The following is a 144,179-nucleotide window of genomic DNA, read 5'->3' as shown; positions in this document are numbered from 1 at the left end:
TAAAAAAGCTTTTCCTCATGGTAAATATTGGCCAGGACACCAGGGAGAACTCCCCTGCACTTCTTCGAAATAGTGCCCTGGGATCTTTTACAGCCATCTGAGCGGGCAGACCAGGCCTTGGTGTAATGTCTCTTCTGAAATACGTCTCCTCTGACAGTGCAGTACTCCCACAGTATTGCACCGTTGCGTGACTGTCTGCAGTTTTACTGCACCATCACCGTCTCCAAAGGTAATAGCACCAGACTAAAGAAAGAATGAAACAAAGAAAGACTTGCCTTTATATAGCACTTTTCATAACCTCAGGACGTCGCAAAGTTCCTTATAGCCAATTAGTACTTTTTTTGAAGTGTTCTCACTGTTGTAATAGGAACGTAGGAACATAGGAACAGGAGTAGGCCATTCAGCCCCTCATGCCTGCTCTGCCATTTGATAAGATCATGGCTGATCTGTGATCTAACTCCATATACCTGCCCATGGCCCATATCCCTTAATACCTTTGGTTGCCAAAAAGCTATCTATCTCACATTTAAATTTATCAATTGAGCTAGTATCAATTGCCATTTGCGGAAGAGAGTTCCAAACTTCTACCACCCTTTGTGTGTAGAAATGTTTTCTAATCTCGCTCCTGAAAGGTCTGGCTCTAATTTTTAGACTGTGCCCCCTATTCCTAGAATCCCCAACCAGCGGAAATAGTTTCTCTCTATCCACCCTATCTGTTCCCCTTAATATCTTATAAACTTCGATCAGATCACCCCTTAACCTTCAAAACTCCAGAGAATACAACCCCAATTTGTGTAATCTCTCCTCGTAACTTAACCCTTGAAGTCCGGGTATCATTCTAGTAAACCTACGCTGCACTCCCTCCAAGGCCAATATGTCCTTCCGAAGGTGCGGTGCCCAGAACTGCTCACAGTACTTCAAGTAGGAAACGCAGAAGCCAATTTGCACACAGCAAGATCCCACTAACAGCAATGTGATAATGACCAGATAATCTACTTTTAAGTGTTGGTTGAGGGATAAATATTGGCTAGGACACCAGGGAGAACTGCTCTGCTCTTCTTCGAAATGGTGCCCTGGGATCTTTTAAGGCCATCTGAGAGGGCAGACGGGGCCTCGATTAATGTCTCATCTGAAATACGGCTCCCCTTACAGTGCAGTACTCCCTCAGTATTGCACCGTCGCATGAATATTGAGCACTATCACAGTAACTGCCACCCCAGGAGTGCAGAGATTACAGGCAATCTATTACAAATGATTTGTTATCACTCAATCCACCCCGGCACTGTTTATTTTCGCTGCCTTTTCATGCAAAGTTGCAATACTTGATCAGCAATCTGTGCTGCATACGGTTAACGATAGAAATTCTGAGGATTTGTTGTACGTGTTCACCATGCGAAAAAAACACCTGCTCTGGTTATAATATTAAAAACCACTCTCACTGCGCACTCATAGAGTCATAGAAATTACAGCACAAGAAGGAGATCATTGGGTTTGTGATAGTGCGGCTCTTCAGCTAGAATTATCTACTCTGATCCCACTTTGCCGTCCTTTCCCAGTCTACACTTCTGTAGCTTTCGAGGCTACAGTTGAAATATTACAGCCTGTGATGGTGGTGAAACTCAGAGACCCCACACTCAGGACAGTGGTCTGACTGCCAATCCTCCCCCTCCCCCCAGTCTAGCAATCTTTATTATGGCCACAGCCCACCCACCTACCGGTCCTCTTCCACAATGCCCACCCTTCCCAAGATCCCATAAAGTTAGACTTCCTCAGGATCAGGCACACACCTAGACATGACGTCACGTAAGCAAGAAGCATTCACGTGGACCCCACTGAAACAGACCCCACACACACTGTAGCAGCAGGGTGCCTGGAATCCAAATTAAATAGAACATGAGGCACAAGGAGCTTTGTAGCCCACCTGGGCTTGAGAGTGGGCCAGCCCCCAGCAGGGAAGCAACTCCAGGGAATTCAAGCCTAACTGTTTGTGCTGACTGCCTGATCTGGTGTGACACAGTTGGGAAGGTCGCAGGTCACAGAGGAGCCTCTTTGCAATCGAAAATGCAGCAAATCAAAGTCACAATAGGACTGCTCTGTTTGCCTTTGGTGCTACATCCAGTTTGGCTGTCCAGGTATGATCTAGTTGTAGGTTTGTTGAAATTATGTCGCTGTCTCGTACAGTGGTGCAGGGCGTGCAGTTGTGTGAATGGAATGCCAATGAAACGGTCAGGCATTTCAACTACTAATTCCATCAGTGGAATTAACTTAACCTTATGGAAGCGGGAGTCAATATCTACTTTTGTTATATTCTTTCTTTTATATACTCAGTTTGAAGCAATAAAATGTATTCCTTGTTTTGTGTGAACCCCTGCTTTTGTAGTTGGTGAATATCAGCCCAGAAATTACTGGCGGTGATAGTAGTGGACAAACACTAATTCTGTGATCCCACACTCCCAGTGACAGTCACACACACAGAGTGCTTGCATCAGAGAACCAGGCCTACAGTGTTCTAGCACTACCTCTGGCCCACGCCCCCTTCGAGCACTGCTTCCCAGCTGGGAATGCAGGATTGTAATATTAGCCCTTAAATGCCTTCATATGATAGTTTCCTGCCCGCTGTTTTAGCAGAGGAGTTAACCCATTTAAAATAAGCAGCTTAATGCCTGTGTTAAAATAATAGACAAACAAATACCATATGAATGCATTAAGTTTGCATCCACTAACATCGGCAACAATAATTTCTAAGTGAATATTCTCAGTTCAGTTGCCTTCTGATCACACTTGCTGAAGACTTGTGACTGCTGATGTTACTCACTATGAGGTAATAAAAACTATTTCCTACTGTGACAGCTCTTAAGCCAATTACATGGCCCACCCAAATAGTACAAAGAATATTTTAGGCACATTGAAGTAAGTGAAATCATACCTGTAGACAATCCCACAACCCAGTTGACATAAGCACTTCGGAGACAGGGAGCCCTTGTACTTTGCACTGCAATACTCACAGCCTGAGGTAAAACGAACACCATTTTAAAAACGCATGCTAATATAGTCAGTCTCTGCATCAAACAGGTCATTTTCAACTTGGCGTCGCTGGCAAGGCCAGTATTTATCACCCATCCTTAGCTGTCCTGAAAAGATGGTGGTGGGCCTACTTCTTGAACCGCTGCAGTCCGTGTTCGTAGCGGTTTGATACAACTGAGTGACTTGCTATGTCACTTCAGAGAGAAGTTAAAAGTCAGCCATTTTGGTGTGGGACTGGAGTCACATACAAGCCAAACCGGGTAAGGAAGGCAGTTTTCCTTCCCTAAGGGGCATTAGTGATCCAGTTGGACAATCCCCCAGCTTCATCTCGTCACTTTTACTGATTTCAGCTGCAAATAAATAACAGCTTGCAACAAACTGGCAACCACCAAGGTGCTGTTTCTTCCTACATGTTTGTGTGTTTCTTTTGGCAGTCAGCACTGTCTTAGAGTTCACCGATTGTTGCGCTCTGACCTTAAAGTTGAAAGGTCAACAGTAATAAATAAACTGGGGTCCATGGGAGAAACTATAAGCTTCCTTGTTGTGATTTATATAAGTGCATGCATGCACGTCCATCGTGTTTTTGTAATTATACTAATTCATGAACTCTTTAACTTCATTAAAAAAAAGACAGCAGAGCTAGATCATCACTGTCAGACCCAACCTTCAACAACCAAGGTGCTGCAATCGTGGCCCACCAGCAAAACTATAAGTTCGGAGAGCAGGAGAGATTTCCTGATCCGCTGTGCCGGTTGCACAGATGCAGAACGGGAGCAGGAGGATAGGAAAATTGGGCAAGTAGGCTTTAGGCCTTAGGCATATCTTGTGTTTGATTTCTTCTGCTGCAAGTGCTGTGTGCTCGAGTTCTGGTGCACATTTCACGCTATAAGTCCTTGCAAAGATATTTTAATGAGTACCTGGCACGATTTCAGGGCTTTTGTGTCAGTTTGGTGCTTTTGCCTTCAAAGTCCAGTTTGGATCGAAGCAAGGGAAGCTGAAGGAAATTTTTTTAATTGTAATATTCACAGTAGCTTTTTAGTTCTAAGTTGTTTTTATTGGAGATTTCTTCAATATTTCTGAAATTTTTATCAATAATATGTATTTTGAAATAATTGCCAGAAAAAACAATATAAAATAATATTTTACAAAGGTTTGTTTTTAAATGTGCAGCAATAAATAGTCTGTTGCAACCCACTAAATCACTAGAAAGCAGATTGTAATTCAGCAAAACAAGAATAGCTTAAAAAAAAGGAAACATAAAAAAGACTACTTCCAATACAAACTTTCTCAGGGTCTCAAGGAGCCACAGGACATCTAGATACAAACTGTAGGTTCCACGGCCAGTAGCAAGTGAAGATAGAGTTAGCAATTTAGTTTGGATGCAACCCAATACAGCATTTCATAGTGGAAATTGTACACAATGAAAGAAGGCATGTCAGGGAGATCAGAGAGCACCTGAGCCACAGTGGCCACATCTGACATACACCACCAACCATACATGCAAGCCTTAGCACACCTAACTGCTAATGAGAAAAGGCAACTGCATCCATAGGCTCCAGGTCGGCAGGGAACCAGTAGCTGAACTTTTCGTCTGCTGCAAGAACACCTGCAACAAAGCAAAAGACGTCACCTCAAGAGTCGAGGTGAAAGGAAAAGATGCAAATGCTGCAAATCTGAAACAAAAACAGAAATACACAGCAAAACATAGGAGCATGGGAATTGCTAGACGAAGAAAGATCCATGCCCATCTAGTTCGCCTTCTACCACCCTGGCAGTCCTATGATACAACAATAATAATGGTGTTGACTAATCGTGGCAAAAGAAAAGACAGATTATCAGTTATACCTGAAATATTAATCTCTTTCCACTTTACAAATGCTGACTGATCTTCCAACATTTTCTGTTCTGTTTCACCTCAATATTTCTGCCTTTGGCTGATTTCAGTCTAGCAGCACGAGCTAATGTGCCAGACACATATGTATCAAACATGGTGACTGATGCATCGGTCAGCATGGCCAGTACAGTCAGAAAGGTCATCTCCCTTCTCACCCGCCCAATTTGTCTGCGCTGCTGCATTTCTGAAAGTGCAGTGGGTCACTGGTGGCCACCACCTGGCCAACATGTTCCTGCTGCTCATTGGCCACCACCACTTGAGTCTCCTTACCAACGCACTCTGCTTCAACCAGTGCTACCCCTCCTCAAGCTTACTAACTACGTCCTTCAGAATGGCCCTTGCTAACTTCTGTGAGAGGGACACAGGATGCTTTTTAAAAATAATTCATTCTTGGGATGCGGGAGTCGCTGGCGAGGCTGGCATTTATTGCATTGTTATATTGTTCTGGGCCACGGGCAGTGTGGGCAGGTTGATCCTCCATGGGTACAGTGGTAGAAACTGTTAGCATTCTGGCTCCAAGACACCACTTCAAACCGAACTTACATTGCAAGTTAGTGGGGCCGATCTTCCTGCTGCTCTTGTCCCAGTTCGCAGGTGTAACAGTACGGAAATATAGTAAATTAGATGGAAATAACATGGAAGTGATTCAATAACACCTTCTTGCCGTTTTCCTCTGTCAATTTCCACCCATGTGAATTGGGAGTTCTGAGTTGCTAGGATGGCAAAAAAACTTAAAAGGGGCAGCAAACAATTTCTATTAGGAAAGGTATGATAGCTTCTGCGAGTTTTTACAGAAATTTCAAAAAGCCTTTGCTGCACTTTTTTGGGCCATGGGGATTGTTAGGCCAGCTTTGGGATACTGTTTGGAGCTCCCACTGAGTGTTCCCTTTGGAATACCACTGTACATATGTTACTTGAACAAAGAAGAGGAGGATGACGATGGACGTTTGGATACCAGGGAAGCAAGGCTACATTGCAAGAGGAGAGCTTCTGCCCCGTCATTAACTTGCAAACCACATGCATTAGTCACAGCGGAATTATCTCAACCTGACAAAGAAGTGATGCAGGCAAAGGCTCTGCTTCACCAGGGGGCCCTGACAGAATTGTTCAACAGGCTCCAGGAGGACCTCCAGCCAAACTCCAGGGCAGGCACAGCACTGCCAGAAGCAATGAAAGTGACAGCGGCCTTGGATGTTTTTGCTTTGAGCTCATTCTAGGTTGCTGGTGGGGATCTCAGTAATATTAATCAGTCTGTAGTGCACCAATGCATAAAGCAGATGACTGATGCCTTGTTTTCAAGAGCAAATGATCATATCGTTTTCCCATAGGCAAGGGAAGACAACACCCATTCGCACCATACCTCACCCCACCGTCCACACCTTTGTCACCTTCAGGTTTGATATTCTACTCACCAGCTTCCCAAGCTTCAGTCTAGAAAAACTCCAAACTGCTCCAGAGCAGCACACAAATTACCTCTGCTAAGTCATGCTCACTTATCACCGATCTCAGCAACCTTCACTGGTTCTCCATTCCCAGCACATTGGTTTCAAAGTTCTCATTCTTGATTATAAATTTCCTCCATGAATCTGCTTCTCCCCATCTCTGCAACCTCCACCAGCCCAGTGTCCCAACTTACACCTTCCCCTCTTCAGACTCGGGTCTTCCTCCCTCCCTCCCTCGACTATATGTGACAGAGGCGTCATCATCAAACCCATGCTCACTCCAATATGCTTTCTAAATCCTTCCATGTGCTACATTTCTCCCTGCTTTAAAAGTCTCTGCAAAGCGTATCCCCTAACTCTGCTCCCAAGCCTATGCTGCTATCTGAATTTCTTCCCACCCGCTGGCTCCTCCCTCCCTTTGTAAACCCCTTTGGGATGCTTTGCTACATTAAAGGAGATATTTTTATTGTTGTTACACTCAGTTTTCTCTCATCAAAATGTTCTGTAGTTTACAAAGTCTGCAAGATATTAAACAAACTAAAAAACATTACCCAGATCGTCTGATGTATAAAACCCACATGGCTCTACTTCCTGTATAATGTTACCAAGTTTCCTGTTTAAAAGAACAAAATTCAAAACTATCATTTTTTCCTTTCTCCAACAAACATGACTGGGGTGAATGTACAGATTTGTTTGGGTTCAGCTTCAGCTTGAAGGAAAAGTTCATGACCAATGTCACAATCCGAAAAAGATATGGAGAGTGCAAAGACTTTTACGGAGCAAAGTTTTAAAAAATGTTGTTTTTCTCTATTCTCGGTTTTTTTTTGTATTGAGTCACTGGGTGATTTTCTGTCTGATGTGGGAAAAAAGTGTTGAAGCTCAAAGAGCAGACTGATCGATGCAAAGTCCCCCATGGGTTTGGAGCTCAAACCACTTCAGTGCAGACTATTGCGCACCGCTGTCTTCATCAAAAATCTTCATCAAGGTAGTCCTCATCTAGATGCCTCTCCCATTTCCTTTATTCTGCTGATGCTTTCTAAAACCAGGGCAAAGATTTTTCTGACTGCCCCTGAAGGCCATGTCAACACTTAGAATGTAATTACTGGAAGTTTTTTTTCCCCCGTCTATTAAAAAAAAATAGAAACACAATTTGTTGGAATTGTCAACACAGGGAAAGGATTTGACTATAAGCAGATACTTATTAACCGGGTCAGCCAAAAATGGAGTTTGCCGTTGGTGTTTTCGTTCCAATGGGAAAATGTTTCCAAATAGTAGTGGAGTGGACCATGAGGCAAAACTAATGCATCATCATGGAGGCAAGTTAAACAACAAGGAGAAAGTGGAATTCCAGTCAAGTACTGTCATAAAACCTCTGCAGCTGTTCAGGAAAAACAGGAATATTTACATTTCATGGAGCTCAACTGTTCTGTGCCACACTGCTAAGTTTCTAGAACAATTAAAACAAGAGCAAGGGCTATATTTTCCTCTGGGTTTGACATTTAACAAAAAAAAGTAAACATTCAGCAACCTGAAGACTGGTAGGAAGAAGTAACAGACTTCCTTCCAATATTACAGCTACTCTGAATCTTGCTCCCATCCTAAAATAGGTGGAAAAAATCAGCAAAAAAAAATGATGCTCATTAAAGGTCTAACCTGAGAAATAAAATTTCACCTCAAATTCAAATTCAGGAACTAGGGTTAATTATATGAAGGCAGGGCAAGATTTCAAAGTATCAGCACAGCTAGAACTTAATGTTTAAAATAACCTGAATATAATACTGTTCAGTAACAATATAACAATGTTGTAGATAATGGAGATGTGTTTTAGAAAAATGTCATTTTGTAACCAAATTAACATAATGACAATGTTTTATAAAGCAAGAACTGTCAAACCTGTAAATTAGGGACACCTAAGGGATTTGCATCATTTGTCCTTTATTTGCAGGTGTCCCTATTTTCAAAATGGTCATTGAATGTACAGTAAATTATTTGGTACAGTCAATGAGTGTCCCTTTTTTGCAGGTGTCCCTTTTTTGTACAGGTTCCACTAATACAGTTTTAAGATGCCTAAAACATTACGAGTTCAAATATAGTTTACACAAAATTATCGATGAATCAATTGCACCAATGCATCACACTAGTTTTTTTTATTTGTTCTCAGGATGTGGCTGCCACGGGCATTTATTGCCCGTCCATAACTGCCCCGAGAAGGTGGTGGTGAGCCGCCTTCTTCAACCGCTGCAGTCCGTGTGGTGAAGGTAATCCCACAGTGCGGTTAGGTGAGAATTTACAGGATTTTGAACAAACAGCAATATATGTCCAAGTCAGGATGGTGTGCAAGTTGATGGGGAACTTGGAGGTGATGGTGCTCCCACACACCTGTTGCTCTTGTCCTTCTGGATGGTGGAGACCATGGGTCTGCCCAGTGCAGCCGAAGAAGCCTTGGTGAGTTGCTGCAATGCATCCTGTAGATAGTACACACTGCAGCCACGGTAGGCATTTAGTCCAGTTATGAGATAATAAAATATTTTTTAAAATTATATTAACGTGACATATTGGTGCAACTGATTCATCGAGCTTTGTCCTGGATGGAGTCGAGCTTCTTGAGTGTTGTTGCAGCTGCACACATCCAAGCAAGTGGAGAGTATTCCATCACACTCCTGACACATATGTGAGCTGATTTATTAATGGATTGATCGCACTCAATTTCTAAACATTTCAAAATCATTATCACCTGGCGAATATTTTTCCCTCAACGAACATGACTTTAAAAAAAAGAGATTATCTGGTCGTTATCACATTGGCGTTTGTGGGACCTTGCTGAGCATAAATTGGCTGCTGCGTTTCATACATTGCAGCAGTGAGAACACTTCAAAAAGTAATTAATTGGCTGTAAAGCACTTTGGGAATTCCTGAGATTGTGAAAGGCGCTATATAAATGCAAGTCTTTCTTTCTTTATGTGAAGACAGCCATAGTGATTGGTTCCACCCCATCCCCTCATAGGAAACCCTAGAAATCCCAGGGCGATGCGGTAGGGGGCAGGGACCAGGCGACATGGGTCCTTGCCCCTTTTTCCTCTGCTTTGTGCCCAGCAACAGAGTGTTCCCTGGACACTAAACAGAAGATGATCAACCCTACTGCCTTTTTGTGAGCTGACCTGATCCTGACTCTCACTATAAAATGGGCGCCAACCCTTAATCCTTTTTGCTTACATTAGTATTTCATGTTTGTTCATGTTGACGTGCTTTATTTCCCTTTGTGTCTCAGATAGATTATTGTTTGTACAATATTGGGAAATGTATTAGGTAAAATGTATTAAACATTTGTAAATATGTGCGTATGTTTTTTAAATTTTGCCTACGCATTTTAAAAAGTGATGCATTCATTAATTTGAATCTTCCAGAAGTTTCTATAAGCTAGTGGATCTCCCATGATGTTGGTTAATATGGCTCGTTTCTGTTCTCTTCATGTTGTTATTTCTCTCTCTCTACCTCTCCTTTCCTGCTTCTGTCTCTTTCTCTTCTCTTTTACTTCTCTCTCCCTAACTTCTCTATGTCCTCTTCTGCTTCGTTTTCTGTCTTTTTTCTTCTTTATTTTTGGGTGGGAGTTGGCGGGTGGTGCAGGCCGAAAAGGGGCCAACTGACAGTGACTGGCTGCAATTTCCATTGGTGGTTGCGGGGAAAATACAGCCTGTAGCCCTTAGCAGTTTCCTTCCCATCCTGTCCCCACCCTCTCATTCAAATCATGTCCTCTTAGTCCTTCAGCTTCCCGCTACCCCTCCCCTTTCGAGCCCTTGGAAGGGCCTTGCAGTCAAAAGTAGGGAGGAGCCTGTACCTAGCAGTGGTAATGGCCGCCAATTTTGGAGTCTTGTAGCTACTGTCCAAAAATTGCAGCCAGAAGGCCTCCAGCTCTGATGCTTGGCGCTAGAAGACAACATGGGCTCAGTTTCTTTACAGCCTTCAAAGCTTTACTGCCTGCCCCTTTTCAAATTCTCCAATGTTTGGACCTCTGCCAAGTGTAGACTCAGGGAAATGAGGCAGAGGCTGTGGTGATGGCAATCCCACCTTATTTCCATACTATTTGCATAGTCCCACCCATTCCAGGCCAAAGGCATCTTCCCCCTCCCCCACCCACCCCCCCAACCAACCAGGGAAACCCCCAGGAGTGCACACCTGGGACAAAGTGGGGTGGAGACCTGGCATCACAGGTCTCCGCCCTTTCTCCTTTGGTTTGCTCCAGAAAATAAGCCTATCGCAGGCACAATGCAAAAGAGAATCAACCCCTTTATGCGCCATATTGTGCGTTGGTACAAGAACAACTGATGAACAGTGTCAGTTAGTTGTTGGTTTGAACATTGGTGTCTGTGGCTTGTTCTTCTGGGACACCTACAGAAACAGAAGAAGGAAATGTTAGGATGGTTATTATAATGCACCCCCTGGAATGAAGATTACATAAAGCGGGCTGGATGTTCCTCCCATTTACTGTTTTGTGGTGGATTTCAGGCGGACAGCAGAGGAAAATGGACCGGGGAGGGGGGATGGGGGCCTTTTGCCAAATCCTCGCTGGGAAAAATTTACTTGGAATGTTTACTTGTATCAAACTGTGGGTGGCCAGCAACAGCTGCCAAAACATTGCCCACCTCATGCAAATCACATTTAAATGTCCCTATCATGAGCAACACTCCATCCCCTTCCCCCCCCCCCCCCACCTTACTACTTGTCACCCAAAATGAACACCTGTCCAAAAGAGGTATCAGTGGTTGCTAGGCAGCAGCAGACAGGTGGAAGTGCAGTCAAAGGCCATCTTCTCAGGATTGCATACTGGGTAAAATTTTGCTGCTGAAGAATCAGTTTTAATTTTGTTTTTTGGAGAAAGCTGAGGAGCCTTAGGACCCAGATGTCAGGGGTCCAGGCCACTGATTTTTCTCCCCTTGTTTTCTCCCACATTCTCTGGATACTTGACACTGCATTCACTCTGACAGCCACCTCCTGCCAAGTAATGATGAATATCTCTTCGGTGAGGAAGGTACAAAAGGGGGACCCTCCACCGCAGCATCTCTTCCACAAGATCCTCCAAACCTGCCTCAGAAAACAGCCGTAATCTGTGCTTTCCTCCAGCTATTTCTCCTTTTGTGCCCCTTAAATGGCAGCTGCAGCTTTTGCACGCGTTATTTTCTGCTCTCCGCTGATTGTGGGCTCCAGAAGGCGGACTTTGATTCATGGTCGCTCCACGCTGCGGTCAGGTGCATTCCAGTTTCGCAAAGGGGCCAGAAACAGGTGTTAGGCACCTGAAAAATGGACGCTGCGCAATCCAATCTCTAGGCCCTTACGTCATGGCACTTTGGAGATGCGGAACTATCTGTTTAACAAGAACTCAGGGTATATTTTCCAATCGGTGAAGCACTATTTTTAGGCAGGCTAAACGGGATTAACATCTGCCTAAGACCAGTGCACAAGGTAAGCTAAGCACCTATACCTAAACCTTGCCCGTCAAGGAATATTCCCCATAAAACAGAATTTTCGCTGGCTTCAAGTTTCCGTTGGTTTAGCTCCCGCATTGTGTCACCATTTTAGAAAAGGACTCCTGTCTCTAAAAGTGCAAAAGTCCTTAAAAGGCCATCAGCAGTTGCCCTATTAAGAGGGACAATTGTTACTCGCACCATGAAATGCAGACACAGTAATGCAGCAGTGTGAGTTACTCTTTCACAGTTCCGATACTGTTAACGTCCCCTCCATCAGCACCCCCCCACCCTTACCCCCACATACCTCCACTTTTGCACTTACCCATTTCTGGACTGAAATATTATTGGATTTCTATGTTTCCAGATTTTCATTCTATTACTGCCTTTGCTCTTTGTACATGTTGAAATGAAATGATGCGTACATGCTGGATGATGATTATCAGTAATCTGAATAACATTTTCTAACTGGAATAACTGCGGGACATAAGCTGGTTCACTCACGCCTAAACAAAATGTCAGAACTAATACAGCCAGTGTCTGGAAATAATTGCACTGACAGGTCGTTGACCTGTGTGTTAACATTATGAATGGCTCGCAAAACACAAATACCATTTAAAATATACAGCGAGCAAAAATTAGGTACAGATGGCACTGTACGTACATTTTCGTTCCAAAAGAAAAGCAAAGATTAGCCAGACATAAAAGTGATTTAACAAAGGAGGGCAAAAAGTATTTATTTATTCAAAGGTTTCCTTTAATTCATAGATTAGGCAAAACAGCTTTGCTCTGTTTATTTTTCTTTCTTTTCCATTATGCAAGGCAGTAATTTTTGCAGTTAAAGCTTTATGCTGATAATGTAGTTTGGAAACCAGTCTGAAGGCTGATCTATAATTGGATAGCTTTAGAATTCAATATTTATACATATTTATATTTATACATATATACATGGCAAAAAGGCAAGTTCTGCAAATTGAAAGTGAAGCTTCAGCTGTCAGAGAGTGGTGCACTGGAGGCCTCTGGAGCCTTCCTTTCTGCTGCTACTGATCATGAGGTTGGCATTATAACAACAGTTTGCACTCACATAGCAGAGGGCCAGAAAACCTGGGATTACGGCATCCGCTGGTAATTTTAGGGCTCAGTTTTCCGCCCTGTGAATAAAGTTAGTAACACTAATACTGTGGCATTAGTTTCGTGCCAGCTGTCCATCGATGCCAATCAGTGGCTTGCTAGGGGTTGATGGCGTTGATTGCTACCTTTTCCCACTGGGTAAAATAAATCCTCCCCTTGGCATGAGTTTGCTCCCCAGCTGAGTTGGACTTCTCTCCGGTGAAGGGAAAGCATGATACGGGTGAGTGCGGCCGCTGCAATTACAGGGGACGGAGGGCTGAACGTCCGCGAAGGCCACACGGGTGGTTCACACTCGCCTGCACTAATGACCCAAGAGCCATGTCGACAGCTCCAGTGTTCAGCTACCTGTCACTAACAGGGGGACCTAACAACAATGTGCATTTCTACAGCACCTTTAACATACAAAACTATTCTTTTCAAAATTATGAAAGGTTTTGAGAAGAAAAGCACACCCACTAGTTGGTGAATCAGTAACAGGAGGCCTGGACTAAGAATAATCACTAGAAGAATAAAGAGGGAAGTTGGAGGGTTGTCCTATGAGGAGAGATTGAGTAGAATGGGCCTATACTCTCTGGAGTTCAGAAGAATGAGAGATGATCTCATTGAGGGCTTGACAGGGTAGATGCTGTTTCCTCTGGCTGGAGAGTCTAGAACTAGGGGTTATAGTCTCAGGATAAGGGGTCGGCCATTTAAGACTGAGATGAGGAGGATTCTCTGAGTGAGAGGGTTGTGAATCTTTGGAATTCTCTACCCCAGAGGGCGGCGGATGCTCAGTTGTTGAGCATATTCAAAGCTGAGATCGATAGACTTTTGGACTCCAAGGGAATCAAGGGATATGGGAGTCGGGCTGGAAAGTGGGGTTGAGGTCGAAGATCAGCCATGATCTGATTGAATGGCGGAGCAGGCTCGAGGGGCCGTATGGCCTACTCCTGCTCCTATTTCTTATGTTCTTGTATAGAAAAAATGGTTTCACACAGAGGATTATTAGAATATGGAATGCTTTATTACAAATGGCTATTGAGGCAGAGACTAAGTCATTTAAAAGAGAACTGGATAAGTATTTTTCCAATACAATATTAAGTGTAGACAAAACAATGGGACATCACAATTTACATCCAAGAATCCTGAGGGAAGCTAAGGAAGAAATATTGGATGCTCTGACTATAATTTTCCGAAATTCCATGAAGAGGAAAATTGTGCCAGAAGACTGGATGCCAACAAAATGTAACTCCCCGCTTCAGGAAAATAAGCCAAGAAATGATAGGCCAGATAAGGAGATGTGGTTAGATGGACTTTCAAGAAGCATTTGATAAGGTACTAGGAACTTATGGTGAAAATAATGGCAGGTGGGTGGGGGTAAAAGGAAGTATCTTGGAGATGAATGGTGTGGTGAGTGGCATTCTGTAGGGGTCTTCTGAGGCCATTTCCTTTCGTACTGCTGCTGTTTACTTGGATTTGTTGCTGCTCCTGCCACCCAGCTCCATAGCAAACCCCAATACTGGAGAAGGGGTGAAGGTTGGGGCTAGGTAGGGTTGCCAACCCTCCAGGATTGCCCTGGACTCTCCAGGAATCAAACATTGAACTCCAGGATACCGCTGCCAGCAACCCAGGAGAAAGATCATAGGGGCATTAAAAGAAATTGTGTCTTTTTTCATTTGCTTCGAACACTTTTGTTTATTAGTTATAAAAATATTGGGGACGGGGAGCCGAAGGAGAAGGGCTGTTTGACCTGGCAGGATGTCGTGTGTTGAAACCTCCAGGAATACTTCCAACCAAAGTTGGCAACCCTAGGGCTAGGGGAGTGCAGCAGCGGAATTACAGAAAAGCTGGCTGCAGGCGGGGGGTGATGTCATGTGACCCCAATTTAAATGCGAGATCATGATCGGAAAAATCACAGCCCTACAGGGATTTGCAGGGTGGTCCCGGCGGAACGCAGAACTGGCGTTCCAAGTTTTTTTTTCCTGTCGTTCACCAGCCTAAAAAATAAAGCTCACTTTCAGCACACAACCCAGGAAAATCGCCCCTGTGGGGAAGCAGAACAGAAGATGGAGCGGAGGGCTGGAGCAGGCAATCAATCCACAGCCAGCCACCAGGGCCCTGATATTAGCAGGGAGGCGGGATAGCAGCGGGGGGGGGCGGTGATTGGACACGTGGGTAACCCACCCAATTAAATCTGTCTGTTCCCCACGCGATCGCGGGTCAATTGCAGCTACTTGACGTGGCTTCCGGGTTCGCCGTCCGAAAGCTGCGCAGTGGGCGGACTGCGCACCCGCATCACAGGCTGTCAGCTGGGGGAGCTCTATTTAAAGGGGCAGTCCTCCAATGGCTGCTCCTGGAGCAAACACCCACACAGCACAATGGAGCAGCACAGGGGCAAGGCTGCTCCAAGATTCAGCGATGCCTCACTCCAGGTGCTACTGGATGGGGTGAGGAGGAGGAGGGATGTGCTCTACCCGGTGGATGGGAGGAAGTGGCCTGCCTCTGCCACCAAGAAGGCCTGGCTCGAGGTGGCAGAGGAGGTCACCAGCAGCAGCAACATATCCCGCACCTGAGTCCAGTGCAGGAAGAGCTTCAATGACCTAACTAGGTCAGCCAAAGTGAGTACACTTACTGATTCTCCTATATTCTATCTTTCACATCACTGCCCCCACCCCCCAACTCATTCTGCACTGCCAACACTACTCTATCACATCATTCCCCACACCCACTTAAGGCTCATCCTCAACTTACCAGCACTTTCTCACCTCCCCATTAGTCACGCCCCCACTACCACTCAACCCAATCCTCATACAATGTCATGACTCTGTCTCATACTCACCCGCCGATGCATCCCTTTCATGGTCAGCCGCACTCAAATCAATGCATTCATCAGATGGCCACGTCACCATCACTCACTCACGCGTTTGTACTTTCTCCCCTTATAGGAGGAGAGCCCAGAATGCACGGGAGAGGACGAGGATTGGAGGGGGGCCGCAACAAATCATCATCCCCACAGACATGGAGCAGGAGGCGCTGGAACTGAGCTGAACCCTCGAGTGCCTGTCCATCGGGGACGCCGAGACTGGCACCCGACAAACGTCTGGTGACACAACTTTAACATTCAGCACACACAATATGAATTGATATTAACATGCCTTGCCATCTTCAGCACCTCAGTATGTTCATCGCAACATGACACATCTGTGATGATGCTTAATATTGCCTTCTGTTCTCTTACAGAGCCTTCAGCGACCGCTGTGACGGCAGAGGGCGATTCCTCAGAGGACCTGCCAGCCTCTGAAGGTGCACCGTCACATCTGAGCGAGCCATCCATCAGGGCCGATACACCTCGGTGGGTCCAAGTCCTCAGTTGGTTGGGTTGGCAACCGATGAGTTACCACACACATGTGAGCACGAGCAGACAGTGGTGGCAGGGGCAGCTGTAATCGGAAGAGAAAGGTTTTGTAAGCACGAAGGGTATGCACAAGGTTGTTTAATGGTTGGTTATGTTTTTTTATTTATATTAGCTTTTTGTTAAACTCACATTAAATATTATTATTGTCACCACTACTGCCACGTCTTGCCCATTCTTGCCTGGCTTCTGTAATAGGGCCCTTTCATGAGGTTCATCATGAACGGCGACACTTGATGCCACCCATTGGGTCACTCTACAGTGGGTGTATGTGTAGTTGCAGGACTGTTTTGTGCAGGGAGGGGTGGGGGTGGGGGTGGGGCTGGTGTGGGTGCTGCTCTATCCAGGTGGTGTGAGGACTGGACTCTTCACACTGTCTGATGTTAGGAGAACCGTTCACATATCAGTGATTCCCTGGCCTCACGAGCAGCCAGGTGAGCCGCTGCTCTGCCCATGGGTTGCTCCTGCTCCTCCTCTTCCTCCTCCTCCACCGCCTCCTTCTCCTCAATGTGGGTGGCAGATGTGGATGGGGCCTCCTCAAGTGGCTCCCCTCTCTGTTGTGCCATGTTGTGCAGGGCACAACACACTATTATAATGTGTCCCACTCTGTCTGGTGCGTATTGAAGTGCTCCCCCAGAACAATCAAGGCACCTAAACCACATCTTGAGCAGCCCTATAGCATGCTCAATTATAGATCTGGTGGCGATCTGGCTGTTGTTATATTGACGCTGTTGCTCAATGATGGGGTTCCTCAGAGGTGTCATGAACCACGTGTGCAGGGGCTAGCCCTTGTCCCCGAGGAGCCAGCCCTTAAGGGTATTTGGTGTGTGGAAGAGGGGCGGGATGTTGGATTCCCAGAGGATGAAGGAATCGTGGCAGCTGCCAGGGAATCTGGCGCACACATGAAGGAATCTTTAGCGGTGGTCACAGATGAGCTGAGTGTTGATGGAGTGATACCCCTTCCTGTTGATGAATAGTCCTGGCTCGTGTGGAGGTGCTCTGATTGCTATATGGGTGCAGTCAATTGCACCCTGCACCCGTGGGAAGCCAGCCACAGAGTGGAATCCCACTGCCCTCTCCGTCTGGCTGAGGTCGTCCATGAGGAAGTTGACGTAGTGCGAGGCCCTGCGAAACAAGCCGTTGTAACCTGCTTTATGCACTTGTGTGCAGACGACTGAGAGACCCTGGCAATGACCCCGGTGGCACCCTGGAATGATCCGGAGGTGAAGAAGTTGAGGGCAGTGGTGACTTTGACAGCGTTGGGTAAGGAGATGCTGCTCAGCCCAGCCGGGAGCAGCTCGGCATGAAGGAGGCTGCAGATGTCTGCGACTGACTCTGAGCCTCCGTATGCACTGCTCCTCAGAGAGGTCCAGGAAGCTGAGCCTCGGTCTGTAGACCCTGTGTCGAGGGTAGTGCCTCCTGCGATGTCGCTCTCGCTGTTGTTGCCCTCTGTGCTCTTGTGCAGGTATCTGTGGCGCAGCACTGTGTTGTGGAGCTCCACGTGGTGGAGGTGGACGCTGTGCCTGGCGAGGCTGGTGATGTTGCTCGTCCTCGGATGTAGTGGTGAATGCAGCCATGACGCCCCTCATCCTGACTGCGTGAGTTTGAGGGGGTCCGCAAAGTAGTTAAATATGTTTGAACAGCAGAATTTTGAGTGGAAAGTAAGAATTTTCAGTGCAAAGGGGGAAAATTTCAATAAGGGTCGGTTTTGGGCAGTGTTAGCTGCCTACCCCACGCCCGACCGACCCTGGGCAGGCAAGACGCAAGTTTGGACCCAAGGCAACACTTACCTGCAATCAGCGTTCCTTTCCAGGCCTTGCACCTGGAATCAATGCAATTCACACTTTCCACCACAAGAGGGAGCTCAATCTCTTAAAGGGAGGATGTTTCTTAGAAATCTCTTAAAGGTAGCTGGTACCTGTGATTTGCTGAAAATAACAATCTACTGTCTGCATGGAGTCTGAACAGGGATCAGACATCGCACAGGTAAAACACAGATGCAGCTCCCATCCCTATGTTTACACACTGATGAGTTATGTTAAAACATTGAATAAAGGTTGCGCACTACTAAATCCCACATCCTCCAATCTGCACACCAGACCTCATCAATCTGCCGATCTGAGTTGGTACCAGGCCTGTGAGAGTGCATGCACCAAGGTTCTCTGCTGATGCACTAGAGACCTTGGGTGCAAGAGGTGGACAGAAGGAAGGACATCCTATATCCGCAGAGGGGGCAAGAGTCCCTCCAGACATATACTCAAAAGGCAGTGGGAGGCAGCGGGGGACAAAGTCAATGCCAGGCACACAGCATCATGAACATAGATGCAGTGCAGGAAGAAGTTCAATGCTTTGACATGAGTGGTCAAGGTGAGTGAGGTCAACTGTCAAGTGGCGTCTCCTACCAACTGCACCACGCACTACACCCCCCCATCACCCACATACCAACAAACTCACTCCATCAGTACTCAATTCTTCCAATCAGATGCTTCCTCTCACCCTTACACATTACCACTGTTTCAAGCTGCTGACCCACAACTCACAGGCCACACACTGGCAGCTATTCAACCATGACAGGCACATCACCCAGGCACATGTCCCGCCTTCTTGCAGGTGAAGGTGGCACATATCAAGAGGCAACAAGTGGCTGTGGCATTTAGCCCCTCGAGCCTGTTCCACCATTCAATGAGATCATGGTGGACCTGTGACCTAACTCCACATACCTGCCTTAGCCCCATATACCTTAATACCCTTGGTTCACAGAAATCTATCAATCTTAGATTTAACATTCACAATTGAGCTAGCATCAACTGCCGTTTGCAGAAGAGCGTTCCAAACATCTCCCACTCTTTGTGTGTAGAAGCATTTCCTAACTTCACACCTGCACGTCCTGGCTCTAAATGTTAGGCTGTGTCCCCGCGTCCTGGTATTGAAGTCTACAAGACCTCCAAAAACAATTACAAATGTCTCAGCAGCCAGAAGCAATAATCCAGCCACTAACCAGTAAATCCTGCATGGTCCCTTTAAATAGCACTGGTGGGGGGTCCTCCAGGCACTCCCAAACTGGTGTCTATCACTTTAAATCAGCATTGCACACTGATTGAAGCTATTTTCTCCTTACTTTACATAATTTCAGCGTTCGTCATCTGCGCCTGCGCTAACTCCTACACCAAGATGGCGTCTGGCGCATGTCACACAGGAAACGTGCGTGCGCATCCAAGACGCCATCTTGGGCATTGGAGAGGCCGTGTAGCGCCGAAACAACGGGCGCTACACGGCCCAATTTAACGCCCAAAGTCCTTGCAGTCAAAACTTTGTCTGAAATAACAGAGTGCCGTGCTGCAATAAGTGACCTTTTCTCCCCATCTGTCAATAAGGCATTTGAATCTCCCACTGGCTGCTGGCTGAAACACGTCTGTTGCAACATGGAGTGTTTCCCACAGCACGGGAAACACGCTGAGGATGCTTCAAAATCGCACCCCTGCCAAAACGTGGAGAAAATTAAGTACCTCAAGTACTAAAACTACCTCAACTACTGTCTAAATGATTATCCTGGCGGCTTTAATTGCCAGTGGGACTTCCGCATTCGGGAGGGGCACGCGCACCCAGACGCGTGATTGGGGAACTTGGAAGTCTTAGGGTTGGAGCCGGGCTCCGAACCTGAATGGGATTTCCCCGATTTTCAGAGCCCCCCCTGCCCCCAACGCACCCGCTACTTCAGTGGAAAATCGAGCCCCTGGAGTCAGCACCAGAGCTCCGGCAGCCAGCCAACCAATCAGAATGGAAGAATTACATATTACATAGAATTTACAGCACAGAAACAAGCCATTCGGCTCAACTGGTCTATGCTGGTGTTTATGCTCCACACGAGCCTCCTCCCACCTTACTTCATCTCACCTGATCAATATATCCTTCTATTCCTTTCTCCCTCGTGTTCTTGTATTGCTTCCCCTTAAATGCATCCATACTATTGGCCTCAACCACTCCATGTGGTAGCGAGTTCCACATTCTCAACACTCTGTGTATCTATATTTCCCTACCTGTTTTTAAACCATATGCTCACATTAAGACAGAAGTAGGTTGGCAATAGCCAATAGCAATAGAATGGTTCACCTGCATTAGAGAAGCAAAAGCATAGGGATCATCATTATCATCATCGTGGTGGGACTTACCACCGAGTGGGAAGGGCACACGAGAGAGTCTGTTTTACAGTAGATATCTTAGGTAATTTAGTTAATATAACTTTCCCCCTCCCTCCCCCTCCCTTTCCCTGGCTCTGTACTTGCTAAAAAAATTTAACTCTTTTAACATCTTCCAGTTCTGATGAAAGTTCTTCGATCTGAAACGTTAACTCTGTTTCTTTCTCCACAGATGCTGCCTGACTTGCTGAGCTTCTCCAGCATTATCTGGTTTTATTTTAGACTTTCCCCCTTGCGCCTGCTCCCATGTACTAACCAGAAAGTTTATTGTAAAGGCCATCGGTCTCTCATGCCTCTCCTGCTCCCGATTCTGCTGCTTCTATGGCAGGGGAGGGGGGCAAATTCAACAGCAACATCTATGCCCCTGATTATATTTAACTTTTTGACTCTTTTGCTTAATTTTCAGGTCTTCCCCCAGTCTGAATATTAAATTTAGCAACCTCGGACCTTAGCTGTCTTCCCAGTTTTCCTGTCGGATTCTCCCATTCACATCCCTTCCATTCTGGAACTGTTTTATTTTCGAATTCCTTTTAACATCCCGACTTGAGATTTTTTTTTATATCTTTCAGCAATTCCCAACTGAAAAAAAAATCTGCCTGTGGGCTAATAAATCCATCAGTTCCTACTTTGTAACATTTTCTGTCCTTCCCTGGTTTTGGGCAGAGCTATGAAGATTGCCTTGCTCCATCCATTCTGACAAAGTGTCTTCACTCAGAACATTAACCAGTCTTACTTTTTCTGATGCTGAAAGACCTTCTGTGTATTTCCACATTTTCCACACTTACTTCAGATTTCCAGCATTTGCTGAAGAGTAGGAGAAAGCAAGGGACATGGCAGGAATGACCAGGGAAGTCCATACCCATCCGAAGCAGGAGGGTGCATTATCACAAAAGCATTCAGCAGAATCCTGCCATGCACAGAAGAGTAGGTGGAGCTGAGGGGAGGCACTCAATAGAGGCCAGATTGGGGAGGTGGGAGATCAGAAAGAGCCACTCTGGGCATCACACTGCCCATTGGCAGTGATGGGAGGTGTATGGCCCAGAGTTGGCATCCCTTCTTGGCCAGCGTAGAGTAGCACGGAAAAACCAAAGAAGAGGAACAGGAAGAACAATTAGAAATATGTGATATATATTATTTTAATAAGTGTGGAGAAAGGGGAAGGAAACCGTTGGGAATTTAACACAAACCACTAAAAAGTGTTAAGAAAAGGCAGTCAGAAGGGCAAAGAGAGAATTGGAACCAGAGAGTTATGGAAGCTAAATGCAACAAATAGACATTCTTGCAGTATTATAACAGGAAGACGGTTTCAAAGAAGAATTGAAATCCTTTGAGAGTGCAAACGGGGTTGAAACTGACAAAGCAAAAATAATTGTAAACAATTTTACAACACCAAGTTATAGTCCAGCAATTTTATTTTAAATTCACAAGCTTTCGGAGATTTTCTCCTTCCTCAGGCAAATGTTTCATTTGCCTGAGGAAGGAGAAGATCTCCGAAAGCTTGTGAATTTAAAATAAAATTGCTGGACTATAACTTGGTGTTGTAAAATTGTTTACAATTGTCAACCCCAGTCCATCACCGGCATCTCCACATCAAAGCAAAAATAGTTATCATACTAAATGATTGCTTCCTAGAAGTATTCACTAGAGAAGACAGTCTCATTATAGGGAGGTTCTACAACTAAACTTAATGACTGACATAACTTATATCGAGGCCCTAGACAGATTCAGAAACAAGAGATTGCCAGGGATGAATGGTATGTACCCGAGGGTACTACGCAAGATTAGGGAGGAAATTTATAGAGTGTTGAAAGTCATCATAAGGGAGTCGACAAATTCAAGAGCAGGCCAAATGGATCGGAAACATGCCAATGTGGTAAAAGGGAGAAAATATCTTACATTAGGAAGAACACTTACAACTCAACGATGCTAAAGAGTACTTGAAAGTCTAATCCTACATACCAAAGTTGACAAAGGCCCAAGAAATGATGTCAGAGTCAGAACAAAGCTGGATTTTTAAAAAATATTGGGAAACCTAATTGAGGGGCCAAGGCCCATGGTGAAAGATACCAACAAAGTTGAATAGAGTAAGAAAGAAATTGGGTCAAATCAAGAAGTAGTGGTTGAGATGCCACACTTGTATGAAGAAAGGAAGACTGAAGGACTTAGGAACTTTCACTGATTTGGAGAATGGAAATCTATCAATGTCCTTGGTAATACATCCTGTTAAATATTCTATGCAGGCAAGTGATTTTGTACTTTTTAGCCTATGGATTGTTTGAGAAGTTAATCAGACATAGGACATTCACAAGAGAAAATAACCTTATAACTATGGGGTGGACATCCCCCCCACAGCGGACTTCGAGTGGCCGGCCAGCCGGTAAACCTGCTGTGAGGCCTGGTCCATTTTAGCATTGGGTCAGTGGGCTGCGGGTGGTGATCGGGTGCTTCAGGCTACCATAATATTGAGCCACAAGAAGGTAGGAAGGAAGGAGGGTCCCCGATTTCTGGTGGGGGTGAGGGGGAGGGAACTGGAGCGGCAGTGGGCCAGGCTGGTTTCGTGGAGCCTGGAGGATCACTCCTGCTCCTCACTAAAATGAAGTGGAACTTCAGGATCCACTTCGACCGAGCTGCCAGCTGATACCAGTTGGAGAGTGCAGGGCACGCGATTATAGGAGCCCGATTTCCAATTTAAAGAGGTCCATCTCTGTGAAATTGTCAGAACAGCAGTCCAGCACACACCCAGTGCTTGTAAAAACATTACAGTAAGATGTAAACAGTATCAAGAGGATGAAAATCATTTACGCACATTGTTTCGACAGAGTATTTGGCCTGCTCAAGTTATTACTCTGAACTGTTTACTTCGCAGAAAATCATTAAACATATATCAACATTAAAATGTTTTGATGTATAAACAGTACACTCCTCCCTTGTCATAAGACTCAGTTTAAAACATTCTCTCTGCTATGGGCTATTTAGCATGTGCTCCCGGTTTCTCAGTTATTTCCATTGAAGTCAAAATCAGGAGAGACGTAAAATGGCCTGCAGATTCGCTATCGCTTGTTTTAGACTATCGCACAGTCAAAATCTACCCCTAGGTGCCTCGGCTAAAGCAAGGCCGGGGAGAGTAACAGACAGGGATTTGGATTTTTGTTTTTACAAGTGCCCTTGGGCTGCGAAAGAGAAAAAGTCAGCCAAGATTCTCTATCCACTGGCTCTGCTGGTAAGTGGACATGTGTCGATGGCAGTATCAGATTTGGCAGTGAGGCCTCCATTTGATTCACAAACAAAGAATAGTCACTAGGATGAGATACCAGAAGTGACAGAGTTCACTGAACCCGAGCATGTGAGTCCCCTCAGTCATTGAACCCCAATATGTCAGTGCCCCCAGTCACTGAACCCCAGCATGTCAGTCCCCTCAATCACTGAACCCCAGCATGTCAGTCCCCTCAGGACAGGAGGGGAGAAAATTGAAACTAAATTCTTATTTTAGGTGCTAAGAGCAGGATCTGTCTGGCCATTCACATTGTACTGTTCAAATTTATCTGATAATACTTTGATCAAAAGGAAAGTTGTTGGGTGTTTAGTTTGCATTAGGAGGAGAATTGTTTTTTAATATTCAGCATTTGTAAATCTGATGCCAACTGTTTTCCTTCAGAGCCTTGAGTTTTTTTTTAATTAAAAAAAACTCTTGGTGAAGGGAGAAGCCACTTAGCAGAGGAGGCCAATAACATACATGATAACCATCAGAGTTTGATACTGATATCAGCGTTTTGAAACTTCAATCAGCATATCAACATTTTCTGATAGAAATCAGTGCATTTAGTCCATATCTGCATCTCCCTTGCCCCGTCCCATTCCTCCCATAGTTCAGTGAATGCACTGGACAGGCCCTGCTCTCCGTCTTCAGGTGTACCCAATCCAAAGTGTTCTCTCTATTCTGGAGGCAGAATCTCATCATGATTATACAGAGACTGCAATTGAACAGAATGCAAGGGTGGGAGCAGGGGGCAGAATGTAAAAGAGAGAAGGCAGGATGCATGGTGAGGGGAGGGGGCAAAAAGCAAAGGGAAAAGAGAGGACAGAATGTATAGCAAGGGGAGGGAGACGAATGCATGCCAAGGGGAGGGTAGAGATAGAATGCATGGAAAGAGGAGGGCAAAAGGCAAAATACATGGGCTGGGGGCAGAATGCATGGCATGGGGAAAGGGAGGGGGAAATATATATATATTACATACATGCACACACTTTATATAAATCTTTCTCCTACATTTTCATCTCTCTGCAACCTTAAATGATGCATTTAAGGAGAAGTTAGATGAGTACATGAGGGAGAAAGGAATAGGAACATAGGAACATAGGACCAGGAGTAGGCCATTCAGCCCCTTGTGCCTGCTCTGCCATTTGATAAGATCATGGCTGATCTGTGATCTAACTCCATATCCTTTGGCCCATATCCCTTAATACCTTTGGTTGCCAAAAAGCTATCTATCTCAGATTTAAATTTAGCAATTGAGCTAGTATCAATTGCCGTTTGCGGAAGAGAGTTCCAAACTTCTACCACCCTTTGTGTGTGGAAATGTTTTCTAATCTCTCTCCTGAAAGGTCTGGCTTTAATTTTTAGACTGTGCCCCCTATTCCTAAAATCCCCAACCAGCAGAAATAGTTTCTCTCTATCCACCCTATCTGTTCCCCTTAATATCTTATAAACTTCGATCAGATCACCCCTTAACCTTCGAAACTGCAGAGAATACAACCCCAATTTGTGTAATCTCTCCTCGTAACTTAACCCTTGAAGTCCGGGTATCATTCTAGTAAACCTACGCTGCACTCCCTCCAAGGCCAATATGTCCTTCCGAAGGTGCGGTGCCCAGAACTGCTCACAGTACTCCAGGTGCGGTCTAACCAGGGTTTTGTATAGCTGCAGCATAACTTCTGCCCCCTTGTACTCTAGTCCTCTAGATAGAATGGAAGGAAATGCTGATAGGGTTAGATGAAGTAGAGTGGGACGAGGACCGGCATAGATCTGTTGGGCCGAATGGCCTGTCTCTGTGCTGTAAATTTGATGTAATTCTGTGTAACCTGTCCAGTGCCTTCTTTCTCTCCGCTTCCCAATCCTATCTCTATTTCTCTCTCATATATCTGTTCCCTGCTTCTCTTAACTCTTTTTCCTCCCTCCCCCTCTATCTCTAGCAAGTGTCTTCAACCTTATTCCCATTTCACGTTCAGTTCTTGTCTCCCTGCATCTCTCCTGCTGCTCTAATTGAGTTGCTCCACCTTCTATTTTAATTTATATTCATTGTGGTACTCCTATGAATCTGAGACCAAATTCTCTCCGAGTTCTCCTTGTGATTTTCTTTTGGATGGGAAGGCAATAATTTTATTTGTTTCCAACTGAGCTCCCACTCTGAGGGCCAATCCTCATTTCTGTTCTTTTTCACCAGCACCTAGATTTTTTGATTTTACACAATTTAATTTTGGCTCTTCATTCTCTGCCCCTCGATCCACTCTGCTTTCACTTTTATTTGGATGGAAAACGTGCCTCTTTATTCCCCTTTTATCTGGTGCCTTATTTGCTCCTCTGCTGCCAAATCCTGTGGTGTCCCAATGTCCTCACTCTCAGCAGCAATAAAGACTTGGCCCAATGCTTCTCACCAGGCTTCAGAAGCTGTTGGAAGCAGAACACTGGCTCCTTCCATACTATGAATCTAGTTGCAGACCACATGCCTGTGTTGATGTACCCCCATAATACATATTGTCACAAAATGTTTTTAAGAGCCTCAGTATAACAGATTCTGCACGATCAATAGGCTGCCACCATGACAACTGCAGCAGTTAAGGAAACACAAACTTGATTCATAGTTTTATCAAGAGAACGAGGTTAACATTGGCTGGGCAAGTCGGTTAAATTGGTAACACACTACACACTCGAAAAACTGCTGGTCAGATATGTATGGGAAGCAGATTGGGTGTCGAACCAACAATGCAGTGGTTTCACTGTGTGGTCCCAAACATCCAAACGACGGCCAGAATTCAGTAAAGGAGATGCTAGAAGTAGACACAGATTCAAAAAAAAAAATTTCAACACCAGTGGGTGTAAGCTAAAGATTCAAAACTTGACCAAACGGAAAACATCTATCCCCACCCCATTACTTAAAGGTAATTATTTACATGGAATTGTGCTAATTCTTTAAAATAGAGAGATAAAAGAAACGGAAACTACATGAACTAAAAATAGTTGACAAATTCCCAGAAGATTACTTATCTACAATGACGTGCTTTGGTCCAGTGACAGCTGGATTTAGTATCTAATGTATGTCAGCTGACAACAACATCCCTATCCTTTTTGGCTCAGAATAATCCTATTCCACTGCAGTTTGGGAGAGCTGTAGGTTATAAGTCAATGTAATCGGGTTTTCAAATGACCTGTTGGTCAACTCTTTTTGCCTGCAGTTGGAAAACATGCAGTTAAAGCATAAATTTCCAAACTCTATTTATTTCCTTACAAATTTGTCCCTTTCAGATTGGTGACAGTCAGTCTCAGTTGGTGATAGTGTCATCTCTGAGCCAGAAGATTATGGTCTAGAAATTCAGGCGTGCCCATTTTTGGGCGTACAGGTCACAATCTCTGCGCCTGAATGGTGAGGCCCAAGGCGCCCCGATATTGGGCCTCGGGCCTCATTTCCATGGAACCAACGAGCTGCGCAGAGCTGCCGGCAAACGTCATTGAAGATCGGACCGCTGCTGGTGTCGCAGCAGCCCTCAGGTAAGTGAGGAAGGGTGGGCGATCGAGCCTTGGTGGTTGGGGAAGGGGTATGATTCTCTTCTGCTTTGTGGCTGGAGCAAAAGGTGCAGGGTCTCATTACACAGGGTCTCTGCTTCCTTTGTACGGAGCTCATGCTTCCGTTGTCTTCCCCCAAGAAATGTGCTTGAGGCTAGAGCAGGTGAATGAAAAGAGGAGAGCAAAAGTACCAGGCCTCGTGGAAGGTAAGAATGAGGGGAAAGAGGGATGGGGGTGTCACATGAACTCTTTTTGGCCTCATTTTTTTGCAGGGCTGGTTTTGCTTTTTTCTGTCTGGGGCTTTAATTAATCTGAAACACTGTGCAAATTCTATTATTAACTTTAACAGCCTGATAAATAGCAGCCCCAATTATGTGTTAAAACTTCACCACTCCGACAGACCAAACAGCTGCTTGACAACTCGCTACTGACAATTCAAAAATGGCAACGAGCAAGTCAGTAACAAGATCACCACCAGCAGAACTGAGAGGTCAAGTATTCCCCGCAGCCTTCAGTGATTATTGTTCTGCTGGGACACTGGGAAGCTGCTATCTGCATAAGACGTCTCAGTTGGAAAGTCTCTCCTTCACTAAGTACTTTTTGAGAAAGCGTCTTAAAATGTAAGCACAAAAATATATTCCAATATTTGTAGAACAGTACATCCAAATTCTATGAGGTTTCCTAATGGGCTAATTACATGGTGCTGCAGCAGGTACATACTCAACTGAATGAGATTGTTATTCCTACATCATTCAAGTTTATTTCCGAAAATTTTCCTTATTTAAGGAGTTTTTTTTAAATCCTGAATTGGCAATGGGTTATCTCTTTTAGAGTGTTTAGATTGTATTTTTTGAATTGGAACAGCTTTAAATTTGAATTTGAAATATATCCCAGGAAAGAGTCCAAATTTACAGCTGTTGTGCAAGTGAAACTTCAGTCTGAGGTTTGTGCTGTGAGCTAATGTCCCCTAGGACCTGGACGGAGACTGCTAGGAATCCATTTCAATAATATCCTGAACTGCCAAAGACAGGCAAACAGGCGGCTGTTTCTGAATTGGATTTAAACTCGTATCCCGGGGAGGAAAGCACAATACCCCAAAACAGTGTCACAAGGCTTCTAGAAGCAGATTTTCCTTTTCCAAAACAAGACTCTGCAGTATATGCAGAAATATTACTATCCAAAAAAATAGCACATGAACTTCTCCCATTGGTCTATTGAGTGAAAGTATTAGCCATTGTAACACTATGCCCTGCAAATCAGGGGCTAAATTCTCTATTGTAATCTGGAACAATCAGCCAGTGCCATCAACATTAAACACAGCAGAGAACAGGGAACACTGAGGTAGAGGAGCATACAAAAATAGAAAATGATTGACAGGAAAAGACCAGCTGGTCCATCGAGCATGTCTCATACTGTCACGGTGCAACTTAACGACGTGACCCCGGTCAGCTTCCACCCACCAGCAGCCACGTAATCTCCTGGAAGAGGCAAAAAAAAACATGAGAGAAAACACTCGGCCAATTCAGGGGAAAAAAAAATCTGGGACATTTCTCTCTGACTCCCGAAGACGTTCCAGGAAATAACAGTGACCGAGAGGCATGTTGCCCAATACCCCAACTATCTTTTGCAAATTGTGATGTAAGGAACTTTTCCAGCTCCCTTTTGGATGTTTACAGCAGATCCACACTCACTGTATGAGCCGGCAACTTGTTCCAAAGTTCGACGACCTTTGGTTCTCCCTAACCCATCTAATTCAAATAGGTTACCCAAGTGGACTGAATTTAATCCTTTCATTATTTTAAAGACCTCAATCAAATGTCCTTGAAGCCTATGCTTTTCTAGAGTAAAAAGCCCCAGCTCTCCAAGCGTATCGTGGTAACTAAGGCCCTTTAAACTAGGTATGAATCTAGCAGCCCTCTTCTGAACCTTTGTCTGGGCCTCTATATATCCCACCATGTGAGGGGAGCAAAACTGGAGATAATATTCTAATGAGGACTAACCAAGGTCTTAAACGAGGACAGTATGGTATTTTTTGTTTTATATTGGATTGTCCTAGCTATACTTCCTAATACTGTATTTGCTTTTGTTATTGCCTTGCAGCAATGATCATGAACCTTAAGAGATTCATGTACTATAATACCTAGATTTTTCTCCCACTCATCAGACTTAAATTTGCAACCATACATGGTATATGCATGCCTGATGTTAGCCCTACCCATGTGCATAACACTACATTTATCTATATGAAATGCCATCTGCTGGACGCAGGCCCATTCCCCCATCTACATTTACTTTTTTCATCTAAGCTCCTAACACCAACAAAAATTTTTGTATCATCTGTGAACTTGCGGAGAGTTCCCTCAATGCCTTGATCCAGATCATTACTAAAGATTGTGAAGAGCAAAACCCCTAACACTGATCCATGTGGGACTCCACTAGTAACCGGTCCCTATGCAGAACCACTGCCATTAATAACAACCATCTGCCTACGAGAATGCAACCGATTCCTTATCCAGAACAATATCTGCCCACTAATCCCACGGGACTCTATCTTATTAAGTAGCCTATCGTGTAGCACCTTGTCAAAAATTCTGGTGCAGATGGAAGTTGGAGCTCTCTATCAATCCTGAACTGGAACTAAAATTTTCAGCAGAAATTAACTGACTCCTGCCTCAGTATCACATTTGTTAAGGCAATGATTGTTTGTAGCGTTATTGGCTTTAACATCACTCCCCTCCATGATATCTACTTAAATATTCCAGTCATTGACTACCCTTACTTCAAACTGGAGTTAAATTATCAGGAGTGTTTGTTACATCAAGTTGTCAGCAGTTTCCTCCTACAAGTTATCATTTACTCATTTATTCATAATTAAGGTATTAAGGTACATAACTTATTTCTTTATATGGTACATATTTGAGATGACAGCTTCACTCACTTTTATTTCCTCTTAAGGCATACCATATTTGTCAGCTATAGCTATGGCAACCATACTCTTCTAAAGCTATTAGCTGAAAAAAGATCCTTCTCCATGATGTCAAACTCTAGAGAGTGCTGTTTCCATTCGACTCATTCACCTAGAGACCCTCCATCAAATTTCTTCTACACCTTTTCCAACAGGGCATTGGGGGTAATTTTACGAGCCTCTCCCACTGGGAACGCATGTTAGAAATTCAGAAAATTGTAAGCAGTGCACACCCAAGTTTCCAATAAGTGCTCCTGGCGGGCCAGGTTTGCCACCGAGAGTGCGGGCTCATATAATGACCTCCTTCTGCGTCATGATGCCCTACACATGACGTCAGTGGGCCTTGATTCTGGTGGAACCCACCAACCCAAAGATGAACGAGTAGTGCGTCAGCATTGTTTTGAGAAAAGCCAAGGTGTGATCACTGAAGTATGCGTTCCTTATGTTAGAAACATACTATAACATCCCCAGATTCTCTAGCTTGTGTAGTTGGTTTAATGGCCACGGTTACTTTTGTTTCATTTATTAGGGCTGTCAATAGGTGAACACCTTACACATGGATTGGTTTCTTTTTTTGATGTTGACATGAGTGGTATGGGAGAAGGGGGTAAATTAATGCCCAGAGCAGAGGGCAGGGTTCACAACAGAGTTGCACTGGCAGCGACTAATTATTTGCCTTATTAGTGGCATTGCCTTCTAATACTATGGAAACTGAAAAGTTAGCCTCAAGAGCCATTATTGCAAGGGGTTTGGAGTACAAAAGTAAGGACGTCTTACTACAATTATACAGGGCTTTGGTGAGACCTCACCTGGAGTCCTGCGTACAGTTTTGGTCTCCTTGCTTTAGAAGCAGTGCAGCGATGGTTCACTAGATTAATTCCTGGGATGAGAGGGATGTCCTTTGAGGCAAGGTTGAGTAGAATGGGCCTATACTCTCTGGAGTTTAGAAGAATGAGAGGTGATCTAATTGAAACATATAAGATTCTGAAGGGGCTTGACAGGGTAGATGCTGAGAGGTTGTTTCCAATGGCTGGAGAGTCTAGAACTAGGGGGCATAGTTTCAGGATAAGGGGTCGGCCATTTAAGACTGAGATGAGGAGAAATTTCTTCACTCAGAGGGTTGTGAATCTTTGGAATTCTCGACCCCAGAGGGCTGTGGATGCTGAGTCGTTGAATATATTCAAGGCTGAGATAGACAGATTTCTGGACTTTACGGGAATCAAGGGATATGGGGATCAGGAAGGAAAGTGGGGTTAAGGTTGAAGATCAGCCATAATCTGATTGAATGGGTGAAGCAGGCTCCAGGGGCTGTATGGCCTACTCCTGCTCCTATTTCTTATGTTCTTTCTTATATTCTTAAGTCACTAGTTCAGTTCTTGGTCTGTGCTGAGTTGGATGATCTCAGTCAGGGCGTCAGTATATGTGTTATAACCTGAGCTAGGGATGGGGGAAAAAAATCAGTCAGGGTTTTTGCTTCTGAGGGAGTGTTATGTTGTCAGAGATGCTGTCTTTCAGATGACACATTAAACTAAGGTCACGCCTGCCTGTTCGGGTAAAAGATCCCATAGCACATCAAAGAAGAGGAGGGAGTTCTTCTAGGACAGTATTCACCCCTCAACTAACATTACCGAAAACAGGTTAACTGGGCAGTTATCTCATCTGCTGTTAGCGGGATCTTGGCTGCTGCGTTTGCCAGCAAACAACAGTGACTTCAAAAATAATTTGTTGGCTTTGAAGCACTTCGGGACGTCCTGAGGAGGTGAAAAGCGCTGAATAAATCCAAGCTCTTTCCTTATTAAAAAAATGCAAAAAGATTATGTCATTTGGGTTCTGTATCAAAGACCCATAAGTAATGTTGGCTGTAACAGAAGTTGTAATGCAATAAAGAGTATGACAGTGAGGGCTTACTATGGTTCTAATGAACATTCCCATGTGCTTTTATGCTGGAATGGGGTCAGAGAACTGATTAAAGCATGGGGTTTGTCTTGCCGCGTGACACTGCCAGCACTGCTATATTTTCAACAGCTGCTTTGATTTTACTTAATTTTACACTGTGCCTAATTCCATTACCTCACCTCTGCTGGAGAGAGAAGAGTCAACTGTGAATAACTCTGATTGGAAAAAGTACATTGTGAATGGGGCCTCAGTGTTACATCTCAGCAAACAACTTTGCTGTACAAATTGTGTTTTACTCTCATGTTTATCAGACCAGAACAAAATTTGTAATGGTGTATATTTTAAGATTTAAAAGGTTATGGTGGTGCAGGGATACAGCAGTTAGCATTACTAGTAAAGCACCATGAAGTGTAGATGTATGTTTGTACACATGAGAAAAGGTCATTCAGCCATTGAAGCTCTAACCTCCGGTACCCCAACTCTCCCATTATTACATCCAGCTGTATTTTGAGCATCCTTCACTTCCGCTATGCAGCCTGGCAAATTATTCCAAGCATTTATCACCTCTTGAATAAAGAAGTTCTTCCTATAATTTCCATCCAGCATGATTCTGATCTCCACAGACCATTCACCAAGTGCCTGTGAGTTGCTTCCCAACAGGGAGAGAGGGAAACATCAGTATCTGTCCCCTTGGCTGCTCCTAATTCATAGTGTTTTGCTACGAAGCAGTAAAGCTGAGACCTGAAAGTAGATTACTTGCCCACCTCTGGACCAAGGAATGGAGCATGACATGAAGGTACTTAGTCAAGGGAAGGACGTTAAAGTAATTTAAGTAGACACTGTTATTGTCTCAGACAGAGAATTACTGAACATCATTTTTATCACAAACCATATTGACTATGTTGCAATGTTTAGTAAACAAAAAAAGCTTTGTCAAACACATTTCAATAAAAGGTGAGTGCCTTTAAAAAGAAAAAATGTATAAATTAAAACATTATTGCCTTTCAGTACTAATAATCATTATGTTGTATGTGCATACCTCTAATTTAGCCATGTGTAGTTTTCATCTTTGACACAACCCATTTAAAGTTTTTAAAATAGAAATCAATAATACTGAAATGGGATAATGAGGTCATCACATTAATGGCACAAGATCAGTGCATCAGATCCAACCTAAACATCAAAATTGGATCAAAACTGTTCCCACTCATATTTAAATTAGTATAAGTAGATATATTGACATAATAGTTTGGATTTTCCACTCCTGCCTGCCCATTGCAGTGGTGTAAATTGTAGTGGATAGTTCCGTTCTGTTAGAACTCTGCCCGTGTTAGCCCAACCCCATTTTCCATCATTTCCGTCAAGTGGGGGAAGCACATGAGGTGGTAATAACATAGTCCCACTTTCCATTATGTTCTCTTCTGTTTAAAATGGATGTCCAGGGTTGCTAGGTGCTACAGAAACGCTGGAAGAGAATTTAAACAGTTCAGGAGCTACCTAGGAGGATTTTCACAAAGCTTGGCCCCTATATTTATGGGGAGGGAGCAGGGGCGACTGCCAACGGCCGGATGCAGGAAACGCAGAGGTCCTGCCGAATTTAACAGCAGGACCTGATTTGAACGTTTTTCCTCCGTTTCCCACCCGACAGCCGGCCAGATTGAGAGGTTGGCAAGCTGTCGGGCGGGAAGGCCTGCAGTAGAAGGCTGCTGCTGGGGACCGGAGAGGAGGGAGAGAGAGATCGCGGGGTGGGGGGGGTGAGATCACGGCAGAAGATGTGCTTGGGGGGGCTGGGGGGAAGCACTCCTTCTCCTCCTGGTCCACAAGCAGTGCTGGAAAAGCACTTACCTGCTGGATCCGGCATTTCTCAGCTCCCTTTAGCTGTCGGGTTTCCCAAGCCCTGGGACCCGCCTCTTGAGAGCGGGTTACTTGCCCCAACCTGCCCCAGTTACACTGGAAGTAGTTGCGTTCGCGGAGGGTTGGAATCAGGTTTCACATTTTTAAGAATTTAACCCCTCCGCCCCTTTCCTGCCCATCCTGAGGGGTTAAAATTCCCCCGCTTATCTCTGATTCCATTTTAGTGATTTATTTTTGGGTTATTTTGCTGTTGCCAACTGTTCTCCCATCTGCCTTTGTGCCGTGTACTGTGGGACTTAAATGTTGCATTTAAGTTAAAGCAAGTTTGCGAAGGGTTAAAATCCAGCAAGAACTGTAACGTACAGTTGAGATGTGGGTATGGTTCTTAATGAATACTTTGCGTCTGTCTTCACAAAAGAGAGGGACGATGCAGACATTGTAGTTAAGGAAGAGGAGTGTGAAATATTGGATGGGATAAACTTAGTGAGAAAGGAAGTATCAAGGGGATTAGCATCTTTGAAAGTAGATAAATCACCAGGGCCGGATGAAATGTATCTCAAGCTGCTAAAAGAAGCAAGGGAGGAAATAGCGGAGGCTCTGACCATCATTTTCCAATCTTCACTGGATACAGGCGTGGTGCCAGAGGATTGGAGGACTGCTAACGTTGTACCATTGTTTGAAAAGGAAGTGAGGGATAGACCGAGTAATTACAGGCCAGTCAGTCTAACCTCGGTGGTGGGCAAATTATTGGAATCAATTCTGAGGGACAGGATAAACTGTCACTTAGAAAGACACGGAGTAATCAAGGACAGTCAGCATGGATTTGTTATGGGAAGGTCGTGTCTGACTAACTTGACTGAATTTATTGAGGCGGTAACAAGGAGGGTCGATGAGGGTAGTGCATTTGATATAGTCTACATGGATTTTAGCAAGGCTTTTGACAAGGTCCCACATGGCAGACAGGTCAAAAAATTACAAGCCCATGGGATCCAAGGGAGATTGGCAAGTTGGATGCAAAATTGGCTCAGTGGCAGGAAGCAAAGGGTAATGGTCAACGGGTGTTTTTGTGACTGGAAGGCTGTTTCCAGTGGGGTTCCGCAGGGCTCACGACTAGGTCCCTTGCTTTTTGTGATATATATTAATGATTTAGACTTAAATGCAGGGGGCATGATTAAGAAGTTTGCAGATGATACAAAAATTGGCCGTGTGGTTGATAGTGAGGAGGAAAGCTGTAAACTGCAGGAAGATATGGACTGGTCAGGTGGGCAAAAAAGTGACAAATGGAATTCAATCCGGAGAAGTGTGAGGTAATGCATTTGGGGAGGGCAAACAAGGCAAGGGAGTACACAATAAATGGGAGGATACTGAAAGGTGTGGAGGAAGTGAGGGATCTTGGAATGCATGTCCACAGATCCCTGAAGGTAGCAGGACAGGTAGATAAGGTGGTTAAGAAGACATAAGGAATACTTCTCTTTATTAGCCAAGGCATAGAATATAAGAGCAGGGAAGTTATGCTGGAACTGTATAAAACACTGGTTAGGCCACAGCTTGAGTACTGTGTCAGTTCTGGCCACCACATTACAGGAAGGATGTATTTGCACTAGAGAGGGTACAGAGGAGATTTATGGGGATGTTGCCAGGACTGGAGAATCTTAGCTATGAGGAAAGATTGGATGGGCTGGGGTTGTTCTCTTTGGAACAGAGGAGGCTGAAGGGTTATTTAATTGAGGTGTACAAAATTATGAGGGGCCTAGATAGTGTGGATAGGAAGGACCTATTTCCCTTAGCAGAGAGGTCAATAACCAGGGGGCATAGATTTAAAGTGATTGGTAGAAGGATTAGAGGGGAACTGAAGAAAACTTTTTTCACCCAGAGGGTGGTAGAAGATCTGGAACTCACTGCCTGAGAGGGTGGTAGAAGCAGAAACCCTCAACTCATTTGAAAAGTACCTGAAGTGCTGTGTCCTACAAGGCTACAGACCAAGTGCTGGAAGGTGGGATTAGGCTGGGTAGCTCATTTTTGGCCGGCGTGGACACATTGGGCCGAATGGCCTCTTTCTGTGCCGTAAATTTTCTGAGATTCTATGATTCTATGAGATCAAACTTTGACTTTTCTAACACTGAAAAAAATGTTTCTACTTTAAAATACTTAAAAAATAAAAGCATTTATTTTGGTGTGTGGAACAGACAATAATTTATGAACATGGTCTGGTTGGAAGTGATGGGCAACCACTGGATTCATATTGGGCTTGTTGCACATTTTGAAATTTTCTCTCATCTAGTGAGATGACTCCCTTGGAAGATTCTGCTAGATCCATAAGAGGACACATTTCAGGTGACTGGCACTGGTAATGAGAACCAAGGCTAATTGAAAGTTCCACCAAAACACTGTGTTGGGGATTCATAAAGCACAAATTCATGGTCAGCTTCCCACACTCGGATTCCTCACAACCACGATGTGGGAAGAGGCACTCAGTGAAAACTTAGACCTCACAGGGAGGGAGCATGAGTCATCCAGGTTCATTCACACACCTTTTCAAGAAAAGCACTAGCAGGATTCACACATCTTCCCTCAATTAATCAGGCTGAGGTACGAGAAATAAAGATGGAGAAGAAAATAAGTAAATGAGGCAAAAAAAGTAAAGATATAAACCTGATGGATTCAAAGCATTGGGGATGACTGCTGCCAAAATACAAAGGGAAGTTAGGCGAAAATATCACTTTAAATTTCCATTCTCTAATTTCTGGGAATGCATTGTTTTTGCATAAGAACTCAAAGGTGTCCCAGAGCATGTTACAATGGATTACTTTTGGAGTGTAGTCACTTTTGTGTAGGTAAAAATGGCAACCAACTTGCACACAGCAAGGTCCCACAAACAGCAAATGAATGAATGTTTTTGGTGGTGTTGGTTGAGGGAAGAAAGTTAGCCAGAACACCAGAAGAGTTCCCTGCTCTTCTTCAAACATTCAATCTTTTACGGGCAGACAAGGTCTTTAGGTTAACATGAGCACTACTGATAATGCAGCACTCAAATGTCAACTGAGATTATGTGCTCAAGTCTACACTGGGGTTTTAACACACAGCCTTCTGACTCAGAAACATGAGTGCTACCAGCTAAGCCAAGCCTGACACTTAATCAGTTACACTGATTTTTAAAGGCTTTTTTTGGTCTTTGTTAATGTAACTTGCTTTGAACCTATTCCTAAATATTATCTGCATACAACTTGGCAGAGGGAATGTGAATTCAACTGTACCTTCAGTGCAGGGAATGCTTTTCAGTAATGACAGCTGTTGGGGTGAAGGCGATAGGTTCAAATGAGGGAACAATAAGCTCAGGGCAACTCACGTTCACAAGAATAAATGGGTAGAACATTCAATGAATTTGACAATAGTGTTTGCTTTGCTTTGATACAAATTTAAAGTGACAAGTTTACTTCATTTCTTTTAAAGAGCCTTTTCCACTTTGAAACCTTCAGCCTATTCTTACATGTTGCACAGTGAAAATTTGATTTACCTGTAATATTTTCATTATTCTTGATGAGGTTCATTTTTTATTCCTCTCTCCTCTGTTTCCCTCTGCAGCAGTTTAATTGCATTTCATATGTACATTTGAATCCTTCAGCATGTTAGTTAGTTACTGCCCTGAGTGTGACGGATATGGATTTTGGAAAGTTCCATCACTCTTTTATCCTGAGTGTAATATATTCGTGTAGAAGGTGGCTTGAGTTGTGCCAGCTGCAATAAAGACTTGAATCACATTAGCTTTGGTCTGTCAGTATTGTTAAGGCCTGGTTTTGCTATGTGGCTTCTGGTGCTGGTGGAGTGCACCATGTAACTAATCAAAACTCCAGTTAATTGGATCTACCCCCAGTAATGATCTCAGTTGGAGGTTTCAGTCCACAGTTGTTAAGCCTTTATCAATATGTTAAATCTACATTGGAATTTGTGAACTGGTATTACATTGCTCAAAGCAGCTTTAATGTTTGGGCTGCCATTTTCAATATGGTGGCATGGTGGTATAAAATCTGCAATTGTCTGCTCAGACTATTGGCCATTTTATACAAACAAACCACCATGTTGCGAATGGCAGGCTTATCGTTAAAGTTACTTTAGTCTCTTATCATTTACAAGTTGATAACATAACACTAATAGTATATTAAATGGTTTTAGAAAAGATTCATCCAAAATCTAGTCAGTGGCCATAGTTGACTATTTTAAGCACAGCCAACAGAACTGTTATCTATATAAAACCCTAGTAAGATCACAGTTAGAGTACTGTGTGCAGTTTTGGGCTCCATACCATAGGAAAGATGGTCAGCTAATAGAGATGATACAGGTTGGTTCACTAGGATGCTGCCCGGTATGAGGAAATACAAATAGGAAAAAAGACAAGAACAGCGGATATTATGCGACGATGTGATAGAAGTGTTTAAAATTATGAATGGGTGGGGGAACTGTAGATAGAAACTGGCCATTTCCAGTGGTGGAGAGCTCTAGAATGATATAAAATTAAATGTAAGAGATTTGGGACAGGAGAAACTGGACTACTGGAGTTAGTGGTTGAAGCCGAGACCATGTCAACATTTAGGAATAGGTTATTTGGTTGGTTGAAGGAAAGGGGGATAAGGGGGTATGGGAACAGAGTGGGCATATGGGATTAGGACTATTGCTTGTGTGGAAGATAAACACCAACATGAACCGGTTGGGCTGAAAGGTCTGTTTCCGTGTTGTAACTTCTACGTAATTTATCGTTCTTTACAGACTATGGTTATCCATGGCCATCAATGGTTGCACAACATTTACATATTTAAACCATGTGTTTAATGTCAACAGATGTTTTTAAAACTGATTCAGTGTAGATTACTACTTTATCAAGCTGCTTAGCTTTTAGGAACTTTATTTTTTATGATGAGCGTCTCAATTCCAGTCACGTAGAATTCTGATAAGTGGTTTGCCAAGAGATGTTCTGTTTCGTTCATAGTTCTATTTAGATATGGAATTCGACAGTAGAGTAAAACAAGAGATTTCTCTTCAATGCTCGGAGCAGAAATAGGCTGGTGTGTTATAAGAAGCTGATTGGATGCTAAGTATTGTATCTTAGCGACCTCCTGTGGCAGGGTGGAGGCACAAGCTGTAGAAAAATTAATTTTCTATAACAAAATATTTTTATGCACTGTTGCCACATAGGTTTAAAAAAATGAATAATTTAAATTTATATTTGTTCAAATACCAAACTTTAATATTAAGTTCAAATTAAACAACTGACACCAGGTTTTTGATGACTCTGGGGTTTAATTTTCTCTGGTGGCTCAATGTTAAATGTTACATAAAATTCTTTATTTCAGATTTTGTATGCACTTCATCACACTTTCCCCAAATGCATTAGTTTTGCATTCTGGACTCAATCGTATTTTTTTCCTTTACTGAATTTTTCTCTTTTGCACGTTTTACAAATTTCCAAGCCAAAAAGAAACAAACTGAGTTAAATATAGAAAATGGCTGTGAAAATGTGAGTCAGCTTCTCTCCCTTTCTCAACTCTTTCACTTCTCACTTCCTTCCCTACTTCTCGTGCTCTCTCACTTTGCTTCATGTTCTCTCTCACTCTTCTTCTACTCTTGCTCTCGCTCTTCTCGCTCTCTCACCCTCCTTCTTCACTTCGACACATTTCTCTACGTTTCCCAAAATACAACAGTAACTGCACTTCAAAAGTACCTCATTGTGCCTGTAAAACTATTTGGAATGTCCTGAGGATGTGAAAGGCACTATATAAGCACAAGTACTTTCTTTCTCATTCTCTCTCACTCCTGTTCATTTATTGCACTTTCTCACTCTCACTCTCCTCATTCACTTCTTGCTCTCTCAGTTTCACCTGTTCCCCCACTTTTCATCTGCTCTCACATTCTCTCACTCTCCTAATTCACTTCTTACTCACTCTTGCTTTTGGACAGTGAAACTCTCTTTCAGCTCATGCTTCACTATATGTCTTTGATTAAAGGTATCAACAGTGGCAAAGCTAAATGGTTCCCAGCAGCAGCACTTGCTGTTGGATCTGCCATCTAGTGGGCAAGAGAAAAGCAAGCAATGAAGGAGAGTGAAAGCGAGAAGTCAAGAATAGAGAGAGAGAGAGAAGGAAAGTGAATAGTAAAGTAAAGGTAAATGAAAGAGATTTATATCAGTCTCTCAGTGCTAGTCTACATGACCTGAAAATGCACCCAAACATCAGTCCATCAATTTCTATGTCATACTTTGCTGAAGCCCAGGGTATGCAGAAGATACCAGCCAACATGTACGAGGTAGGAAGGGAGCATTTGGTTGAAATGGGTACAGGTTGCCCGGGAGCTGATGTAACACATGCAAATAAGAGTGAAACAGTGGGGAGGGGGATTAGAGTTGGGACTCAAGGTGGGAGGCAGTGGACAAAGAGGACAAGTGGCCGGAAGGGAATGGGAGAGCGGAGGCTGGGGTTTGGGACTACTGCAGGTGCTGTGTGACATGTGAACCCTGCAGGGTGAGAAATCCTGCGGGATCTGGGAGCTGCCAGGGGGTCTGGTAACATTTAGAATGAGTGTCTGTGGCTTGTGAGGATTTGGGGTGGGGAGAAAGGGAGTACTTGGTGGGACTGGGGCCAATGAGCACTTGAGGGGAGCACCAAGCATTCAGGATAGTAATGAGCTTTCAACGGGCAGGGAGCAGTGGCAGGCAGTGTATACTTGGGGAACTCTGATCACTCAGCAGTAAGAGAAGCCTAGGAGTGGCTAGGACCACAATATAGAGCCTGATCCAGAATTGGAAGACAGGCCTGGGTCCAATAATTCTGTGGCAGAGTACAGGCAATGAAGCAGAACAACCTTCATAATTAAGGTTGCCAGATCTCAAACTTAAGGTAGACAAATCACCGGTAGCTGAAGGATCCTAGAGAAGGTAGGGAAGAAGCAGTAGAAGCTTTGACTATAACTTTCCCAAATTTTGTGGAAGGGAAAATTGTGCCAGAAGACTGGGTGGTGGTAAATATGACTCCTCTCTTCAAAACAGGAGACAGGGGAAAGGCAGGAAATCATAGGATTCTCTCAGATAAGTGATTTGTAACTTTTCCAGCACATTCAGCTTCAGAACTGCATTTAAATTCATACTTGGTCTGTTCTGCTCAGTGTGGGAGTGCACAATGTTCTCCTCTCAAATACCAGAACTATGTTTAACCTGCTGACCTGTCATCAGTACTCCTCTGACTGGTCTGATTTCCAGCTGTTCCCTACTCTGGATGGGAATTGTTAAGATAAGTCATTGCCAGTACTCTTCTCACAGGTAGAACTTGGTTCCTGTTTCGTGTCCACCACAGGATTTCTGGATAGTGCATCTGATACCACATTATCTTTCCCAGCTCTGTGAATTACAGAAAAATCAAATTAAAGACAGACACCACCACCCACCAGACAAATTACCTGGATGAGCAAGAAGTCACTGTAGGGCATTGAAATCAAGTTCCATCGAGGTGGGGTCCAAGGTGTTATACCACCCAAATTGCTGCCAGGTGCTCTTTTTCAGTTGCAAAATATTTATACTCTTATCGTTGTCAGACTCCATCTTGAAAATGCCACCACCATCTTTTTACCTATGTGCTATTGTTTAACCAGTGCTGATCCCAGACTAAAATCTGATGCATCAGTGTGTACGTCAAACTGTAGTATGTAATTAAGAAGGCTTAGTATAGGCGTTGAACATCTGTTTCACTTCAATACCAAGAAGGCCTTTTGGCACTCCATAGAGTCAATACATGAGGTATCTGTTTGAGCAATTAATGACTTTGCAATAATGGCATAGTCTCCGATGAATCTTCTATATTGGGCCATTCTGAGAAATTACTTGACATTTGTCATTGTCTTAGATTGTGGAAGTGCCCTTACAGCTGTTACCTTTCCAGAATGTGTGAGGAGAAATAGAGTAGGTTTTCCAAGTCCTTGCCAGTGGGTGGGAAAGTACTGTGGGTACAGACCGGAAATTATTTCCATAAATTGATTTCAATGGGCCCCATACTGACAAATGAAATTACAGCCTACGAGGAGAAGAACTAACAAATTCTCAATCAATAGAATTACATGGAATGAACAGCACAGAAACAGGTCATTCGGCCCAACTGGTCCATGCCAGTGTTTATGCTCCACACAAGCCTCCTCCCACCACTCTTCATCTAACGCTATCAATATATCTTTCTATTCCTTTCTCCCTCATATGTTTATCTAGCTTCCCCTTAAATGCATCTATGCTATTCACCTCAACTACCCCTTGTGGTAGCATGTTCCACATTCTAACCACTCTCTGGGTAAAGAAGTTTCTCCTGAATTCCCTATTAGATTTATTAATGGCTATCCTGTACTTATGACCCCTAGTTTTAGTCTTCCCGATGTGTGGAAACATCTTCTCTACGTCTACCCTATCAAACTCTTCCATAGTCTTAAAGACCTCTATCAGGTCACCCCTCAGCCTTCTCTTTTCCAAAGAGCCCCAGCCTGTTCACTCTTTCCCGATAGGTTTTAACTCTCAGTTCTGGTATTATCCTTGTAAATCATTTTTGCACCTTCTCCATTGCCTCCATACCCTTTTCATAATATGGAGACCAGAACTGTGCACTATACTCCAAGTGTGGGCGAACCAAGGTTCTGTAAAAGTTTAACATAACTTCTCTGCTTTTCAATACCATCCCTCTAGAAATGAACCCGTGTTTAGTTTGCTTTTTTTTTTACGGCCTTATTAACCTGCGTTGCTACTTTTTGTGTATCAATAGACAATATGGATTGAATTTTTCCCACCAGCATCAATTCTTATATTGAACATTGGGTCTGGCTCTTGTGGAATTTACCATTACAGGATCTGTACCTACCATTAGGTCTGCTGATCAACCTTGGAATATCATTGACAAATTCTATCCTCACCACAGAGCATGTGCCTCCAGTGGGGCTGAAAATTGCCCATTATTGATGTAGACAGTCAGGTGGGGAAACATTTGTCAAATTATCTTAAACTTGATTTCTGTTGTTCCACTCCACCTTCTCAAGGGCAATTAGGGATGGGCAATAAATGCTGGCCTCGCCAGTGACGCCCACATCCCATGAACGAATTTTTTAAAAGTCTGATTTGATTTTTTTTTTGTTCCAGCCATCTTTTTCCAGGAAATCCCAGAGGTTAATCATTGGTCTTTCCTGTCAGTAACTTCCTTGGTTATAATTAATTCTTCCCCCTTGGAGAAAAATGTTTCTGAGAAGTACAATATGTACTTGCCCACATTGTAAAAGTTGGGTACCCCACAGCCAAAATCATTCAACTGCAAGTTCCTTGTCAGAGAAACATACATTACTCCGATTACTCCCACGTCACAAACAGGCTGTACACTTTGTGTGCTTGGAATTCTAGCTCAGATATGGTTGTCAAATGTACAGCCTCAATACAATTTGCCATTCCTGGTAAGCCTTCTCAGAAATACCGAGATTTGATATGAGTTTGCAGCGGTGATGACAAACTTCTGAACTGTGCTAACGTGGAGCACAAAGTCAGGCCATTGCTTCTTAGATAGGATTTCCTGAAGGTTGCTTGTTTAAACAATCTACACTGTCCTAATTTTCCCCAATGTCCTAATTTTCGCATTGGCAAACTGCAAACCACTGACAAGGTTCCTCTCCCAGATAAGGGAAAGCATTTCAGCATTTTGGAGCCAGTGTCCACGTTTGCAAGTGAAGATGGGCGGGCGGGGATTCAAAAAACCTGAGTCGAAATGTAATGCATTTAAGGCCATTTAAAGGAACATACGTTAAAAACATTTGGGAAGAAGCAGAAGAAAGAGCTGAATTTTTTTTTATTCGTTCATGGGATGTGGGCGTCGCTGGCAACGCCAGCATTTATTGCCCATCCCTAATTGCCCTTGAGAAGGTGGTGGTGAGCCGCCTTCTTGAACCGCTGCAGTCCGTGTGGTGAAAGTTCTCCCACAGTGCTGTTAGGAAGGGAGTTCCAGGATTTTGACCCAGCGACGATGACGGAACGGCGATATATTTCCAAGTCGGGATGGTGTGTGACTTGGAGGGGAACGTGCAGGTGGTGTTGTTTCCATGTGCTTGCTGCTCTTGTCCTTCTAGGTGGTAGAGGTCGCGGGTTTGGGAGGTGCTGTCGAAGAAGCCTTGGCGAGTTGCTGCAGTGCATCCTCGCTTCCACATTTAATGCCTCCAACTTATCCATGGGCGACACTTGACAGGTCCCACAGAGGAAATTCAGCTGCTCGGTCCTCCCGGCCGCAAGGGGTGCTAGTGAGCGCTGCGCCCCAGAACAAAGGCGGCTCCGGGGACGCTGAGGCGGCGCTGCCTGCGGGGATGGTGCTCGGTGCTTCTCGCGTCCTTCTGCAAGGAACGGGGCCCAGGGGGCGGCTGAACGGGCCCGCTGTGCAGCCGCTCTGAATGATCGACGGGCTCCGTCGGCCTCATCCCGTCAGAAATCAATGGAGCGGTGAGTACCATAGCGGCCTAAATATATTCACCATTTCATCAAAGTTACTAAGTTCTATGCTGTACAGAATAATAATACTATTGTGCTGTCCTGAATAATAACACTGCATTGCACTTAATAATATTGCACTGTTCTAATACTTCACTCAACTGAATGATAATACTGTGTCTTGATTAAAACTGCAGTGTCCTGAATATTATTGCACTGCCCTGAATAATAGTCTTAAATAATAATAATATTGCATTGCCTGAAATGATACTTCACTCACCTGAATAATACTGCACTGTCTGAATAATAACGTATTTAATAATGCTAAACTGCCCTGAATAATACTGTATCTTGAATAATAATGCTGACTCAACTGTTCTGAATAATAATGATATGTCTTGTGTAATACTGCAATGCACTGAACTGTCATTGTCCTGAATAACCCTGAATTCTCACCTTGTTCCACCCCTCTCGCCTCCTTTAAAATCCTCAGCCGCCCCCACCAAGCCCCACCCTGAGTTTCTCATTGAGATATCCTCCCTCCTCTCCTCCCTAAGTCTCTGCACTGAGCTATGCCTCACTGTCTATGATTTCAATCTCCATCTCAACTCACCTCGCCCCCTCTCCTCTGATTTCGTTGCCCTCCTGTTTTCCCTTAACTTCTCCTTCCATATAAACTCTCCTACTCATATTTGCCCGCAGCCCCTCGACCTTCCCATCTCACGTGGCCCCTCTACTCCCATTTTCTCCATCGCACACAAGACCATCTCCTACTTCCTTGCATCCCTCACCACCCATATCCATCTACCCACTTCCTTCTGTGTCTGCCTTAAGAATAAACTCTTCCTCCACTTTTGAAATTCCAAATGCCTAGCCTTTGGCCCTCCATTCATCATGATACTTATGCGGTTCTTCCTCGCTTCCACATTTAATGCCTCCAACTTGTCCCCAGTAAAACCCTTGCTCTCTTCCACCTTGGCGGTTCATCGTTGTATGGCTCCCATCTTTGCTCTGTCAAGTTCAAGGGGTGCAATCTTGAACATATCTGGTGCACAACTGGTTTAACCGTTCATTTCCAGATGTGACTGGACCACATCAAGCACTATCCTTCCTCTCCTATGCCAAAACCACTTACTACTCCAGGATTGTCCTGGAGAGTAAAGATAACCCCTGGCTTCTTTCCTCCACTACCAACTGTCTCCTTAAACCCTTCTCCCCTGCCTCCTCCACCCTCACCTCCAACAAGTGCAAGGAAGTCTGGACCATTTTGTCATTATGATTGAGACCATGCATTTAGCTGCCTCTGCCAAATCCACCTTCACCCCCCACCCCTTGCCCACCAAGCCAAACCTCCCCTAAGGTGCCCCCTGCCCTGAACCACACCTTTCTTTAATTTCTCTGCTAACTCCCCTGGTGCCTATTCTGAGTTTATCTTGTCCAATTGATGACCGCCCAACTTCCCTTCCTGGCCCCCATGCTAACTGACATTGTAAATGGTTTCCTGTCTTCAGATACTATCCCCCTCCCTTTTCTGAAACTCACTCATGATTCCTCAGAGTGGGGCCTGATGAAGGTGGTAGAGAGTGAGGATTTTAAAGGAGAGGTGAGAGGGGTGGAACAAGGTGAGGATTCAGGACAGTGTAGTATGATAGTTCAGTGCACTACAACAGTATTCAAGACATAGCATTATTATTCAGGGAAGCGCAGTATTACTAGTCAAGATGCATTATTCAGGTGATCAAAGTATTCTTACAAACTACGGCCCCATTTGCAACTTTCCTTTCCTTCCCAAAGTCCTTCAACATGTCGCCTCCCAAATCTATGAATATCTTTCCTGCAACGCCGTGTTTGAATCTCTCCCATCAGGTTGTTGCCCCATCACAGCACTGAAATGGCCCTAATCAAAGTCACTAATAAAATCCTTTGTGATTGTGACCATGGTGCAGTATCCCTCCTCATCCTTCTCGACCTCTTAACAGCCTTTGACGTGGTTGACCACACCATCCTCCTCCAATGCCTTTCCTCTGTTGTCCAGCTGAGTGGAACTGTCCTCGTTTGTTTCTTCTCTTGCCTATCCAGCCATAGCCAGAGTATCTCCAGCAGTGGCTTCTCTTTGCACTCCCACACTGTTACCTCATGAATCCCTCAAGGATCGATCCTTGGCCTCCCTCCTCTTCCTTATCCACATGCTGCCCTTTGGTGACATCGTCCAAAGACATGGGGTCAGGTTCCTCATGTACACTGATGACACCTAGCTCTACCTCTCAATCACCTTTCTCTCCCCTCCACTGCCCAGTTGTAGACTGCTTATCCGACATCCAGCCCTGGATGAGACAGTGTTTGCTCCAGTTAATTGTTGGATAGATTGCAGCTGTCATCTTCGGCCCCGTCACAAACTCCGTTCCCTCGCCAATGATTCCATCCCCCTCCCTGACCACTGTTTGCAACCTTGGTGTCCTATTTCACCCCGAGCTGAGCTTCAGATACTATATCCTCTCCCATCAAAAAGACTGTCTACTTCCACCTCCATAACAGAACACTGTGCTCTACTGAATAATGCTGCTGATGTACTTTAGTGAATAATAATACTGTGCTCCATTGAGTATTATTACATTGCTGAACCAAATAATGTGATTACTCTGTTACCTGATTAATGATCATGTGCTATGCTGAATAATATTACTGTGCTGCATTGAATAACAATGCTATACTGAATAGTGTTACAACTGTACCTCGCTGAATAATATTGTGCTGCCCTGATAATAGATCACATTTAATAAGTGGGTTCATGTTGTGCAGTATAACTGACAAACTCAGCAATAGAATTACTGAGGGCGTCAATTCATGTGACTGCTACTTAGCGGAGGCCATTCTTTTCACTACTGTATCTGTCACTATTAGGCAGCTGCTGAATCCAGGTGGTAAATTTTGACATGATGTCCTAAAGCTGCAGTGGTCAGTGTTGAAAAGCTTTGATTTGATCAGTGGGCCACTTGTTGCAGGAATTTTATTTATCTATGACAGTCCTTCCAACCTAAGAAAAATGTTATGCTTGGTGATATCTTCAAGGTGATAAGATCGGGATTAGAATTGGTGCAAAACAATTGATCACTTGGGAGAGGGGTAAGATCAGCAAATTTCTTCAGGATTTAAATGTGTGAATGAACCCATGTGTTAATGTGATCTTAGTAACATTCCAGTTTGACTTCTGTTACATAATTGCTTTTGAGACTACATAAAGAATTGACCTTCATGTAACCACCGAAAAGGAATCAATTTACAATCTTTGAAATTAAAAAACTACAATTTTTGCAAAATATCTTATATAAGTACTGGGCTGACAGTTTCAAAAAATTAGCACAATAAATCCTAAGTCCATTTTCTGATCAATATACTGCAACACTGTTCTATTCAACATATCTATCTACAATACAAGTCCCTACAAGTGTGTATGGTGCACACTTCCAGTCTGGATTACCCTTATTTCCTATGTCATGATTTTTGATTCATGCTTTTTATGTCAACATATATAATGGGGAAAACCCCTGTCAACATTTAGCTTTAATTGCAGTTCCTGACGTGCTGTACGAGTAACCCAGCCCTCCTCGCTATTTTCCACGTTTTTTTAAACCCTATTTTCAGGTTTTCACTCCCCTGTACTCAATGTCCGCAGCCCCAGCCCGGCTTGGAACAACCTGGTCCACACACTATCCGCCCAACCTGTTTATGGCTGTCTGTTGCCAACCTGCACCCTACCCACCTGACTTCCTTTCCACAATAGTAGTGGGCAGGAATTTGAGCCGAGTACTTGACCCATTTGCAGCCATCAACTTGATATTTTTGGACGCTCCACGACTGTGATTTCACGTCCTCATGAATAGTGATGGGTTTTGAGCCCACCAACTTGGGCCAAACGCATCCCCACAATACATCCTCAACTTGTGACCTCCTGATCCTGACACCCCACTCTACCCTTCTACCACCCCCCCCCTCCTGCTTACTCCAAGCCCTCCCCCAATGCATCCTCTTTTCAAACTGGATTCCCAGCACCAATCTGACACTTAGTTATACTGTTAAAATATATAGTATTAATTCTGTAAGTGCTTTAACGAACTAAGAGCTTGTTTTCACCTCTGTAATAAAGTTCTTTGTTTTTTTAAACATCAGTGTGAGTAGCAGAATGAAATCCACTGTGGGGCAGGGGGGTGCTGCATTCCCTACATTACAGCAGTGACTACTGAAGTACTTCATTGGTTGTAAAGTGCTTTGAGATGTCCTGAGGCTGTGAAAGGTGCTATATAAATGCAAGACTTCCTTTCTTTTCTATTTGGTTACTTCATTCTCAGCTGTACATGGAAGTCTCCATTCTATAAACATTTCTTTTGAGAGAAACTGGCTGTTTGAAAGAGCTGGCTTGATGTACCAAGATAATCAGGAAACCAGCTGTAGCACATGAGGTCCCAAAAATCAATTGCACAATTAATTTTTGGTAAAACTGCAATAACAACGATAGAGGAATTACAGCTTTTCATAAATATCATTGAAGATTGCATTAATATGGGGGACTTTGAAGAGGCCTGCCATTATCCTGACATTCTCACTGCTGTAAGATAGTGAAAGACCATAAGAAGGCTTCGAACAAGAAAAAAGTATTCAGCTCATCAAGCCCACTCCTTCCATTGCTCATGAATGACCATCTCAATCATGGACATTTACCCCTACAAACTCTAATCCTGATCCCCTTTCGCAACAAGTATTAATCCAGTTACTTTTTAAAAGAGCCATTTGATTTAGAATTAACCACTCTCTCCACATGTCCGCCAAAATTTCTAATCTTGGTCAAGGTTTGTCAATTTTGTAATTCCGAGCTGAGTTCTGTGTTTACCATACAAGATAAATAACCTGCTTACCTCAAATTTATCAATACCCTTCATTACTCTAAAGGCTTATATCATATGCCCTCTCAGTCTTCTCTCCTGTAAAAATAAGCTCAATTCTTCTTCATAACTTAGTCCCCTAAGGTCTGGAATGGACCTTGTCTCTCCTCTGAATTTTTTCCAATGTATCGACATCCCTTTTGGGGTAAAGGTGACCAACCCATTCCCACAATTGGCTTCACCAGTGGCAGATTCAACATCATTATAAATTGTTCTGACGTAGTCAGATGCAGGGAATCACCAGATTTACCTTATTGACAACTGCCTCCTTGACTTGGAGAACAGCTCCCAAAAATAATAATACACTGAATTTCTTCCAAAAAGATAAATATTTTAATTTCTTTTTAAAAAGAAAAAATTCTGAACAACTAATAGGGAAAGAGCTGAAGACTGAAAACTGGTTTCAGATATCCTATCTTTTTAGCTAATTTACATTTCATTAGTTCATGTTGCTCACACAAGCTACTATTATAAAGAAGGAAAATCAAAAACAGCAACAAGCATGAAATCAGGAAAATCAATTAATTAATTTCAGAGAGTAACTAGTAGGAGCCATGGCATAGTTGTGTTATAAAGATAAAAGTTCTTGCTGCAATGGGTTGTTTGCAAGGAATAAAACTATTTACTAGTGTGGAACAGTCCTGCTTGTTGTAATCGTAACCAGCTTCATTTTCTTTCTCCAGCTGAAAGCGCTCCAGAGATTCAAGCTTCTGCACAATGAATCTAGTTCGCATTGTCTGTCGTCACAAAACAGCCCTAGGCGTCGCAACCCTGTCCTTGTTTGCACTGATGTTGCTTTACTTGGCTAAATGCACCTCAGAGACGTCGAAATCCCCGGGCCTACCTCATGGTGTCGAAAGACGGGACGATGGTCAAGGCCGCAGCAGAGCCAAAGGTCTCTCTGCTTTTCTTGTACTGCTGATCACCACTGGCCCCAAGTACACAGAGAGGAGAAGCATCATCAGAAGCACGTGGCTGGCCAACCCGGACCCAGAAATCCTCTCTTACTTTGTCATCGGCACCAATGGGCTTGCGGCAGAGGAAGTTCAAAATTTGGAGCAGGAGAATGGCCAGTACCACGATCTTCTGCTGCTCCCGGACTTGAAGGACTCCTACGAAAACCTTACCAATAAGATTCTTCACATGTATGCTTGGTTAGACCAAAACGTCGACTGTGAGTTTGTGCTGAAAGCGGATGATGACACTTTTGCCAGATTAGATATCATTAGAGAAGAACTGAAGGCAAAAGAGCCAAAGAAACTCTACTGGGGTTTCTTCTCTGGAAGAGGAAGAGTTAAATCAGCTGGAAAATGGAAGGAGAGCACTTGGGTACTGTGTGACTATTACTTGCCCTATGCCTTAGGGGGTGGGTATGTTCTGTCTGCTGACTTGGTGCACTATATTCGAATTAACATTGATTATTTGAAGATCTGGCAGAGTGAGGATGTTTCTTTGGGTACCTGGCTGGCACCAGTGGATGTCAAACGCCTGCACGACCCACGGTTCGATACAGAGTACAAGTCTCGAGGATGCAATAACAAGTACATTGTGACACACAAACAGAGCATTGAGGATATGCTGGAAAAGCATCAGACACTCCAAAGAGAAGGAAAACTGTGCAAAGAAGAAGTTAAAATGAGACTGTCATATGTTTATGATTGGAATGTCCCACCATCCCAGTGCTGCCAGCGAAAAGATGGTATACCCTGACACTGCAACTTAACACTGGAAAGGAGGAGTCAGTGAGATCTGCATGGAGAATTAGAAATGGTAGTGTGGATGTTATTGCCGGAAATTTCTCTTGAAAGGAGCTCCAGCATCGACACGGCACCTATTTCCAGTATTTCTGGCAGCACAAAGGTGATTTCCCAGTTAACTTAATACCGAGTCTGCAAGTTTGTGAGATTGTAACCTGCACATCGAGTGTTTTTCTCCAAAAGGCACAAAGCTGCTGATCAGAATACGGATTAGCTCATTGTAGTCGCAAGGGTTCAATTCATGTTTGTCCACCTTTATTAGACATTTAAATTTTGGTCACCCTTTTTTCTCCCATTGTTTTCCTGTGCGAAAGGTGCACCAAGGAATACCTGGTGTTCCTAATGCTGACCCATTACTCCAATCTGAGCAGCGTTCACAGATGGTCCCGTAGGTCTTACAGTACGTCGTATTTAATTGCTCAAGAGTCTAAAGTTCTGGGATTTATGTTCTCCCATTATAGTAAATATAAATGTAATTTGATTGTATTTGTGTGTCTGTATTGTGTATGTGTATAAATTAACAAGCTGCTTATTTGAGTAAAAGCCTTTAGATTGACTCCGAGCCATGTATTTTCAGATTTCGTCACAGTTTGTTCGGGTCTAACTGGCGCTAGTTAAAATTCTCCCTCATCTGACAAGATAGCAGGAAAAAAACATTTTCTGAGGTAAAATTTACTGAGATACATTTTAAAAAAAAAATTGAGAACTACTGCAAAGTGTTTTACTTTTCCCCAACTTTTTGCTGCCTTGCTAACTTTTAAAAATAGTAGCCTAGATACAGTTGTTTACATTAACGAACTGCAATACAGGATTTTTTTTCAGCTCATCCAAATAAATTTGTCTGGAGATTTAGTCCAAGTCTGGGGTCCTGATGTTATGCAATTAACTGCTGGTATTGATCTACTTTTCTCTTTAACCAGCTGCAAAGCTATTTCCTCTTTAAAGAACAGCTTTACTGGACATCGGGGTGGGGGGTGGATTTTTGTTGGCTCAGCATTAGGAGAGTGAGGCTGCATTGAGCTTACTCCACTCTGGGAACCAGGGAATCCACAGTGAGAACTCATTAGTAGACGAGCGTAATGCAGGGCTTGAGCTGGGCTAGCATTCACCACCTGGAGTCACAAAACAAAAATTTGGTTGAATTGTATAATTTTAGTAATAGTTCACGGTGCTTTTGAAAGTGTCATTATTATCGATCAACGCCTTTGTAGGCAACTATTTATTACAAATACCGTAACAATCCCGGTGAATCATATAATAAACTACTATACTCATAGTACTGAGGATATATTTTCTTCCAGTTGCTAATGTAAGTGAAAAATGTTGGTGCAAATATAAAACATTAATAGAAATTCCAAGTATTCATGTTTGCCATTTTGCCATTCAACAAAAGTGTTGTAAGCAACTGAGAACCTTCCAAACTGGGAAAGGTTACAGATTTGTTACAGTACAGACTGACATGATGTGAAACATCCAATGATTTTTATAACCTACGGTGACCAGTATAATTTTGTGCAGAAGTAGAATAATTATTAAAAATTGCATCGCTTCTAGTCAGAATCGCCAGGCAGAGAGCATTGGGATTAGAGGTTGGAGCGACCATCTGACCGAGGTGTTTTTTTTAATTAATACCAGTGATATCTAGATATTGGTGCAAAATTCCAGTTCAGTGAAGACCCATTACTGTTGTCCAGTCCGAGAGTATTGCTTGTGTTGCTGCCTTCCCAATTAGAATCAGGCCCACTACCTGGTGCGATTGGAATATGAGTCTCGTGCAGCAGATGACTGTTGAGAAGGAGAGTTTCGTCTCACACAAGGGCCTTTTAATCAATGACATGACAAACAGGATCTGGTACGTTACTTTATATTACACTATATAAATATCAGGAAACGCACACGATGTGTACTCACAGCCCTGGTCTGCACATTTACAGTCCAGGACTGTAATTGTTGGCAATTTCAAAAGCACATCTGGCCACATGGGTGACGACACCATTTTGGGGAATGATTTTTTTTTCTGATTTTTACCCAAATTGCCGAGTGATTTTTGGCAAAATCACATGCCTTACTACTCACTAAGAACTTACAATTAAAGTGGCCAATACCAAGAAGAAAGCTTTTATATTGGGACCAGGATGTTCCTCATGGTTGGGATTGGAATGGACAATTAACATGGAAAAAAAAATCACTGTTTTAGAATCTGGACCCAGGAAACATTTTTCTTGAACATGGATCTAAGAGGATGTAGATTAGGAAGATCATTGTTTGTTCCAAATGTGCTGCTACTTTTGTACAATTTGAGGAAATCTTGTAAATCTAGGCCCAGTTGTTATGATTTTGTCTAGTGTTGGAAATTTACATTAATTTTACATTAAAATGTAAATATACTAATTTAACTGAGCAAGGCCCAATTCTGGGCATCGACCCAGCTGATGGACTTGTGCTGTGTACTCCTCACAGGGAGCCATGTCATTCACTGTGCTGCTGTGTTGATATTTCCTCTTACTGGACAATGCTTTAAAATGTAAACGATATAAATGAGTGCAAATTAAATGTGTGTTTTATTTATATTCTGTGAAACCTGCAGATAATTCTGATAATAAAGCCTAGTACTGGTTAATCATGCTTGACAAGCCTTCCATCCAGAATGATTTTTAAAAATGAATATCAAAGCAGGGTCCATTCATCCAGGTCTGAGAACTATCGATCTGTGATGTATTAAATTTGCCATGGATGTTGTGCTTTACTTTGTGCATCACCATTCGGTCATGCCTCTGGGTTGCATCTTGATGGGATCTTCCCTATTATAAGGGTACGTACCTATTATACAGTCAGACCTGTAGCTGCTCACTTTTACCGCTAGATGGAGGTTCATAAGCTTCCAGCAGCTGCAGGTCCCCAAACCTATAGCATCAGTCATGCACCCTGAGGGAAGTTCACTTTCTGTTGGGCAATGCGTTAGGAGATCCGCTATTGGAACAATTTTCTGGCTTCTTGCTTCTGCCAGGGAGCCTTACCATTTAATATAATGGTTGGACAAATCATGTGCTGTGCACGCTGAAGTTTCCATACGCTCTCTGTGAGTGAGGCTCCCCATTGGGAGTGCAAAGTTGAAGGATGACTCCTTTTATAGTTTTTTTTTGTAAAACAGTAGTGTTGTTCATCCTCGCCTGTGTTTGTGCGTGAGCTCTTACCACCAAACTGCTGAAACGTAACTTCTAATTTCAGTCACACTGTTGAAATTCCTGTACTTGAAGCTTTATTTCCCTTTGTGATATTGTTGGGAAGTTTTCTAAGTTACATGTGCGTTGTAGATATACAATGTTGCATTTGTACTTGTGTCAATGTTGTGAAAGAGTGTAGAAAAATGCCATACCAAAAGCCCTCTGCATTTTGCTCATCTACATTTTAGTACAAGAAAAGGAATAAATATGTATTTTTGAAATGTCCTTCCACATTATCAATACTATGCATTTATTTAAATTGCTGAGGCATCGTATATGAATTCAATCATTGCTCCCAAACCTGGGAAATTTAGAATTTACAACTTCCATGTAGAAAAAACAGAATTGGAAAGATTAGAAAAGTTAACGGGAGTAATTAATTATTAATGTCACATGACATTTCTTAGTCAGTGATGTTGCTCTTGCAGCTGATGACCTGATCTAAATTCTAATTTTGCCTTCTATCTAATATCCTCCCCACCTATTCATTATTCCTCTCCTATCCCATTTTTAACTTCTTCCCCACCCCTCAACCTTTTCATTGATGCTGAGCCTCCTCATGCCCATGTCTAGCCAGGAGCTTATTAACTACCCATCACCATTGTTGCTGCACACATCGTTCAGCATGGGATGAAACAGCCAAGTGACAGTTCCCATAACCAGCAGCCAACTTAAACCTGTACAAATCCACTGTACCATGTTCCTGGTCCAACACTGGTCACCGCTAGAGCTCGGACTTCAGTGGAGCAAGGGGGGAGGGCAAGTGTGCTTTGAAACAAATTCCACAGAGTTTCTTGACTAATCCTATTTGAAATATTATGCAGTGACTTTAATGAACCAATTTAAAAAAAACAATAGTTTATTTATTTAAAAATGTCCTTTAAGATGCTGGAATCTTTATGGAAAAAGCTGTGACAAGAAGATGATGTTTAAATATTGTACAATTTATGGTCAATAAATTAAAACAGAGTATGTAGACCCATTTGTGGTGATTGTTGGCTCTTCATTATTTATTTATGTGCTTTTTTCCACACAAAGGGTAGTATAAGTTTGGAGGTCTTTTCCTCCCCCCCCCCCTCCCCCCCCAAAAGGCTGTGTATGCTGGGTCAATTGGAGCTTTCAAGACTAAAGTAGATTTTTGTTGGGTAAGAGGTATCAAGGGATATGGAGTCGAGGTGCAGATCAGCCATGATCCAAATGAATGGCGGAGCAGACCCAAGGGGCTGTATGGCCTACTCCTGTCCCTTATGTTCCTAGTAGAACTGAGGGGCTCCAGCTGGCAGCCAGTAATTTAACATCAGAAAGCTGTTGGCAACCCTAAAGGCTGGAGAGAAAAAGCTTACCAACCTTCCTAGATATAAGGGCTATCAAGAATAGTAATTAAACTTTGCTGTTCAACCCCTTCTCACATCAAAAAGTTTTTATGAATAGCAAAACTTATTGAAATAAAGGAAATGTCAAAAAATCAGAGCTGCACAGCTTATAAAATTTAAAGGTAGTAATTAATTATCTGGGGGTATCTCCTACTTATTAATCTTGTGCTACGTCCTGAACAGCAACAGCAAGTGTGGTGGTGAGTTATTATTCAGTAAACTGCCTCTACGTGCTGGGACATACAATGGTCCTGATACAGCTGGAGTCACGTCTATAAGATAGCAGCTGTTAGTAACTGCCCACTAACTGTCACTTCTTCAATGCTTCAAAGGTAGAAGACTGAACTCAGCTTCACTCTCTATATGCCACAAGGTTCTGCGATTGATGCGGGTTCTGGAGTAAGTGGTATAATCTCTGCAATGTGCTGAGTTCCCGGCTTCCACCAGCTCAAACCACCCATCTTGGGAAGACACTCTAGAAAGAGAAAAGGAAGATGAGCTACAAGCATTTCAAGATGGAATACCTTGAGAGTGCTTAAATGAAACCTCCGAGGGTATTGTCGTTTACAACTTAGATTGTGCTATGTGTGAATTGTGTGCAAAGATGGGTACACTCACCTTCGCTGTCCCTAATACCAGCAAACATCTTCCTCGCTTTCACCTAGTGTGACAGATTTGGTTAGTTACATTGATTTGGTCGGCCAATTCCCTCCATGCAGCTTGCACAGGACGGTTGTCTTCTGCCCCAATTAGTCACCCTCCTTCACTGCACCTCTTGCAATAAGATCTCTAGGATCATCATCAAATGGGACAATTTTGCACAAATTTATCTTAGCACCCATTTATTCCGCCAGCAAAAATTACATTAAGGGACAGCACTAGCATTTTAAGAATTGCTGTCTGTCCAGATTTCCTGCTGCCAGCCAATTGCACTCCTCTGTCTCTACGCATGTTTTTTTCTCTACACGGGGAATCTTATTTAGTTTGGTGGGGGAGTACCAGCATCCCTAAACTCAACAAGATAAGTCCTCCCTGTTACTACGGCAGGTGTACCAATGTCATGGGCAAGCTCAACCCATGACTCAAAAAATCAGGACTTTGGCGTGCTCGAGCAATACTTAAGACGTTTGGATGTCTCAGGAAGTAGGAGCCTTACAATATGCCCCAGAGTGGGTTTCCTAAACTATTGTGTGCTGCAGGGTGCATTGTCTCATTAGGGACAGCCACTTTACAATGAATTTACCTAATGAGTAACCATAAGCCATGGAAGATGAGGGGCAGCAGCCACCGGCAGTGGCTCATTCAATGCTGGGAGAGACTCTTCCATTATCTACCTTGATATTTTCTTACAAGAATGAATGCTGCATACAGCCCTTATAATTCTCAGCAAGGTGGATTCACTACCTTGTGTTTCCTGTTTAGCCGTGTCATCTCTTAAAGCCCTGCTTTTTATAAGGCTCCTTGTTTTGATAGAAACATGTTAACGCAGGAAGCGGTCTTCAATGTATTGTAAAAGCATTCCCCACTTTGACCACATGCAGCACTTTTATCCCTGTCTATCTTGGGATAGATAAAATCACCCAATACTATTGCCCTGTTGTTCTAACATATCTCTGTTCTGTCTGCCGATCTCCACCTATATCACATCTCCACTGTTTGGTGACCTATAATGCAAATTGAGAATTGTATAATTTCCCTCCCTATTTGGTGACCTATAATGCAAATTGAGAATTGTATAATTTCCCTCCCTATCTCCACATCTTAACTCTACCAACCTGGATTCTCTCCTAACACAACCCCTTACATTCTAGTGCTGTGATAGAATCCCTTATTAATACTGCCACACCACTCCTATTTTGAGAAGTGGAGGCACCATAGACTGTCTTTCTCTTGAGGCCCAGAAAGGGGATGGATGGGCCAGTAATAGGAGGGCCTGGGGTAAGGACAAGTGCTTACATAATACGCAAATTGGGGCAAATTATTGATGAGAGTAGGAGATCAATTTGGAAATTATGACCACAACATAGGTTCAATGTGAAAACAGAAAAGGGTAATGAACAGGCAAAGATAAATATACCGGACTGGAAAAGGGTAAATTTCAGTGGGATAAGAAGGGGTCCAGCTCAATGTAATTCGGCAGAAAAATTTAACAAATAGATTGCTGGATCAGTAGTGGAGAATCTACTGGATAGAAGGGTGCATCAAAGAATAGAAGTCTGTGGATAAATGGAGAGATTAAAATTAAATAGAACCTGAAAAAGACAGCAACTGGGGGTAAAGAAAATCATGAAGAATATGGAAAGTGTAGAGGGGAGTTGAAAAGGGAGATTTAAAGGACTAAAAGGTAATATGAAAAACACTAGCAAATAATAAATAGTAAAGGCTTTTATAAGCATATAAAAAGTAAAGGATTAGTTAAAGGGTTGGAGTGCTCGGGGGAGAAATTTAATTGTGGAGGATGAAGGTATGGCAGAGATATTGTGATATTATAAACAATCTCAAACATTTTGGACTATTGTCAGAAGATAGCTCCTTGAAGTACCTGAGCGTCCAGGTGTCATTCCATCCCATTTGCCCAATGGGGTGCTTCGCTGGGCAGACATGTTCTCCAACTCCCATATCATGGGGTAAGCTTTGATTGACAGCTTGGTGGGCTGAGCCCCCATCTGACAGTTAAATGTGGGCAGTTTGCAAAGAAGAGCCTGTGTCTCTCTTTTACACAGAATTGTCTGTGTTTTCACTGCAATAGCCAGCAGTTGTGTGCATTTTAAAAGTCTGAACCAATTTAGCTTTGATGGTCATTCATGTTCATTCATGTCTTTTACGTAAATAAATCAGCATATGTCCAGAAGCTGTGCCTTGTTTCCATAGAATACTGTCTACCATCTGTAAAGAGGAGAATTCACATGGCAGTACATGTGATATTTCAGTCGCTGATCTATGGAGTAAGGATTTTCTGTTAATGTCTCGCTAAAGTCTATTTAGACATTGGGCAGGTAAAGGTGCACTCCACATTATATATAGTGCCTTTCATGTCCTCAGGATATCCCAAAGCATTTCACAGCCAATTAAGTACTTTTTCTTTTAAAGTGTAGTCACTGTTGTAATGTAGGTAAATGGAGAGGAATCAACATAATTTCAAGGCCACCAACAAGGAGCATCATCATGTTCTTGAACTGGAAGAGAAATACATATCGACAGCAAATCTAATAGGTATTTGAGTCTATAGTAGAGACCTCCTTGGGTTAAGTGATGTTAGTAACTCCCTTAAATGGACTGAGTGCCTACTTTTTATGGAAGTTGACTCCCACTGCCCTATATCTACTTATGGGACCCAGAAGTATAACAATGAAACTCCCTTGTGATCTGGACCAGATGTTTGCACCTTGCGCATGTGTACTCCTTCAATCTCTCTGAAGAACTGAGTTAACACGAGGTGAGGCAAATTTTGGTTGGAAATGTAAGCTGCTTTATTCAACAGTATATAAAACACAGAACAATGAGTACGATAAGAGTCATTTGGTACAATTGGTACTATTTATATTCACATACTGTTACAAAAACAAAGAACACGCAAGCACTAGCCCGCTCTGGTGGGTCGTCTTGTCTAGCTTATAAGAACGATCTGTCTGCATTTTGTCCTACTGTTCAGGACAGAGGTCTCAGAAACTGCAGAGTGAGTTGGACAAGATAAGTAAGTGGGCAGAACAATGGCAGATGAAATGTAATGCAGACAAATGGAAATTACTGCACATAGGAAGAAAACAATAGATGGCATGCATACTCCCTGAATGGTGTTGAAATAACTTTACAAACTCAATGCTAAACATATCCAACCACTGCAGAGTAGCAATTAATATGTTGAATTATATAGCTAAAACAGTGGAATATAGGTCAAAGGAGGTAATGATCAAACTTCATAGCGCTCTGGTCAGACTGCACTTTGGTTAGTATGTACAGTTCTGGTCACCAAGAAACAAGAGAGACATTCAAGCACTGGAGGCAATGCAGGGAAGAGCCATAATGCTGATCTCTAATGTCAGGGGTCTGAGTTGTGAGGAAAGACTGGAGAAACTTAGGCTTTTCAGCTTGGAAACAACAACTTCCATTGAGCGCCTTTAACGTAGTAAACCATCCCAAGACGCTTCAGAGAAGTGTAATCGGACAAAAATTGACACCGAGCCAAAGCAGGAGATATCAGGACAGGTGACTAAAAGCTTGGTCAAGTTTCAAGGAGTGCCTTAAAGGTAGAGAGGTGGAGAAGCTTAGGGCCTAGGCAGCTGAAAGCATAGCCACGAATGGTGGGGTGAAGGAAGTCGGGAATGCACAAGAGGCCAGAGTTCAAGGAACTCAGAGATCTTGGAGGGTTGTAGGGCTGGAGGAGGTTACAGAGATAGGGAGGGGTAAGGCCATGGAAGGATGACCGGGGGCCCATGTAGGTTAGCGAGCATAGGGGTGATGGGTGAATGGGACTTGGTGCGAGTTAGGATACGGGCAGCAGAGTTTTGGATGAGCTCAAGTTTATGAAGGATGGAAGCTGTGAGGCTGGCCAGGAGAGCATTGCAATAGTCAAATCTGGAGGTAACAAAAGCATAGATGAGGGTTACAGCAGCACATGGGCTGAGGCATGGGTGGAGATGGGTGATATTACAGAGGTGGAAGTAGGCGGTCTTTGTAATGGAGAGGATATGGGGTCGGAAGCTCAGCTCAAGATCGAATAGGGCGCCAAGGTTGTGAACAGTTGAGGAAAGGAGGTGATCTTATAGAGGTATATAAGGTTGTTACGGGTATAGAGAAAATTAACCCAGAATAGTAATTTAAATTGAACTGCAGGAGTAGAACAAGGGCCCTCAGATTCAAACTAGAGGTTACTTTTAGGACAGCTATCAGGAAATTCTTCTTCACACTAGGATTGCCAACCCTACTGCCACAGCAGCGGCGCCCCTGCTCCGTGATGTCACCGTCTACCACCGGATAGAAGCCTTCAACTCGGTAACATCACTCCAAACCCCCCAACCCCCGCAGAGAACTGGAACTGGTGAGGGAGTCGGGGCAGAGGCTTGGGAATCAGGCGAGAGAGGCAAACTGGGAGGTCTGTGGAACTGGGGCTTGGACGGGGGGGGGGGGGGGGGGCAGGAGATAGACTGGAGAATGGGGTGGGCTTGGGGGCCAGCATTTCCTGCAGAGCCGGGAGCAGCAGCAGCTTCAGCAACGTGGTGAGTGGGAGCGGCACTGCGAGAGGAGCAGCCTGTAAAGGAGTAAGTGAAACCTGGGGACCTTGCTATGGGTAAACGGTGAAAGATTGTTTCCACTGGTGGGTGAATGGAGAACAAGGGGACGGAGACCAAGGATTCTGGCTAGAAGACGACTAAGGGGGAAGGGAGATGGAAGGTTCTTGATCAAAGGGCTATTAGACCATGGGATGCTTCACCACGCGGCTACTAGAACATCATTTAAAAGGGAATGGAATAAATATTTGAAAAGGAGGAATATAAAAGGATTGGGGGAGCAGTGGTGGGGTTACAGGAGAGTGCCAGCACTGGCACTAGCACCAAATGGTCTTCTCCAGTGCCGTAATCACTATAAAAATAAACTCTTCTTTATTGAGTCTGAGCACAGGGAGTGTTTTCGAAGTGTTGGTTCTGAGCTAACTTTAGTACGATGTGCATGTGGGGGTGGCGGGCGTTAGGACCTCTCTGGATGGTCTTCCTTATCCCTAATTATCTTGTGATCTGCTAGCGTCATTCAATATAACTCACAATTATATGGTGCCTTTAACATAGTAAAATGTCTCAAGGCACTTCACAGGAGTGTTATCAGACAAAAAATTGACACCGAAGAAGGAGTCAAACAGTCAGGTTTTAAGGAGAATCTTAAAGGTGGAGAGATTTAGGGAGTGAATTCCAGAGCTTAGGACTTGGCAGCTGAAGGCACAGCTACCAATGGTGGGTTGGAGGAAGCACAAGAGGCTAGAGTTCTCCGAAGGCTGAAGGAGGTTACAGAGTTAGGGAGGGGCGAGGCTATGGAGGGATTTGAGCACGTGGAATGAGTATTTTTAAAAGTAACAATCATTCACATGTGTTTAAAAATTCAGCCTGTGTTGATGGATATGGCACAGCTACTGTTTAAACGGATCAGTAAGCCAATGTCCTCCCTGAATCTCACTCTGAGCATGTCCCAGCAGTTGATAGCTCTACAAAACCCAGCTGAGAGCAGTTAGCTCTCCCAAGGTTGGTAAATGTACAGTGCAAGAAAGACAAGTCATCCAGGCTAGGGAGAGCCAGAGAGAACCTGACCACTGCAGGCACTTCCTCGCTCGCTAAAGTCAGATCTTGCTCAGCAGTCGAGGTGCGCGTTATTTTAATCGCTTGGGTCCGCTTCCTGTTCCCAGTCCTTTTGTATCAGGACTCGTCCTGCAGGTTACGACGTAACAAGGCTGAATTATCTGGGACAGCCACGTGTACAAAATCTTTGGCTGCGGGGACAATTAGCAACCCCTTAACCACCCCTAGTTTGTACCAGGAGAAAAAACAATTCATGTATCAGCCGAGGGCGATGTGACTGACACTTGGAATCGACCCAGTGTCCTGGACATTGACATCAAGCCTGTTGGTTTCTTGCTGCTTCCACCGTCGCCCCTCTTACACACAGAAGATGATCTCGGTGAAGTCCGTCCTGTGCAGCATTGCCAGCCTTTACCTGGGCTGCTTCTGTGTTTTTTTGCTGGTTGATGTGTACGGCCGACCTACCAATAACTCGGCCGTTAAGAAGGAAAAATCAGGGATCAGCAAGGACGAGAACGAGATCCAGCCCCCGAACCACCTGAACGGGCTCAAGCTGGAGAAAGGCGGCAACTTGAACAAGGATTTTCACCAAGAGGTCTTCCTGGGCAAAGAGATGGAGGAGTTTGAGGAGGACTCGGAACCCATGAAAAACAGGAAAAAGCTCATTGACATATTTGACAAGTGAGTAATAACTGTGATGTTCCACGGGAATTTGGAGTGAGTTACAGATGTGCTGATTGTGGGTTTGGACTATTCCCAAACTCCTAAAATTAAAGTAACTTCTGAATAAATTCAAAGCATTTGAATATCCAGTATTGGTGCAGCGTGCTTAATTCTACCTCAGTAGATAATGACATACTTGGGAGTCATATCCAGCAATATGTATAATGTCATGATAACAACTTGCATTTATATAGTGCCTTTAATGTAGTAAAACGACCCAATGCGCTTCACAGGAGCGTTATCAAACAAACGAGTCACGTGAGATAATGGGACCCACGACCAAAAGCTCGGTTAAAGTGGTAGGTTTTAAAGAGCGTCTTAAAGGAGGAGAGGGAGAGGTGGAGCGGTTTAGGGAGGGCATTCCAGCACTTAGGGTCTTGGCAGCTGAGGCATGGCTGCCAATGGTGGAGTGATGAAAATCGGGGATGCACAAGAGGCCGGAATTGGAGTAGCGCAGAGATCTCGGAGGAGGTCAGAAGTAGGGAGTGGCAAAGGCCATGGATGGATTTTTGTCCCTTTTGCTACAATCTCATTGTAGCTCTTGATGGCCATTGTGTTCTGTCTGTGATGACGTTACACTAAGTGATTAATAATTACACTGTATCACTGCAAGTTTAGTAAGAAATATTCTGGTCCATATAGTTTGGTTAGTATATAAAGCAATAACTTTTTTTATATAGGGCCTTTAATGTAGAAAAACATCACAAAAGGAGAAATCAAAAAAGTGGAAGTCAAGCCAAAGAAGGAGATATTATGAGGGATAACTAAAAGCTTGGCCAAAGAGATGGGTTTAAGGAGGGTCTAAAAGAAGGAAAGGAGTTGGAGAGATGGAAGGGTTTAGGGAGTAAATTCCAGAATGTGGGGCCTAGGTGACTGAAGTCACAGCCGCCAATAGTGGGGTGAAGGGAGGAAGACATGTACAAGAGCCCAGTCACAGGAATGGGGAGTTTGGAGGGAGGTTGTAGGGCTGGAGGAGGTTACAGAGATAGGGAGGAGCAAAGCCATGATGGGATTTAAACATGAGGATGAGAATTTTAAATTTAAGGCATTGGGGGACTGGGAGCCAGTGTACATCATGAGGACAGGGGTGATGGGTGAGTAGGATAGCAGAGTTTTGAGTGAGCTGAAGTTTATGGTGGGTGGAAGATGGGAGGCCAATCAGAAGAGCATTGGAATAGTTGAGTCTGGAGGTGACAAAAGCATGGAGGAGAGTTTTAGCGGCAGATGAACTGAGACAGGGGCAGAGGTGAGCGATGTTACGGAGGTGGAATTGAGCAGCCTATGACTGAGGTTATCCTAGGTGGGCAGCTCCTTTGCTGTATCCTTGGTATACTCCTTAAAACCTACCTCTTTGACCAAGCTTTTGGTCAGCTGTCCTAATATCGTCGTCTTTATCTTGGTGACAATTTTTGTCTGATTACGCGTCTACGAAGCGCCTTGGGACATTTTAATATGTTAAAGGCGCTATGTAAATGTACGTTGTCAGGGTTGAATAGGATGTCGAGCTTGCAAACAGGCTGCTTCAGCCTGAGTCAGCGGCCGGGAGGGGGCTGGAATATGGAATAAAAGAAGTCATTTGGTCAGTATATGAGAGCAGAAGTGATCTTGTCTATATAGAGAACAGTAGAAATAATCTGGTCAGCACATAGTGTATGGAGAGTAGTAAGAGTAATCTGTTAACATATAGTGTCTGGAGAAGAGTAGAATTAATCTGGTCAGTATGCAATGTATAGGGAATAGAAGTAATTTAGTTAGTATGCAGTGTATATGAGAATAGCAAATGGGGGAGGGGAAAGAGCCTCGCAAAAAGAAACTAATTGAACCGTTTAGTCACAAAAATGAAGTCCAAATAGTTTGATATCAGCAGTTGTTTATAAATTTAACATTGTACACAATTATCCCAGGTTCTCGAGTGCAGCCCCTCCCCCGTCCTGGGGCCCGTTCCTAGCCAGGCCCACGGACATTGCTTCTGGTAGCTGTGAAACCTACACAGAGCGTAAAACTGTTCAGGAGTTTCAACAAACACAAGCTCCTTCATTTTTACACGTGCACACATTAAACTTTTTACTAGGTTTTGCAAATGGTACAAATGGTTTTTTTTCTCTTTTTTTCATTCTTATACTATGGATGCCAAGTAACCAACTCACAGGCAAAAGTATGATCAGTTTGACCGGCCAACATTGATCCAATTTCAACCCATTCTTCAGATTAAATAAATTTTGTTCTCACAAGTCATTTTTCACCTTACCTTGTCTTCCGGCTCCCAATGTTTTAGCTCCCTGAGTCTGTCTGTGTCTGTATTTCTAACTTGCCTTTTTGTCCCCTGTGCTTTGCTGCCAGTGCTGTTGTCTTTCCTTATGCTCTTTTTCCCATTCTTTCTCTGTCAGTTCATCTTATCTGAGGTGTCTGTGCCCGACATTTCCAGATGGCTTGACCTGCTCACACTGCCTCCTGAGTGCTATACAGCTCTGTGCTCCTGCTGGGATCCGTTTGTAACGAATAGGAATTTGACACAATGCGAATCATAAGAGGGTTTTCTTACATATTTAATATCTATGAGAAAACTCTGTGTTCCTCCAATCCTGGCCACTTATGCATCCCCAATTTTCTTTGCCCCTCCATTGGCGGCTGTGCCTTCAGCTGCTTAGGCCCTAAGTTTTGGAATTCGCTCCCTAAACCTCCGCCTCTCTTTTTCCTCCTTTAGGACGCTCCTTAAAACTTCCTCCTTTCACCTGTACCAATATCTCCTCATGTGGCTCAGTGTCAAATTTTGTTTGATAATGCTCCTGTAAAGCATCTGTAACGTTTTACTATGTTTAAAGGTGCTATATAAATGCAAGTTGTTGTATCTGGTCCCTTTAATTTTGATCCCTTGCAGCTTGATGGCTGCAGAGAACACACATCCCAGTCTGGCATGCAAAAGATCACATCCTGCCTATGCAAATACAATTTAGTTGAAAGACTAATGGAAACCACTTCCCACAGACTGCTGGCTTTATCCTGGTTACTCGTCTCTCTTTTAATGTAAATTTATTCTGAGAAGATAGTCCTGACCCTTTTACCATATGTTCGTAACAGGAGAACATACTTGCTCAAGCAGGAATGTTATAGCTTTGAATCTTTAAAGCAAATAGCAGATCACTTCCCAATAATCAGATTTCAGAGGAAAAGTTCCCGCATGTCTTTTATTTGCAGCTTTACCTCCGATTCATTGCTCCCTCTCAAAAAAAACCACAAGGTAGGTATACGAACAGTGTGTCAGGACTGCAGCATATGGCAGTTTGTGGATGATGAGACTGTCCCGGATTGCCCCATTTGCAGGAAATGGCTCTGCCTTGAGTCACTCCAGCTCCGAGTCATTTGAGCTGGGGTGCAAGTTAGAGACACTCCGACACGTAACTTGGGGGAGGAATATCTGGATAGTTTTCTCCAGAGTACAGTCACACCTTGGAGGAGAGTACAGGTGCAGGAAGCAGAGTGTGTGATTGTCAGTCAGCAGGGTAGAAGAAACCTAGTGGAGGTAGAGAAGGAGGTCCCTCAGACACTGGTCCTATCCAACAGGTACAATGTACTTGCTACCTGTGAGGATAAGGATGAAGGCTGCAGGGAGGATGACCAGAATGCCGACCATGGTACCGTGGGGAAGGGGCAGAATAGAAAGGTTGTAATCCAAAGGGATTCGATAAGTAGGCGGATAGATAGCATCCTCTGCAGTCCCGACCGAGAATCCAGGTGGGTGTGTTGCCTACCTGGTGCAAGGGTAAAAGATATCTCGGAGCAACTGGAGAGGAACTTGGAAAGGGAGGAGCAAGATCCAGTTGTCATGGTCCATGTCGGGACCAATGACTTAGGGAAGAAAAGGGAGGAGATCCTGCTAAGGGAATATCAGAAGCTAGGAACTAAATTTAAAAAAAAACAGGACCTCATCTAAGGATTGCTACCAGAGCCACATGTTAATTGGCATAGGGATAAACAGATCAGGAAGGTGAATGCGTGGCTGAAAGACTGGTGTGGGAAGGAAGGGTTCCATTTCATGGGACACTGGCACCAGTACTGGGACAGGAAGGAGCTGTACTGCTGGGACAGGGTCCACCTGAACCAGAATGGAACCAGAGCAGAAAGGATAAATAGGGCTGTGGATAAGACTTTAAACTAGTAAGACGGGGGCAGGGATCTGGTGAAAATAACATAAGCCTGAAGATAAAAGAAATGGGAGATGAGAGTAAAGGTCAGACCAAGGTAAGGAATAAGGGTATCATAAATAGTCAGGGAACAGATACAGTTATAGAACATAAGTATAAAATGACTTAAAAATAAAGTGAGTGGAACAGTTATTAAAAACAAATATTAAATTGCCTGTACAGCAATGTGTGCAGATCCAAAACAAAACGTGGGAACTCGAGGCAATAATTTGTAGTGAGGAGCCGGATGTAGTAGAGATAACTGAAACATGGCTACATAAAGACTGGGACTGGCAGTTAAATATTGCAGAATATAATATATTTAGAAAGAATAGGGAAGGAAGAAGGGGGTTGGGGTGGCTGTACTAATTAGTGATAACATAATGGCAGTTGAAACAAGGGACATAACTAACATTGAGAGAGAAAAAGAATCCATATGGATTGAGATGAAGGGATCGGTCACGCTAATCGGGGTATTTTACAGACCACAAGGAGGAAGAAATATGTAAGCAAGTCTATGAAATGAGTAAAAAAACGTAGAATAATTTTTTTTTTTATTCGTCCATGCGATGTGGGCGTTGCTGGTGAGGCCAGCATTTATTGCCCTTGAGAAGGTGGTGGTGAGCCGCCTTCTTGAACCGCTGCAGTCCGTGTGGTGATGGTTCTCCCACAGTGCTGTTAGGTAGGGAGTTCCAGGATTTTGACACAGCAACGACGAAGGAATGGCGATATATTTCCAAGTCGTGACTCTGACTGGAAAGTGAGGTGATGTTGTTCCCATGTACCTGCTGCCCTTGTCCTTCTAGATGATAGAGGTCGTGGGTTTGGGAGGTGCTGTCGAAGAAGCCTTGGCAAATTGCTGCAGTGCATCCTGTGGATGGTGCACACTGCAGACACGGTGCGCCGGTGCTGAAGGGGGTGAATGTTTAGGGTGGTGGATGGGGTACCAATCAAGTGGGCTGCTTTGTCCTGGATGGTGTCGAGCTTCTTGAGTTGCACTCATCCAGGGAAGTGGAGAGTATTCCATCATACACCTGACTTGTGCCTTGTAGATGGTGGAAAGGCTTTGGGGAGTCAGGAGGTGAGTCACTTGCTGAGAATACCCAGCCTCTGACCTGATCATCATGGGAGGAATCCAGAACAAGGGGGCACAATCTTAAAATTAGCGCTAAGCCATTTAGGAGTGAAATTGGGAAGCACTCTTTCACACAGGGTGGTGGAAATTTGGAATTCTCTCCTCAAAAGGCTGGTAAATGGAGTTGAGGTACAGATCGATCATGATCTATTTGAATGGCGGAACAGGGTCGAGGGGCTGATTGGCCTCCTCCTGTTCCTATGTTCCTGTTGGTTCAAACTAGAAATTTAAACTAGTGCTTGCACAAGGCAGGCAGCTATTAATGCTGCATGGTCAGGTAGTGTTAGGGCTCCTGGTTTATAGAGATTAAATGTTACAATCTGTTTCTATTACATGGGAATCTGAGATTTTTACTGGTGTTACAGGGCCCATAGTTCATGGTTCCATACATTTTTCGATGAAGGCCAATGGCCTTGGGTACTTCAGTCACTACACTGGTGCATTGTTAGCAGGTCTAAGCCGCTCCCTTATATCTGACACAATGGGAGTGATTTTAGGAGGCAATTGCGGGCAATTAAAGCCAGCGGGATGACAGTTAAAGAGCCAAGTGTACCTCATTGAGGTACATAAGGCACTTTACCCGTGACAGAGTAAGTCATTAGAATGATTTTTAACTTAGCTGGGCGACTTGCCCACCGCCTTTGAATCAGGCCTGGTGAATCAGGGAACCAGAAACTAAATAAATTAAATTAAAGAAACCATGGAAGGAAGTGAAAAGACTAAATGAACCTACCTTTGCACCCTGCTCTGATGTCTCCCGCACCAATGTCCCACTCTTCACCCCATCCCCCCGATCTCCCCACCCCCCCCCGGTCTTCCATTCCCTCAGGCCCCCCACCGCCCCCGTCTTCTGTTCCAGCGCCGGATGACGTCTTGCTCTCTTTCTTGCCGCCTCCCCCTGCATTGCAGCTCCTGACAGCAGCCCGCCTGTCAGACAGGCTGGCTGCCGGGCACAAAACCCAGAGAGGACATTAATCATCAGCAATCACCGTGCGATCGTGTCGGAAACGGTAAGTTTTGTTCATGCAGGTTTGCCATGCGCACCTTCACCCCCACCCCCGCTGCCAACCCGCCACCATTGTAAAATCGCGCCCTATGGCTTAGATTTTCCATTATTGTGCCATCCAGACAGGCCTTTGGTGTGATGGGACTCTCACCTGTCACAAAGATGCACCCTCTGACCCTGCCTGATATTTTTAAAATATAAAATCCCAAATTCTGTTGGCCTTTTTATGGCTTTATCTACGTATACTTGTACTTTCAAGGAATTGTATATTTTCACCCCCAGGCCTCCCTGCTCCTCTACACTATTCAATGTTTCCATTGAGTGTATACTCTTATTCTCTACTCTCCTCCCAAAATGTATTACTTCACTTCCCCCACCTTAAATTGCATTGGCTTCCCATTCCATTAATCTGCCAATACCCTGTTGAGGTTTTCCACAGTGCTTTTTGCTGTTTGTTAAACCCCCTACTTTGGTGTTACCAGTGAATTTCAATGCTCTGCACCCTATGCCCAAATCCAAATCATCAATACATTTTATATAGAACGCTGACCTCTGGGGTCCAACATTTCCAACTTTCTCCAATCCAAGCAACACCAAGTAACTCTAACTCTGTTTCCTGTCTATTGATCAATTTTCCCTCCATGCTGCTACATTTCCTCTTGTACCTGAAAGTTTGCAACAAGCCTCCTCTTAGCAAGTGCCTTCTGCAAATTCACATACACAATATCTACTGCCCTTCCCTCTATCCACTTCTTCAAAATTTGTCTTGCCTTTACCAAATCCATACTGGCTGATCTTGATTAACCCATACATTTCTAAATGTTTACTATTTTGATCTTGAGTTATGGAATTTGTACGGAACTGACAGACTAACTGAACTATAGTTACCCAGTTTATCTGTGATCCCCTGCCCCCCTTGGACAGAGGTACAGTATTACATTAGCTAACCTCCAGTCCCCTGGTAAAATTTGCGTATCTGGGGAGGATTGACTATGTTTAGAGACTCTATTGCCTCTCTGACTTCTTTCAACAGCGGTGCATGCTGTCAGGGCCTGATGTCCTAACCAAACTACGTTCTGCTAATTCTTTCAGAACCAATTCCTTTTCTATGGTTTTCTCTAACAATGGTTCAAAATCCAGTGATAGCACTCTCACCTCTGAGTCAGAAGGTTGTTGGTTCAATCCCTACTCCAGAGACTTGAGCACATAATCTAGGCTGGCACTCCAGTGAGGGAGTGCTGCACTGTCAGAGGTGCTGTCTTTCAGATGAGACATTAAACCATGGCCCCGCCTGCCCTCTCAGGTGGAAGTAAAAGATCCCATAGCACTATTCGAAGAAGAGCAGGGGAGTTCTTCCAGTGTCCTGACCAACATTTATCCCTCTACCAACACCTAAAACAGATGATCTGGCCGTTTCTTCCATTGATGTTTGTGGGACCTTGCGTGTCACAAATTGGCTGCCACGTTTCCCACATTACAACAGTGACTATACTTCAAGTGCACTTCATCGGCTGTAGAGCATTTGAGGCAACCTGAGATCATGAAAGGCGCTATATAAATGCAAGTCTTTCTTACTTTAATCCTCCTCTAGTACACCAAGATTCTCATTCCCACCATCATTTGTAGAAATGCATTACTTTAATATCTCTGCCATATCTTCATCCTCCACAATTAGATTTCCCCTTTGTCTCTGAGTACTCAAACTCGCTCTCTAACTTTTCTTTTACTTTTTATATGCTTATACAAGCCCTTGCTGTTTCCTTTTTATATTATGATAGCTTTTTTCATATTCTCCTTTTATTCCTTCTAATCTCCCTTTTGGAAAGATTCCATATTCCTCATGATTTTCTTTAGTATTGCTGGCCCTTGTTTGATCATACTCCTCCCCTTTAAACTTCTGTACAGTTTTAGTTTCTCTTTATTCACAGAACACTAGTTTTTGGTGTGCCCCTTTCTCACCTTACAGGAATATATCTATTTTATACTCTATCATCTTAGATTTAAAGATTCCCTGCCTGCAGTTTGTTAACTTTTTTTCTGCACAGTGCTCTGATCCCTTTTGATTTGTTTGAACTTTGCCTTTTGCCATTTGACACCCTTATTGTTCATTTTCCTTTTCTATTTTCACATTGAACCTAACTATGTTATGGTCACAATTTCTCAATTGCTTTACTCACATATTTGCCCATTTCATTTCCCAGAACTAAATCAAGCAATGCCTCTTTCCTTGTTGAACTATAAACATACTGATCTAAGAAACTGTCTTCGATGCATTTTAAAAAGCTTCCCCACTTTGACCACATAAGTTACCTTTATCCCAGTCTATCTTAAGATAGTTATTCACGGCATATTATTTCCCTTTCATTCTTGCATATCTCTCTGAACTCTCTGTGCCATTCTGTCCCTCTATTTCATCTCCACTTGTGATGCACACTGAGAATTGTATCATTCCCCTTCCTATTCTTTATATCCATAGGGATTCTGCCTTAGCAGAATCCCCTCGAACATCCTTACATTCTAGCGCTGTGAAAGAATCCTTTATTCATTTTTAGCCACTGCCTCCCCTTTTTCTCCAAAAAAATGTTATAACCAGGAATATTAAGTCTCCAGTTCTGTCCAAAACTAAGCCACATTTCTGCTATAGCCACCATATTAGATCCTTTCTACAGTTGTTCATGTTTCTAACAATGCCAGTATTGTTTTGAATGATTTTCAGTTTCACATACATATACCCTTGTAACCAAGGTGACCTGTTGGAAGTGTGTAGATTCCAACAGGTCACCTTGGTTACAAGAATTAGTTCAATTACCCAAACTATCTTTACTTTACAAATACGTATATTAAAATATTATTGTTGTTCAGTGTGATCACGGCAAGACATGAGGATCACGTTTGTAACTTCCTAATACAGTTAGGCAGGTAACCACTTCTCATTATGTTGCCTGGCTTGAGTGTACCTCACCCGGCTCTGTTATGTTGCAATAACTTCGATGACTGACAATCAGGGGGAACACTGCACAAGTCCACCCCCCAAGTATGTTATATTGAGGATTGTACAGCAACAACAACTTGCATTTATATAGGGCCTTTTCACCCTAATAAAACATTTCAAGGTGCTTCACAGGAGTGATATCAGACTACAGTTTGACACCGAGCCACGTAGAGATATTAGGACAGGTGACCAAAAGCTTGGTCGCAGAGAGGTAGGTTTTAAGGACCACCTTAAAACAAGCTGCTAGATAAAATTCCACATGCATAAGGGAAGCAAAAGAATCTGCATGTTGCGTTGTGGAAAATCCAGCTGGTAATGATGGAGTTTTTTCCATGGGTGTGGGTTAAGATAAGCACGTATTAATTTTTCCCTTTTTCTTGCATTCCTATAAGATGATGTGAGTTTGGCCAGTTTAAGCTCTGTACCTGTAGCTGGGAAATGTATACATTTCCTCTGGAATGTAACTCATAAAATATATTTTAAGAAAATGTTCTGTGGGAAATTCTAGAACCAAATTCAAATGATGTCTATCATGCTGTGCAGAATGTAGAGACAGTGCATTCCAGCTGGCACCAGAGAGTTACAAACTGGTTTCACCACGTGCTGATACAAAGTAACTTAGCCCCTGCCACAGGGTTATATTTGTGAACATATCAAAACTATTAACTTTTCAGAGTGATGTAGATTTTTCATTTCAATGGCCAAAAAAACACTTCATAACTCTTATCATATTTCTGTTTAATGCCTCACTGTACATCCGTGAGATATCGCCATTGTCACCAGTGAGTTATGAGAGGGTTGGGGGGCTGAAACCTAATGAAACAAATCTAAGGCTTTTATCAAATGGTAAGGCGCCCAACAATTGAGGACATCTTATTTATGCTCCTACAAAGAGTTGGAGTCTCCTCCCATATCCACTTTTCATGTTTCCTTTTCCAATATGCGTAAACTTACATTAATCTAATCTATTAAAATCCATCTGCAGGGAGACAGAGTTTCGCAGTGGGTTTGACGATGGTCTTTCATCTCTGAGTTCGAATCCAGATGAATAAGATGAAAGCCTTCTCAGCTTGGGCAGTTCAGTCCAGTTCCTAGGGGGCATGGGCCTCCAGTGCAAAACTACCCCTGATTTGGCAATAATTGGCAATATCACTTAGAGAGGCCAAAGATTCATTGGTGTGGAAAATGTGGAGGGAGGGGGCAGGGGGTGGGGGAGGAGGAAAGAGGTGCGTTTTGAGATTTGTAGCTGAAGGACATGGTGAGGCAGAGTGGAGGAGCTTTTACTAGCTGTATAATATCTGGCTTAGAAGTGTTGGATGGGTGCCTGAAATGGAAAGTATTCCATGTATTAAAATAATGGAATTCTCTCCCTAAACCCCTCTGCCTCTCCACTTCTCTCTCCTCCTAAGACCCTTTGACCTCTTTGACCAAGCTTTTGGTCACCTGTCCTAATATCTCCTTCTTTGGCTCGGTGTCAAATTTTTTGTCTGATTACGCTCCTGTGAGGCACCTTGAGACGTTTTACTAAGGTAAAGACATTGTATAAATGTAAGTTGTACATTTGTCAGCTGTTTCATTCAATAAAATATGTGAGCTGCCTTCAGACGTCTGGATAGTTGGGGAGGGCCTACGTCAGGAGTTTGATTGGGTTAGATGAAGTAAGGTGGGAAGAGGCTTATGTGGAGCATTAATGCCGGCATGGACCAGTTGGGTTGAATGGCCTGTTTCTGTGCTATAAAATTCTATGTTTTAAAAAAAGTGTGCTCCATTTGTATATTAAAGTAATATAAATATGTGTGTATATAGCTAGAAAATATTTTTCTTCGCCTTTTACAGTTGAAGCAGCTTCAGCCGTGCCGTGGCTTAATGGTAGGACTCTTGCTACTCAGTTAGAAGGTTGTCAGTTCAAGCCCCACTCAGGAGACTTGAGCTCATAATCCATGCTGACCCCCTAGTGCAGTACGGAGGGAGTGCTGCACTGTTAGAGGTGTTATTTTCCAGGTGAGACATTAAACTGAGATGCCTGCCCTCTCAGATGGGTATAAAAGATTCCATGGTACTATTTGAAGAGGAGCTGGGGAGCTCTCCCAGTGTCCTGGACAATGTTTGTCCCTCAACCAATACCACTAAAAACAGATTAACTTGTTATTTATCTCGTTGCTGTTTGTGGGAACTTGCTGTGAGCAAATTGGCTGCTGTGTGTGTGTGTGTACATTTCAACAAAAAAAGTACTTCATTGGCTGTGAAGGGCTTGGGACGTCCTGGGGAGGTGAAAGGTGCTATGTAAATGCAAGTTCCTTCTTTCATTAGTGTTCTCCACTAGGGGGCAGAGTTGTACTAGATCTAAATTTTGCAGAATCCACTTTTAACCTGTTGATCTCTGTTTTGAGCTGCACCATAAACCTTACGTCTCAAAGGAAATCTGGGCAAGCTGGCTCAATTCCCAGTTTCTGGGGTGGGTCCTCTTGCTGAAGTATTGTTTTATTGTTGGCCAATGAGGCTAACTGTGGAAAAATTGGAAACTATAAATGTTTTAACCTTGAACACATGTTACTAAATAGGTCGGAGCTTTCTGAGGAATTGCCTGACTGCAAAGCTTCACTGGCAGTAGGCACGGGTCGTGAAATTGGGCAGCTGACATCACACGACTGGTTCCAGTGTGCCCGATCTCCCGACAGACAATTTTTTGAGTAAGCGAATGAGGCAATGCTACTGATGTGCAAGGACCTCATTTTAAATCTTACAGTTACGCGTTTAAAACAGGTTCCATGCTGAATCTTGCGACCTCAAGTGAGCCTGCGCCCCTAGCGTGCACCTTGCCGATGCAAACTTGGCGCACGGGGATGTCGCCTGAACACAATACTCCAGCTGGGGTCTAACCAGTGATTTACAAAAGTTTAGCATAACTTGCTTGCTTTTGTACTCTATGCCTCTTAATAAAGCCCAGGATCATGTATGCTTTTTAAACAACCTTATCAACTTGTCCTACCACCATCAAAGATTTATTCTATATGAACTGCCAGGTCTCTCTGTTCCTGCGTCCTCTTTTAAAATTGTACTCTTTAGTTTATTTTATATCCTATTGGCACTCTTCTCAACTTCCCCCACATCCCGAAATTGATGCTACTACCCTTCTCCCCTCCCTTTCATTACCGCTTCAGCTCCGACCTGACGTTGCTTCAAAGGGTGGGACTCTGCTATGGACAGGAATTCCTGAACTCTCAAAAAAAACCGCTGTGAAACTTCTCGTCGACGGAGTTCCAGTCGATGGAGCAGCAGCAACTTCAGGCATGAGCCAGAAGTGAGGGTGATTTTCATCTGACAACGTGGGCAGGCCAAACCCGGTGAATATTGGTGTGAAACTTGTGGACAGTTGGCGTATATGCATTTTGTGACGATGCCTTGATTGATGCTGAGCTGTGGGCTTTTTATCTGAGCCTGACCGGCCTTTTTTTTTTCACACAAGATCACTTTCAGTTTTGCCCAGTCTTGAGTGGGCTGGATTCAAACATAGGGCAAGAGGTGAAATGTTATTACTTGTGAATGTAAAACAGACGCTACAGGTTTAATTTATGTACTTTTTTTTCAAAACCAGCAAACGCTGGAAATAACACAGCAGATCCGTCAGCACCAGGAAAAAGAAGTCAGGTTTAGGTGCCTTATACACAGATACCAACAGACCTGCCGGGTGTTCGTAGAATCATGCTGGAGGACTCAGCTCATCGAGTCCTCCAGCATGATCTCCTACATTTTTATCTATATATTAATAGAAATGGAAAGCGGAATTTTTTTTTGCTGAATGTTGGGCAGTGATGTTTCCAGGGTTACCAACTCTGTTTGGAGGTTTCGTCACATGACATCCTGCCTTCACGCTCCTGCCATTGGTTGCTCAGCACGTCCATCTTCGCAGCCTGAGATCAATAATGGCGGCGACGGTACCCACAATCCTCTGTGCTCCAGAAACCGCCCTATCCATTTACTGGTTGGGGCACGCGTACGCCAGAGCTGCATTGCATCTTGGGGGCATTGCGGCTCTGCTGTTCAACTTTGTGAAATGTATTTTTGCAATTCTGCTGCTACGATTGGTGCAGTCACCTATTGTAATCAGAAAATCGGGCAAATGTTCCCCTCCAGGTTGCTTGCAGCATTGACCTGAGGTTTAATCTTCTGTCCCGGGAGACTCCAGGACAATCCGGGAGGGTTGGCAACCGTAGATGTTTCTAATAAGCAATCTTGCTGCAGTTGCAGGATGTACACACTGGTTTCTGTTGAGTGGTTTACTGACACAAGCCAAAGCAATTTGACAGGAAAAGGAAACTTTGAGGGTTTTTTTTTTGTAGCCGCCTTTGTAAGTGATGACAAAAGCAAAATACTGCGGATGCTGGAAATCGGAAATAAAAAAACCCAGAAAATGCTGGAAACGCTCAGCAAGTCAGGCAGCATCTGCAGAGAAAAAAACAAACAGAGTTAACGTTTCAGTTTGATGACCCTTCATCAGAACGCAAGCTCGAGGAACAGCACCTCATCTTTCGATTAGGCACTTTACAACCTTCTGGACTCAACATTGCATTCAATAACTTCAGATCATAAGCAATGCTTCCATTGTCTCGGACTGTCGGTACTGGTAATGGTTCTGCTGTTGCCAATTACAGCTGCCCTGGAGCCATTTTCTGTTTCTTTCTTTATTGTCCCATCACCACCCGCTTTTTGCCTTGCACCATAATCTTTTTTTTTGTCATTTAATCACTCCTACCCTCCACCCTATCACAGACCTTCCATTCGGTTCCTCCTTCCCCTCCTCCCCAAAACCCATTTTTCCCTGGCTCTGTGAGAGTGGGCAGCCGCTTTCCAAATAACTTCTAAAGGAAGGAGAGGGCTTCGGTTTTGAATAGTCTCTGCACTGACTTCTGTGTTCTGATGGCTCAAATTGCAGAAGCATTTTCAGTTTCTGGTCACCCCAGCTCCTGAGACTTGTGCTTTCAACCCCTACCGTTAGCGACTTCAATGTTCTGAGTTTTCCCAGTTTTAGGTGGTTCTTGCACTGTCAACGTAAGAATTTTTAGGGTCGGCAAAGGTCCTTTGGCCCAACAAACCCTGTTCCTTATTGGTGAGTGAACTGCATCTTCTCTCTTCATTCCTTTCTCCAAAAACCTATCTAGGTTGTCTCTTGAATTATGCCCCTTCAATAGTCTCCCTCTGGGAGGGGGTGATTGATTATTGATTGACATCATTGTGTTAACCATTGAGTTGGAGGTGGGGTGGGACTTAATGCAGTCTCCAGATGCGATTGGGTAATTCCCCTGTCAATTATCTAATTTCTGGCTGGGACTTGCAGTGTTACTACATGCAGCCTTATTTGAAGCACTCAAAGTACAGTGATGAAACAACACTGCCTCTTAAATAATTCAAAGTATTTTGGTGTGAAAGTCTTGGTGGCAGTGCACCTGATGAGTGCTTTTGATGAATTTAGTTGGAAACCCTTTGATAGTGATCTGGTCAATTGTTGTGGTTCATGGTCAGTAGGTGTGTGAGAAATCACCCTTTGATATTCTTACTATCTCTCTGCATCTTCACCCATGAGGGAGACACTTAGTTTCTCTGCACAGTCAGTATCTCATCACCTGACCAAGCAGACAACCTGCTGCTAATACTCTGAGCTAGACACTGGGCAGCACCTTGACTTTTTTTTTATTTTTCAAGATTAAAATCTCTTTAAGGTGGTCAGTGTCCAGGGGCTGATTCTGGAAAACGCATGTCTGCTGAGGACAGAATTGACCGCAGCTGTGATGTCCCCACAGTTGACTAGTCCACCCATACACTGCATATGAAGACTCGGACAAGAGGACTGCCGGTCCCCATGGAACTGTATCCCCCCTCCCCCTAACAGGAGTCTCCACTTTCAGGAGAGATGGGGAAAATTTATAGTGGGACTGTGCTCCATGCTGAATGTTTGTTAGTTTGTAGTTTGTTGTTCAGTTCTGTGGTGTTTGCCTTTTCAAGGAGAAAACCCACCATCACCTTCTCAGGGCAAGTAGAGATGGGCAATAATGCCTGTATTGCCCACATCAAAAAATGTACAGTAACTGAACCATTTTGGGTCTTGCCCAACATGTGGGATCATCAACATGCTGTGCAACGAGCGATGGGAAAAGCCTTTGCTCCCACAGTTTCCCTCATGGTCTCTTACCGATCTTGGCTGTGAAGTTGTGGTGAGGACCAGGCCCGTTCACAAAGAGCGGGAGGGAAAATTGAAGGGGGCGTTGCCCTGGTTACCCTTGTACACCCCTCATGCCCAGTTATAAGGTAACGTTGGTTGATGTCTAGGAGAAAGTCACCCCCTTTTGTTTTTTAACCAGTGATGGTGTCAGGTACAGGGTGACTAACCAAAGGGAAGTTGAGAAAATACTAAACTCCTTAATGTCGGGTCCTGGTGGTGGACTGGGCCATTACACTAATGGGATGGGATGAATGTCTCCTGTGCGCCACTCTGTTGGCTGTAAGAGTCCTGCATAGAATGAGTTTGGGTCAATCTCAAGCCAGGTACTCGCATAGGGGCAACCAGCGGAGGAATGAGTGTCGTGCCCACCCCACACTAACCCTAGCCCTGATTTTCACATTGGTGGGGTGAAAGGTGTGCTGTGCAGTGGGGCCCACTCTGGAGAGGTTAGAGCAGCAGCACATTCCTGGTATGGATCCTTCCTCAGAATGTGGGCGGGAGAGAGGGGGGGGTGGGGGTGTGGGGGTGGAAAGTCTGCACCCAGACAGTGGGGGAGTGGCAGTAATCATTGCAGCTCCTGGATCGTGAAACTGCCCCCACATTCTAACCATTAGTTTTACGAGCAAGTGATTAATTCAAATACCGAATTTGGTTTTTTTATGGCTCCAGATCCCGGCATAAATGAGGCAGGCATTCGAAGTAGATAACAGTATCACTTTCTGTTTCACTTTTCTTTGATGATTAGAGCTGTCTGTTTAGTATCAGTTTCCCCCACAGTTTATGCATTCCTTGCCTTGCCTTGTTTGTCAGCTTCTTCATCCCCACCCACGCAAAAACGTGCTCATTCACACTTATTTCACTCTGGTTGTAAATTGTTTAATTGACAAATCCTTATTCAGCACTATTCTGCTCCGTCAACTACTAAAGCTGTATAAAAGGAACTAAATTTCTGCACTCGCGCTTTTTGCTGAATGTGAAAAGGAAAGAGCATTCGTTCCGCACTATTGTGCACTTTCCAGAAGGGAGTTATTGAATGGTTGATCAGAAGCAGGAACCTCCCACACGTCCCAACTCACTTTTTTTGTAACCCTCTCTCTAGCGTAGGGATGCTGCGGCCAGGTTTGGCAGCCTGACTTCAGCCCTGGTTGAGAGTGCATCGCAGATGGCAGTTGAACCTGGAGCTGTCTGGCTGTATTGCTACAGTGCCTTTATTCCCTAGGCCATTGCAGAGCTCACCAGAATCATTTGATGAAACCGTTACTCCTTTTCAAAGAGGGGAGATACGCCTTTTTCAACTCAGCAAAAGGTGTTTTGAGTCAATAAGATAAGTAGCCATTTTGTTGATATACATTTATTTCCTTCCATCTGCCCACATTCCCAGGGGATTGTCCTGACCCAGCCCTTCCTGTGGAACTGTCCCGACTATATGATTTGCAGGTCCCTTCGTCCTTCCAGTAAAGGTTACTGGCATTTCCAGAAGAAAGCTTTGTTGTCACTGTAGCACAGGAGGTAGAAACCCGATCCTCATTGATTGGGCTCCATTATCTACCGATGCAGTTCTCCCTTGCCCCGCTAATGTACTAGAGTCAGCCGTGGCTCTGTGGTAGCACTCTCGCCTCTGAGTCAGGAGGTCGTGGGGTCGAGTCCCAATCCAGAGATTTGAGCACAAAATCTAGGCTGACGTTCCAGTGCAATACTGAGGGAGTGCTGCACTGTCAGAGGTACCATCCTTCAGATGAGACGTTAAACCGAGGCCCTGTCTGCTCTCTCAGGTAGTCGTAAAAGATCCCATGGAACTATTTCAAAGAAGAGCAAGGGAGTTTTCCCTGGTGTCCTGGCCAATATTTATCACTCAACCAACATCACTATAACAGATTATCTGGTCAGAATCACATTGCTGTTTGTGGGATCTTGCTGTGTGCAAATTGGCTGCCACGTTTCCTACATTACAACAGTGACCATGCTTCAAAAGCACTTCATTGGCTGTAAAACACTTTGGGACATATAAATGCAAGTCTTTCTTTCCTTTTTTCCCAGACAGACCCTTCCCAAGGACTCCTCTGATGTCAGCTGGCCATTTTAAAGATGAACGCACTCTGACTGCTGTGTTCTCTTGAGACCAGTACAGGCGCAGAATGGCTCATTCACAGATGGGAGTTGTAGGAAGGGTCCAACCCTAAATGCTGTTCCAGATATCTCGTTCACAAATACTTTTAACCTGAAGATCGGTCCTTCTATCAATTCCACACTTTGTGTGTGTGCACCAGGTGAAGCTACATTGTATACTGAAGAGGATACATTAAAATAGCTTCATTTGTTTTCTTTCTCTGTTACTATTTTTAACTTCTTGCTATTTATAGCTCAGTACGGAACAGCACATTTCCGAGTCAAATGGATGCGGGGCCAGAGGTTGCACTGTAATCGTTCGCATCAATTTGGAACGTGGTGTGTCGCTTCTGCTGACTCCACTATCTGGAACTCCTGGGCAGATGTGCAGCCACTGACTTTCCCAGCACTTTGTGTAGTTTGTGTAAACTCATCGACTTTCTTTGAAAGGTGGCAGTTGCTGTGTGGTTGGTGCAGCACAGTCAGCATTCGGGGAACTCCAAAGGTATAAAGGTGATTCAAGTCGGTGAAATTCCGCAGCTAAATACTGGAAATAATGTTGAAGGTTACATGGAAGAGATTAAAAATACATTTGCAAGTATAAATTTGACATCATTTCAGCTTGTGCATTTGATGCATCGGATAACAGGCGTTTGGTATTGAAATATTGATTTCAAAACTTTATATTAAAAAAAAATTAAAATTCATACATTTCTTGGTATTTAAAATATCACATGCGTGGCACTGATATATACATTTTATATTAGATGATATCACATATTCAAACCTTCCCTACCTTCAGATGTCCGCTCTTGCACCTTAACTGCCTTTGTTACAGGCACAGGCTCGATGGACCAAATGGCCTCCTCCTGTGCTTTAATGATTCTATGAATAGACCATTTTACTAACCACCCACATTTGGCTGGCTGCTTTTGTAAATTCTTCATGTGCTCCGTAACCTGCCCACCGCCTCTTTCATTTGTGGTTTTTTTTTCTAGTGTCACATTTTACATTACATTTTACCTCCCACCTTCTAAAGCACTTTTTTCTACATTAAAGGTACAATATAGATGCAAGTTGTTCTTTTCTGGTGCTGGGATGTATTTCTTTCACCAACAGCAATATTAGTTTCCCCTTCTTTATTGAGCTAGAGCTGTCCTGGGAATACTCTCCGGAGTATCTGATGGCTGCTGGTTCCAATTTGGTACGACTAATTTTCTTTGTTATTGCAAACACTTTTTATCCATAAATAACCAAGGTCGACCCCACCCTCACCACTTCCATAACGTGTTGATATTCTCACTGCGTTAAGGACACTGCATCCTGCATCATCCATAATCTTTCCAGTCCATCGTAGGAGGGGTCCTTTAGTGAAGCTGAACCCCAGTCATCCCACTATCCTCTCAACTCTGAGTAATACATAGGCTCATTCTTCCACTGATCCTGATATGCACCAGTTATTCCAATGGCCAAGGCCTCCATTCTAACTGAATGCACAGTGCTCGTGCGCTGACCCCTTGCATCTACTGCAGCATCATACTGAATAGGAAGGTGCAATAAGGTTTTTGGGTCACGTAGTGCTAATCCCCTGACTTCCTCTTCTCTCGTTAATTTCTCAAGGCTCTTTCTCAGTCTTCCTCTCCTTTTTCCTCCTCCCCCCCACCCCCCCCCCCCCACTTCACAATAATATACAAATTGCTTTCCCCCCTCCCCCAGTTTTCTCCTCTTTTCTCCTTCCTGAAACCACTGGCTCATATGGATGTGCCATTCCATGGGTGCTGGCCACCCTCTAGTATCTCTTGCAGCTGGTCGTTCTTTGTAGGAGCCTAAGTCTTCTTAGGTCACAATGGGCATCAGAGCTGAACCCGACCCTGCCCTCCCTCAACGTCCAAGCAGATGCACTTTCCAGCAGGAGTCACTGGAGAACAACTAAGATTGGTAACAATTGATGAATTTCTCCACCCCCTTTCCCTTCTCCTGTTCCAGGGACGCTCAAGCCAATTGTAGTTCCCCCAAACTGAGATCAACTAGTTTAGTACAGATCAGGGCGGTACCTGGGACTCACCTGACTTTTTAAGGCTCAGGACCACAGAAGATGGTACATCTTCGCAGTGAGCCAATAAAAGAGTTTTTCTTTTATTCGTTCATGGGATATGGGTGTCGCTGGCAAGGCCAGCATTTATTGCCCATCTCTAATTGCCCTCGAGAAGGTGGTGGTGAGCCGCCTTCTTGAACCGCTGCAGTCCATGTGGTGAAGGTTCTCGCACAGTACTGTTAGATAGGGAGTTCCAGGATTTTGACCCAGCGATGATAAAGGAACAGCGATATAGTTCCAAGTCAGGATGGTGTGTGACTTGGAGGGGAACGTGCAGGTGGTGTTGTTCCCATGCGCCTGCTGCCCTTGTCCTTCTCTTTGCCCTTTTGCAAACCATCTTGCTGAGTCATTGAAAGACCTGCACGTGCCAGAAGATGTGTAATATAACACAAGGATGTGCTCTGGGACATTCATTTTCATGGAATCCACCGTCTCTCCTGGGGGCAGTGATAGGTGGTCACGACATTCTAGATTACTTTGGATTATAAGGAGTTTATCTTCAATGTCAGTTTTTAGAAGCCACCACAACAGTGGGGATCAGAGCCCTCCTAAATATTTAATCTGTTCTCATTATTTAGTGAAAGGAAATCTCCGTATCTACTTGTTGTAAGGCAGTGTCCATTTGAGAGGCATCATATGCAATTTGTTTCAATTTGCCTGGCATTAATGTAAAAGTTTTGATAACTCTGCCATCCTCTCACCTCCAGTTCAAGATCAGCAATGGCAGAGGCCTGGAAACAGGTCACCTGCCCACACATTTGGTTGAATGGTACGTGATTGGGAGAGGGGGGGGGGGGAATAGTTATAAAGAGACTGAAGAAAATGACTCTGAAACTACATCAAAAATGAACATTGGCTGATATTTTTGGAAAAAATGATTAAAATGTGAAATGTTATCTGGCTACACAATGTGCCTTACACCCACGGCAAACCTAGACTAAGGTGTATTTACAAAGTGCAGACAGTTTCCTTTTCGGAGCGTACTTTACGTTACTGCAGTCTTGAGCAAGATTTCCTTTTGACCTAATTTTCTTTCATAAAAACAGAAAATGCTGGAAATGCACACCAGGTCTGTCAGCAAGTAAAGAAGTGGGGGCAGCTTCCTGCCCTGCCTTTACTTTACTTTTTCAAGACGCCGTAATTCAAGCATTTTCTTTTAAGATTTGCAATTTTTTTTTTCTTTTTGGATCTTTGCATGTCCTCTCCTTAATCTGTCTGCCACAGCTCTCGATATGAAGCCCAAGGCTCATCTTGGCCCAAGTTACAGGGGGCGGAAGGAGCAAGACACATAAACCTAATTAGGGGCAGTAAATTCACAAAGAATGAAGAAAAGTGCTGATGACTGATCAGATATAGAAATTACTTTTGAGATTAAAAAGAAAAACCATGAAGGCTGGAAACCAGACCCCACCCAAAGCTTTACTGTATTCTTCTCACTTCAGTATTGGTTGACCTGCAATGCAATTCCAGTATTAACTTTTTATTACAGGAATTTTTTCCTCTGCTGTACAAGTTAAATGTTCAAAGCTTTTTTTTTTCCAGAACATGGCCTCCTTCTGTGCTGTAACATACTGTGAACAGTTGCAGGTTTCTAACTGGTGCTTAGTACTATCGCTGAGCTTGATAAATTCAGTTACTGTACAGTACAGGCCAGCAACAATAACAACTTGCATTTAATGTAATAAAGTGACCCAAGGCGCTCGCAAGAGGGTTATCAGACAAAATTTGACACCGAGCCACATCAGGAGATATTAGGACAGGTGACCAAAAGCTTGGTCAAAGAGGTAGGTTTTAAGGGGAGTCTTAAAGGTGGAGAGGTTTAGGGAGGGAATTCCAGAGCTTATGGCCGAGATAGCTGAAGGCCTGGCCACCAATTTATTGTTAAAAAAAAATTATTGTAGCATTTAAACAGACACCAGTTAATTCCAAATACATTGCAATGTGCAAAACTGCCAGTTTGTAGGAGTAGTTAAAAGGGCTATTTTTCCTTTATCCAGAGTCATTAGACGTGATATTGGCCGTCCCTCATTCGTTGCTGAATTAGCAGATGGATGTGCATTAAAAGCCATAGTTCGACCCCGGCAATGAGAGTACATTCCTGTGCGCATCCACTGCCCTTTTCCAAGAATCAGTAAACAGCTTTTTCAATCCATCGGCCTCGTATTTAAAAATCCAAAGTTACAGCAGGTGAAACAGATCCATTCATGGCAGCAAGTGCTTCCGGAAGAATTGCCATTTTCAACGTGACTCTCCACACAAGCAACTCAGCTGGAGCTATGAATCATATTTCACACTAGCTATTGTGCAGCTCTGCATGTTGACAGCTGAAAAGTGACTGTTTTTGTTTAATTTTGGTACCTTTCACTTTGTACTAAATTAAGCCCGGTTGTCTTCAGTATAAGGTTCTTTGAAATTGGGGCCTGTATTTTTGCAGCCCTGGGTTCTGTGATAAGCACCAAGAAGCAAAAAGGTTTAAACACCCCTAAACCCTTCTGATTTTGTGAACACTCTGATCTTAAACTACCATAGAGAGAGTCACCTTAAGGTACCTGACCCAATGGGGGTTAAATTGGGCCACATAGCGTTTGTTTTTTCAGATGCTGTTTTGTCTACAAAGGCCCCAAAATGGCGGATAGGAAGTGCGCGCACACTTCCAACTGGAAGTGCACCACCTGACTCAGGGAAAACTAGCCCTAAACATCGCATACATTAAAAATAAAGGTGAGTACTTACCACAATCACCATCCTGATCGCCACCGTTCCTGGTCCTGACATCCCCAACCCCAGCAATCCCAAACCCGAAGACCCCGCGTGGACAGCTAGCAAACAAATATCGTCCACCAAGAAACCGATCTAATTAATGGTGATTGGCCAGTAATGGGTGGCTGAAGCAAGTTGGGGTTGGGGCACTGAACCCATAACTGTATCCCGTTCGAGCTCTGATTACAGAATTGCTGTTTCTGTGGTCCAAAAAGTTGAATTGTTTTTTCTGTTAGATATTGTTCACCAGTTTACTGCATTCCTGTCTTCAGGGTTGATGCCAATGTTGACAAGAGAATTAGTGCAAGCGAGATGCAGCGATGGATCATGGAAAAGACTGAGGAGCATTTCCAGCAGGCCACTGAAGAGAACAAACTGCACTTCAAAGCTGTGGATCCTGATGGAGATGGTAATGCAATTTATTTGTGTATATGAGACTCATCCCCTCCCTAAACCTCTCTACCAACCTCTTCCCCTTTTAAGATCCTTCTTAAAACCCACTTCTTTGAAATTGGTAATTCTTCTCAATCATTCCATTAGTTCGGTGTCTGATGTCCCCATACCTCTATGAAGTGGCTTGGGGTGTCTTAAATATGATGTGTAAATGTTGTTGTACTAGGAGTTTTGTGATAGGCTCCAATAAATATACAGCAAGGCAAGCTGGGGCCCACAGGGATACAATCAAGTGCCCCGACTTAATGACACCACAAATATTTCCAGGTAACGTTGCCTAGCCAAACTGACACTTAATACAACTCAAATAACAAATTGCATCTTTAAAAAAAAATGAAATACAAAGAAATCCACAAAAAAAATCTTTAAGGTGCTAAATGGTCACAGAAAACAGCCAATGAACTGCATTTTTTTCATTCTTGGGCCACCTGAATGTGAACTATTACGCTAAATGTCAGCAAGGCAATCAGTGGAAGCCTTCCATAATCATCTCTTTCACCCTGGGCCTGTGGATGGTGGACTTGCCTGGGCCCAGGGGCAAATCCACTGGGAAGGACAACATAAATAAAAGCCTCCATTGTCAGAGGCCAAAAAGGATTTGGGAGTGATCATTGATCATACTCTGAAAACATCTGGTCTGTGTGAAACGGCTCTTACTAAGTAAGGCGAATCAGGTACTGGGTTGCATCTGGAGGGTATTGGACTTCATCAGAACAAGTTATATGGACATTGTGCAGATCAATAATGAGGCTGATTCTGGAGCATGGTGCGCAGCTTTGGTCCTACCTCAAAAGGATATAGATGTTTGGTGAAGATTCAAGGTAGAGTAACCAGAATATGTCCAGGCCTTGAACAACTAAACTAATTTTCTTTTGAATGATGATATAATCCAGGTCTTCAAAATAATGAAAGATAGAAGTAAGTAGAGGCAAAGAAGCAATTTGACTTGGACAGTGATCATGGCGTTGTCCTGTCTTTTCTCTTTTCAGATACAGATGGGACCACTATACCTTCCAGCCTTTGCCATTTTGATTTCAGAACTCCTGCGTTTGCAGGGTATTTTTTGGGGCCTTGTTCCTTGCGTGGGCCTCTCCTAAAACTTCGTACAACATTAGCTATTTCCACATTCTTTTGTTCCTGTAAATGTCATTTGATTGTCTTACTGAGATAATCTTTTTAAGTCATCTACTAATTTCCTGCTTTTCGTATGATCGGTTTGAGGCCATGCAACCCATTAACTTCCTCCTTGAGATTTCAATATCACTTGTTTTTTTCTTCCCTTTTTCTTGTGTGTTCATTTTTTCTGTGTTCAACACTATTTAGGGGCTTTCTTATCTTTCGGTTTGCAGTTGTGATGAAGGGTAACTATCTGATAAGTTAGCCTGCCTTGACTCATTGCAGATGCTGGCAGACCTGCTGTACACTGCTGCTTTTATATCGGAAATAGTGAATTTGTTTCTTTCTCTTCCTCCTCTCCCCCCTCAGCTGTTGAACTGCATAAATTAACCTCAAAAGAGACTGGTATCAAGTAAGCTTTTGACCCAATTAATTCAGAACGATGGCAATGAGCCAAAGCTACCTAGGCCACACATTGAATGTGTTAGGATCTCTTCAGTTGCATGTATTAGCCACCATTTCTATCATGGATAGAAAGGGGTTCCTCCAAAGGTACAGCTAGCCGAAACCATCTTTTAAATCAGATTTATTCTAACTGTCTAAAGGTATATAAAATAGAATACAGAAATCTTTATGGTTTTCCTCACCAGATGTCTGGTGTCTTGCTCAGGTGAACTGCCCAGAAAAATGTCTGCAAGTCTTTCCAGTTACAGCGTCCCATGGGATGTGGAGACTTTTCTAAGGTCCTTGTTTCCTCTGTAGTGATCTCCTGCATTTTACGCTTATCACGGGCTCGTGCGCTATACTTGGTTCGTACATGTTGCTTGATCTGACATTGGTTGATGTGTTTACCCCTCAGACAAACTGCTTCACTTACCCAGTGATAGTGGCTGAGAGCTTTGCTAAGGACTCTGCAGCCTCTCTCTGCGACTTCTGTCTAAGCAGAGCAAATGTCCCACCAAGCTACCTGTGCTGTCCTGATTCGTGCATCTCCCTCTTGAGCAGACAAGACACACAAGGCCCTACAGGAGGTGGTAGTGCAATTCATTTGTGTGAGGAATAATGTGATTGGGACCGTTCCCACTGGTCCCCGGCTGCAGCCTCCTGCCGCCAAATTCTTGCTCCTGCCTGCCGCCCAAGTAGTGAATCTGGCCGGGTGTCGGGCAGGTCTCTGGGAACTTTGATTTAAATGAGGCCTTGTCGTTAAGATCAGCTGGGCCTTCACGTTCCTGGACTCTCCGGGTGCGCACCAATCCTGCCCCCTTTTTTAAAATCTGGGCCATTGATTGCCTTCCTTGCTATTGATGCTGATGCCTCATCAGCATTGTTCCCTCATTAAAAAGCTCATAATTATTGCAATGTAGATGTGAAGACTCATCTTTCACATCTTGATTTATTTTGTTTCATCGCTCTTTGGTCTGGGTATCTTGAGGACTTAGTTGGACTTCATGCAGTATATAAAATGTAATTAGGCCATCACTGTTGCAGATGCCTACTCTACTGCCTCTATTTCAAGCATGACATATGTGTTATGTGAGATGGGTCTGGGCTTCTTAACGTGCAGGAATGGCATCAGCAGAGGAGATGGTCATCTTTCACCGTCGTGCGGGGCCTGGCGCGCCCTCGCCGCCGCGCGGGGCCTGGCGCGCCCTCGCCGCCGCGTCTAGAAGTGAGTTAGGTAAATCCTCAGACCGCCAGGACACCATCCCACTTGGACACATGGGGCTCCTTTGTTACCTGGCAATTTTAATTTCAACTTTATTGATCAAACACAGCATTCATGGCGCTAGTCTGTGGCAGTAAGTTAACCTTTTTGTGTCAATATGATGCCAAGAAAAGGTTTGACACCACTGGCTTCCAGGAATTAATCAGCTTGCTCCAACTCCTCAATTTTTGCGGCACCAAATATACTCCGGCAGGGAACTTAAATTTTCAGTGCTGATTGTATCAAATGATGCAATCTCCTTCAAACTTAGCATTATGTTCCATCCCAATTGTTGAGATTTAAGCTTCATCCTTATACTTTTGTACCCGTGCACTTATTTGAACTAAAATTTTTCACAAGCACAACTGTAGCATTCATCACACTGAATCAAATTAAACTCCCAACTCTAATGGTCACCAATCCATGTATCATTTGGCTTATGAACAAGGTGATATTGAAACCCTGCTCAAGTCCATTTCCAAGCTAGTTTCAAAATTCCATCCTAATCAGGAAAGTCCTATTCTCTCTTTCTTTCCAGTCCTGCATGTTTCAGAAATGGTGCACAAGTTTGTTCCCAGATTCCAGCTTTCTATTATCAATTTAAAATCGATTAATACTTTCTTTCGTCCTTTGTTTGTTGAATATAAATTTGAAAACTCTTGGCGACCATTAGCAGTTCGAGTTCAAATATTCTCCAGAATCTTACAATTAGTGTTTCCTCCACCCTTTATTTTGTTTGTCTTTATGATACTTCTGCCTCCTAGATTCACTATGTTTTGAAAACCTTCTGTTTGTCCCTAATACTGTTCTGTAAGCAATGTGGCCACATTGAGATGTAATCAGCTTTGATGTGGCTGATTTTGAATCTAGCCTCGTTAACAATTTCTTATATACTTCTCCATTTTTCTACTATACATCTCCCAACCATCAGTGTTCCAATTAATCTTTTAGAACTCTTATGCATTCTTCAAAGTTTGCTCTTTTTAAAGTCTGATATTTTTGCATCATTGCCCCTTCTGCAAGACATCATAGTCATTTCAGTTTTAATGACCTGTTTACCAGTGAAGCCAAGATGCTTCCCTTAGTCTACTTTGCACATTACTGAAGATTAGATAATAAATCTCAGTTGTTCCAGTTATATTGCACTTCAATGCAAGAGTTTTAATATTAGTGCATCAGCTGCAGCGTTGCTTACAGTGAGTCAGGTAACGATTTATTTAATTTCTGGCCCAACACTTATTTCATATTTGAACGGATATTTATCTAATTCCTGACTATTTAGTCCTGTGACTCTGAGATCAGTTAGTTCGTTCCTGACCGACCATGTTATTTCTATAATTCCTGTTATTTATTTAAAATAGTTTTCTGCTATTGAAAGCAGAGTGGAGCTGACTAAAGAACCAGTCCCAGCCAAAGAATCAATCCTGACTCATCTACAAGATAAATCTCCTGCCTTGGTTACCAAACAGGGGCAAGATTTCTTGTATGATGCATGAGTGAATATATAGTTAAGGAGTCATATTTTGAAAGAATAGGAAGAAATAGTACCGTCTTTTATTAGACAACTTGTGCTTGTGAAGGCGGAGTTTCCCAAAGACTTTGTTTCCTTTTGGCCTTTGCATCAGTGGGTAGAAATGTATTAAATCAGTTCATTAAAAGGTAAAATTGAGTCATTTCTAAATACTCCTTCTGTTATTGTATGACAATCCTTACAAAAGCTTTTCTTTTTCAGAACAAAATAAACTGCAGTTAAATTTCACACATTATTCTCCATTTATGAAGTCCTTCAGAGATCCATTACGGTGGTGATGACACACTGAACTTTTCTTGCAGTGCCGTCTGCTGTTAATTATATAATAAAGTTAAGAAGCAGAGAAATAGTGTTCAGAAAATACAGGAAAGGAAGTGGTGTAGTAGCTTCACTTAAATCAGGAGGCCATTCGGTCCATCGTATTTGTGTCGGCTCTTTGAAAGAGCTGTCCATTTAGTCCCATGCCCCTGCTCTTCCCCTATAGCCTTGCAATTTTTTCCTTCTTCAAGTATTTATCCAATTCCCTTTTGAAGGTTACTATTGAATCTGCTTCTATCACCCTCTCAGTGCATTCTAGATCATAACAACTCGCTGTGTTTTTTTAAAAAAATTCTCCTCATCTTCCCCCTCTTTTGCCAATTATCTTAAATCTGTCCCCTCTGGTTACCAACCCACTTGCCAGTCAAAACAGTTTCTCCCTATCTACTCTGTCAAAACCCCTCATGATTTTGAGCACCTCTATTAAATCTCCCCGTTGCCTTCTCTATTATAAGGAGAATAATCCCATCAATCTTGTGACACAATGGCATTTAGTACGAAGTCTTTAGCCATGTACTGTGTACTGTTTAGTTATTCACTGTGTCACATTGTGTCCTGTGGAAGTAGTGGTTTTGGTGGTGGTGGCCGTGGTGGAACAAACTTCCTGGGCCGTTATTTACAGTAGATGCATGTGACAAAAAAAACTTTGAGATGTGGTTTGTGCTCCTGCAGTTACAGTACATGGTATCATAGGTTACAGCATGGAAGGAGGCCATTCGGCCCATCGAGTCTATGCAAGAACATTCCAGTTAGTCTCACTCCCCCACCCCATCCCCGTAGCCCTGCAATTTTTTTTCCTTTCAAGTACTTATCCAGTTCCTTTTGAAAGCCGTAATTGAATCTGCCTTCACCACCCCCTCGGGCAGTACATTCCAGATCCTAACCACTTGCTGTGCTTTTTTAAAAAAAAAAGTTTTTCCTCATATCACCTTTTGGTTCTTTTGCCAATCACCTTAAATCTGTGTCCTCTGGTTCTTGACCCTTCCGCCAATGTGAACAGTTTCTCTCTATCTACTCTGTCAAAACCCTTCATGGTTTTGAATGCCACTATCAAATCTCCTCGCAACCTTCTCTGTTCCCAGGAGAACAACCCCAGCTTCTCCAGTCTATCCATGTAACTGAAGTCCCTCATCCCTGGAATCATTCTAGTAGATCTCTTCTGCACTCTGTCTAAGGCCTTCACATCTTTCCTAAAGCGGTGCCCAGAACTGGACACAATACTCCAGTTGTGGCCGAACCAGTGTTTCATAAATGTTCATCATGACTTCCTTGCTTTTGTACCCTATGCGTCTATTTATAAAGCCCAGGATCCCATATGCTTTTTTAACCGCTTTCTCAACCTACCCTGCTACCTTCAATGATTTGTGTACATATACCCCCAGATCTCTCTGTTCCTGTACCCCTTTTAGAATTGTGCCTTTTAGTTTATATTGCCTCTCCTCATTCTTCCTACCGAAATATATCACTTGCATTTTTCTGTGTTAAATTTCATCTGCCACGTGTCCACCCATGCCACCAGCCTGTCTATATCCTCTGGATGTCTATCACTATCCTCCACGCTGTTCACTACACTTCCAAGTTTTGTGTCATCTGCAGATTTGGAAATTGTACCCTGTACACCCAAGTCCAAGTCATTAATATATATCAAGAAAAGCAGTGGTCCCAGCACCGACCCCCAGGGAACACCACTGTACACCTCCCTCCAGTCCGAAAACCAGCCCTTCACCACTACACTCTATTTCTTGTTACTTTGCCAATTCTGTATCCATGCTGCTACTGCCCCTTTTATTCCATGGGCCTCAATCTTGATGACAAGCCTATTATGCGACCCATTATCGAACGCCTTTTGAAAGTCCGTATATATCACATCAACTGCATTGCTCTCATTTACCCTCTCTGTTACCTCATCAAAAAACTCTATCAAGTTAGTTAAACGCAATTTGCCTTTAACAAATCCATGCTGGCTTCCCCTAATCAATCCACACTTGTCCAAGTGACTGTTAATTCTGTCTCAGATTATCGTTTGTAAAAGTTTCCCCACCACCGAGGGTAAACTGACTGGCCTGTAGTTGCTGGGTTTATCCTTACACCCTTTTTTTGAATGAGCATGATGAGAACCAGCATATTCTCAGCTTTTCGAAGCAGGGGTTAGTAAAACCGTATAATTCAGTGAAAGAAAGTGTTTAAAAAGCAAAACACAAAATGAGGGTTTTGCCCTGTTCCTTCACAGATAAACTCACACCACTGTAAAGAGGATTGTGAGATCACAGTTCGACTTTTGCCATGGCAAACAGGCGCATTCGTGCTCAACTGACTGATATGCATTTTGAGCACCAGATGTCTTTCTTTCTCTTCCTGATATACAACATAAACTACAATTAAATTTTGTCCTGTATTCTGCATTTATCTGAGACAATGAGAAGTGTGCAGTGTTGTGCTTTAGAAGAGGTGTCATTTTCACACAAAATTGTTTGATGTGTGTCGCATAGAACTTTGCAGCTCAGAAGAATGCCATTCAGCCCAACACGCATGTGCTGTCTCTCTGAAAGACATACCCATTTAATCCTGGTCTCCTGCCCTTTCCTCAATTCCTTTTTAGACTTTTCTTTTTCCAAATATTAATTAATTTCCCTTTTAAAGCTATTATGGATTCTGCTTCCACTACTGTTTCTAGTAGGGTATTCCATGTCCTAATAACCCTCTGTGTAAAAATAAATCAATAATATGTGTATATATATATATTTCTCCTAACCTCTCCCTTCATTCTTTTGGTGATGGTCTTAAATTTGTTTTGGAATTTCTTCCTTAAACTGTTCCGCCTCTCCTCCTCCTTTTAAAACAGTCCTTAAAATGCACATCTCTGACCAAGCTTTTGGTCACCTTTCCTAATATCTCTTTTTGATTACACCTCTGAGAAGCAACTGATGATGCTTTTCTCCATTAAAGGCGTTCTATAAATGCACACGGTGACAGCTGTAATAAATAGAACCTTCCACGCCTGGTGGGCTGACCAGAACTATTAACGTTAATCACCTTTGATATCTGTTAAACACCTCATTTCATCAGAGATGACTCATTTCCTCTCCTTTCCCCCCCCCCCCCCCCCCATGATGTCTGCATGAGCCAGTGGATCCATAGTTCACCTGATACAGAGACATAGATGGATCTTCCAGAAAGTAAACGTAACATTTTATACTTTGTCACAATCCTGCCAAGCTATGAATTCCCGTAACAATGTTGCCAAATAATTAATTCCCATAGCAAAATATTAAAGATAAGGAATCCATCTTAACTTGTTTACCTTACTACTTGGAACAAAAATTATTTTTGTCTAGGTTTATTTAAAGGCTCCCCCTTAAACTCCCCTTTGATTGAGATTTAAACAGCCAACTAAAGCCAAGGTCACACCAAGCATGAATCATACAATGTTGCAAAGGTTGTGGTTCTAGTAACTGGCTTGAAGGAGGGGTGAGAGTGGGTCTAACACATGATTTTCAAATGTATAGACTTCCTGATTGGTTCAGTTTGTACTTGGCTTTGAATTTGAGGGGCCATATATTCAAAAAAGCCAGGATGCCTCAGTAACTCCTTTTCACAATCCGAAAAATCAAAAATTCTGTTTGAGTTCAGGGGAGGCAGTTGACATTCGAACAAATCTCATGAGGAGACAGTTTGAAAATTTCAGAAGAGACTGTTTGATATTCCTGAAAAACATTGTATGGCCCTGAATTTGGAGTTCTCCCGCTCTCTTGCTCTAATTTCAAGAGGAGATCAGCCGAACCCCTGGAGAAATGGCAATGAATAGCCATTTTCATCGATTCTTTGGGGTTTCTTCCGATCTTCTGCTGGAGAACACGATGGAAATTCCAGGCATGTGTGTATTTAAAAGCCATTTACAAAAGATTAGTTTAATTCTTTAGAGTTGTGATATTTTATCTTCTTGAGTTGGATAAAAGGTGGTCTATCTTAAATATTCCCCTGTTCATATGTGTTTTTAGAAGATATTTACAAAGATCAGTTTAATTTTTAGACTAGTGATCTTTTATTTTATGTATTTATGGCGTTAGATAGAAAAATTCAACCTTAAATATAACATCCTATTATCACTGTTAGATTATTCCCTGGTTCATGGTTTGTTTAATAAATTTGTTTCATATTTAAAACTTTAAAACAAATTTGGTGTGATATCCGACTGCTTTTTGAAGACAGTCTTATGGAGGCATAAAGTAGTCTACTATCTAAAAGCAATTACCAAACAGGGTGCTGTTCATTTATCCAGGAGTGTTACTAAGAAGTTTCCTAGATCTTGAGGCAAGGATAGACATTCTCAAAAGTTATAGGGAGTTGGGACCACCCATGAGAGTGAACTATGATAGGAGAGTAAGAAGTTTTTTTTAAAAAAGGCCCAAAAATATAATGGTAATTTTTAAAATAAATTTGATATAAATTTTTCACGATCGTTCAATTTCAGCGGGTTGTGGAGACTTTGTTGATCTCTTGTGCACGCTAGACCTTCTGCCTAGTGGTAGGTTGCCCTTCAGATTCTGATGCATTCATCAATTTTCTCCCTATGTCCTCGATATTCCAAAGCATGTCTTTGCACCAATAACTCCCTCCATCAGCCCTGAAATCTGCACACTCCATGGATGAATAAATGTGCCTAATGTGAGGAGATACAGCAAGAACAAATGACCCTCCCTCAAGTGATAGAGTGTCACCATCTTTATCCTGCCAGAGGGTAAGCCCCTATTGCTACCCTGTTTGTTAACTCAAACCAGATTATTTAGCCTGTATCTTCCTGCAGGATACCAGATTTCTAAATTCTCCTACATATTCACTCTGTTCCTCTTTTTATACAACCTAACATTCTATTTGATTTCTTGACAGCTGCCAGACAATGGCATGATGTCTTGAGGGATTTATCTATTTTGATTCCCAGATCCATTTCCTGATTTGTCTTTCAGTATTTTCCCCCTTGAATCCTACACGTCCCCTGTGTATTTCATATCCCTAAGTGTATGACCTTGCATTTGTCTACATTAAACTGCACTTGGCAATTGTCGGCCTACCTGCCCAAAAAGTCTCTGTTCCTCCTGTAGCTTGGCCCCATATTTCGCTGTGTTAACCATTCCTGCTATTTTGGTGTCATCCATAAACTTTGAGATGAAGCTACTCATATCTTCTTCCGGATGTTGAAGAGTACTAGTCCCAGTACAGAACCCAGTGGGTCCCCATTTGTCATGCTTCTAATGCCCAATGATTTGACTTGACACTGTATTGGTTTATAGAAATTATTCAGACTTTATTTTGCAAGACAGTTCAGATTATATTATATTACAATCCGTTAGCAGTAATTAACAGTCATAGCGGCAGTAGATATTACCTGTCTAGCGACTGAACAGCCAGTGCGTCTGGCCTGTTCCTAGTTGTTCCTCGGAGAGTTACACAGGGTTAGGCCGAAGCCAGCATGGAACCCCTGAATATGTCTAACTCTCCTCCTTCTCTGACAGTGGGGCTTCTGGCTAAAAGCCAGTCTTTATATACCCTATTTCTGCCCAAAGAATGTGCAGTGTTGCACGTATTGTCTTGCAGGTGTTGAGCTAAACAATGGAATCAGTCCCTGTATTTTCTTAACTGTGTACAAGCGGTCAAAATATTTGTAGACACGATACAGAGGTTATCCTACAGCCGTTACAATATTTTGCAGAAACAGCACAAGGGTTATCCTAAACAAACTGTTGTAGCAGTTTCTAAAGTGGCTGTAGCTTTCCTGTTATCTGACTGCATTGTTCTGTTCGAAGGGTCAGTAATTTTCCATGCTGCTGCTTCATTATACTTTGCCCACTACCTGGTTCTGCTGCTTAATCTTGGTCTTTATTCTGTTTACAGCTGATTTCATATTTAATAGATTCTTAGCTTATTTAACAGATTCTTAGCTTAGCCAGTAGATTCTAACAGTCCCCACCTTGAGGAGGAAATAGCTTTAAAGACCCCTCATTATTATTACCATTTGATCAACGCCACTAGCTCCAAGTTATTAGTTCAATTGCCCAATTTCCTTATCAAACAATGTACATAACAAATCTTCTAAGTTTCATTGTCTGTATCACAATGTGTGATATTAACCAAAAGAAAATCATAATACACTGTACTGAAAACTACAGTGTACCATATTATCAAGAAACCATGGACTTAAAACACTCTCCAGCTCTGCTTTTTACTAATATCCATCTTGTGGATTTTTTTCCTCAGTTGTCCCAATTTGATTGTTAATTGAAAAGAGCCGAACACTGAGAGAAATCCAAATTACTATGTTCCTCTTTATTTTAATTTCAATCCCTCTGATAGGCACCAGTGTTTCCTGATTATTTCACTAATTAGTAGGTTTCTCAATGGAGCATGTGTCAGTACCTTGCTTAAAAGGTTTTCTCACTCTCCTGAGCCACATTAACCATTTCATGTCGTGCTGTTGTCAAGTAACTGACCCGTTCGTCAGTGCATCTTCTTCATGCATTTAGAATCGTAGTAAAGTTACAGCACGGTAGGAGGCCATTTGGCCCATTGAGTCTGTGCCAGCTCTATGCAAGAGCAATCCAGCTAGTCCCACTCACCCGCCCTATCCCCATAGCCCTGCAGATTATTTTCCTTTCAAGTACTTATCCAGTTCCCTTTTGAAGGCCATGATTAAATCTGCCTGCACCACCCCCTCGGGCAGTGCATTCCAGATTCTAACCACTCACTGTGTAAAAAAAAAAAAAAAAGTTTTTGCTCAATCACCTTAAATCTATGTCCTCTGACCCTTCTAGACCCTTCCACCAATGGGAACAGTTTCTCTCTATCTACTCTGTCTAGACCCTTCATGATTTTGAATACCTCTATTCAAAATTTCCGCATATTAGTTGCTTCACACGCATCATATTAACTTCCTGCTGGCCAGTCCCTCTTCCCTCATGGTATTTCCGAATGTGTTTTCCATGGCACACGTCATCTGTCCAGTAAGATTCAATCCTATAAGAGCAGCCGTTCTTTTTAAATGTAAGGAATCTTACAACACCAGGTTATAGTCCAACAGTTTTATTTGAAAATCACAAGCTTTCGGAGGAAGCTCCACTGACGAAGGAGAAAGCCTCCGAAAGCTTGTGATTTTCAAATAAAACTGTTGGACTATAACCTGGTGTTGTAAGATTCCTTACATTTGTCCACCCCAGTCCATCACCGGCATCTCCACATCATGGCTCTTTTTAAAGAGTGGTTCCAATAGCTCACCAGGCCGTAGGCCTTTGTAATCATGTTCTTCATCCTGGTCTGCGTTTCAAATTGATGGCAACATATATTTGTACCTTTCAAGTCCACCGTAGCCATTCTTAGGCTTTCAGGTTATCTTCAAAAGATCAGGGAGTGTTGGAGGTCTTTGCTTATCTCGCCCTGCATGGTCCCGATATCTCAGGTAGTGGCCAGGCTATCAAGTGCAGTTTTCTCATCAGTAAAGGCAAGGACACAACATCTCCATGAGAAAGCTATCAATTTACTATTCTCAATTACATTTTCCTGACTTTCACTAGATCGTACATTTATACCAGATTGATATCTTTTAGTAAATCATGCCCCGGTCAATGACTTTAGAGAAACTCCCATTTGTTGGTGTAATTTCTCTGTTTCTATGCTTTAATTCTCAATCACTTCCTCTTATCCAATTTTACACATCCCATTATATTACCATTTCATCTCATTCATGAGCCCTGGAGAAACTTTACTGTCCAATACAATATTTACAGGATGGTCCAATATCAATACATTTTTTATTTATTTTACTCATTCTTCTTGGACTGTTCTTCATTTCCCAAAATATCCCGTTACGTTGTGCCAGAGTCCATTCCATCATTTCCTAATTCCAGAGAGCAGTATTGTTGGACTGACAGGATTTGTCAATGTACAATTTTATTTTCCCCGAAAATACTTCTTCCTCGATACACATCATTGGATAAAGAACCATTTAGCCTAGATTTATTTTATTTTAAAATATAATTTGATTATCCCCTTAAACTACAGGTAAATTTTCCCTTCTTGAGTGCTTGAACAGCAACTCATATCTATTTATCTTATCAGTTCCAATTTCAGAAACAAATTATGCCCAGTCTTTGTGGTTTTACTATAGAAACAGAAGTGCTTGTAGTTATTTTTGGATGTAACTCCCATATCTCCCCATCTTGAACACTCTGTCTCGGAAGACAATAAATAACCCTGAATTGGTTAAAGCCGAGCCTCCGAGAGGCAAAGTCTCAGTCCAAATCGTCACCCGCTGTGATATTTGATATCTGCCGATTCCTACAGCTAAGGTCTTAAATTCTTAACACCACTGGATCGTTTCTGCACCAACACTTTTGTGGTCCTGAAAACTGTGGTTCCCTGTGTAAAAGAAAATAACAGGAAAACCACTGTGGCTCTGCTTGAGAGCCCAAAGGGTTAATTTTTCAATTCGTGATTTGATTACTTCATTCCGTCACTGGGGAAATATCCAATTAAATTAAGAAACCCAAAAATCTTATATGCTTGACTAAAGCAGTACGACAATAGCACTTAATGGTCGATATTAAAGAATAATCCCTTTTTAAACTGAAACAAACCTAGAAAAATGTGCAGCGGAACATGGGAGAGACTGACTAGCTTTTCTGTCTATCTCCCAAAGTTTCTCTCTCTCTCGTGGGACTCACCAAAGGGACAACAAAACTGTTCATGAGTAAGCAGATTAACCTGCTGGAAGCTCATGTGGTGGAAGAGGAGTCAATCACAATAGCAGGTTTTTTTTGTGATTTCATTAAAACAAAAGAAGTTCAAATTGATCTTTTCCCAAAAATTTCTAACAGTGTGTTTTTATAGCAGTGATAACTTGCACAAAGATACAATTAAACTCTGGGTAATACATTGCAGCTCTCTGACTTCCAATTTTCAAAACATGAGCCATGAAGGCACAAAAGATTTATCAATTTTATCCATCCTTAGTAATTGAAAATCCGTTAAAACAGCAGAAATCGATAGTATTTCCTTCTATTAACTTTTTAAACATTCTGTGAAACAGTTCTGCAGTACAATCTAACCACTCCTCCAGATCGTTACCACAGAGATAGCAGAGAGCCTTTAACCATTTTTTCCTCTTCCTTCATGGTCACTTTGGTTTGACCACAGTCAATCACAAGATCAAAGGGTCAGTTTGCTAACAGCTATCACATTTCAGTAAAACACGGTTAAACAAATAGTTACTTCAAGATGTCCCAATATTTTAACATCAATTCACGCTCGCCAATACTCAACACAACTTAAACTTCAAATCACTTGACATTTACTTCAAATCATTAAGCATTTAAGAAATTCAAAATGCCAATTTTTATGTGATGATCTCATGTCTGGAATTTGACACGCTCGCATTTTATAAGAACCAGAATTTTACATGGCCACAGCAAAAGTCTGGTTTCTATAATTTAATAGGTCAGTTAACCTCAATAACTCCAATTTTAATTCAGCAATATCAGAATTAAACACAAGACAAAACAGATACTAAACATAGGAGAAACAGATAAATTATCAACGTAACACAGGCTTATTAAAACCCAGTACACTACATTGTCTTTCGTTCTCCAGGCTCGCCTTCCCAAAAACTGTAAAAATACTGGAAATAACTGCTTTCACAGCCAAACAAAATCTTTGTTACATTGCACAAAAGAGGAAAACACATAACATAAAAAAGGGTCATAGTCCACATCAGCGAAAAGAAAGCACTTACAATGAGGACAGGCCTTTTTTTTTTAAAGGGACAGTACCCTGAGAACAAAAGAACATATTCTGTAGCTTGTGATCTCTCCTTGATTCCATCGTAGAACCCCATTCTGTACAGACTCAAAGTCTGTCTCCTCACCCAAGCCTGGTGTGGTGAAGGTCCCTCCATGTTTCATTTTGTTCCTCATCTTTCAATCTATTCTTCCGAATTTAAACTTCCTCTCTCAGCCTCCCTAACTCCTGTGGCTGAAACAACAAGGCACCTGCTTTCCAATTCTCCTCTTTAATTTCCTTCTCCCTTACCAGTTTTTTCATCTTAGTCTCCACCTCACACAAAGCCTGACAGGTTTTAACTAATACAGTACCAGTTCCTATGTTCTCCTCGTCCTCCTGCACATTTTTACCCTCAGTTATTTGACTTTGAATCCATTTTGTCGCCTTTTGACACGAGTCCCCTTCTGGACTGGTCAAAAACGACATTAAATCTCTTGCACGTAATTTCTCAAACTTCTTATTTCGGGCTCTCTCAACATCAGTCGAGCTAGCCATCTGGTCACCTTGATGCACCCAGATCCTGTTCGCCCAACGGTGACCCTGCCATTTACCGGTTTCAATTCTGTCTCCCACTCCTTCACTTCCCTTCACTTCGGGCGGCACAGAAGTGTGCGGTATAGCTGGACATGTGTTTCCCTTTTCTCTTACTCACTTTTTTATCATCTGTCTGTTTCTGAATTCTTCCTCGAGTGGCACTGTATGGGAGCCCCTCCGAGATTAGACATTCTAACAGCCATGTCACGTCCTTTGGACTCAGTTCCTTAGACAGGTCCATGCCCTTGCGAGGCCCTTTTGCCATTATGATGCCTTTATTACTGGTGGGATTTCCCCCCCAAGGTAATGATCAGTCAAACTGGGCTGAGTCTGTCTGACGCAGGTCTGGTCTTACTCAATCTCTATATTGTCAAATCCTGCCACGGTCGCCAATTTGTATGAAGCCAGCCGTCCGCTTCTAATGCCCAATTATTCGACTTGACACTGTATTGGTTTACAGAGATTATTCAGACTCTATTGTGCAAGACAGTTCAGATTATATTGTATTACAATCTGTTAGCAGGAATTAACAGTCATAGCAGCAACAGATATAAACCGTCTAGCAACTGTATAACCGGCGTGTCTGGCCCATTCTATTTTCCTAATGGGGGTCAAAATATTTGTAGACACGGTACAAAGGTTATCCTACAGCTGTTACAATATTTTGCAGAAGTAGTACAGGGGTTATCCTAAATAAACTGTTGTTGCAGTTTCTAAAGTGCCTGCAGCTTTCCTGTTATCTGACCACATTGTTCTGTTAGAAGGGTCAGTAGTTTTCCCTGCTGTTGCTTCGTTATACTTTGCCCACTACCTGGTTCTGCTCCTTAATCTTAGTCTTTAATCCGTTTACAGCTGATTTCATATTTAATAGATTCTTAGCTTATTCAATAGATTCTGACACTTGTTCACCCAAAATACCTGCTATTGGCACAGACTCTCGGGGTGGGGGGGATTTTATAACTAACTCGCCGGGTGGAAAACCCATGGGAACGGGTGGAATGCTGGTTTCACACTCCACCCAATATCACCCTTCATTGACTTCAATAGAGAGTAAAATCGGGCGGGGAGTTGATCCAGCATTGCACCCCATCCTCTCAGTTTCCCGATGGGCAGGTTAGGTTTAAAATTGCCTCCACTGTTTCTTGTCCCCCAGCCAAGACTCGATCCATCCCAGTACACTGCTGTCAGTACTGTGCTTGCTCATTTTCTCAACTATTTCCCCATTAATTTTAACTATGTCATACAGAGGGTGATGAATGCATAAGACAGACTGATGAGGGAGATGGTGGAGGTAAATAGCGCCAGTAAATTAGAGGGAACCAGACTTTTTTTTTGGCAAAAGAAATGAGTGAGGAGTGCGAGAGAGTACGATGCGGTAATTTCTGGATTCGGGACCAACCTTAGGCAAAATCTGTTCATTTTCTTCCACAAAAATATACAAACACCTTGTGCCATATAACTTTCTGCAAGCACTACTTTATTTAACATGTACCATTTTTCTGTAGGTCAAGTGTCCTGGGATGAGTACCGGATCAAGTTTCTGGCAAGCAAGGGGTTTAATGAGAGAGAGGTGGCCGAGAAAATCAAAAACAATGAAGAACTGAAGATTGATGAAGAAAGTAAGTACATGTTTACAACAGACTAACACCGTGTACACACAGCTGACAATTCACTTGCATCTCGTACAGAGCTCCTCGTGTATGTGCATGCTATTGACGTCATGCCCCAACCCCAGTAATTAAGAAATCAATATTGGAGAGCAGAACAGGCTATGTTGGCGGTGAAGGAGCTGATATTAATTTCTTTATTATCTCATAGGTTCAGCAGGCATATAAATACCATAAATCTCCAATAAATATACAGGTCCTAGGCCAATCTAGTGGACAGCAAGTTACTGATGCACTGCGTCACACAGTGCTTGTTCTGGGATTGTTTATATGATTCTCTAGGCAAAGAATTTTTGGGCTGTCTAGGGAGGTACTTTATCATGGGGCTGACCAGAATTCAGTCAGCCTGGGCAGCTATTGTGTAATAGCTAATAGTGGTTGGCTAAGACGTTGCGTTAGCAGAGGCTTGGGACAGGTCATTTACCTTCTGTCTCAGTTACATGGCAGGATGAGAGGGGAGGTAAAATTTTTTTTAAAATACTGTATTTTCACACTTCTAAGGATTTTGATGGAGTAAATAGGGCTAAACTGTTTCCTCTGGCAGGAGGGTCGGTAACCAGAGGACACAGATTTGAGGTAAAAGGATTAGAAATTAGCATTCTGTTTTAGAAAGCCTCGAATCTGGGAGAGAAACTGAGAGGACCCGACTGAGCTGGGATTGTTCTCCTTAGAGCAGAGAAGGTTAAGGGGAGATTTAATAGAGGTGTTCAAAATCATGAAGGGGTTTTGAAAGAGTAAATAAAGAGAAACTGGCCCAGAAATTGCCTGGGGCAGCAAACCAACAGTGCTTGCCGCTGCCTAGATTTATGCTAACTTACTGGGGCACTTCCTCGAATAGGAAGAGAAGAAGAGCCCAGTGTTGGCTCCCGCGAAGCTAGGGCCCATGGGAGAAGCTAGAGGATCACTCGCTCCCCTCAAACAATCAGATTGGAACATTTTTGACAAGCTGGAAAGTAAAATCTTGGATGTGAAAGGTACAACACTAAAATCATTTGTAAAACCCGTTATAGACAGCGCAAAAAAGAGAGGATAGGAAATAATCAAATCAAATAAGAGACAAAAGGGAAAAGTAAAAACCAAAACTTTTTAATGACCAAAACCTATTAAAATAAGGAGTAATGAGACTCCACATTTTTAGAAGTTAATGACTGCCAAACAACTAAAGATTAAGACCTAATACTTAGTTTAGACCTGGTATTTTTAAGTGTACCTGTTTTGTGGCGATATTAGTTACTTTCCAGCTGGGCAGATGAGCAAGTTGGCGCTGGTCTCATGTTTCCACTGATTCCAGCCGGCAATATCTCTTTAATTCGAAGCTGTCATATTGGCAGCGAACCAATAGGAGCAAGTATATTCTATGTAAGTTCCGGATTTCCACATTTGACTGCGCACGTGGAAACGCTGGAATTTGCTCCTCGATTTTGTCACGAACAACGGTGAGCGTTGTTGAGCTCACTGTTATTTTTTAAGCGATTTCTGGGCCACTGTTTCCAGTGGCAGAAGGGTCAGTAACCAGAGGACACATATTTAAGGTAATTGGCAAAAGAGCCTGAGGCGAGATGAGGAGAATTTTTTTTATGCAGCGAGTTGTTATGATCTGGAATGCACTGCCTGAAAGGGTGGTGGAAGCTGATTCAATAGTAACTTTCAAAAGGGAATTGGATAAATACTTGAAGGGGAAAAATTTGCTGGACTATGGGGAAGGAGCAGGTGAGTGGGACTAATTGGATAGCTCTTTCAAAGAGTCGGCACAGGCACGATGAGCCGAATGGCCTCCTTCTGTGCTCTATGATTCTTCTGTGCGAACAGCCTCCAGATTTTCCATTCTATCTTGTTTGGGATCACCGGTCCCTTTTTATATGAACTGATTCCATGTAAAAAAATAAAATAGAAATATCAGCCAGGACACTCTGTCTTGAATGCTTTCCGATTTCTCCTGTTAGAAAATGCACGTGGACATTGGTGAGAACTGGTGATGCCTCTTGTGGTTGAGCAGCTATGCAGGACTTGCTGTCTAGGCTCGTGCATGGAGAATGGCCAGCTGGATGAGCCATCCGAGGGCGGTCAGCACCTGTGGAAGCGCACTTAGCATGGGTGAAGGGGTCAGTTTTCAGCGAGAGAATGATCTATTTAAGATCAGCTTAAGCTTTCAAAAGAATGCAGGATCTTCTGCTACCTACTTTGCTTCCTGTTTTCTTTACTTCTCTCTTTGCAAACACACATGAAGCTAGATGTTGCAGAAAATCTGAGCGCCCCCTCATGAAAGGGGAATGATGCTCACAATGGAGATGTTATCAGTTTTGTCTCTGAACTTGACTTAGAAGTCAGCAATTCTTGCCTGTAAAACAGTGGAAACATTTTGATATGAAATACCAGGTAGATATTGTGTATTTACGTCTGGGGAATTTTTTGCATTGCTTAATCCACCACTGAAAGGGTTAAATATAGCTGTCAGAAAACTGAAAATACTTTCTGTTCCACTCACTGCTTCATTTGTGGTCCCGTCACTGCGAGTATTTACTGAACCCCAGTTTATCCAGTTGAAATTTAATTCATTACAGGTTCATTTCAGCTTTGTGCTTTTCTATTTAACCCATCCCCCTGGATGTACCTAAAGTACAGCACAATAATGAAACTATTACAAAAGATTGCATTGGCTCAATGGGTGGTGGAAGCAGATTCAATAGAAACTTTCAAAAGGGAAAAATGTGCAGGGGAGTGGGACTAATTGGATAGCTCTATCAAAGAGCTGGCACAGCACGGTAGGCTGAATGGCCTCCTTCTGTGCTGCATGATTCTGTGATTATGCTCCTTGCATAAGGTTTCCTAGTGTTGCTTTTGCCAGCCAGCTGTCAATTAAAAATATATGCCAGAATCATCCTGTGTATTGTCATTTTATGGGTATTTATTGCCCTGCTATCATTCAGGTGAATTTGCGCTGCACCCCATCGGAGGCTAATATATCTTTCCTGGGGTGCTGTGCCCATAACTGAACACAGTTCTCCAGATTGGGTCGGACCAGGTCTCTATACAACTGAAGCATCACTTCCTCTGCTTTATATTCTAGCCCCCTTGAGATAAAGGCCAACATTCCATTAGTCTTTTTGATTGCTTTTTGTACCTGTCCACTGGCTTTTAATGATTTGTGTACTTGGACTCCCACATCTCTTTACTCCTCAAGAGGATTATAGATAAGGACGGGGCGTTGCATTTTAGGACTGTTGGCCATTTGGTCAGAGAAGGAGTTTGATTTAATTTATAATAAATCAATAAGTTAAATTTAGCTTAAGAGTTTTGTTATTTAAGCTATAATAGGTTTTTGATATTAAGTCAGATTCAGGATTCTAAGGGCTAACCCCCAAGGAGCCAATATCTTCTATCTTGACAATAGAACAACGGCTGGAGACATTGGCACAGAGGAGATAGGTATGTTAATGAAATCCCCTGAAGATTACTGAGCCAGCCCTTCAAATGAGTTTCCTTGAAGTCTGGGATAGTGAGGGGGGCAGAAGAGATGGGTCATTATCACATTCCAACACACCCAGTAGACATTCACACACGAGATGTTGGGAGGAACGAGTTCATGCACACTCAGCATGAGGTGGTCTAGCCAAGACCCACACCTAGGAAGCCAGCAGCCAGTTTAGCTGGCCAATCCTCAGACACTGAAAGCTGGGAGGGAGTTGGTGATCAAGCTTTTCGCCTCCCGTCCAGCTAAGGGACAAAACAATAGAAGTACACAGTCTACAGTCAGTTCTAGAACGTCCGCTGAGAGGGATGGAAGGTAGGACCAGAGAAAGGGTTGGCCAGAAAAGTGAATATTTAGCCCAATGACAAGGACAGTGTGGCGTCTTTTGTTAGTTTAGTTGTTGCGAGGAGTGACGCTGAAATTAAGTTGAAGTGCAGTGAGATTATAGTAAATATTACTCTATTCACTCGACAATTGTAAACTAAACCAGTTTGGTGATTTACATCCAAGTCATGCTATCGTGGACATGATGTTCTCCAGTAAAGGTAAACTCTTGGTTGTAAGGGACGTAGGATCTGCTTATGGGAAAAAGCAGTGACGGTGAACCTGAGAAAATATCTGGTGCCGACTTGAACCTTGTAACACTGAATAAAGGGGAAATGATAGATCTAGACATGAGGACATTGGTTCAGTGGGACAGGAACAGGCAGAAACAATTGGTCTGCCGGATCAGTCTCGTTTGTATATCTTGGAAAGGAGGCAGAAACGAGCTGTGCAGGGTTCGGGGAACAGTGACATTGGAGGCAGTGGGAGGAAGATAATTCTGCATGCTTTGTGTATTGCTGCTGCATGGTAATTTAAACTCGTGAAGTCGTTTGCAGTTGTCCTAATTGAACGTCATCTGCCACTTTGAGATTTTGTTTAGGTCCTAGTTCTTTCCTCTGACTGGACTATCCCTCCCAGCATAGTATCATCTGTGAATTTGAGCAGATTTAATTAGGTTTCTGAATCTGTCACGATTGTAGATCAGGAACAGTAGGGGCCTCACCACCAATCCTTGGGGCATTCCAGTTAATATCGCCCTCGTCCACCCTGACATCCCCCCCACCCCAACAATTACTTGTTGCTTTCTTTCCTTCAGCCAATTGCTTATCCACACCAGGCTTTACCTGGAAATTCTGTTGCTTTAGTTTCTGTAACAGGAGGGACTTCATTTGAAGGTCTTTCGAAAATTCAAGCACAGCACAGCATGTAATGTGGTTTTCTGCTATCCGTTTGGATTGTCACTTCCTCAAAAAAAGTTAACGTCGGTCAGGCATGATCTTCCCCTTCTGAAGCTGTGTTGGTTGTTATTTACTCGATAATTCTCATACAACTACACTTCAAGTTTGCTGCTCATAATGGATTCTATTATTCTCCAGACTTTGATGTTTGACTGATTTCTCACATCTAATTTAATGGTAGTAATAGATTACCACAAACCCAGAGGACATCAATAGAAATTAGGGAAAAGTAAATTTAAACTGGGTATCAGGGAATTGGATATATACTTGAAAAGGAAATATTATGCAGGGCTATGGGGAAAGAGCAGGGGAGTGGGACTAATTGGATAGCTCGTTCGAAGAGCCAGATCGGACATGATGGGCTGAACGGCCTCCTTCTATGCTGTGACGTATCATGAAGCACTTTATTTGATATGGGGCAGCTGCTTGAAATAATTTGCTAGTTAGGGCAATGGAGGTTAAAACATTGTGTTTGATACCATGATGAGAGAATTTGGGCACTCGAGATGAGTTCTGATGGGCTGAATGGTCGTCTTCCTGTTTTTATTTTCTATGCCAGAAAAGTTACGCAGATGTGTAAGTGGTTATGTTTGGGGTATCACCAGCGGGGAGTTTGTGTCTCTGAATACCCAGAATTGAATTGTTTAAATGAGAATAATGAAGTGGAGGTAGGCGTCACATAGGAACTGAAAGTCTACAGTGACCTAATTTTACAACACTTTAGTAGGAACATAGCTCCACAGTAACCAGGTTTTCCTGAGTGACGCACCGAGGGATTCAGAAGATCTGAAAAATATTCCCAGTATTGGACAACAGGTTCAGCATCGGCAGCAGACCTTTCTCGCCTTTAATGAAAGCAACATTTTTCCACAGATTAGGATTTTCCACTTTCTTTCAACAACAACAACCTACACTTGTATACTGCCCATGACATAGCAAAACATCACAAGGTATTTCATGGTGGGGGGGTGGTGGGGAGATTGAATTGGGAGATTAGGGGAAGTGACTGAAAAATGTAGGTTTTGAGGAGGCTGTCAATGTGGGGAGGTGCAGGAGTTTGAGAAGAGAATTCCAGAGTGCAGGGACCTGTTGGCTTTGCTCTCTGAATTTTCCTTCATCTTTTGGATCTTTGCCAAAGCTTTGGCTGCCAGGCACTACTTCAAGTCAGCATTTTGCCATGTGCTTCCTTTAATACAGCATTAAGTAGTTTCTGCAGGCTGCCTGGTGCACTCAAGTGTGGCCAAATAGCATAGTTGTTGATGAGGATGTAAATAGTCCTCCATTTCAACACAAAGTCCGACACGCTGCATAATTTCTGTGGTTTCTTGTCAAAAGGTAATCAGAGATCTGCACAATATAGCTGGCATGTGTTGTGTTGGCACAGAGCCCTAGTAGTGACCGAAAAGGAAACTAATTCCAGCAGATGAGCAGAAAGGTCCCAGTTTCATTTGTTCGCGGTTTCACAGACTGGCAGTATTTATTTATTCAAATGTACGCAGTACAAAGTTACAAGCAATCAAAGCAGAAGTCCGAGGAGCATGAGATTCTGATGTACAACTCTGGAAAAAATTACAGCGTCCCTGTAAATGATGCAGGGAATCCATTACCACAGAGGGGAACAATGGAAATGATTGTAAATGCTCTGTGTTCAATTTAGAAAATTATCAAAAACTTTGTTTTAAAAAAAAACTTTAAAATGGGCCTGAATATAGGTTTATTACTAGGGCCACTGCATGGTCAAAACTGAATAGGTCAAATTCTGGTTTTATTATGTGTGACGCCATTTTGGAGTACATAGGGCCACCCTCCGTTCTGGGACCTCCCACACCATAGTCTCCAACAATCAATCAGAAAATCGAGCCGGCTTCCCCAACCAGCTTTTTATTTTTGCCAACAGTCGCAGTTTTAAGGGCAGTCGGCAGCACTTTAACAGCTGTTGGCACCCAATTAAACCCCCAACCTGCAACTTTGGCCGTCTTCCAACGCACCATGTATTAGGTGCTGGAAGTCCCTGCTAAATATGGGAATGAGCTAACCTTATTGGAGGTGGTGAACTCATAGCCCCAGTGCACATGAAGTGTAGCTACCTAACGTGTAGCGGTTCAGCCACTGGAATCACTTTATCCTCCCCATTTTGTACAATTGATTTCTGGAGCACTGGAAGGGCTTGTTGCCATTGACGGACTCACTTTAGTGGTGCTGTCTGAAATGTTACTGTTAGAAAATGAACGATGTAATGAGAGGAATGCTTCCCTACCTAATTCAAGAGAACTTTCAATCCATAAAAACCCAGCCAAGAAATCCAACGAAGTTGAATGATCCAACAAAAGTATTAAGCAGGGTCCATGATGGCTCATTAACTATATCGCCAGAATATGAACCTGGAAATGATCTGTTATTCAACATACTGTTTTTTTTCTCCTGGAAAGTCTTTCTTAAAATCTATATTTTGTAAAATCTGCTTTCATTGCTTTGCAGCTCAGGAAGTCCTTGATAATCTGAAAGATCGTTGGTTTCAGGCTGACGAACCTCCAGCCAACCACCTCCTGAATGAAGAAGAATTCTTGGCTTTTCTCCACCCAGAGCACAGCCGTGGGATGCTCAAATTCATGGTTAAGGAGATTATCCGTGATTTAGGTAAATTATTTCAACCATTATAATAGAATGAGGTGGTTATTTTTAATAAAAACTAGCAGATCACCTATGGCATTGCTCACAGTACATTGGATGAGGGGCTGGTTTAAAAGGACTGTAGTGTTATGCCATATAATTCACAATCTGCTGCTAAATTGGAACTTTGGGCCTTTAAGGCCATAACATCTAACTGTTGTTAAGTAAACACAGCTTATGGTCAATCGGAGTATGATTGTTGTTTGATAAGGAAACTTTGCAGATTGAGAAGTGCTTGTGAATTTCAAAATCCAGATCGGAGACTGGCTTTCTTTGATTTTTTTTTTGTAACAGATGCACACTACACACTAGGCTTTTTAAAAAAAAAAATCATTAATTAATATCTAGCTTATCTTATCTATCTAGCTTATCTTTCCATCCATCCAACTACTTCCAGGTTTTAAAGGCATCTCAACCTGTTAGCAGCCTAAGGCAAAACTGAAAGAGTAAGGGATTAAAAGGCAACAGGGAAAACTGAAGGGAAAGGAAAGTCAAGGTGTAAGAGGAGTCTGCAGGCAAGTGACAGACAACTCCCTTTTTAATAGCTGCTGAAGTGGAGATGGTGCTACATGAGGTAATTGCGAGAAGGGTTGCCCTAATTGGCATTCCATAAGTCTGTGTTGCCACGTGCCTGGAAGGAGGTGGTGGCAGGTATAAGACTGCAGCTGACCAGTTCTGTCACTGGCTGTGCCAGCCTGATGGTACATGTTGGCAGCAGCTCTACTTGCAGCAGATGGCACAGCTCTGTATCTGGCTGACTCGAATCCTTTGAAGACAGTTCCTCACAATCTTTGTGACATTGCCTGCAAATATGAATGGTGGCAGGTGCAGCGAGTCAGGCTTTGTTGCCTCACGATCGCCCTGGCATGTGGTACGTCTTTCATGCAGTGTAGGCCTGCCAACTCTATGTTGGACATATTACTGGAGGTTTCATCACACGACCTCCTGCCTCCAATTGCCCCGCCATTAGTTGCCCGACATGTCCATTCTCGCAGTGCACCGCATTCTCAAGCCAATTGGAAAACAAACAGGCTCTTAATTAACCGATTGGATGATGCTTGACTGTCAGTCAAACAGCTTTTTTATACCGTCTCCAATATTTTTATATCTGGTAAATAAAAGCATTCAAAGAAAATTTTAAAATCTCACTTTTTTTAATGTCCCTATGATTTTTCTCCTGGATTGCTTGTAGCAGTGTTCTGGAGATTAACCTTTAATTCCTGGAGGCTCAGTCAATACTATCCCCCACCTAAAGCTGCTATTCCAGGGGATCAAAACTGTCCTGTACGCAATGGGTATAAAAGTATTGTGGGATCAGGAATTCCTGCAGCATGTAGCAGATATCCCTGAGCAACAGCTTTTGGTTGGGATGAGGGAAGAATCAAGGACAAATAGTGCATAAACTGAGAGGGAAGTTGGAAATTGATGCCTCTGTGAACCGAAGTGAGGAGGGGAAGGGATCAGAAGAGGGCCTCTGTGAACTGGGAGTGAGGGGAGAGGATAGAAAAGAAGAGTCGTAGCATGTACTAGGGGGAGAGAGGGGGGGACAAGGCCAGCATAAACTTGTGCAGTTTCCAACCTGAACTAGTTTTGGGGGGAGGGGGGGAGGGTAAGTGGAGAGTGCCAGTGTGAACTGAGGGCAGGGGGGAGAAACATACCATAACATCAGGGATAGGGCGAAGAGTGCCAATGTGAACTGGAAGGTTGGAGGGCAAAGAGTGCCAGCCTGAACTGGGGAGGACACAGTGAGCAAAATAGCCCCAACCTGAACTGGTGGAGTTGCCAACGTGAACTAGTTGGGAGGGAGGAGTGAAGAGTATTGGGGGGGGGGGGTGTAGATATTGCCAGTATGGTCAGGGCGAGAGGGGTGAAGAGTGCCTTTATGAACTGGGGAGAATGGAGGGGGAAGAAAAGAGTGCTTCCATGTCTGTGTGACAACTTTATTTTTAAAAAAAACATTTTGAAACAATTTAAACAAATAGATTAGGCAACTGAGAGTATCAATTCATACCCACTGCAGCCCATGTTTTTTCCACAGAAATGAGGAACACCCCCAGCAATTTCGTCTGTTTTATATAAATGATGAAGAGTTCCTTAGACCTACAGCTTAGCTTATGACCAGCCTGTGCCCCTCCGCAATCTTTTTTTTAACACTTCATTTTCAGTATAACTACATCTTTTTGAATGGTGAACTAAGTTGGTTTGAAGCTATGGAGGTCCTCAAATGAAACCAAAAAAATGATAACGTATATTTCTTTCACTCATCTCTACCTTTTTAATGCCTCTTCTGTTCAACTATTTAAAAATAGTAACTGGATGCTGCCATGGATTCAAGCATTGTCTTTTCAGTGCCATTGCCTGGGTTTGAATACAAACCGGACAAATCAAAGTTTCCTGTGTCTGGTCTTCAGTGAACTAAGTTTAAACTGACTCAAAAGTCAAGTAACATAAACTGACCATGGCTAGGCATTGCCTGCGGTACCGAGCTGGCAGTCTTGCTGACCGAGGCATTGCCTGGTACCGAGCTGGCAGTCTTGCTGACCATGGCATTGCCTGGTACCGAGCTGGCAGTCTTGCTGACCGTGGCATTGCCTGGTACCGAGCTGGCAGTCTTGCTGACCGAGGCATTGCCTGGTACCGAGCTGCCAGTCTTGCTGACCATGAAGTCATGAGAATAGAAAGCTGGAGTATCAAACTGATGCAATTGAATTTGCTGCTTTTTTTAAACTTGTTCTCAGGATGTCAGTAGGGCTGGCAAAGCCGCATTTAACGCCTTCCCTGGTTGCCCAGAGAAGGTAGTGATGAGCCTTCTCCTTGAATCGCTGCAGTCCTGGTAATGATGATGCTCCCACAATGGTGCTGGGAAAGGAATTCCAGGATATCAATCTAGCAACGATGAAGGAACAGTGATATATACTCTAGTCTAGATGATGTGTGATGGAGAAGAACTTGGGGATGATGGGTGTTCTGAGGTTGGATTTATAGGACATTATATGTTGAACACATACTATACCTAACCTAGGAGTGCTTGAAGTTAGTGTGCACTGCAGAAAGAGGTAAAATGTCCCATTCCATAGCAATAATGTCCCTCATAGTGCTGACGAGAAATGCACAAAGTATTTTTTTCAGTGGGGAGTGGTGAGTGACCAGTATCTTGTACCACAGAGATCATTAGGGATGTCATATGAAATGCTGACTCAGAAGGAGAAAAAATGAGATCTCTGCCACCCCAATCCATTCTCTGATATTCTAGCAACATTGGCAGAACAAAAAACATGAGTAGGCCATTCAGCCCCTCGAGCCTGATGCCATTCAGTGAGATCATGGCTGATCTCTCCTAACTCCATCCACCCACCTTGGCTCCATATCCCTTAATATCCTTAGCTAGCAAAAATCTATCCATCTCAGAATTAAAATTATTAATTGAGCCAGCATCTACTGCTTTTTGTAGGAGAGAGTTCCACACGTCTACCACCCTTTGTGTGAAGAAGTGTTTCCTAACTTCTGTCCTGAATGGCCTGGCTCTGATTTTAAGGTTATGTGCCCTTGGCCTAGACTCCCCCACCAGTGGAAAAAGTTTCTCTTTATCTACCCTATCAATTCCTTTCAAAATCCTCAATCAAATCATCCATTAACCATCTCTATTCCAGGGAATACAAACCTGGTTTATGTAATCTCTCCTCATAATCTAACCCCTGGAGCCCTGATAACATTCTGGTGAATCTGCGCTGCATTCCTTCCAAGGCCAATATATCCTAAGATGAGGTGCCCAGAACTGTACACCGTTCTCCAGATGTGGTCTAACCAGGAATAGCTGTAGCAGGTCGGGAGCAGGTCACCCGACAGGTGGAGGGAGATTATAGATGAGGTGCTGGGGGGGGTGAAGTATAGGCTTACAAAAATGCTGGGAAGCATTTCAAATTTTACAAAACTCCCTCAAAATACAGCACTGTATCTTAACACTTTTACAGATCAGACACTTGGTGAGATGTGAAATGCTTCCTCCAACTTTGGGTTTTTCCCCATTCATGTTATAAACAAGCCTACACACTTTTTACAACATGAGTGTACTCCAATGTTTGCAAAACCTGCAGCTACTTATTTTCAGAAGTAATATTTTGCTTGTTAGACTAGTACATATTTTATTAAAAGCTTGTATATGATTTCTGGCTGGATTTGTCTCAAGATCCCTTTTTGCATCATTGTAATGTGTCTTTGTAATATTTCACAGCATCTCATGGGCATTCCTGTGCTTTAGCTGCAAAGCACTTTGAACCTTGTGTTAGAAAAGTCATTCATGAAGTTGACGCTTCTGGCATAAAGATAACTTCAGTTGACGTGACATGTATCAGCTTGACTCAGTTAGTAGTGCTGCCACCTCGAGTTAGAAGATTGAGGATTAAAGCCTCAATCCAAGACTTGAGCACATAATCCAGTGTTCGAGATCCAGAGTTATTAAAGGAATCCATCTTGTACGGAAAGAATTCATTTGTATTAAGTTCTATTTTATATCGAGCTCTATAGTTAAAAGTCTAAGACTGAAAGGCTGTAAAAGAAGCTGACAGTATGTCTGTACAAAGATAAGCTACAGCCTACTTTGAGGCCACTTTGCACATGTTTACATTTAGATTTGCTTTTATCACTCCAAACTGGAGACCGCTCCCCTTTTATGTTGTGCTAATCCAAAACACCAACGTTTTCCGTTCCCTTGCAGAACGATGGACATCAGAATAAAGAGATGAATGTTTAGGTAGCCTGGAATGTCTTGATGCACACTGATACAGACTGGTACTGAAAGAGGGTAAAAGGTTATGGAATGCAGATGCCTATGGATTAGTGCAGTTAGAAACAGTATAAATGGGGTAAGATCGTAACCAAGTTAAGAGGAGAGAGAGAGAGGAGAGCAGGACTCAATTGGCTGGGAGATGCGTTCTTCTATGGCTAAGCATCATAGGGTGTTGTCTACATATTTCTAAGTGTTTGTCTCCGTGTCTCAAACTCATCCTTGGCATATAGGCACAGGACTGCAGCCTTTATTATTACTAGGATGACACAACAGTGTGGTACTAAGGGAGTTCAGCATTGTTGCAGATGCTGTCTTTCTGCTGAAACTTTAAACTGAGTCACCACCTACTTTGCTTAGGTGGCTGTAAGAGATCCCATGGCATCATTTGAAGAAAAGCACGGAGTTCTTCTGGTTTCCTTCTCAACATTCCTCCCTCAACCAATACAGCAAAAAAACTTCAAAAGTAATTCATTGGTTGTAAAGTGCTTTTTGACATCCTGAGGATGGGAAAGTTGCTATATAAATGCAGGTTCTCTATCAAGTTTTTTTTTAAAGCCAGTAATATGGAATCAAGGGAGACTAACTGAATTTGCATAACCCTGAAGTGCATTTGTTGACAGTTGACCTAACTTCACAGAAACCCACTGAGGGGTTAATTTAACTAGTTGGTAAGCCTTGCTCATGTTATTTTTCATAATAACATATAAAATAGGAGCAGGAGTAGGCCATACGGCCCCTTGAGCCTGCTCCGCCATTCAATAAGATCATAGCTGATCTTCTACCTCAACTCCACTTTCCTGCCCTATCCCCATAACTCTTGATTCCGTTAGTGTCCAAGAATCTATCGATCTCAGTCTTGAATATACTCAATGAGCATCCACAGCCCTCTGGGGTAGAGAATTCCAAAGATTCACAACCCTCTGAGTGAAGAAATTTTTCCTCATCTCTGTCCTAAATGGCTGACCGTTTATCTTGAGACTATGACCCCTTAGCTCTGGACTCTTCAGCCAGGGGAAACAGCCTCTCTGCATTTACCCTCTCAAGCCCTCTCAGGATATTATGTTTCAATGAGATCACCTCTCATTCTTCTAAACTCCAGAAAATATAAGCCCATTCTACTCAATCTCTCCTCATAGGACAACCCTCTCATCCCAGGAATCATTCTAGTGAACCTTCATTGCACCCCCTCTAAGGCAAGTATATCCTTCCTTAGGTAAGGAGACCAAAACTGTACATGGTACTCCAGCTGTGGTCTCACCAGAGCCCTATATAATTGCAGCAAGACCTCCTTACTCTTGTACTCCAACTCCCTTGCAATAAAGGTAAACATACATTTGCCTTCCTAATTGCTTGCTGTACCTGCATGTTAACGTTCTATGTTTGTGTACAAGGACACCCTAATCCCTCTGACTATCAGTTTCTCAGCTTTTTAAAAAAAAATTCTGCTTTTCTATTCTTCCTACCAAAGTGGATAATTTCACATTTCCCCACATTATATTCCATCTGCCACCATCTCACCCACTCACTTAACCTGTCTATCTGTCACCTTTTTGTAAACGGGCCCATTTTGTGGGTTTCTGTGAAGGTTTATCGTACCCAGATCAGTCATGTGTTCAGATTGTCAGTGGATAGAAATTTGCATTAACATACATGAATATGGTTTCAGATGACACACCGAGAAGTCGTTAACCCAAAAATTAAGAAAAACACAGCTCAGCGTACTTTTACCAGGGACATCCAAGAAAAGGTGTGGGGGGAAAATTTAAAATAACTTTCCATAAGGGTAAAAAAGTTTACTACTGGGCCTGAAATTGCTGAGATGCCGCTCTGCTGCCAGTGGTGAGGGGTTATTGGTGGCCTCCTGGAAAGGCTACTGACCCTGTCCCAAATCTCAGAATGGGTCCCATTTTAATACTCTGGGCAGATGGCCCATGTCTGTTGAGGCACAACAGAGGCACCCGTCCCAAAGTGATGCTGGAAAATTGGATTGACACCTTGGCTCTTTGGGGGTAGAGCCTGATACAACTTTGGCTCATTAAGGGTAAGTGGAAAACAATATATTGCCAACAGGGAATCAAAGAGGGAGCGTGCAAAAGGTAAATCAATCCCTTCTTAGATTTTTGGGATGTAAGGAGGTTCTGCTGGGTGAAATTCTTGGGCACACTCCAAAGGAGACTGTAGAAAACTTATCGTGATATGGGGAGAACATTGAACAGTGGATCTCTGAACTACAGTTGTAGGGTACAAGGACATCTTTGTGGTTAAAGAGTCTTAGGATACAGCTCAGTCAATGCTAATTACTGATCACTAGAATTCATGAATTATCTACTGCTGCTCTTTTTATTTGTAAGGAATCTTACAACACCAGGTTATAGTCCAACAAATTTATTTTAAAATCACAAGCTTTCGGAGATTATCCCCTTCGTCAGGTGAATCGAAGGGGATAATCTCCGAAAGCTTGTGATTTTAAAATAAATTTGTTGGACTATAACCTGGTGTTGTAAGATTCCTTACATTTGTCCACCCCAGTCTGTCACCGGCATCTCCACATCATGGCTTTTTATTTGTGTGCTTTCTTTGCACAGACTGTACGGTTGAACAAAGTACCACCGTTTGAAAGGCATTCCCACCCTTGTTTTTGACCAAGTATTTTTTGCTAGTGCTATATCCTGCAGCACTAATGGATTTGGGTCCTCTCTTACAATCTTCTGCAGATCAAGATGGAGACAAAAAGTTGACTCTCTCGGAGTTCATTTCATTGCCCGTTGGCACAGTGGAAAACCAAGAGGCACAAGATATCGATGATGATTGGGTGAAAGAAAGAAAAAAGGAGTTTGAGGAGGTTATTGATGCTAATCACGATGGTATCGTCACAATGGAAGAGCTGGAGGTGGGTTCTTTCTTCAAACACCTTTTAGTAATCATAAGAGCATTAAACCACAGCTTTTTTTTTTGAACTTAAATATTGAAAACACGAACACTAAATTCAGCTGATTCTATGTAAAATTACTCATCGTTGGAGGGGAGAGTTTGGCAGCCACACACCAATCATAGATTTGGTATGAGGTCATGCAAGCAAAGGTTTTGCCCTTTAAATGGATACATTGGTTCCTGTAGCAACCTTTCTTACTTCACTCAAGTGTTAATTGTGAGGCTATCAATCTATGTTCCAGATTTTGAACCTCAGTTGTAGGTACAAATCTGTGGCAGCTAGCAACTGTAATTGCTTGAAAGTAAAGCAGTTTTTTTTTTAAAAGTCCAAAACCTGCTTTCTATGTTATTAATTATGAACCACCAGAAATTCCAGCAACCCATTTTTCCTCACGAAATTTAGACAAGATAGGATCATTAAAAAAATCATCCAGACAACGTGATTGATTTTTCCCTGTTTTTAAAAATAAAAACTCTACTTGGCTGATTTATCAGCTTTAAGTTGTAAAACTTTTAAAAGAATTCCTGATGTCTTGGTGATTGCTTCCGATGGTGATTGGCATCCTTTTCTGCTCTGGCTGGCTGCCAGCCAAGAAGTTGGCAATTTCAAAGTTAAATGCCAACTGAATGCCCCTCTTTAGTCAGCCAGTAACAAACTTTAACATCACTGGCGACTCCCGAATGCTTCAGCGGGTGAAAGCACTGCCTGGTGTAGCATTAAGCCAAACCAACCACAAGGCCCCAGGTTTGATCCTCAGTCTGCGCTCGGTTACCTAATATCAGCCCAGGCAGCAGTTCAGGCACTACAATTGGCCTCAGTGTCTCTGGATTACAGAAGGGGGTGGGGGCAAAGCCACGGTTCCTACTCCATGTTGCTACCTAGTGACTCCTGCTGGAGGTGCACACTCATGAATGCCAGGAGAGAAAAGGATTGGGCTCACAGTGATTCCCTTCATGGCAAATGGCGGTCACTGTTGAGGCCAATTGGGCGAATTACTGGATTGCTGCCAGAATTCATGGACCTGTAACTCAGCAAGAGTTTGCAGCTTCAGGAGAGAGGGGGGATTACAAGGAAGAAAAACATGCTGGGTGGCTCCAAATCAACATCCAGGACAGAAATGGACAATGTTGATAGACCTACCTCCAACATCAACTGAGCAGCTTTTGGTCAACTTTCATATCCAGAATGTTATTTACCAAAGAGATTAAAAACAGAGGTAACTATAAAACCTCTAGGTCTACCATTCTTCAGCTTCCCTGAACACCTGAAAACACTCAATAGTACCAGTTGGCACATCTGACCATCCACTTGGTCTGCATCCAATCGGCCTTTCAATGGTATCTTGAAGGGAATACCAAGCACAAGGTTTGTTATGTGACTGGGCCAAGGAGCTGTTATCTTGGATTGGCATCCCAGTCGACCAGCCAAGCATGCTAATATAGTGCAGTAGGGCACTACATCTTCTCTTGGTTAAATAATGGCATCAGATTTAAACCTTGGTTTAATGGAAGATATGTTGCACCTTGAGCTGAAAGTAACCAAATCTAAGTTGCTGCTAGTGGTCAGCTGATCTTTGAGGAACCTCCCATCACAATATAGATCACTGGAGAGGCCAAAAAGGGTCTGGAAGTAACTTATTCCATCAGCCCCTTTACCTAAACTGGTGCAATGGAGAGAGTTTTTCAAAGTGGGAGTTCTTCAATGCACTTGCCAGCAACATATGTTTAGAATCTTTAACGGGGAACTGAGAAAGTTGCTTCTTGTGAAATTTCTGATGAACAGCTGAATTGACCAAACAACTTCCTCATACATCATAAATGTGTGCATATCTTATTAGGGAATCTTGGAGAAGGATGCTTAGCCTAACTTTCTCTCTTATCTTCAACAACTTGGAGGATGTCCTAAGAAGAGATTTTCTCTTTGCTAATGACACTACTTGTTACAGGATGGTTAACTCCACACCTGCAAAATCTCACTTGACGCTACAAAGGTGGATGGAAAATTAAAATGCTGGTGCAGTAGAAGGGAACTTCTTCTGAAGTTGGGCCATCACAAAAGGACTTTTGCCCTGCATCTTTCCCATTTAACTTGACCTTGGGGAGCGATTGATGTTGGCACCAGATGTAAAAGCTGGGAAACTGGCCCATTCCCCAGCACTGTCTCCCACCTCCCATCTCCCACCTCCCACCCCCACCCCATTGTACAAATGACAGGTAATTACCAGCCATTCATCCCCATTAATTCACATTGACCACATCCCATCAGTTACAGTACAGAAACCGACCAGAAGAGACATTTAGAATGTTGGCCATTGAAAGTTGATTGGCTGAACTGCATTAATTATATCCCTGGAACAGATTGGACTTCTCTTGTCGAGTTGTTGAATAACGGGACATTTCCCCGTCACAAGCAATGTGAAATTAGGTTGCATTCAGCTTGTTGAAAGTAACCTAACTGGCAACGAGCCTCAGCACAAAATACTGCAAATCTTTCACCTTCATACTGAGAATACTGCTCCAAAGAGCCAGTTAGTAGGTGCATTTGTTTCTCTTTTTTTGGGGTGGAGTGGGAGGAGGGGAAGACTGGCTCTTCCCACTATCACCACAGCAAGAGCAGCTTGAATTTTAAACGCCAACACCAGAACCGACCTTGGGGCAAATCAACGCAGTTTTAAAAAAAAACACACATGGAGAACTGAGTGAAATGTATGCTGTTTTTATCTGTGTCTTTGCAGCCTGGTCCATGACCTGGCAGGTTTTGTGCAAAGCAAGTCATGTCATGCAAAAGCCCTTGCGTCATGAGAACATTGTAGATTAAAAAAATAAAAAGACCTTTATGGTTAAATCTCATTTAAGTGTAAACCAGAACAAACTGTTTCTGAGAATTAAATTTACCACTTTTAAGAAGGAGTGGTATATGTGCTGTACACCTCATCTTTTGGTAAGGGAAGTGGGTAAGGCTTCTTACTAATAGCTTTGCTGTTGAGTGATATCAAGTATTCAATGTCTCATTTATAAAAAGAGTGTATTCAGCTTGGTAATGGTCCCAATTAAATACTTTTCCTTCCTCTCTCCACTGCTAGGACATAGATTCCTTCCATGTTTTAAAGAAAAAATAGAAAGACTTGTATTTATATAGTGCCATTTACGACCTCAGGATATCCCAAAGCACATTCCAGCCAATTAAGTACTTTTTGAAGTATAGCCACTGTTGTAATGTAGGAAATGCAGCAGCCAATTTGCGCTCAGCAAGGTCGCACAAACAGCAAAGTGATAATGACTAGATCATCTGTTCTTTTAGTGATGTTGGTTCAGGGATAAATAATGACCTGGACACCAGGGAGAACACCCCTGCTCATCTTCGAAATAGTGCCATGGCATTTTTTTTACATCCACTTGAGAGGTCAGACGGAGCTTCCGTTTATCATTTCATCTGTAAGACGCCACCTGTGACAATGCAGCACACCTGAGATGGTGCAGGTGCTTCTTGAACACGTGTCCCCGCTGTGTTGGAGTCATTGGAAGGGGCTGAACTGGCAGAGTGATGTCCCTCGCAACAGATCTTGCATTTCCTGCAGCCAGTGTAATATTTGCATGATGCAGGTGTACTTGCTGCAGGAAGGCGTACGTGAGGCTCAATAGTGCCAGTTCCCAGTGGTAATCGATCCAGCGGCAGTCGAATGCTCTAAGGAACGTGGCACATAATGCTGCTGGATATTTTTAATAATCTTTTCTATTCTCCGCCACAACGTTCCACCTTCCCAACAGAGGCAAGATGCTGCTCTGATATTCTTGGCTCCCCACAAGGTGCATGTCAAGGAGCTGCCACAAATGACCATGGGAGCCACTCTTACTTTCTTAAAGGAGAATGCAGCCAAAGAGAACAAATTGCCACCCCAGTCCTCTAAGGCTTCAACAGCGCAGGTACCTCAGAAGCTCCTGCTACCTAGGGCGCACTAAAGGGAAGTAGATGATTAGAATTGAAAGGGCACCAAAAGGGGAAGTACTCTGGTCAAAAATAGTAGAAAAGCACAGTGATTTTGTTTTCATTAAAATGTGTTCATCTCTGTGTATAATGATCTGGGATCAGGTGAGAAAATGCCTGCAAGGAAGGAGTAGTGTTGGGCGAAAATAAATTCACATCTAATCTGTGGTAAAGTAAAAGGTGCAGTTTATTAAAACAGAGCTCTGGGAGAAGGGTCTCTCCCCGATCAACAAAATTCACAAGCTTATATACAGTACAAGACTGGAGCACACCGATAGCCGTTACTACATTATTTATTCCTTAGCCAATCCGGCTCCGTGGCAACATTCAAAAACAACCTAATTATAACTTTACGTCGTTAGCTAAACCCCTTCTTTTAGTTCTGTCGTTTATCCAGTTATCTGGACAGTAGGGTCCATTTTTGCTATATCATGGCTTTTGGCCGATCTGAGTCAGTGACTCGTGATTGGACATGGCTCAAAGGTTAATCAAATATACCCTGCATACACCCACGTGACAGTTGCTACTTTGTAACCCGATTGTTCTGCAGATTTTAACCTTGTCTCCACATGCTTAATCACTTTTTGTCTCAACTGAAACTAGGTTGTCATGCTGTGTCGCTTGACTGCAACATTCAGCTGGTTCAAATTCCAACCCATCAAGTAGCAGAATGTTTTCCAAGTGCAAGCCTTGTTAAATGTGGAGGAGAGCTACATGTCATCGAGAGAAAGAATTCCAAATGATAAAAATGAATCTCAATCCTTTCTCCAGCTCTTTTTCAGATATTCCCCACTCTATTTCCTGCATCCGATCTCCTCACTCACCCCAGCAAGATAGAGAAAGAAGCCTGGATCTTATTCAGATCTTGTGTCGGATTACAGTATTGCTGTCATCCCCAACAAATACACATGACTAATATACCCAAATGTGATCAAAAGCCTGAGCTCAATAGAGCCGAGTCTTCAGTTATCTTGAGATAAATACTTGAAACAATAATGATATATCGTGGCTTTAATTAATATTGTTTTCCTTTTTTAATAAACATTATTCTGCATAGTACCCCCTTCATGTACCTGCCTCACACTCCCACATAATAAGCTGTAATTAATTCATTGTTATTTTATCGACAGGAATACATGGACCCCATGAATGAATACAGTGCCCTGAATGAGGCTAAACAGATGATAGCTGTTGCAGATGAGAATCAGGACCGCTATCTTGAACTTGAAGAGATCCTGAAATACAGCGAATACTTTACGGGAAGTAAACTAATGAATTACGCTCAGAGTGTACACGAGGAATTCTGAAGAGTGAGGATCCCATATCAGAATGATATACTTTGGAATCTCTAAACTGTATCATCCAGAAATATGCTTAACAAAAATGCTTTTCATATTACTGCAGTTTGTATCTTGTGTGTGTACAATTTCCCCAACTGTTTCAGAAAGCTCCTTAACCTTAAAGCAGTAACACCGCTTTATTGCTTTGTTTGAAATCTCATTGTATCCGAGAAAAGGCTGACACAGTACGTGCTTTAATGCTTTAATTATTGACGGACCACAAAGTGAGATTGATGGAGCAGTGTTCAGGAACCAGTGAGCTTGATTGGCACTTGTGCATCACTGGGACATGCTGGCTTACAAGAGACTCTTGCTGCGCTATGCAGGATGACGAGTGTTGTAGTTATGCTGAGTAGTAATGGTAGCTGCACCTTATCTGGTGTAAAAGTTTTACCACCGGCACATTGTTCTTTATACAGAATATGAAACGCCACTGGGCTGAGGTGAACAGCTTCTAGCTCATCCTGCAATTTTAAATGGCATCACCGTCTGTAACCAGGACTCAGTGGTTTTATTACTTGTACCGAATGTCCTCTTAATGCGTAAAATTCTTTGATTTGCTCACAATTTTCTTTACAAGTTACAAGTGCTCCATTTGGTTTACACATAGTGGATCTGCCGAGTCACTTCGAAGGAAGCAGGAAACAAACACAGAAGAATATGTTGAGGTTGTAAGACTTCTAATCATGATCGCTAACTAAAGTGTTTTAAAATTGTACTCCTGGCCAGAGGGGCTTTTCTCCTGATCTCTGTAGAATGTGTTTAAAATGATGGTTCATTAATTGGGCTGAAAGATAATTTCACTGCTCACAAGGTTGGTTTGTTGCGTCTTTCAAAATGCAAAATAGTGCAAGTGTAAAAAAGCAAAGTTCATGCAGTTGAGGATGCAGGATTACTTAACTTGCCCATTTCTGTTTGTAGAACTCTGGCCTGGTGTGCGATGTAACACCACAGATTGATGTAAATAAGCAATGTAATTGTCTACCTGTCACAGAACGTACACCACTCCAGTAGTTTTGTTTTAAACTCATGTCAATCGAAGTGGCATTTCAGAACGCTGTCAGATTGTAATCAGGAAATGGTAGCTACCAGAGACTTTGAGCCTGTGCTTTAAGCAGATGGTTGGTGTTCGTCAGTATTAATCTAAGTGTTACTCTTTGATGTAAGATTAGTATTTGGCAACTATTTGAATTTGAATGTTTTTCAGGATAGTGCATGATGAACAATTACTTAAGTAATCCCTTTTTCTCAGAATTATCTTTGCATCAGCTGCCTACTGCATTTGTTTTTATAGTTTTACAGAAAACTTGTAATAAAAGAGTTTAGTTAGCAGAAGAACAACTGCAGATTTAATTCAGCATAATCCTTTTAAAATTAGAACTGTGCCATGATATATTCTTGTGCTGCTGGAAGTTCGATGACTCACCATTGGTAATAGCCATTTGAATTACCAAGGGAAAGCCTGATATGTTTTATAGTGTGCACATTTACTTCAATAATTTAAACCAGTTTTAACTTACTATTCTTTGGGTTTGACTTTGATTGCTTTTGTAGTTAATATTTATTGTTCAAGTGAATCTGTTTATCGCACATGCACTTACCAAATCTAATAAAATCATGGTTTAGAGGAATAAATACAATAGAAATCTTTTATTAAAACAAAATTGTTTCCAAAAAATTAATAACTTTGGGAAGTATTTAGATGAGATCCACTGTGTTTTAGGGTGGTATGGTACAGGTAGCCCTCCATCATAACCCACTTTGAGATACCATGCCCCACACCCATTGCTTTTGCATTCTGTTAGAGAAATTATGTATAAAGTTCCCGCCAGATAACACCTATACTGAACTGTGCTTTTTCTATGGACTCCCAAAAGCATTTTTGTGCAGAGGACCTAAGGTGGTGATGTTGACCTTATTATGGATTTTTAACTTTTTATTATTGATTATTTAATGAAGTACAACCAAAACTCTTTAAGCTGAACTCCACAGGAATTCAGGATAACATGAAACCGGTCCTAATCTATGAACTGACCTGGATACCAAAATCAAACATCAGCTTATCAAAATTAGCTAATGGTAACAAAGCAGAGAAAGCAGTAGAGACAGAAGGTGCAGCTAAAGATCTGTCAAAGGATTGCATTCAGTTATGCAATTAAATGGACAAATTTATCACTGATTTGATGTAAAGTATCGCACATAGGTTGAAAAAGTCTATGTGTCAGAAAAATACAACGAATGGAGTTGAACATGGAGACTTGGAAAAGACCCTCGATGTAATTGTAGACTTGTCACGTTCAATCTCTAGAGCTTGTGGTGAAGCAATGTAAAAACCTGGTAGAATTCTAGGAAGTACAGCCAGATCAGCAGAATATAAGTGTACAGAGATTATAAGGATGTCCAGACCAGGAAGACACCATTATAATCCATCTGACCAGTTCCAGGCTTTGAAAAATACCAAACACTACTCTACCTCATACTCCTTAATCTCCTTCTTTGTCAAATATCCATCTGGTTTCCTTTTGAATTTGCCCACACTGTCCATCTCCATTACTTCCCAGGTAGTCTGATCATATAATCAGCATCCCCTGTGTGAAGTGGTTAAATCATACCCTCTTATATGCCAAGACTTTACAATGCACTGTCAAACCACACTTGGAGCATTGTGTTTAGTTCATGCCATATATAAATGGAATACCTGTATTGGAAATATCACCAATAAGAGCAACAAGACTGATCCTCAAGGGATCAGAAAGGATTAAAGGGACTCTAGCAGTACAGTCCAGCCAGAAGGAGGTTAAGGAGAGATTGTATTGAAGTATATAAAATCAGATAGATAGATAGATGAGATAAGCCCAAAATAAGTTGGAAAAATAGAACCAGAAATCATAAATTTAAATGAATGGAAAGTAAATTTAAAACTGATACTGGGAATAACTTTACTCAGAGAGGTAAATGTTTAAAATAATCTCCTGGGCAGGATACAAGTAAAAACACTAGGGACAGTGAAAATGCAACTGAATGCAGTGATAGAAGAGATATGTTAGCAGGGGATCAGCTTCGATGGGCCGAATAACTTTATCTTGTCCCTGACTTTCTTAAGCTCTTGTAGAGATAATACAAGTATTCTAATAACATATACTTTCTAAACATACAATTAAAGTCTCTTTTTTTTCAAATGATTATATTATGTTTTAAAAGTCCATGTTAATAGTGTCCAGTAAATATGGATTTTGGGTTCATGCAGTGAACATTATGCACTTGTGGTGGCGCTGTATCCTCTTGCTTCATATTTGTTTGCCCATAACCTTCTGGGTGTAGCTACTTGGAAATGGAAGTAAATGCTGGCTGTTTGTTTTACTATTATACCCTTCAGCAGCCTCCGCTTACAAAGGCACATCGGCATTTATTTGGGAAAAATGTTTCTATATCTGATGCCCAAATTGTTCCAGTGAGTTTCCTTGTTTGATTCTTTTTATTGCTAGAAAGCTGACAGAAGACTTCTTTTAAAACCAAAGATTGTTTGTTTGACTTGTTTTCTCTCTGGTTCCCACAAAGCAGCATTTTAATATTAAGAGTTTCCTGCATTATCTTGATGTTAGTCACTAACTTTAACATTTAATTCAAGTAAAAGTACCCTTGGCACCAGTACAAAAATGCATATTTTGAAAGTGTACAAGCACTAAAATTGCAGATGAGAATTTTGCATATAAATGATTGTATCACTGCTAATGTTCTAAACATTCAGATTTTGTTTATTTACAAGGACTGTCTGTCTGTCTATATTGCCGCCTTAACATTCTGCTGGTTTTTTTTTGCTGTTCCTTAAACCTTTTTGTGGGGGTGGGGGGAGAGTTGTGAGCGAGTTTTATTCTGTAATAATCTCAAAGTATTTAAATTGGAGGGAATTGAATGGTCTGCTTTAATTCCGGTTTAGTAAATCATATCAGTTTATCATCTGACAAATCAACAAATGGTGTGAAATTCATATTTTTTGTAAAACAACTCAGCTTTTTCACAGTCACAAAGTACGAGCATCAACAAATTTAACATCTCAAATTTGGTGCTGTGTCTTTGCTGTAATTATACATGAATAGAAATGTTATGAAAGAATTTCTGTACAGCAATAAAGATAGGAACAAGATGGCAAAATGTTAAGCAAATATATTTGCAGAGCTTTCTTTATTAACTTTTGCCTTATCAAACTCTGCTGTTTAACAACTGAACAACCTGTAATATTTATAATGGGGCATCTGCTACATATTAAATACTAAGGGGATTCTCCCAATCTTCTGTGGTAACTTTGGCAGAAGATCCATGGAAACCATGTTTCTGAGGCCAGTGGGAACAGAGCAGGGTCTTGACCTGGGCCTGGATTGGCTGGATCCCTCTGTGATTGACTGCTCAGTGGACAGAGACTCCATCATACAGAATACTGTTTGCAATGCTCAGGATGTCTGGGGTCAGAGAAACAAAAGCGCAGTCAGCTTGTGTGCAGCTTGCATCTAACTGCTGCTAGTCTTTTTGGGCCGCTGGAGAATCCTGATGCCTTTTCTGCTCATCAGGACTTCTTATTGTAAAGGGATACTCATCGCGTCTTAGGCCCCTTTAATATGATAATAAGGATCCTAACACCTTGTTTTTAGGCATCCGCGTGGGACCCATGAAAAATGGGCGCCACGAATTTTGCAGTGGGACCAACGTCTGCGCACATTGAGTGCAGACTGTCTTACTACTAAATTGGTATGACTTGCACCTGTTTTTTGGTTGTAAAATTGATGCAATGCCTACCAATTTCTATCCCCTTTTGTTCAATCAAGAGGATAGCTTTAGATATCAACCAACAGTCAATTGGGGTAATGGTGCCAAATAAAACAACTTCAGGCCAGCACCTACCATTCTCAGAGGTTGGTGAAGAGGGTTGATGGCACACTGACTGTATGCTGCGTTCATACACTGAGCACAAACCCAAGGACTGAGATACGCACTCATATTCACTGTTTGCTTACGCAGAGATGTCCCAAAGATCTACAGCGTTCTTGCCATTTGAATTACCATGTGAACTCCTGAATGCACTGCCCGTTAACACTAATCATAGCAGCAAGATCACAGACAAGGGCAGAAATACGAGCTTGTACTTTAATTTAAGGGATGAATGAACTAGTTTGACCAAATTTAAATAAGAGAATCGGAAATGTGCAAGCCCACCAGAAATGTTGGTATGACTGCAGTTATTGGCAGCAGAAGTAGCCGGTGAGCCACAGCATGTTGTTTCCACTACCGGTGAGGGTAACAAGTGGCAGGCTCACTGGACAGGTTCATATACTGTGGTGGAAAGGCATAGCGAGACAGATAGGCAATTAACCACACAAGTACTGAGTCTACTGCGTAAACATATTGGAACCCTATCGTACCTACAAGGAAGTAGTATTATGCATTATCACCCCCCTACAAGAAGGCAAGATAATAGATCTCTTATCCAAGAGCAAAATGAGTTACTTGGTGGATGAGATCACTCAATCAGCTCATCAGTTATCTCCTGCACAGAAACAGCAAGCTTAGACAGTGTTGCTAGGTTTTTGCTCATGGTTTCTGCTGCGATAAACAAAAGCACTTCGATCCAATGTAACAACAAGATACCCCATGCCTTCGCCACACTGATCAGTTTGCACTTGCAAGTTCTGCCAAAAAAAATTTCAAGCTGAAGGCTGCAGGAAAAATGTCTTATCAACACGAGATGCCCCACTCCAGCAAGATCAGGCCTGTTGTATTTGCACCACAGAGACCAGACCAGGCATGGGTGGTCTCCCATCGCCACACTGGGTACACCCCCCATGACCAAGAAACAAACTCAAACGTTTCTCAGGTTGACCAGCTGTTGTGGCAGGTCAATTCCCATAACAGCTGCATCATTAACAGGACTTACACCAGAAGGTGAAGCCCAATCTGTCAAAGCAGAAATTTCTTTTGAAAAACTAACAAATGCCCTGTGCGCAGATCCTGTCTTGATTATTCTCAAGTTTTCACATCAGACAATGGTACCGGTGTTGTACTCAGTAAAATAAGTGACCTTGGGTAGGCACCATTCATATCAACCTAGAAATCTAGCAAAAGCTGAGACAGCCACTGAAAAAGCTGACAACTCACAAACAGCCTGAAATATAGGTCTTACGAGAGGTGGGAACATAGTACACAAACACAAGTTTGCAGCAGGGGTGGATTTAGAAGTTGCTGAAGATCCAGCACTGTTAGTGCTGAAGACAAGATTAATTTATTTACTGAAGAGTGCTTCAGTACAGTCTGGTGACAGTGTTGAGAATCTTCATGGTGTCCTGTACACTGCACAGTTTTGTCCTGCAAAGGGGACAACCCTTGGAGCCAGCTGCAGAAACGGGCCTAGAGGTGGAGCTGGAACAACCAGAGGATGATGTTGAAGAGCCCCTCAAGGGCCAGCAATCCCACCTGCTGCTCGAACTCCTCATGAGTAAGTTATCCTCGAGTGCTTTGCAGGATGCATCCCTTCCCACCTGCACAACAATCCCTCCCCCCAGCACATCCTGGTCTTCCACCTTGTAGTTGAATGCCTTCCTGCCAAACACCAGCATGGGAATTTCCACCCCCTCCTGTCACAGTTCAAATATCCTATCCATCAAAACACCACATCACATGAAATCTGTATTAAAAACTGCAATATGCAAATGCCGGTAACACATACAGGAGCTAACGGCTATCCTGGTGCAATCCCCGAGTGCATATCTTAAATTCTGTTCTACCTACTCTTGTGGTCTAATAAGGTGCTTCCCCAGTGGCTACAGCTGGAGTGGGGGGCGGGGGGGGGTGGGGTGGAAGGCTCCTGTGGCCGCCGATGAGGGCATTTGAGATGGGTGTGGTTAGTGCCCTCGAGGAAGTCAAACTCGAGAAGTCCAGGCTATAGACTGGCACACTTTGCTGCGGCCAGGGGGGGGCAGTCTGGCCAAGTTCGCCTAGTGGCACCGGGACGCACTGGACGAGGGGTTGGCAGTGGAGCAAGCGTGCTGTCATTCTGATAGAGGACAATATGCACCTCGCCCATGGTGCTACTCGCATGAGACTGCACTACAGCACTCCTACTATTCTGCAGGAGAACATAAGAACATAAGAAATAGGAGCAGGAGTAGGCCATATGGTCCCTCGAGCCTGCTCCGCCATGCAATAAGATCATGGCTGATCTTCAACCTTAATTCCACTTTCCCGCCTGACCCCCATATCCCTTGAGATCCCTGGAGTCCAAAATCTATCTATCTCAGTCTTGAATTTACTCAATGACTGAGCATCCAAAGCCCTCTGGGGTCGAGAATTCCAAAGATTCACAACCCTCTGAGTGAAGAAATTCCTCCTCATCTCAGTCTTAAATGGCCGACCCCTTATCCTGAGACTATGTCCCCTAGTTCTAGACTCTCCAGTCAGGGGAAACAACCTTTCATCATCTAAAAGGAGAACAGATTGTAGGAGTGCTATGATGTTTTGGAAAGCCCGAGCCATGCTTTCCTTCAAGCTCAGTAGTTTGGAGGAAATGGTGGAGCACTGAGCCCGCATGGTGTCAGTATCTGAGTCCTGGGAGATGCTACTCCTGATGCTAAAGACTCTTGGCTAGCATGGAGGTGACCACACACTCCACTATAGGCTGCAGTGCCTCAATGCCACATTTTTTTTTTTTTTTATTCGTTCACGGGATGTGGGCGTCGCTGGCAAGGCCGGCATTTATTGCCCATCCCTAATTGCCCTTGAGAAGGTGGTGGTGAGCCGCCTTCTTGAACCGCTGCAGTCCGTGTGGTGACGGTTCTCCCACAGTGCTGTTAGGAAGGGAGTTCCAGGATTTTGACCCAGCGACAATGAAGGAACGGCAATATATTTCCAAGTCGGGATGGTGTGTGACTTGGAGGGGAACGTGCAGGTGGTGTTGTTCCCATGCGCCTGCTGCCCTTGTCCTTCTAGGTGGTAGAGGTCGCGGGTTTGGGAGGTGCTGTCGAAGAAGCCTTGGTGAGTTGCTGCAGTGCATCACATGTGAGTGCTACACAAGTCAGAAATAGACTCTACACTATCCGAAGTGGTGCATGCCCCGTTGACAAGCTACTGGTGTGCAGCTACAATTCGCCTTTTGTAGGCTGGGCCCTGGAAGTCCTCTACAGTTGGGATAGGACACCCTTCAGTGAGCTGTGATCCTGAGCTATCCTCTCCCCCTGCCCTTGATCCTGCACACTTGTGCTCAGTGCATCAACCATGGCAGACTCCTCTCATCCCTATCTACAGGTCATTGGGTATCAATTTCTGAGCAGGTGCTTGCAAGGGCAAGAGTGAATAACAGTGCATCTACTGGAGGATTGTCCTTCTGCTCTTCTGCTACCAATGGGTCCAGGACTTGCAATCGACCTGGAAAGAGAAGTGAGAGACAATGGTTATTAGCTAGTGGCAAGGGTAAGTCGTAGCAAATGAGTGGCTACTCAATGCAGCACCAGGCTGTCAGGCAGATTGTGTTCGTGGGAAAGTTCAGTGATAAGAGAAAAGGAGGGTTAGAGGGCAAAGGCCTCTCTGGGACATTTCCTTCTGCCTCGCCATATGTGATGGCTCTAGCTCACCCTCTGCCCCCGAAATCTATGGTAGTCTCCTGCTGCTGTCAGGCTTTGGATACATGGTGGCCCACATGTGGTGCGGTCCAATCCCTGGTGTTGTATGCCAGCTTCTCCTGCAATCGGAAAGGGAGGGTGAAAGTGAGTGGCCTGGTGAAGAGTTGTGGACATCTGTGTGTGAGGGTAGAATAATTTGGATGGTGCAATGGAGAAGCATCAGGCGTGCGCAGGAGAGGGCATCAATTATGAGAGCACTCAGAGCCGAGTGTGGAAGTGGTAGCAGAAGGAGGGGGCGCCAGTGCATTGATGTGATTAGATTAGTGGAATGAAGCGGAGGAGGTAATATTTTTCATGGCTGCTGTTACAGTAACGTGCTGTGTCAACAATAAAAAAGAACCTGAATGGGCGTCTTGCCTTTCCAACCTGGGTCAAGTCATTAAACTTCTTATGACACTGCTGCCAGGTCCAGGCTGCCATGCTTCATGTCTTCACATGCTCTGTCACCTTGTACCTTTGCTGTCTGGCTGTCTGGCACGGTACCTGCTCCCACCTGCAAGGAAGAGACTGTTCTTCCTCCTTGTGACCTCCATTAGTATCTCTGAAGAACCGCCTGAGAATTGGGGTCCACGTACAGTAGTCATTTTCTGCCAATTTTGAAAACAGCAACTTCAGTTGAGTTCCAGAATGCACACTGCACCTCCCCTTTAAGAGGAGCAGGCCAGCTTTAAATGACGTTGCTCCCGCCCATGGGTGGGCAAGCTGCCCAACGACCAGCTTGATTTGCGCTGACAGCTCGCAAATTGTATTGAAATGAGGCACAAGCTCATAAATAGTTTGTGTCTCCCAGGAATGTCTCCCAGTGAGAGACACAACCCTCCTGCCCACTTCGCACCTGTTTTGGGTGAAAGCTAAAAATCACCCGCCACCTCTCAGACTCTTCTTTTCAAGGCTGGAAAGCCCTAATTTCTTCAATCTTTCCTTATAACTCAGACCTTTGCCTCCAGCATGTTGAACGTCTCCCGTTTGTCTCGATGACCAGAACTGGACACAGCAGTCTGACCACAGCACAGTACAGTTTGATCACAACTTCCTCTGGCTTATATTGTGCTGTTTTGGCAGTAATGCTTAACATTCTGTTGGCTTTGTTGATTGCTGCACTGTATTGGTTGGACCTGTTTAGTATCTACTAAGCCTCCGAGGTTTCTTTCAGCATCATCCTTAGGTATTTCAACACTAATCACGGTACGTGTGTGTGTGTGTGTGTGTGTGTGTGTTGCCCATTTCCTCTCTCGATATGGAAAGGTGCAGTCCACTTGTCCGCATTAAATTTCATCTGCCGTTGTTCTGCCCACATATACATTTTGTCCAACTCATTCTGTAATGCCGGAGCTGCCACCTCCGATTTTATTAGTCCTCCTAGTTCAGTATCATCTGAATCCAGGTTGTTTATCTAAGTTCGAAACAGCAGTGGTCCCAGCACTGAGACCTGGGCACCTCACTCAATACTTCACCCTGCCTCAACATAACCCCATTAACAAGCACCTGTGATTTTCTACCCTCCATCCAGTTTCTTATCCAGTTCCAGGGTACACCTTAATCCCCACAGCTTTGAATTCAACTGGCGCCTTTTTATTGTGTGAACTTTGTCAAATGCCTTTTCTGGCAGAAGGCTAAGCTTCAACCCCTGGTGGAATTTCAGCCCCACTATGTCCTAAGGTATTTCACATTCCACTCGGCATGTCACTGCCTCAAAGTCCTGGAGTTTGACCAGACAGGATCTTGCCCTTCTGAATCCACATTGACTGCTGTTTCCTAGGTTATTACTGTACAGATAATCCTCAAGTTTACTCCTGATATTAATCAACTAACTTTCACAAATAGGTTTTTCCTACTCAATTTGTTCATAGAATCGTAAAGCACTGAAGAAAGTCATTTGGCCCAAAGTGCCTGTGCCAGCTCTTTGAAAGAGCAATCCAATTAGACCCATTCCCCTGCTCTTTCCCCATAGCCCTGCAAATTATATCCAGTTCCCATTTGAAAGTTACTATTGAATGTGCTTCCATCATCTTTTCCAGCATTCCAGATCATAATAACTTGCTGAGCAAAAAAAATGTCTCCTCCTCTGCCTCCTGGTTCTTCTGCCAATTATCTTAAATCTGTGTCCTCTGGTTGCCGACCTCCTGCCAGGGTCTATCAAAACCCTTCACAATTTTGAACCCCTCTTAACAGAGAACAACCCAGACTCTCAGGTCTCGCCATTGTCAGTTTAGATTCCTGTTACTGGAGGAAAAATGTCAGTGGAGAAATGGGGGTGGGGGGGGGGGGGGAAATTCCCTGCGCTCCGTATAAAAAGCCGACTCAGAGGTTGCTCAGGGCTGAGTGACAATCATCTTCCTGTGGGTTTTTTGGCCTCATAGAGTAACATGTCTCCTCCGTTTTGCTATTATCTGTCGCAATTAATAATAGTGTTGATCGCCTGTCGTGGTACAACTTTATCTTGTGGGATCAATGAATATGAATGGACCGTCAATGGAGTCAAGGGCTGCTGTCCCATGTGTCCTGCGGGTAAGTGCCCCACACAGTGGGGACAATCTTTAAATTTGCCGCTCTACCTCTTGGACTCGTTCCCGGGTTAGAACCGACGCCCTTGACCGCCCCTCTACTCACTCTCAGTTTGCTCTCGCCGAGTCACCGGTCCCGGGACAGTGGCTGGGGATCCGGGCTGGCTGATTTAAACAAAAGCAAATAGGTCGATTGAACAGGGTCGACGGCACAGGCAGACTGCCATGTGGTTTTAGTCAGTTACCCCGAGTGTACTTGATGTCCTGCATTTAGCCTTCAATTTCTGACACTGTTTTATTGCAACGGGCTTCAGTTGAAAAGTAACGAGAGTTCATTCGGAGTATATAAAGTAAGGGATTGATAGATAGCAGAAGGGCACGGAGCGAGCATTTCAGGAGTACAATTCTGTACCAAACAATAAATGGGATAAATTTACTGATATATGCGATTTAGGAACTGTGTTGCGTGCCCTGTAGTTTGTTTAAGCACTTAAAGCGATGGATAAATATTTATAACGAAACGTTTAAAATACTGTAAATGTATTATATATCACATTCGTTTATAACTTCCGTAATTGTCAAATTCTATCAAATTTCCAGTCTCCCTTTAGATATGTTTAAAACAGAAAGTTTCCTTCTCCCACCGTGGACTGTATACAGAGTGGATTGTCGGTTTCTTGGCTTTGTATAAAGTGCCGCTGTGTGGTGGATGATTGGGTGTTACAACTATTATTTTTTCTATCACGATTTTCAGAATGTTAGTATGGATGGTCATTGAAACAAACAGGGTAACTGGATCCGAGAGGCAGTTAGAACCGGGAGATCATTAAAATCTTTCCCCAGGCTTTTCAGGAGTACAAGTATAATTTCTGTAGCGTTTGGAGGTGGGGGGAGAGATTGCGGATATGGTTAGAAAGTAAGGTTGATCTATCAAAGGCTGGGATGGCTGAACAGTGATCAACATGTGTTCAAAGGGGAAAGAGCAATCTACTCCACTTCTATGAGGAGATAACAACCTAAGTGGACTGTGGGAAGTCCTGCAAGCTAGTGTGCCTAAAATTTCAAAAGGCATTTGACAAAGTTCTACATGAAAGTCTAGCTAAAGGATGTGTACTTGTTAGATGAGTTTGTGTTGGGGCATGGGAAAGTACTGAGTCCTTTCTCCAGGGGCTGCACCATGAGATGGTGGGAAGGCCTGCGTGATCCTATGACCCGAGAGTTATGCTGGGGGCGGGGAGGAGGTTGAGGGAAGTATAACTCCTGGTGGAGCCAGACAGGTCGAAAGATGGAAGTTAGGCTAGAGGCAGGCCATCAGTCCTCCTGGTAGGGAGTTGTGAGTCAAGATAACGACCTGTCCACACAATTTTTTTTTACCTTACAGAAACAATCTAGAGACGAGACGAGTCTGTTACAGACTTGCAAATATAAACGTCAACTGTGGAAAGCCACAATCTGCTGGATGGAAGGCAAGATGCAACTCTGATCAGAGTCAAATAACTTGCCCTGTTCAGACAGCAGTGGAAGAAATGGGTTGCCTCGTGTGCCACTAGGTACAGGAGGCTAATTAACTAACTAACCAAGAACTGAAAGGGAGGGGGCGGGGATTGATGTTGGGACTGCTAGTCTTGCTAATTTGCATCAATAATTTGCATTCAGAAACTCAATGAAAATTAGTCAAATTTGCAGATCTACCAAACTATTGAGGGCAGTGGAATTGGAGGAGGCAGCTCAGAAATTACAGAATGATTTGGACAAAATACATCATAAGTAGGCAGAACCGTGGCAGATGAAATTCAATGCAGACAACTGTAACATACTGTACATAAGAAGGAAAAAAGGTGACATGTGTTCTCCATGAATGGAGCTGAAATAGCTAAGAATGGCATTGAAAGAGACCTAGGAGTCTTGGTAGATTCAAAGTCAACATTTCCAACCAATGTAGAGCATAAATCATCAAAGCTAATAGGATGTTGAACTATGTAGTCAAAAAAGTAGAATAAAAGTCAGAGGAAAGTATAATCAAACTGTATAGTGCTCTGGTTACACTATGCCTTGAGTAGTGTGCCCAGTTCTGGTCACAGAGACACATGGGAGACATACCAGCACTGGAGGCAGTGCAGAGAAGAACCACAAGACTGATCTCATGTACTAACGGTCTGAGTAATGAAGAAACTTGGGCCTTTCAACTGTGAAAATATCTGAGAAGTGATCTGACTGAGGTATATAAGATAGTGAATGGCATGAAAAAGCTAATTCCAGTAAATTATTTTTAACTAAATTGCAAGAAGAGAACTGGATCCACAAGTTCAAACTAGTAAAAGACAAATCTAGGACTGATATCAGGACATTCGTCTTCACACAAAGCATGATCAATACATGGGATGTACTTTTGGATAGTGTACTGGAGGCAAAGACCTTGGAATCATTTAAGAAATAATTGAATGCTGCAATGGGTGGGGACTTCATGGTCTTTCTGGCCAGATGAACTAAGATGGGTTGAATATTCTTCCACACAAATGATTACCTTGTGAACCCATTGGCGTTTTTCTAATGAATCTTATATTCACTAAGGTGCTACAGCAGAAGATAAAGTTGAAAGAAGCTATGGTGGAGTGAAAATGCAGATATTCATGTCTTTGAGTGCATTATTGTGTGTTGTGTGGCACTACCATCGTGCTAAATGGGATAGATTCAGAACAGATCTAGCAGCCCAAAACTGGGCATCCATGAGGCGCTGTGGGCCATCAGCAGCAGCAGAATTGTATTCCAGCACAATCTGTAACCTCATGGCCTGGCATATTCCTCACTCTACTATTGACAACAAGCCAGGGGATCAACCCTGGTTCAATGAGGAGTGTCGAAAAGCATGCCAGGAGCAGCACCAGGTGTACCTAAAAATGAGGTGCCAACCAAGTGAAGCTATAACACAGGACTACGTGCATGCTAAACAGCGGAAGCAACATGCTATAGACAGAGCTAAGCGATTCCACAACCAACGGATCAGATCAAAGCTCTGCAGTCCTGCCACATCCAGTCGTGAATGGTGGTGGACAATTAAACAACTAACGGGAGGAGGAGGCTCTGTAAACATCCCCATCCTCAATGATGGCAGAGTCCAGCACGTGAGTGCAAAAGACAAGGCTGAAGCATTTGCAACCATCTTCAACCAAAGTGCCGAGTGGATGATCCATCTCGGCCTCCTCCCGATATCCCCACCATCACAAAAGCCAGTCTTCAGCCAATTCGATTCACTCCACGTGATATCAAGAAACGGCTGAGTGCACTGGATACAGCAAAGGCTATGGGCCCCGACAACATCCCAGCTGTAGTGCTGAAGGCTTGTGCTCCAGAACTAGCTGCGCCTCTAGCCAAGCTGTTCCAGTACAGCGACAACACTGGCATCTACCCGACAATGTGGAAAATTGCCCAGGTATGTCCCGTTCACAAAAAGCAGGACAAATCCAATCCGGCCAATTACCGCCCCATCAGTCTACTCTCAATCTTCAGCAAAGTGATGGAAGGTGTCGTCAACAGTGCTATCAAGCGGCACTTACTCACCAATAACCTGCTCACCGATGCTCAGTTTGTGTTCTGCCAGGACCACTTGGCTCCAGACCTCATTACAGCCTTGGTCCAAACATGGACAAAAGAGCTGAATTCCAGAGGTGAGGTGAGAGTGACTGCCCTTGACATCAAGGCAGCATTTGACTGAGTGTGGCACCGAGGAGCCCTAGTAAAATTGAAGTCAATGGGAATCAGGGGGAAAACTCTCCAGTGGCTGGAGTCATACCTAGCACAAAGGAAGATGGTAGTGGTTGTTGGAGGCCAATCATCTCAGCCCCAGGACATTGCTGCATGAATTCCTCAGGGCAGTGTCCGAGACCCAACCATCTTCAGCTGTTTCATCAATGACCTTCCCTCCATCATAAGGTCAGAAATGGGGATGTTCGCTGATGATTGCACAGTGTTCAGTTCCATTCGCAACCCCTCAAATAATGAAGCAGTCCGAGCCGGCATGCAGCAAGACCTGGAGAACATCCAGGCTTGGGCTCATAAGTGGCAGGTAACATTCGTGCCAGCCAAGTGCCAGGCAATGACCATCTCCAACAAGAGAGAGTTTAACTACCTCCCCTTGACATTCAACGGCATTACCATCGCCGAATCCCTCACCAACAACATCCTGGGGGTCACCATTGACCAGAAACTTAACTGGACCAGCCACATAAATACTGTGGCTACAAGAGCAGGTCAGAGGCTGGTTATTCTGCGGCAAGTGACTCACCTCCTGAACCCCCAATACCTTTCAACCATCTACAAGCCACAAGTCAGGAGTGTGATGGAATACTCTCCACTTGCTTGGATGAGTGCAGCTCCAACAACACTCAAGAAGCTTGACACCATCCAGGACAAAGCAGCCCGCTTGATTGGCACCCCATCCACCACCCTAAACATTCACTCCCTTCACCACCAGCGCACTGTGGCTGCAGTGTGTACCATCCACAGGATGCACTGCAGCAACTTGCCAAGGCTTCTTCGACAGCACCTCCCAAACCCGTGACCTCTACCACCTAGAAGGACAAGAGCAGCAGGCACATGGGAACAACACCACCTGCACATTCACCTCCAAGTCACACACCATCCCGACTTGGAAATATATCGCCGTCCCTTCATCGTCGCTGGGTCAAAATCTTGGAACTCCCTTCCTAACAGCACTGTGGGAGAACCTTCACCACACGGACTGCAGCGGTTCAAGGCGGCGGCTCACCACCACCTTCTCAAGGGCAATTAGGGATGGGCAATAAATGCTGGCCTTGCCAGTGACGCCCACAGCCCATGAACTAATAAAAAAAAAATTGTCAAGATCTCATAATATATTAAAAACCTTATGTCTACCTGCAATTCTGTCAACTGTTCCCGGTATAAATTCCATTTAAGAATGGAAACTGCCTATGTAAACTTGTCAAGCTGTAATTTCACCCTCCCACCATTGGCAGCATTGTAGCATCCCAGTTTTGTATCTCCCCATTCATCAGCCTGTATTGCAGAGAAACACCTATGCTCTGATCAACTCTACCTCTCTGCTTACCAAATTGCCATACATTTTGCTCTATAACTATAAAATAAAAGCATTATGTAAAATAAGGACAGATGGTATGGTATTAAAATGATAACTGAATTGCCTCTATCGAATTAACCTCCACAATGCAACCCTGTTTCACCGGAAGACTACACTTGGTCGACTCCATGTCTGTAACAATTCAGGATACTGACTAGTATATAGTTAAAAATCTAACATTGTTTTAAGACTAACGTTTTAAAAACAACTTAAATAACTAACTACAGAGAGAAGCTGCTTTCAAATAGAGTTCCAACTCAGGACCCAGTTATCACACTAGTAGCCCAGAATGAATATGTAGAGACTTATGGAGGGCATTGTTAGAATTGTGCAATCATTGTCCTACATTAGTATAGTTTAGAGGGTCAACTTCAGCACTTGAAATTGAATTAAAATCCATGTTAGATGTTCCACTAAGGTTAGCAGGTTGCTTAGGTTTTCCGTGTGAAATATTGGCAAGTTTAATCCATGTGTATTTTATTTCTGTTATCTTCTATTCACTCGGTACATAGACAAATTACATCAGGCTACAACTGGGAAGTAGGTGAACATCCTTTGAGTTGATTACTGATGTTCAGTCAGCGTTACCATGATGAGCCACCCTCTCCAGTCCTGATACAAGCACGATAAAATTGGTAGCTAGCACCTTTTGACATTTTATATTGAACTGTCAGCCTCACTACCCACTCTTAGGTTCAAATAATCTCCGCCCACTTGTACACCTCAATCTCCACCCCCACCAAGGCAACTCTCACCGTTTCCTGTGTTCTGGCCTCGTTGTTACAGAGATAGCGGGGCGGGGGGTGGTGAAACGACCCAGCTGGTCCCAGAATTCTGAACTCCAAGCACTGAGAATCCTGCAGTGTTTCTGCCACTATATCAGGGTCACCTGTGAAAGTGAAGGAGACGGGGGTGCAGCAGCCACCACAAAGGTAAGAGTGGACATGGAGTGGTTTCAGATGGATAAGGAACAAGTCCTGAATTGGGCTGATTTCAGATGAGTGTGGAAGGAAGGTTTGAGCCAGAAGACATGGAACTTGAAGTGGGAGGGGGATTTTAGCGGCAAGGGTAGGGAAGATCTTAGTGACACAGGAAGCGGAGCTCTGATGCATGAAGTGATGGGAGGATGTCTTGTTCCATTGAGTCTACTTCATTTTCAAAATTGTGAAAAATTGTTGATCATGTCTCCGCACCCTACTAACGGAGAAAAAAGGGAATGCGCCCTACAAAGGTTGCTTAATTTCTGCAATCTTGTGATGGGCTTTTCTACTCATCTCCATCATTGTGTATGATGGAGATGGAAAGTATATGTATGCGTTTGAAAGAGAGGGAGAAGGAAAGTGAGAGTGGTCAGAGATGTGACGATAGATACTGCGAGCCGGAATGATTGGAGTCATTTTTTCTCGTTATATATGTGTAATGTTTTAAAGTCCGCGGTTATTTATCTTCCAAAAGGTTTTTTGAAACCCAGGCTGTTGAACTTATGAACAAGTATGATGATATCATAGTGGTGTGATATTTCAAATTTGTGATGTCTCGTCGATGACATAGAACTATGCGTGACGGTCTAACTGAGTTGGATTTTATTCAAAGACCTTTAGAAAGACTTTGATGATGATTGTAAAATGCCATTCAAGACCAATAAATGTGGATGGTAATGCATATTTCATACAACCTTGTGTGTATGTCACAACATCCCCAACATTTCTGCTGTGCATTTCGTTTTAATAATTAATAAATGTGTTTACAAACAATGCATTTATAAATTTGTTAAATTAACCCAGGGAAAAGAATATTGGGTGTATATGTCAATCCTTATTTTTCAGCTGCTGTTTTAGTAAACCCCTTCTAAGTTGTATTGGGGCACAAGTTCCCTCTGCATGAAGATGAGACTAATACAACACACTTTAGACTATAAGTTAGAAATAATAAATGTAGCTACCTACTGTGAAATGATGGTTTGTGGTTGGGAATATTTGTATGATCAACTGTCTAATCTTTAAAATAATCTCCATAGTGTCAGCTAACAGAATGTATTAATAGAGTCATCAAGGTGACATGGTGCATTGGAGGCCCAGCCTGCTGAGCCATGGGATGGTAGGACACAAGTTTGTGATTGTGAAGACCAGGCTTCTTCGACAGCACCTCCCAAACCCGCGACCTCTACCACCTTGAAGGACAAGGGCAGCAGGCACATGGGAACACCACCACCTGCACGTTCCCCTCCAAGTTACACACCATCCTGACTTAGAAATATATCACGGTACCTTCATCGTCACTGGGTCAAAATCCTGGAACTCCCTACCTAACAGCACTGTGGGAGTAGCTTCACCACATGGACTGCAGTGGTTCAAGAAGGTGGCTCACCACCACCTTCTCAAGGGCAATTAGGGATGGGCAATAAATGCTGGCCTTGCCAGCCACTCCCACATGCCATGAATGAATTAAAAAAAAAGATTCCTCACATACTGTGTTCTAGATCTTAGCCATACCATTGCTGGAGGTGCTGTGTGGAGTTTAGGCAGCTCCTCACAGAAAGGAGAGCAATTCAGAAGATCCATGCCAAGCGTCTCTCAAACATCTCCAAGTAGCTGCATTCAGAACAGCGTTGGAAGAGATTGGGGAGTAGGTCACCTTGCTTGATGGCTAGGGGTGGTGCAGCAAGGGGGCAGAAAGGAAAATGGTTTCAAAAGAAAGAGGGAATTTTCATTCTCAAGACAGAAAGGTCACCGGGATGTCCACACACTTTGGTTGCATCAACTCATATTTAGGAATCAGGTTGAATCCAAAACATCATATTCATGTGGTGCCCAGTTTAATCTGCAGGCTTTCAATGTGGTACACTTATGGCCGGAACTTTTATTTTGCCCAAGTGCAATAGCATTACTAACCAAATCTTCAGATAAGGGTGCAACTGACCCAGGAAGCTTTAGTTTTATAGTCCTGTCATCTGCCTAAGCTAAAGCATTGCTTCACTGAAACTGCAACCACACACAGTAAAATAGAAGATGAAGTGGCCGCATTTATGTGCACTTTACATTATGGTTAAGGCTGAATCTTTATTCACAAAAAAACTATTCACAAAGGCCTGGTTAAATGCATTAGCATTAGCTGTCAGAATCAGGGCTTGAGAGCACTAGGAGCATCTGTGCATCTTTAATGCATCAACGGGTTCAGCAACGCTCCACATTGTTGCTCTAACATGTTTATTCCACATCAGCCAGGAGTACTAACATCTCACTGGGAGGATTTGACAGAATGTTTGCATGACACTATGATGTAGTGTAGATATGTCAATGTAAGAAACATGTCAACATATCCACTACATGTAAATATACACATTCTGGTGCCTGTCTGGTCTTTAAAAAAAAAATTAAGACCTAGTTATAGGCTGTTATTAGAACTTGTTTCGCACAGTCTAATAAGCAATTGCTCGAGTGAATCTCATGCAATATTATTGTGCTTTCAGTCATTAAAGGAGAATTGTAACTTAAGGTATAAATTGCTGGTCAGTGTTTTTTTTTACAAATAATAGCTGCATAAGACACACATCAGTCATTTATGGCTTGTTTTGAGGACCAAAAGTAGTTATAAACCAAATATGGCACTGAAGTAGGTAAGGTAACCAGCAATCACATAAAAATCTGAATGGTGTGTGGGTAGCAATAGCAGAAAGATTGGTGCATGGAATGACTGAAAGAATGTGCTGGAGAGAAAAAAAAAGTGCAGCTACAGCCTCTTACTAGGAGTAGACAACAAACGAGTAGATGTTAAGTAAAGTGGGCGATCCAGAGACTTTGCACAGAGTGTGCTATGGAAAATATATGAGAGATAACTGCGTCACTTGCAAAGGAAGTGTATAAATGGTATCATAGTAAATTCCATTTAAGTAAACATTTATAAATAATGTTTCCATTATGTGATTAGAAATTGAAATCATAATATTTTTTGTCAGTAGTTTTATTCTCACTGATGAGTAAATATACAGTATCTTCAAATTCTTATTACATGAGTATTTTGTTCAGATAAAAATAAATAGCCACTGCCTGTATAATGCTTTTCACAAATTTTGATATTTTGACAATCTTCTAAACTGCAGCATGTTAAAAGCATCAACAGTTTGTGACAATTTACATTCAGAAACTTGCTCTTTTCAGTCCAAAGTCCTTTCAAGTTAAAAGTGTGCAATAAATTGTGAAGCATTTCGCTGAGAATTCCTGACAAGTAAATACAGTTTTTTTGGGATCCAGGTTATTCAGTGAACAGAAAATGGCTGCTTGTGTGTAACTTGTTATTTTATATTTGGTCCTAAGAAACTACATTTTATTTACATCACAGATCGAATGGAAGGTCTTCTATCTGCTTTCTGCTGTCGCATGTGAATGATTTTGGTTGTATGTGTGTACTGGCCCCATAGTTCACTTTCCATACAGTTGATTTTTAAGAAAAAATAATGATTTTACTCATTAGATATATAGGCTACAAGGCATACATACACAGAATTACATAGAATGTACAGCACAGAAACCAGCCATTCGGCCCAACAGGTCCATGCGAGTGTTTATGCTCCACACAAGCCTCCTCCCTCCCTACTTCATCTAAGCCTTTCAGCATATCCTTCTATTCCTTTCTCCCTCATGTGCTTATCTGGCTTCCCCTTAAATACATCTATGCTATTTGCCTCAACTACTCCTTGTGGCAGTGAGTTCCACATTCTAACCACTCTCTGGGTAAAGAAGTTTCCCCTAAGTTCCCTATTGGATTTATTAGTAACTATTATATAGTTATGGCCCTTATGGGGAGACCAGATAATGAGTGGCATGACAGGGACAGTTATGGAGCCAGATTTAGTTACGGGTAGTATGATATTTTGACACACGATAAAACTAATTGGCTCAGAGAATGCACTGCACAATGTTGCAGATAGAAAAGAAATATATTTTATTGACTTGTCATGAAGTCAACAGCTCTTTATTTAAGTACAAAGGG

At 43.0% G+C, this 144,179-nt stretch overlaps 2 protein-coding genes across 3 annotated transcripts; both read left to right on the top strand.

The window, feature by feature from the left end:
- The first annotated feature begins 44,350 nt into the window (after nt 1-44,350).
- On the top strand, nt 44,351-55,397 carry b3galt6 (UDP-Gal:betaGal beta 1,3-galactosyltransferase polypeptide 6). 2 transcript variants are annotated; one of them, XR_010958224.1, is made up of 3 exons: nt 44,351-44,516; nt 50,125-51,301; nt 51,776-55,397. XR_010958224.1 is itself a non-coding variant. In XM_067970484.1 (2 exons), exon 2 carries the CDS (start codon nt 50,159-50,161, stop codon nt 51,149-51,151), a length of 993 nt encoding a protein of 330 aa, XP_067826585.1. In that variant the 5' UTR covers nt 44,351-44,516; nt 50,125-50,158; the 3' UTR covers nt 51,152-55,397. The 2 variants fall into 2 exon arrangements, 1 of the variants encoding a protein (XP_067826585.1); XM_067970484.1 differs by having other exon boundaries at nt 50,125-55,397.
- A 6,738-nt stretch (nt 55,398-62,135) lies between these two features.
- On the top strand, nt 62,136-127,070 carry sdf4 (stromal cell derived factor 4). Its single transcript, XM_067970483.1, has 6 exons — nt 62,136-62,760; nt 85,567-85,703; nt 102,282-102,395; nt 109,674-109,832; nt 117,366-117,541; nt 122,698-127,070. Exons 1-6 carry the CDS (start codon nt 62,450-62,452, stop codon nt 122,872-122,874), a joined length of 1,074 nt encoding a protein of 357 aa, XP_067826584.1. The 5' UTR covers nt 62,136-62,449; the 3' UTR covers nt 122,875-127,070.
- The last annotated feature ends 17,109 nt before the right edge of the window (nt 127,071-144,179 follow it).

This window comes from Heptranchias perlo, chromosome 32 (assembly GCF_035084215.1).
Source record: "Heptranchias perlo isolate sHepPer1 chromosome 32, sHepPer1.hap1, whole genome shotgun sequence".
Classification (NCBI taxonomy): Eukaryota; Metazoa; Chordata; class Chondrichthyes; order Hexanchiformes; family Hexanchidae; genus Heptranchias; species Heptranchias perlo.
Note: the sequence above shows the minus strand (reverse complement) of the source record. Positions and strands in the feature narration are given on the sequence as shown.

Bases quoted from the DNA above. Each gene is read 5' to 3' on its own strand.
- b3galt6 (XM_067970484.1), top strand. From the start codon at position 50,159: ATGAATCTAGTTCGCATTGTCTGTCGTCACAAAACAGCCCTAGGCGTC.
- sdf4 (XM_067970483.1), top strand. From the start codon at position 62,450: ATGATCTCGGTGAAGTCCGTCCTGTGCAGCATTGCCAGCCTTTACCTG. The intron at 62,761-85,566 runs GTGAGTAATAAC...TCCTGTCTTCAG, and splicing joins CTCATTGACATATTTGACAA to GGTTGATGCCAATGTTGACA. The intron at 85,704-102,281 runs GTAATGCAATTT...ATTTTTCTGTAG, and splicing joins TGTGGATCCTGATGGAGATG to GTCAAGTGTCCTGGGATGAG.